The sequence below is a fragment of the Anolis sagrei genome, chromosome 5 (assembly GCF_037176765.1).
Source record: "Anolis sagrei isolate rAnoSag1 chromosome 5, rAnoSag1.mat, whole genome shotgun sequence".
Taxonomy (NCBI): Eukaryota; Metazoa; Chordata; class Lepidosauria; order Squamata; family Dactyloidae; genus Anolis; species Anolis sagrei.
This window is the reverse complement of record NC_090025.1, coordinates 198,417,430-198,560,825: the sequence shown is the minus strand read 5'-3', so window position 1 is coordinate 198,560,825 and position 143,396 is coordinate 198,417,430. Positions and strand designations below refer to the sequence as shown.

Here is a 143,396-nt window from a genome sequence, read left to right as displayed (position 1 = left end):
TATTCCGACATCCTTTCAGACCTGAAAGAATAAACCTCTGTTCTTTTGCCTTCAACCTGGTTCATGTCCTGATTGGATTGTTTGAGGAGTCTAGCATGCTGGGCTCCAAACTTGTAATCTTAGTGGATACTGAAATCACACAACACAATGATCAAGCTATCCTTCTCACTAGTGCAGTGGAAAGCCCTGAAATGCAAGCTTTGACTGCCTTTTTGGGGACTGGCCTTTGCCCTTTCATCCGATCCTGCAAAGCAAAAGGAGAGAGAAGAACAGGTCGATGCGTGCAATGATGTCACACAAGCCACGTGTGGATTGGCTGGCGACTGGAACGACACTTTGTGATGTCACGAGGAGCTCACAGACCGGGAGATGGAACTCGGCTCGGGAGGCCATCCATGGGATGAAGGTGCTCTTCCTCTCCATTGTGGCTGCGTCTGCATTTTGGCCGGCAAGGGCAAGTGAGAAAACTGACCCCTGTTTGTAAGTACCTCCCTTCTGTCTGGAAAAATAATGGGGGAAGGATTTGAATCATAGACTTATAGAGTTGGAAGAGCCCTCAAAGGTCAACCAGTCCAACCTCATTCAGAAAGACACAATCCAGGCCCTCCCGACAGGTGACCATCTTGAGAAGGGGATCCCAAGTAGGGGAAAAGAAAGACATTCTACACCCATAGTACCGGGATTGTTGCGCAGCTGGCTGAGTGTGAGCTGCATTAAAGATCACTCTGACCAAAAGGTCATGAGTTCGAAGCCAGCCCGGGTTGGAGTGAGTTTCCAACCAATTGTGTGTAGCCTGTTGTCGACCTTTGCATCTGTCAAGTAGGAAAATTAGGTACCACCTTAAAGTGTGGGGAGGCTAAATTAAGTGATTTATGAGGCCATAAAGAAGACTCCAGCAAAGCATTCCTGCGGGGAAGCATGCGGGGAGGGATAGCCAATAGTCCAGAGGACAGGAGCAGGATTCAAAACGATCTTGACAGATTAGAGAGATGGGCCAAAACTAACAAAATGAAGTTCAACAGGGACAAATGCAAGATACTCCACTTTGGCAGAAAAAATGAAATGCAAAGATACAGAATGGGGGACGCCTGGCTCGAGAGCAGTACGTGTGAAAAAGATCTTGGAGTCCTCGTGGACAACAAGTTAAACATGAGCCAGGAATGTGATGTGGCGGCAAAAAAAGCCAATGGGATTTTGGCCTGCATCAAGAGGAGCCTAGTGTCTAGATCTAAGGAAGTCATGCTACCCCTCTATTCTGCTTTGGTTAGACCACATCTGGAATATTGTGTCCAATTCTGGGCACCACAATTCAAGAGAGATATTGACAAGCTGGAATGTGTCCAGAGGAGGGCGACTAAAATGATCAAGGGTCTGGAGAACAAGCCCTATGAGGAGCGGCTTGGGGAGCTGGGCATGTTTAGCCTGAAGAAGAGAAGGCTGAGAGGAGACATGATAGCCATGTATAAATATGTGAGAGGAAGCCACAGGGAGGAGGAGGGAGCAAGCTTGTTTTCTGCTTCCTTGGAGACTAGGACGCGGAAGAATGGCTTCAAACTACAAGAGAGGAGATTCCATCTGAACATGAGGAAGAACTTCCTGACTGTGAGAGCCATTCAGCAGTGGAACTCTCTGCCCCGGAGTGTGGTGGAGGCTCCTTCTTTGGAAGTTTTTAAGCAGAGGCTGGATGGCCATCTGTCAGGGGTGATTTGAATGCAATATTCCTGCTTCTTGGCAGAATGGGGTTGGACTGGATGGCCCATGAGGTCTCTTCCAACTCTTTGATTCTATGATTCTATGAGGCCATAAAGAAGACTCCAGCAAAGCATTCCTGCGGGGAAGCATGCGGGGAATGCGGAAGTGCTTCATCAGCGTTGCAGACGGACGATGAAAGCGACAGCTTCCCTGGCGGCCAGAAAAAGTTAAATAGCCTCTGTGTATGTCTGTCTATGTTTGTATGTCCAAAATTGGCATTGAATGTTTGCCATATATGTGTACACTGTAATCCGCCCTGAGTCCCCTGCGGGGTGAGAAGGGCGGAATATAAAAAATATATTATATAATAATAAATAATAGCATTCCCTTCATTTACCAAACTTGCAAAAGTAACAAAATGAATTTCAACAAGGACAAAAAATATAAGATACTACACTTGCAAAGATACAGGATTTATTTATTTATTTATTTATTTATTTATTTATTTAGTACACTTGTATACCGCTAATATCTTAGCCTAAAACGGCGACTCATTGCGGTTTACAACATTTAAAAACAACAATATTCCAATTAAAAATATAAAACACATACATGTACAATACACAGTATTGGGCCACCAATACAGACCAATGCATCTCTTAATTAAAATCATAATCCAATTTCGTTGTCTGTGATTGCCAGTCCTTGATCAGAGATTTCATCGCATCGGATTAGCCGAATGCTTGCTCAAACATCCATGTCTTGAGTTTTTTCCGAAATACTATCAGCGAGGAGGCTGATCTTATCTCTATAGGGAGGGCATTCCAAAGCCGCGGGGCCGCCACAGAAAAGGCCCTGTCTCTCGTCCCCGCCAGCCGCACCTGTGAAGCAGGCGGGAAGGAGAGAAGGGCCTCTCCCGAAGATCTTAGGGTCCTGGTGGGCTGATAGGCCGAGATACGTTCGGATAGATATGTTGGGCCAGAACTGTTTAGGGCTTTAAAGGCCAATGCCAGCACTTTGAATTGGGCCCGGTAGCTAATCGGCAGCCAGTGGAGCTGGTACAGCAGAGGAGTTGTATGCTCCCTGCGCCCTGCTCCTGTTAAAATCATGGCTGCCGCCCGTTGGAATAGTTGGAGCTTCCGGGCCGTCTTCAAAGGCAACCCCACGTAGAGAGCGTTGCAGTAATCAAGGCGGGATGTAACCAGAGCGTGGACTACCGTGGCCAAGTCAGACTTCCCAAGGTACAGTCGCAGGATGGGTAATGCTTGGCTCTACAACAGTCCATGTGAAAAAGATCTTGGAGTCTTTGTGGACAACAAGTTGAACATGAGCCAAGAGTGGGATGCAGCAGCTCAAAAAGCCAATGGGATTTTGGGCTGGATTGGACAGAGTATAATGGTTCAGTGGTTCTGAACCTATGGGTCCCCAGATGTTTTGGCCTTCAACACCCAGAAATCCCAACAGCTGGTAAACTGGCTGGGATTTCTGGGAGTTGTAGGCCAAAACACCTGGGGATCTGCAGACCCACAGGTTGAGAACCACTGGTCTATATCAAGGAAAGTCATGGTGCCTCCCTAATTCTGCTTTGATTAGATGTGGAATAACGCTGTGTCCAATTCTAGGCAAAGCAATTTAAGCAGGATATTGAGAAGGCTGAGAGGAGACATAATAGCCATGCATCAATATGTGAGAGGAAGCCACAGGGAGGAGGAGGGAGCAAGCTTGTTTTCTGCTTCCCTGGAGACTAGGAAGCAAGGGAACAATGGCTTCAAACTACAAGAGAGGAGATTCCACCTGAACATGAGGAAGAACTTCCTGACTGTGAGAGCCGTTCAGCAGTGGAACTCTCTGCCCTGGAGTGTGGTGGAGGCTCCTTCTTTGGAAGCTTTTAAACAGGGGCTGGATGGCCATCTGTCAGGGGTGATTTGAATGCAATATTCCTGCTTCTTGGCAGAATGGGGTTGGACTGGATGATGGCCCAGGAGGTCTCTTCCAACTCTAGGATTCTATGAGGTGAGTCCTGTTTGACTTCTATCTGTCTTCTTTAGCCATTCCTCCTGATGCGTCTTTGCCTTCTCTCCCTTTCAGCCGGGTGTGCGGACGGCGCCCGGTGGCCATCAGCCATGGCAATCTGCTGTACCGCCTGAAGGGAACCGATGCGCTGCCGGGGACGTGGCCCTGGGCGGTCAGCTTCCAGTTCCTGACACGGAAAGGCTACCGGCACTTTTGCACCGGAGCGCTCATCAGCTCCCAATGGGTCATCTCCGCCGCTCACTGCTTCCAGATCAAAAAGTGAGCCAGAGCAGGTCGCGCGTCTCTCCGTCCTTCCATGGAAAGCGAAGCTAAAGATGTTGTGATACTACAAGGTCTAACTGCATCCATTCTACAGAGTAGATCAGGCACTTGCAAAAGCAATGCATTTTGAAAATAATAAGTCCTGAATTCGGCATCTACACCAGGCATGGGCAAACTTTGGCCCTTCAGGTCACACAATACCTAACATCCAGTAGACCAGTGTTTCTCAACCTGGGGATCGGGACCCCTGAGGGGGTCATTAGGGGGTATCAAAGGGGTCGCCAAAGACCACCAGAAAACATAGTATTTTCTGTTGGTCATTGGGATTCTGTGTGAGAAGTTTGGCCCAATTCTATCGTTGATGGGGTTCGGAATGCTCTTTGATTGAGCCGTTCAGCAGTGGAACTCTCTGCCCCGGAGGGAGTGTGGTGGAGACTCCTTCTTTGGAAGCTTTTAAACAGAGGCTGGGTGGCTATCTGTCAGGGGTGATTTGAATGCAATATTCCTGCTTCTTGGCAGAATGGGGTTGGACTGGATGGCCCAGGAGGTCTCTTCCAACTCTTTGATTCTATGATTCCTGACTGAGAGAGCTGTTCAGCAGTGGAACTCTCTGCCCCAGAGTGTGGTGGAGGCTCCTTCTTTGGAAGCTTTTAAACAGAGGCTGGATGGCCATCTGTCAGGGGTGATTTGAATGCAATATTCCTGCTTCTTGGCAGAATGGGGTTGGACTGGATGGCCCATGAGGTCTCTTCCAACTCTTTGATTCTATGATTCCTGGCTGTGAGAGCCGTTCAGCAGTGGAACTCTCTGCCCCGGAGTGTGGTGGAGGCTCCTTCTTTGGAAGCTTTTAAGCAGAGGCTGGGTGGCCATCTGTCAGGGGTGATTTGAATGCAATATTCCTGCTTCTTGGCAGAATGGGGTTGGACTGGATGGCCCATGAGGTCTCTTCCAACTCTTTGATTCTATGATTCTATGTAGGTGAACTATGAATCCCAACAACTACAACTCGCAAATGTCAAGGTCTACTTTCCCTAGCCTCCACCAGTGTTCACATTTGGGCATGCTGACTATTCGTGCCAAGTTTGGTCCAGATCCATCATTGCATGAATCCACAGCGCTCCTCTGGATATAGGTGAACTACAACTCCCGAACTCAAGGTCAATGCCCACCAAACCCTTCCAGTATTTTCTGTTGGTCGTGGGAGTTCTGTTTGCCAAGTTTGTTTCAATTCCATCATTGATGGAGTTCAGAATGCTCTTTGATTGTAGGTGAACTATAAATCCCAACAACTACAACTCCCAAATGTCAAGGGCTGTTTTCCCCAGACTCTACCAGTGTTCACATTTGGGCATGCTGAGTATTCATGCCAAGTTTGGTCCAGATCCATCATTGCATGAATCCACAGCACTCCTCTGGATGTAGGTGAACTACAACTCCCAAACTCAAGGTCAATGCCCACCAAACCCTTCCAGTATTTTCTGTTGGTCAGGGGAGTTCTGTTTGCCAAGTTTGTTTCAATTCCATCGCTGGTGGAGTTCAGAATGCTCTTTGATTGTAGGTGAACTATAAATCCCAACAACTACAACTCCCAAATGTCAAGGGCTATTTTCCCCAGACTCCACCAGTGTTCACATTTGGGCACGCTGAGTATTCGTGCCGAGTTTGGTCCAGATCCATCATTGCATGAATCCACAGCACTCCTCTCGATATAGGTGAACTACAACTCCCAAACTCAAGGTCAATGCCCACCAAACCTTTCCAGTATTTTCTGTTGGACATGGGAGTTCTGTTTGCCAAGTTTGTTTCAATTCCATCATTGATGGAGTTCAGAACGCTCTTTGATTGTAGGTGAACTATCAATCCCAACAACTACAACTCCCAAATTACAAAATCAATCCTCCCCCCAACCCCACTAGCATTCACATTTGGGCATATTGGGTATTTGTGCTCAATTTAGTCCAGTGAATGAAAATACATCCTGCATATCGGATATTTACATTACGAAATAGCAACGAAAACAATAATATGGTTGGGGGTCACCACAACATATGGAACTGCATTAAGGGGTCACAGCATTAGCAAGGTTGAGACTGTCGAAGGCTTTCATGGCTGGAATCACTAGGTTCTTGTGGGTTTTTTCGGGCTATAGAGCCATGTTCTAGAGGCATTTTCTCCTGACGTTTCGCCTGCATCTATGGCAAGCATCCTCAGAGGTAGTGAGGTCTGTTGGAAGTAGGAAAAATGGGTTTATATATCTGTGGAATGGCTGGGGTGGGGCAAGGAGCTCTTCCCTGCTGCAGTTAACACCTCCCAGCAACAGATTTTCCCAGGCTCAGGCAGGCCTTCAAATGCTAATGAAGGTGATCAGCTAAACATTCACACCTAACTGCAGCAGGGAAGAGCTCCTTGCCCCACCCCAGCCATTCCACAGATATATAAACCCATTTTTCCTACTTCCAACATACCTCACAACCTCTGAGGATGCTTGCCATAGATGCAGGCGAAACGTCAGGAGAGAATGCCTCTAGAACATGGCTCTATAGCCCGAAAAAACCCACAAGAACCTAAGGTTGAGACTGTTAGGAATTGTGGGAGTTGGAGTCCAAAACACCGGGAGGGTTGAAGTTTGCCCATGCCTGGTGTAGACTCACAGTTCAGGACTTGTTATGATCAAAATTCATTGCTTCTGCATGTTTGGTAAAAGGAAATAGCATTTAATCTGCTCAAAATGTCATTTTTGTGCAGAAAATGCTATTATGTGCAAAATTTGCACAGAATGACACCTAAACTGCAAAAATATCCCCAAAACACAGGATTAGCTGGTTATAATTAAATCCTTGAATAATCACAAATGTCACATATACAAATATGGAGGGAGAGTTGTAGTTTCTAGAGCGTAGGCCCCATCTACACCACGATAAAATGCAGTTTAACTGTCTTGAATCATATTGGATGTATAACCTCATGTATTGTTGAAGGCTTTCATGGCCGGAATCACTGGGTTGTTGTAGGGTTTTTTTCGGACTATATGGCCATGGTCTAGAAGCATTTTCTCCTGACGTTTCGCCTGCATCTATGGCAAGCATCCTCAGAGGTTTTGAGGTCTGTTGGAACTAGGAAAAAGGATGTATATATCTGTGGAATGACCAGGGTGGGACAAGGACCTCTTGTCTGTTGGAGCTAGGTGTGAATGTTTCAACTGACCACCTTAATTAGCATTTGATGGCCTGGCAGTGCCTGGGGCAATCTTTTGTTAAGAGGTGATTAGTAGGCCTGGGTAACAACGGAAACATTTGTTTCTAAAATCGATTCGTTTTTTGGGGTTTTTTGCGTTTCGATATTTAAAAGAATTCCGAAATTTTTCTTTTAAAAAGTTCGATATTTACGAAATTTCGTAAATGTTAAAAAAAATTACGAAACATTAACGAAACAAATACGAAACAATAACGAATCGATTCGTTAATGGCGGACGCGACCGCGCAATACGCTAGAAAACCCTCCAAATGGGACAGGGGGAACTTCTGAAGCTTCCCTCTCCCTCTGTTGTTGACTGTTGGTGTGATATTTATAATTTTTTTTCACTAATTAAACAAAAAACAACTCTAAAACTTGCCCCAGACATGCGGAAATAATAACGAAACGACTTCAAACCGATAACGAAACGAATACATAACAAATCCGAAGCATTTACGAAACGAATTTAAAAATTCGTTTCGTTTTTAAGTTGCTCCAGAATGGTTCGTTATCGCTTCGTAATATTTATTTATTTATTTTATTTTATTTGATACACTTGTATACCGCTAATATCTCAGCCTGTGCGGCGACTCATTGCGGTTTACAACTTGTTAAAATACAATAGTCACTTAAAAATATAAAATAAGATATCAAAATACAAGACATAAAACATACATAGTATGAACATACTTAGTATCGGGCCACCAATACAAGTCGAAAACATCTCATAGTTAAAATCGTTAACCATAGTTAAAATCGTTAACATAGTTAATAAAAAAATAACGAATTTTTAACGAATTACGAATTAACGAAACGAAACCGCCCAGCCCTAGTTTATATATCTGTGGAATGACCAGGGTGGGACAAAGGACCTCTTGTCTATTGGAGCTAGGGGTGAATGTTTCAACTGACCACCTTGATTAGCATTTGATGGCCTGGCAGTGACTGGGGCAATCTTTTGTTGAGAGGTGATTATTATTATTATTATTATTATTATTATTATTATTATTATAAGGTTGGGAACCGCCATTCTAGAGGGATCAAAGGCTGGGAATCTGTGACCTACGGAGGTCAGCGATGGAGGTCAATGGGTTCCATGAATTCTCCTGACGTTTCGCCTGCATCTATGGCAAGCATCCTCAGAGGTTATGAGGTCTGTTGGAACTAGGAAAAAGGGTTTATATATCTGTGGAATGACCAGAGTGGGACAAAGGACCTCTTGTCTATTGGAGCTAGGGGTGAATGTTTCAACTGACCACCTTGATTAGCATTTGATGGCCTGGCAGTGACTGGGGCAATCTTTTGTTGAGAGGTGATTATTATTATTATTATTATTATTATTATTATTATTATAAGGTCGGGAACCGCCATTCTAGAGGGATCAAAGGCTGGGAATCTGTGACTTACATGTTTCAACTGACCACCTTGATTAGCATTTGATGGCCTGGCAGTGACTGGGGCAATCTTTTGTTGAGAGGTGATTATTATTATTATTATTATTATTATTATAAGGTTGGGAACCGCCATTCTAGAGGGATCAAAGGCTGGGAATCTGTGACTTATGGAGGTCAATGGGTTCCATGAATTCGTGAAAGCACCAATCTTCCCTTTTCTCCCACAGGTACATCCAGACCGAGTACTGGAGGGTCCTCATCGGGGCCACCATCCAGTCCAAACCTGGCGTTGATGCTCAAGCCCGCTCTATCAAGAGGCTGGTGCAACACCAGAACTATAAGCACTCGGGACACAACGACATTGCCTTGGTCGAGTTGGACCAGCCTGTGATTTGCAACGACTTCATCCAACCCGCCTGTTTGCCCGACGAACACATTAACATCCAGGCGCTCACCCATTGCTACGTCGGCGGATGGGGAGTGCTGGACAGATCAAGTGAGAGACCAGGCGGGGACCTCCAGGGAATTGTGGGGACCAGGATTATTTATTTATTTATTTATTTGCTGCATTTGTTGACCGCCGTTCTCAGCCCTAGGGCGACTCACGGCAGTGTACAACATATAAAAAGACAATTTACAATAAAGCAATAACGAAATCAACATATCAATAATACAACAATAATATAATTACAGGTAATACAACAATAATATAATTATCACAGGTGCGGCTGGCGGGAACGAGAGACAGGGCCTCTTCTGTGGTGGCCCCGCGGCTTTGGAACGCCCTCCCTATAGAGATAAGATCAGCCTCCTCGCTGATAGTATTTCGGAAAAAACTCAAGACATGGATGTTTGAGCAAGCATTCGGCTAATCCGATGCGATGAAATCTCTGATCAAGGACTGGCAATCACAGACAACGAAATTGGATTATGATTTTAATTTAAGAGATGCATTGGTCTGTATTGGTGGCCCAATACTGTGTATTGTACATGTATGTGTTTTATATTTTTAATTGGAATATTGTTGTTTTTAAATGTTGTAAACCGCAATGAGTCGCCGTTTTAGGCTGAGATATTAGCGGTATACAAGTGTACTAAATAAGTAAATAAATTACACTAAATAATCCGCTCCGTCTCATCTTAGAATCATAACCAGTCTCGTAACCCATATTCCGCTCCAGTCGTCATTACCAAATTATTGTAGCACTTAGTTAAATGCCTTCTCAAATAGCCATGTCTTCAGGCTCTTACGGAAAGACATAAGGGAGGGCGCCTGTCTGATGTCAGCAGGGAGAGTGTTCCACAGCCGGGGGGCCACCACCGAGAAGGCCCTCTCTCTCGTCCCCGCCAGACGTGCCTGTGAGGCAGGCGGGATCGAGAGAAGGGCCTCCCCAGACGATCTCAAGGCCCTCGTGGGCTCATAGACCGAGATGCGGTCCGAAAGGTATTTTGGGCCGGAACCGTTTAGGGCTTTGTAGGCCAACACCAGCACCTTGAATTGGGCCCGGTAGCAGATCGGCAGCCAGTGGAGCTGGAACAACAAGGGCGTTGTGTGCTCCCTGCGTCCCGCTCCTGTTAGTAACATGGCTGCCGCGCGCTGGACTAGCTGAAGCTTCCGGGCCGTCTTCAAGGGCAGCCCCACGTAGAGAGCGTTGCAGTAGTCAAGGCGGGATGCCTTCCTATGGGCAAGGAGGGGGACTTGGGGAGGAGAATGTCATAAGTTCTTTAGAAGGTTGTTTAGTTTTGTGTACAGTGAGACAAGTAAGTTAATAGTTAATGCCTCCTTACAGGAGGGTAGGTTTCCAGCGAGCTTAAAACAAGCTATCACAAAACCGCTGTTGAAGAAACCATCACTGGACCCCACTCGATTAGACAACGATCGGCCAGTTTCCAATCTCCCCTACTTGCGCAAAGTCATGGAATGTGTGGTGGCAACACCACTCCAGGGATTTCTGGTAGACACGGATTATCTAGACCTTGCACAGTCTGGCTTTAGGCCGGGACATGGAACTGAGACAGCCTTGGTCGCCTTAGAATCATAGAATCAAAGAGTTGGAAGAGACCTCCTGAGCCATCATCCAGTCCAACCCCATTCTGCCAAGAAGGAGGAATATTGCATTCAAATCACCCCTGACAGATGGCCAGCCAGCCTCTGCTTAAAGGCTTCCAAAGAAGGAGCCTCCACCACACTCCAGGGCAGAGAGTTCCACTGCTGAATGGCTCTCACAGTCAGGAAGTTCATAGAATCATAGAATCAAAGAGCTGGAAGAGACCTCCTGGGCCATCATCCAGTCCAACCCCATTCTTCCAAGAAGCAGGAATACTGTATTCAAATCACCCCTGACAGATGGCCATCCAGCCTCTGTTTAAAAGCTTCCAAAGAAGGAGCCTCCACCACACTCCCTCTGGGGCAGAGAGTTCCACTGCTGAACGGCTCTCACAGTCAGGAAGTTCTTCCTCATGTTCAGATGGAATCTCCTCTCTTGTAGTTTGAAGCCATTGTTCCATTGCGTCCTCGTCTCCAGGGAAGCAGAAAACAAGCTTGCTCCCTCCTCCTCCCTGTGACTTCCTCTCACATATTTATACATGGCTATCATATCTCCTCTCAGCCTTCTCTTCTTCAGGCTAAACATGGCCAGCTTCTTAAGCTGCTCCTCATAGGGCTTGTTCTCCAGACCCTTGATCATTTTAGTTGCCCTCTTCCTCTGGACACATTCCAGCTTGTCAATATCTCTCTTGAATTGTGGTGCCCAGAATTGGACACATCCTTCTCTTCTGAAAGCTAAACATGCCCAGCTCCTTAAGCCGCTCCTCATAGGGCTTGTTCTCCAGACCCTTGATCATTTTAGTCGCCCTCTTCCTCTGGACACATTCCAGCTTGTCAATGTCTCTCTTGAATTGTGGTGCCCAGAATTGGACACAATATTCCAGGTGTGGTCTAACCAAAGCAGAATAGAGGGGTAGCATTACTTCCTTAGATCTAGACACTATGCTCCTATTGATGCAGGCCAACATCCCATTGGCATTAGTTCTTCCTAATGTTCAGATGGAATCTCCTCTCTTGTAGTTTGAAGCCATTGTTCCATTACGTCCTAGTCTCCAAGTTCGCTCCCTCCTCCCTGTGGCTTCCTCTCACATATTTGTACATGGCTATAATATCTCCTCTCAGCCTTCTCTTCTTCAGGCTAAACATGCCCAGTTCCCTAAGCCGCTCCTCATAGGGCTTATTCTCCAGACCCTTGATCATTTTAGTCGCCCTCCTCTGGATGATCCTCTTGGTGGATGATCTTCACAGGGAACTGGACAGGGGGAGTGTGTCCCTGTTAGTTCTGCTGGACCTCTCAACGGCCTTCGATACTGTTGACCACAGTATCCTTCTGGAATGCCTCATAGACATGGGACTTGGGGGTACTGCTCTGCAGTGGCTCCAGTCCTTAGTTGAGGGACGGTCCCAGAAGGTGTTACTGGGTGACACCTGTTCGGCCCCACAACCGTTGTTGTGTGGAGTCCCACAGGGTTCGATTCTGTCCCCGATGTTGTTTAACATCTACATGAAGCCGCTGGGGGAGATCATTCGGAGTTTCGGATTGAGATGTTATCTCTACGCAGATGATGTCCAAATCTGTCACTCCTTCTCACCTGTCACCAAGGAGGCTGTCCAGACCTTGAATCGGTGCTTGGTGGTTGTGTCGGACTGGATGAGAGCAAACAAATTGAAACTGAATCCAGACAAGACAGAGGTCCTACTGGTCAGTCGTAAGGCCGAATAGGGTATAGGGTTACAACCTGTGTTAGATGGGGTTCTACTCCCCCTGAAGGTGCAGGTTCGCAGCTTGGGAGTGATCCTGGACTCATCGCTGAGCCTGGAACTCCAGGTCTCAGCGGTGGCCAGGAGAGCTTTTGCACAACTAAAACTTGTGCACCAGTTGCGCCCGTACCTTGGGAAGTCAGATCTGGCCACAGTGGTCCACGCTCTCGTTACATCCCGAATAGACTACTGCAACACACTCTACGTGGGGTTGCCTTTGAAGACTGTTTGGAAACTTCAATTAGTCCAGCAGGCGGTGGCTAGATTAGTCACTGGAGCATCACACAGGGAATATACCACCCTCTGTTATGTCATCTCCACTGGCTGCCGATCCAGTTCCGAGCACAATTCAAAGTGCTGTTTTTGACCTACAAAACCCTATACGGTTCTGGCTCAGCGTATCTGTCCGAACGGATCTCCTTCTACGTCCCACCTCGGAGTTTAAGATCTTCTGGGAAAGCCCTGCTCTCGACCCCACTTCTATCACAAGTGAGATTGGTGGGGATGAGGAGCAGGGCCTTCTCAGTGGTGGCCCCTCACCTGTGGAATTCACTCCCCGGGGAAATTAGGTCATCGACATCCCTCCTCTCTTTCAGAAGGAACTTAAAAACATGGTTGTGGGACCAGGCTTTCAGGCAATCTGGCGGTTAGATAAGGACAATGATGACCAGAATCGATAGTACTTAGAATCATAGAATCATAGAATCAAAGAGTTGGAAGAGACCTCATGGGCCATCCAGTCCAACCCCCTGCCAAGACGCAGGAATATTGCATTCAAATCACCCCTGACAGATGGCCATCCAGCCTCTGTTTAAAAGCTTCCAAAGAAGGAGCCTCCACCACACTCCGGGGCAGAGAGTTCCACTGCTGAACGGCTCTCACAGTCAGGAAGTTCTTCCTCATGTTCAGATGGAATCTCCTCTCTTGTAGTTTGAAGCCATTGTTCCATTGCGTCCTCGTCTCCAGGGAAGCAGAAAACAAGCTTGCTCCCTCCTCCTCCCTGTGACTTCCTCTCACATATTTATACATGGCTATCATATCTCCTCTCAGCCTTCTCTTCTTCAGGCTAAACATGGCCAGCTTCTTAAGCTGCTCCTCATAGGGCTTGTTCTCCAGACCCTTGATCATTTTAGTTGCCCTCTTCCTCTGGACACATTCCAGCTTGTCAATATCTCTCTTGAATTGTGGTGCCCAGAATTGGACACATCCTTCTCTTCTGAAAGCTAAACATGCCCAGCTCCTTAAGCCGCTCCTCATAGGGCTTGTTCTCCAGACCCTTGATCATTTTAGTCGCCCTCTTCCTCTGGACACATTCCAGCTTGTCAATGTCTCTCTTGAATTGTGGTGCCCAGAATTGGACACAATATTCCAGGTGTGGTCTAACCAAAGCAGAATAGAGGGGTAGCATTACTTCCTTAGATCTAGACACTATGCTCCTATTGATGCAGGCCAACATCCCATTGGCATTAGTTCTTCCTAATGTTCAGATGGAATCTCCTCTCTTGTAGTTTGAAGCCATTGTTCCATTACGTCCTAGTCTCCAAGTTCGCTCCCTCCTCCCTGTGGCTTCCTCTCACATATTTGTACATGGCTATAATATCTCCTCTCAGCCTTCTCTTCTTCAGGCTAAACATGCCCAGTTCCCTAAGCCGCTCCTCATAGGGCTTATTCTCCAGACCCTTGATCATTTTAGTCGCCCTCCTCTGGATGATCCTCTTGGTGGATGATCTTCACAGGGAACTGGACAGGGGGAGTGTGTCCCTGTTAGTTCTGCTGGACCTCTCAACGGCCTTCGATACTGTTGACCACAGTATCCTTCTGGAATGCCTCATAGACATGGGACTTGGGGGTACTGCTCTGCAGTGGCTCCAGTCCTTAGTTGAGGGACGGTCCCAGAAGGTGTTACTGGGTGACACCTGTTCGGCCCCACAACCGTTGTTGTGTGGAGTCCCACAGGGTTCGATTCTGTCCCCGATGTTGTTTAACATCTACATGAAGCCGCTGGGGGAGATCATTCGGAGTTTCGGATTGAGATGTTATCTCTACGCAGATGATGTCCAAATCTGTCACTCCTTCTCACCTGTCACCAAGGAGGCTGTCCAGACCTTGAATCGGTGCTTGGTGGTTGTGTCGGACTGGATGAGAGCAAACAAATTGAAACTGAATCCAGACAAGACAGAGGTCCTACTGGTCAGTCGTAAGGCCGAATAGGGTATAGGGTTACAACCTGTGTTAGATGGGGTTCTACTCCCCCTGAAGGTGCAGGTTCGCAGCTTGGGAGTGATCCTGGACTCATCGCTGAGCCTGGAACTCCAGGTCTCAGCGGTGGCCAGGAGAGCTTTTGCACAACTAAAACTTGTGCACCAGTTGCGCCCGTACCTTGGGAAGTCAGATCTGGCCACAGTGGTCCACGCTCTCGTTACATCCCGAATAGACTACTGCAACACACTCTACGTGGGGTTGCCTTTGAAGACTGTTTGGAAACTTCAATTAGTCCAGCAGGCGGTGGCTAGATTAGTCACTGGAGCATCACACAGGGAATATACCACCCTCTGTTATGTCATCTCCACTGGCTGCCGATCCAGTTCCGAGCACAATTCAAAGTGCTGTTTTTGACCTACAAAACCCTATACGGTTCTGGCTCAGCGTATCTGTCCGAACGGATCTCCTTCTACGTCCCACCTCGGAGTTTAAGATCTTCTGGGAAAGCCCTGCTCTCGACCCCACTTCTATCACAAGTGAGATTGGTGGGGATGAGGAGCAGGGCCTTCTCAGTGGTGGCCCCTCACCTGTGGAATTCACTCCCCGGGGAAATTAGGTCATCGACATCCCTCCTCTCTTTCAGAAGGAACTTAAAAACATGGTTGTGGGACCAGGCTTTCAGGCAATCTGGCGGTTAGATAAGGACAATGATGACCAGAATCGATAGTACTTAGAATCATAGAATCATAGAATCAAAGAGTTGGAAGAGACCTCATGGGCCATCCAGTCCAACCCCCTGCCAAGACGCAGGAATATTGCATTCAAATCACCCCTGACAGATGGCCATCCAGCCTCTGTTTAAAAGCTTCCAAAGAAGGAGCCTCCACCACACTCCGGGGCAGAGAGTTCCACTGCTGAACGGCTCTCACAGTCAGGAAGTTCTTCCTAATGTTCAGATGGAATCTCCTCTCACCTACTTGACAATGTGGAATGAATTACGGACTCTGAGATGGCAAACGCTGAGTATTAGGTTGTTTTATTGATGGATGGTGACTAAAATGATCAAGGGTCTGGAGAACAAGCCCTATGAGGAGTGGCTTAGGGAACTGGGCATTGATGGATGGTGACTACTGTCTTTGTTGTGAGTCAGCATTCTGACACCATACCTACTACTAGTAGTACTACTACTAGTAGTAGGAGAAGAAGAAGGAGTTGTTATAATTGCTGTTTACATGTTTTATCCATTATTATGTTTATGCTGGCATCGAATTGTGCCTTGTGTAAGCCGCCCTGAGTCCCCCCTTGGGGTTGAGAAGGGCGGGGTAGAAATACGCGAAATAAATAAATAAATAAATACATCACAGTCACTTTACAGAGAAAGAAAGTAGACACACAGACTATAGCTACTAGGGCTGTGCAAAACTATTATTAGTCATCCTAAGTTAGTAGTTCTCAACCTTCCTAATGCCGCGACCCCTTAATACAGTTCTTCATGTTGTGGTGACCCCCAACCATAAAATTATTTTCGTTGCTACTTCATAACTGGCATTTTGCTACTGTTATCACAGAATCATAGAATCAAAGAGTTGGAAGAGACCTCATGGGCCATCCAGTCCAACCCCATTCTGCCAAGAAGCAGGAATACTGCATTCAAATCACCCCTGACAGATGGCCATCCAACCTCTGCTTAAAAGCCTCCAAAGAAGGAGCCTCCACCACACTCCGGGGCAGAGAGTTCCACTGCTGAACGGCTCTCACAGTCAGGAAGTTCTTCCTAATGTTCAGATGGAATCTCCTCTCTTGTAGTTTGAAGCCATTGTTCCATTGCGTCCTAGTCTCCAAGGAAGCAGAAACGAAGATTGCTCCCTCCTCCTCCCTGTGGCTTCCTCTCACATATTTATACATGGCTATCCTATCTCCTCTCAGCCTTCTCTTCCTTAGGCTAAACATGCCCAGTTCCCTAAGCCACTCCTCATAGGGCTTGTTCTCCAGACCCTTGATCATTTTAGTCACCATCCTCTGGACACATTCTCTTCTTCAGGCTAAACATGCCCAGTTCCCTAAGCCGCTCCTCATAGGGCTTGTTCTCCAGACCCTTGATCATTTTAGTCACCCTCCTCTGGACACATTCTCTTCTTCAGGCTAAACATGCCCAGTTCCCTAAGCCGTTCCTCATAGGGCTTGTTCTCCTGACCCTTGATCATTTTAGTCACCCTCCTCTGGACACATTCTCTTCTTCAGGCTAAACATGCCCAGTTCCCTAAGCCGCTCCTCATAGGGCTTGTTCTCCAGACCCTTGATCATTTTAGTCACCCTCCTCTGGACACATTCTCTTCTTCAGGCTAAACATGCCCAGTTCCCTAAGCCGCTCCTCATAGGGCTTGTTCTCCAGACCCTTGATCATTTTAGTCGCCCTCCTCTGGACACATTATGAATCATAATATCTGATGATCAGGATGCATTTTCATTCAGTGGACCAAATTTGACACAAATACCCGATATGCCCAAATTTGAATACTGGTGGGGTGGGAGGGGGTTGGTTTTGACATTTGGGAGTTGCAGTTGCTGGGATTTATAGTCAACCTACAATAAAAGAGCATTCTGAACTCCACCAATGATGGAATTGAACCAAACTTGGCACACAGAACTCCCACGACCAACAGAAAATACTGGAAGGGCCTCATGGGCATTGTGTTTTGAACTTCAACTCCCACAACTCCCTTCAACTCCCAGGAATTGTGGGAGTTGGTGCCCAAAACACCTGGAGGGAAGGCCAAAGCTTGCCCATTCTTGTTGTTGATCTTGGATTTCCCTCTCTTCACAGAGACCATCAAGTACACGGATATCCTCCAAGAGTCCAAGGTGAGCCTGATCTCTAATGACAACTGCAATAGCTACGGGTGGAACAAAACGAAGATCAAGGACGACAACATCTGCGCCGTCGGGGAATCACAATCAGTTGACCGCTGCCAGGTAAGTGGGACTGAGATCCACAAGGTTGGGAGGGACCCCAGGGGCCACCCAGCCCAACCCCTCCATGGTGTGGCCAAGGTATCTCTCCTGGAGGTGGCCACCCAACCTCAGTCTAAACCTCCAAAGAAAGAGAGCCTGCCAATCTGTGAGGGAACCCATTCCACAGTCAAAGACCCAAAGGTCAAGAAGCTCTTCTAAATGTTGAAGCGGAATCTCTTTTCTTGTCATTTGTGCATAATTAGTTGTGCATAAGGCAAGAGTGTGATGAAGCAGCTTAAAAAGCCAAATTTGATTCTTGACTGTATCCTTAGGAGGATAGTGTCCAGATGGAGGATAGTCCTACTCTCTTCCTAGTCCTACTCTCTTCTGGTTTGGTCAGTAGACCTACTCTCTTCTGATCCTAGTCCTAGTCCTACTCTCTTCTGGTTTGGTCAGAAGACCTACTCTCTTCTGGTCCTAGTCCTAGTACTACTCTCTTCTGATTTGGTCAGAAGGCCTACTCTCTTCTGGTCCTAGTCCTAATCCTACTCCCTTCTGGTTTGGTGAGAAGACCTACACTCTTCTGGTCTTAGTCCTAGTCCTAGTCCTGCTTACTTCTGGTTTGGTCAGAAGACCTACTCTCTTCTGGTCCTAGTCCCAGTCCTAGTCCTACTTCAGGTTTGGTCAGAAGGCCTACTCTCTTCTGGTCCTAGTCCTATTCTCTTCTGGTTTGGTCAAATCTCAGCTGAAATAATAACCCAGTGTCCAGTTCAGGGAAAAGCAACTCAAGAAGGGCCACCAAAAATGGTTTGGTAACCAAGTCCTATGATGAGTAGCTGAATTATCTGAGTATATTTAATTTGGAGAAGATAAGGCTAAGATAAGGGAACAGGAGAGCCATGTTTCAATGTCTGAAAGATTGTCCCATTGAGGACGGAGCAAGCTTATTTTCCACTGCTCTGGAGACTGGGACACAATGGAGCCATGGTTTCAAATATCAGGAAAAGGGATTCCACTTAAACATTAGGAAGAACCTCCTCCTGATGGTCAGAGCTGTTCAGCAGTGGAATATGCTGTTGCCTTTAAGTCTGGTGGAGTCTCTTCCTTCTCTGAAGGTATTTTAGCAGAGGCTGAGTGCCCATCTGTTGGGGGTGCTTTGATTCTATGATCCTGATACATGTTCTACATGAAACCTCTTCAAGATAGCAATCATATCAACACGTCACCAACTTGAACCCACCCAGCTCCTTAAGCTGTTCCTCAGATGGATTCGAATCATAGTTATAGAGTCAGACGAGACCTCCAAGGTCCATCTAAGTCCAACCTCCTTCTACAGGAACACACAATCAAAGCACTCCTGAGAAATGAACATCCAGCCTCTGCTTAAAATCTTCCAGTGAAGGAGGACTCAATTATGGCTTCTAGACCTTGGAGCATTTTGATGGCCCTTTTCAAGACACCTTCCATTGTATTCATCTCTTACTTGGATTGTGTTGCCCAGAACTGGACACTGGGTTATTGTTCCAGGCAAGAAGTCTGACCAAAGAAGAAGAGAGGTGAACTATGTCTTCCCTCCACCTGGACATTATACTCCTATTGATGATGCCTAGAATCACTTTGGCCTGTTGACTCCTGTTGAGTTTGTGGTCTCCTAAGACTCCCAGATCCCTTTCACATTGACGATTTTCAAGCCAGGAGCCTGTCATCCTGTGACTATAAATTTCATTTTGATTGACAAAGTGTCGTACCATACATGTTATCCTGTTAATTTTGGGAGTTTTGCCCAATCATCTCTGTAATCTGTTAATGGCTATTAATCCAGGTGAGGTCTGACCAAAGCAGGAGATAGTGGGACAATGATTTCCCTCGATCTAGACACGACTCCACCTTCTCTTCTTCAAGCTAAACATGCCAAGTTCCTTAAGAAGGATTCACAATTTCCAGACATTTAATTGTTTAGATCGTAGAGAAGAGACAGGGTAGAAATACCAGAAATAAATAATAATAAATAAATGTTCAGCAGTGGAACTCTCTGCCTTGGAGTCTGGTGGAAGTTCCTTCCTTCAAAGCTTTTAAAGCAGTGCTTCTCAACCTTGCTAATGCCGTGACCCCTTAATGCAGGAAGGCCGAAACTAAGACAAGTCAAACCCGCATTTTGGACTTTAGGAGAGCTGATTTCCAAAAAATGAAGGAAACGCTGAGCAGCATTCCGTGGACACAGATACTAAAAGACAAGGGAGCTACGGATGGATGGGAATTTCTCAAGAGTGAAATACTCAAGGCGCAATTGCAAACCGTGCCAACAAAGAGAAAAAATAGGACAAGTGCAAAGAAGCCAGAATGGATGTCCAAAGAACTTCTAACTGTGCTGAGACACAAAAGAGACATGCACAAGAAGTGGAAAAAGGGAGAAATCACCAAAGAAGAATTCAAACAAATAGCCAACACCTGTAGGGAAAAGGTCCGCAAGGCTAAAGCAAAAAACGAGCTCAGACTTGCCAGGGACATTAAAAACAATAAAAAGGGCTTCTATTCTTATGTCAGTAGAAAAAGGAAAAACAAGGAGGCGATAGGACCTCTTCGAGGAGAAGATGGGGCAATGCTGACAGGGGATAGGGAAAAGGCAGAACTACTTAATGCCTTCTTTGCCTCGGTCTTCTCACAAAAAGAGAGTCTTCAACCTCAGCAAGATGGAGTGGATGAGGGATTGGAGGACATCCAACCCCAAATTGGGAAAGAAGTCGTCCAGGAATACCTGGCCGCTCTTAATGAGTTCCAGTCCCCTTTCAGGGCCAGATCAACTACACCCCAGAGTATTGAAGGAACTAGCGGAAGTCATTTCGGAACCATTGGCAACCATCTTTGAGAGTTCTTGGAGAACGGGAGAAGTTCCAGCAGATTGGAGGAGGGCCAATGTGGTCCCAATCTTCAAGAAGGGAAAAAAGGACGACCCAAACAACTACCGTCCGGTCAGCCTCACGTCGATACCGGGCAAGATTCTGGAAAAGATTGTTAAGGAAGTGGTCTGCAAACACTTAGAAACAAATGCAGTCATCGCTAATAGTCAACATGGATTTATCAAAAACAAGTCATGCCAGACTAATCTGATCTCTTTCTTCGATAGAGTTACAAGCTGGGTAGATGCGGGGAATGCCGTGGATGTAGCGTACCTGGATTTCAGTAAGGCCTTCGACAAGGTCCCCCATGACCTTCTGGCAAGGAAACTAGTCCAATGTGGGCTAGGCAAAACTACGGTGAGGTGGATCTGTAATTGGTTAAGTGGACGAACACAGAGAGTGCTCACTAATGCTTCCTCTTCATCTTGGAAAGAAGTGACAAGTGGAGTGCCGCAGGGTTCCGTCCTGGGCCCGGTCCTGTTCAACATCTTTATTAATGACTTAGATGAAGGGCTAGAAGGCAGGATCATCAAGTTTGCAGACGACACCAAATTGGGAGGGATAGCCAATAGTCCAGAGGACAGGAGCAGAATTCAAAACGATCTTGACAGATTAGAGAGATGGGCCAAAACTAACAAAATGAAGTTCAACAGTGACAAATGCAAGATACTCCACTTTGGCAGAAAAAATGAAATGCAAAGATACAGAATGGGGGACGCCTGGCTCGAGAGCAGTACGTGTGAAAAAGATCTTGGAGTCCTCGTGGACAACAAGTTAAACATGAGCCAACAATGTGATGTGGCGGCAAAAAAAGCCAATGGGATTTTGGCCTGCATCATTAGGAGCCTAGTGTCTAGATCTAAGGAAGTAATGCTACCCCTCTATTCTGCTTTGGTTAGACCACATCTGGAATATTGTGTCCAATTCTGGGCACCACAATTCAAGAGAGATGTTGACAAGCTGGAAAGTGTCCAGAGGAGGGCGACTAAAATGATCAAGGGTCTGGAGAACAAGCCCTATGAGGAGCGGCTTAGGGAACTGGGCATGTTTAGCCTGAAGAAGAGAAGGCTGAGAGGAGATACGATAGCCATGTATAAATATGTGAGAGGAAGCCACAGGGAGGAGGGAGCAAGCTTGTTTTCTGCTTCCTTGGAGACTAGGACGCGGAACAATGGCTTCAAACTACAAGAGAGGAGATTCCATCTGAACATTAGGAAGAACTTCCTGACTGTGAGAGCCGTTCAGCAGTGGAACTCTCTGCCCCGGAGTGTGGTGGAGGCTCCTTCTTTGGAAGCTTTTAAGCAGAGGCTGGATGGCCATTTGTCAGGGGTGATTTGAATGCAATATTCCTGCTTCTTGGCAGGGGGTTGGACTGGATGGCCCATGAGGTCTCTTCCAACTCTATGATTCTATGATTCTATGATTCTATGACCCCCAACCATAATATTGTTCTCGTTGCTACTTGATACTTGTCATTTTACTACTATCCTAAATCATAAATATCCGCTATGCAGGATGGATTTTCATTCACTGGACTTAAATTGAGCACAAATACCCAATATGCCCAAATGTGAATGCTAGTGGGGTTGGGGGGAGGATTGATTTTGTCATCTGGGAGTTGTAGTTGCTGGGATTTATAGTTCACCTATAATCAAAGAACTTTCTGAACTCCACCAATGATGGAATTGAATCAGACGTGGCCACACAGAAATCCCATGACCAACAGAAAATGCTAGAACGGCTTGGTGTGCATTGACCTTGAGTTTGGGAGTTGTGGTTCACCTATATCCAGAGAACACTGTGGACTCAAGCAATGATGGATCTGGATCAAACTTGGCACAAATACTCAATATGCCCAAATATGAACACTGGCAGAGTTTGGAGAAAATATACCTTGCCATTTGGGAGTTCTGGTTCTTGGGATTTATAGTTCACCCACAATGAAACAGCATTCTGAACCCCACCAACGATAGAATTGGACCAAACTTTCGACACAGAACCCCCATGACCAACAGAAAATACTATGTATTCTGATGGTCTTTGGTGAACCCTCCGATACCCCCTCGCGACCCCCACATGGGTCCCCACCCCAGGTTGAGAAACACTGTTTGAAAGAGAGGTTGGATGGCCATCTTTCAGGGATACTTTGATGGTGCTTTTCCTGCATGGCAGGGGGTTGGACTACATGGTCCATGTGGTCTCTTCCAATTCTATGATTCAATGACACTATCCTCCTGTGGAGGCCGCCCAATATCGCATTGACCTTTTTAGGGTCTGCATCACACAGTGGGCCTGATGCCTCTTTCTCCTGTCAGAGTATTGAAGCTTTGCCAGCGGAAGGATTGCTAGATCAGCTGGCACTGTGTTCAAAAAAGACTCTGCAGACTTTCAGTTACAACAGAAAACTACGTTTTACTAAGTACATCTATACACGTCTATTCACAGCAAGCTACAGACAGGAACGGCTTATTTGTTTATTTATTTCTCGTGTCAGGGCAGCCAGTCCATTATATTACATTTCTAACAGAACAAAGCAAACAAACAGAGAAAATACAAAATTTGTGAGTTTGGTAGTTGATTCAATGTCCTTTGACCAGTATCTGGCCCCTTGGAGTGCCTCTGGTGTTGCCGCAAGAAGGTCCTCCCTTGTGCATGTGGTGGGGCTCAGGTTGCATTGCAGCAGGTGGTCAGTGGTTTGCTCTTCTCCCCACTCGCATGTCGTGGACTCCACTTTGTAGCCCCATTTCTTAAGGTGGGCTCTGCATCTCGTGGGGCCAGAGCGCAGTCTGTTCAGCGCCTTCCAAGTCGCCCAGTTTTCTGTGTGCCCAGGGGGGAGTCTCTCATTTGGTATCAGCCACTGATTGAGGTTCTGGGTTTGAGCCTGCCACTTTTGGACTCTCGCTTGCTGAGTCTCTGTAGATCTTAGAAAACTATGTCTGGATTTAAGTCGTTGAAGTGCTGGCTGATACCCAAACAGGGGATGAGCTGGAGATGTCTCTGCCTTGGTCCTTTCACTATTGGTTGCTACTCCCCAGCGGATGTCAGGTGGTGCAATACCGGCTAAACAGTATAGTTTCTCCAGTGGTGTAGGGCGCAGACACCCCGTGATAATGCAGCATGTCTCATTAAGAGCCACATCCACTGTTTGAGCGTGGTGAGATGTGTTCCACTCTGGGCATGCATACTCAGCAGCGGAGTAACACAGCGCAAGGGCAGATGTCTTCACTGTATCTGGTTGTGAACCCCAGGTTGTGCCAGTCAGCTTTCGTATGATATTGTTTCTAGCACCCACTTTTTGTTTGATGTTCAGGCAGTGCTTCTTGTAGGTAAGAGAACGGTCCAGAGTGACTCCCAGGGATTTGGGTGCGCTGCAATGCTCCAGTGGGATTCCTTCCTTCCCAGGTGATCCTCAGAGCTCGGGATGCTTGTCTGTTCTTGAGATGAAAGGCACATGTCTGTGTTTTAGATGGTTTGGGGATCAGCTGGTTTTCCCTGTAATAGGCAGTAAGAGCACCTAGAGTTTCGGAAAGCTTCTGTTCTACCATCGCAAAGCTCCCTGCTTGAGCAGTGATGGCACGATCATCAGCATAGATGAAACTCTCTGTCCCTTCTGGCAGTGGCTGGTCATTTGTGTAGATGTTGAACATGGATGGAGCAAGCACGCTCCACTGAGGTAGGAACTACTAGGCACAAACAACAGTCTCTGAACATGTGCTTATCTGACTTCTGGCTGAGACCAGATCCTCCCTCTTCTTCCCAGTCAGAGAACACGTTGTCTCATTTCTGTCTAGGTTACATCTTGACTGCCTCAGCACTGTGTTTTCTTATACACAATATAGCAGAATAGAATCCATCTTGAATTACATAGAAACACATTGAAAAACACACATACATATCTAAATAATCCTGACATCTCCTTCCTTTTCCAGGGCGATGGGGGCAGCCCCCTCATGTGCCGCCCACCACGGTCGGAGCGCTTCTGGGTCATCGGCATCAACAGCTGGGGCACCAACTGCCTTTACAAACACCGCCCGGGTGTCTTCAGTTCCACCAAGTTTTTCTCTCTCTGGATCAACCGTGTTGTGCGGCAGCCGCCCAAAGTGGCCCTGGTCCCACCGTTCAAGACGACCACCCGCTCCCAAAAAAAGTCGCCCTGGGAAAGCAAGCCGTACTTGGTGTACTACCAGGATGAACTGGGGAATGGCTTCACCTTCTACTTCCTGGGGCCCACCCCTCCACACGCCACGGTGCTCTACCTGACCAAAACGCCGCCATCTTGGTCGGAACTGGACCTGACGATACCCAGAACTACCTCAGCCTCACCTTTCCTGTCCCGGTCGCGGTCTCGGCCGACTTTGGCCTGGGCGTCGGCGGTGACCTATCCTCCATACATCAACACGGCCGGGCAGAAAGAATGGCGGCCCACCAAAAGCCTTGTCTGGAGAAGACACCATGGCCATGACCATGGACACCGCTGGAGGAGGACACAGGCCACCACCACCACCACTACCAAAGAGAAACGGCGGCGCTTAGTCAAATACTGGACCAGCAAGTGGTCTGGGACTGACTGACCACTGCTACGGGAGCAGCGTTCTCTTGTTATCACCCAGATCTAGTTCCTCCTTATAACCTTTGCGCTATTTGTTGTCCTTTTGTCAGGCTTCTTCTCCAAAATGCCCAAAAGAAGAAAAGGTCAGGAGAAGTTCATCCCCAGTCTCTGGTTAGGACAACATCATCCTTTCAACACGTCTTTCAGTAATTTGGAAAGAGGCCCACAAATCCAAATCCTGACCATTGCAAATGGAGACCGGAATCCAGTGCAGATCCATCCTAAGGAAACCCAGTTGGCGTCCATTTCTCCAGTTTCCAAGGACAAGTGATAGAAGAGAGTATTGGTTGTGTGTTGATTCTGTCTGAGCTCCCCAGAACCCTATTTTTGAGCCAAATTGCACCAAGTTAGACTCAAATCAGAAATATTTTGGAGCACCGGGAGTCTTCATTGGTCACCAGTGGGAAGACTCCTCTTTCCCCTGCAAGGGGGAAATCTCCTGCAAAAGAGTAATCACAATAAAAATCTACTTTCTGCAAAACTTGCAAGTTTAATTGATTTGCTTTAACCACCCTCTACTTTTCCATCCTCTTCTCTTATACCTCCACCTCCACCACTCTATCTCTCTCTTCTTCTCCCCTTCCAATATCCATCTTCCTCTCTCTCTTCCATCCTCTTCTCTTTCCTCTTCCAATACTTTCCCTTTCACCTCTTCTCTTGGACATCCACCACCTTCTCACTCTTGCTTTCCTCTTTCATTTATCTTCCTCTCTTCCACCTTCTTCTTTCTTTTATCTTCCAACACCTTTTATCTCTTTTTCTCTTCTTCCTCACTCTTCTCTCTTTCTACTTCCATACATCGTCTTCTCTCTCTTCTACGTCCTTTTCTTCCATTCTCTTCGCTTATTCCTCTACATCCTTTTATCTCCTTCCATTCACCCTCTTCAGTCTTCCATAATCTTCCAGCACACCTCTTTCTCTTTCATCTTGTCTTATTCCTCCCTCATTTCCTCTCACTTTCTTTTCCATTCTTGCTTTTGTCTCTTCCATAACATCTCTTTTTTTTTCTCCCTCCCACCCCATTTTTTTCTTCTTTTCACTCTTAAAAATCCAGGTATGATTTTTTTTTTTCCAGAAAGAGTTAGCTCATATAGGATCCTGGGAGTTAGAAGACTTCTGTTATTCCTGGCTTTCTCCTATTCCATGGATGGATGGATAGACAAATAGATTGATGGATGGATGGATGGATAGACAAATAGATTGATTGATTGATGGAAGGACGCATGGATGGATGCATAGAGGTAGGGAGGGATGGATAGATGACTGCATGGATAGATGGATAGATGAACAGATGGATAGATGAATAGAAGAAGAGATGGATGGATAGGTGAGTAGGTGGGTAGATAAATGGATGGATGGATAGATGGATGGATGGATAGATAGATAGATAGATAGATAGATAGATAGACAGACAGACAAATAGAATGAGGGATGGATGCATGGATGGACGCATAGAGGAAGGGAGGGAGGGATAGACAGATGGCTGCATGGATGGATGGATGGATGGATGGATGGATGGATGGATGGATCGGTAGATAGATAGATAGATAGATAGATAGATAGATAGATAGATAGAAGCAGAGATTGATGGATAGGTGAGTAGGTGGGTGGATGGATGGATGGATGGATGGATGGATGAATAGATAGACAGATGGGTGGATAGATAGACGAATGGATGGATGGATAGGTAGATAGTAGATAGATGACTAGATGGATAGATGAATAGAAGCAGAGATGGATGGATAGATGGAGGGAGGGAGGGAGGGGTGGATATTGAGATTAATTTCACAATTCAGCAGCAGATCAGTTGCACACCTTCAGCGCTTTCCAGTAGTTTTTTCCTGCACAGTATTTTCAGCCAACTGCTCCCACAAACTGCAGTCACTCTGGAACTCTTTTACAGACACTTGAGCACATGCCTGGCCATTGTCAGTTTTACCATTGTCTTTCCCCTCCAATCTAGATGACATTACAAACTTACCACAGCACACAGTTATATCTTGTCTTAGCAGACAGGTTTTTTTAATCAATTACATAGAGCCTTTGACGAAGAGCATCACAGCACAAGAAGAGGAGTATACACTCTACATGACTTCCTTATATACAATTCTATGCAATTCTATACAATTACACATAGCAATCTCTGATTGGTTCCCAACTCATTAATTTAACTCAGACCCAGGATTACATCATTCACAATCACCTGGACCAGGCCAGAACACATTCCCCAAATGATGTCCTATATACAGTTAATGCATGACTCAGCATTTCCAATAGAAGCCTATTAGCAGTGCATGACTCAGCTATATTACATTACAATACATTGTAAAACCTGACAGACAGAAAGAAAGAAAGAAAGAAAGAAAGAAAGAAAGAGACGGATGGGTGGATGGATGGACAGACAGACAGATGGAAAGACAGATGGATAGATAGATAGATAGATAGATAGATAGATAGATAGATAGATAGTAGGCCTGGGTAACAACGGAAAAATTTGTTTCTAAAATCGATTTGTATTTGGGGTTTTTTTTTGTTTCGATATTTAAAATAATTACAAAATTTTCCTTTTAAAAAGTTCAATATTTACGAAATTTCGTAAATGGTAAAAAATTAACGAATCGATTTCCGAAACAATAACGAATCAATTCGTTAATGGCGGACGCGACCGCGAAATACGCTAAAAAACCTCGAAAACCTTCTGAAGCTTCCCTCTCCCTCTGTTCTTGACTGTTGGTGTGATATTATAATTTTTTTTCACTAATTAAACCATAAAACTGGGCCAGACATGCGGAAATAATAACGAAATGACCTCAGAACAATAACGAAACGAATACAATAATGAAATACGAAGCATTTACAAAACGTGTTTAAAAATTCGTTTTTTTAAATAATTGCTCCAGAATGGTTCGTTATCGTTTTGTAATTGGAAAAATTAACGAATTATTAACGAATTACGAATTAACGAAACGAAACCGCCCAGGCCTAATAGATAGATAGATAGATAGATAGATAGACAAATAGACTGAGGGATGGATGCATGGATGGATGCATAGAGGAAGGGAGGGCTGGATAGACAGGTGACTGGATGGATGGATGGATAGATAGATAGATAGATAGATAGATAGATAGATAGATAGATGAATAGGAGCAGAGATTGGTGGATAGGTGAGTGGGTGGGCGGATAGATGAATGGATGGATGGGTGGGTGGGTGGGTGGATGGATAGATAGATGAATAGATAGATGAACAGGAGCAGAGATTGGTGGATAGGTGAGTGGGTGGGTGGGTAGATGGATGGATGGATGGATGGATGGATGGATGGATGGATGGGTGGGTGGATGGATGAATAGATAGATAGATAGATAGATAGATAGATAGATAGATAGACAGACAAATGGATGGGCAGATTGATTGATTGATTGATTGATAGATGAATGGATGGATAGATGGTTGGATGGATAGATGAATGGATGGATAGATAGACAGATGAATAGATGGACAGATAGATAGATGGGTAGATGGATGGATAGACAGACAGAAAGACAGATGAATAGATAGATAGATAGATAGATAGATAGATAGATAGTTGAATAGATAGATAGATAGATAGATAGATAGATAGATAGATAGATAGACCCATCATTAACGGTTCCTCTTCCTGGAGATATACATATACTCTCTCGACAAAGAAATGCCTTTGGTCAAAGGTGGGCAACTGTGGAAGACTGGGGGCAACATTATTCCTGTAACAGGCCCGGGAGGGCAATACTATTTTTAAAAATTAAGAACTTTGCTCCCAAATGGCTGCTAGAGAGCAGAGGGAGCATTGTCACCAGGTATTTGGGTTCTGGTTAAGGCAGTTCAGGCCAAGGAGATGTCTTCTTTTGAACAACAGAGAGCAAGTAAAGGTAAAGGTAGTCCCCTGACATTAAGTCCAGTCATGTCTGACTCTGGGGTGTGGTGCTCATCTCCATTTCTAAGCCGAAGAGCCAGCGTTGTCCGTAGACACCTCCAAGGTCATGTGGCTGGCATGACTGCATGGAGCACCGTTACCTTCCCGCTGGTGCGGTACCTATTGATCTACTCATATTTGCATGTTTTCGAACTGCTAGGTTGGCAGAAGCTAGGGCTGACAGCGGAAGCTCACGCCGCTCCCCGGAATCGAACCTGCGACCTTTCGATCAACAAGCTCAGCAGCTCAGTGCTTTAACCCACTGCGCCACCGGGTAGAACTGTTTTAAAAGATGAGCCGGGGAGGTCTCCAAGACAGGGTGGAAATGCCTTCCATACCTGCAGAGTCTGTTTGATGACCAAAAAATGAGACCATTGGGGGGGGGGCACTTAAAATGTAGAACCAGTGGAAGTATTTTGGAGCAAAATACATTCTCTTTGTCCAAGGTTTCACCCCTTAAGACAGCTTCTGAGGGTCACAAAGTGGAGACTCCAAGCACACTCCGTGTTGTCCGTTTTGGATGCATCCTGTTTGGACTACAATTGCATCTTTCTTCGTGGCAGAAGGGTCGGGGCTGGATCACCCTTGAGGTTTCTGCTATGAAGAGTAGAGTTTGCAAGCAAACTAGTCAAATGTGGGCTTGGCAATGCTACTGTGAGGTGGATCTGTCATTGCTTAAGCGACTGAACCCAAAGGGTGCTTCTCCCCAATGGTTCCTCTTCTTCATCCTGGAAAGAAGGGACTGGTGGAATGCTATAAAGAAGGTTTGGTCCTGGTCCCACGTCTGTTTAACATCTTTATTATTGACTTGGATGAAGATGTGTGCTGATCACGTTTGCAGATGGGACCAAATTGGGAGGGAGAACGCATACTCCAGAGGACAGAATCAGAATTCAAAATCACATCAACAGATGAGAGAGCTGATTGGCCAAAACTAACATGAATTTCAGAAAAAAATGAAATGCAAAGATACAGAATGGGGGACGATGATGCCTGGCTCGAGAGCAGGACATGTGGGAAAGATCTTAGAGTCCTTGTGGACAACAAGTTAAACATGAGCCAGGAATGTGATGTGGCGGCAAAAAGGGCCAATGGGATGTTGGTCTACATCAAGAGGAGCATAGTTTCTAGATCTAGGGAAGTCCTGCTCCCCATGCTCTATTCTGCTTTGGTTAGACCACTTTACCTGGAATATTGTGTCCAATTCTGGGCAGCGCAATTCAAGAGAGAGATTGACAAGCTGGAATGTGTCCAGAGGAGGGATCAAGGGTCTGGAGAACAAGCCCCATGAGGAGCGGCTCAAAGAGCTGGGCATGTTTCGCCTGAAGAAGAGAAGGCTGAGAGGAGATATGATAGCCATGTATAAATATGTGAGAGGAAGCCACAGGGAGGAGGAGGGAGCAAGCTTCCTTTCTGCTTCCCTGGAGACTAGGACGCAATGGAACAATGGCTTCAAACTACAAGAGAGGAGATTCCATCTGAACATGAGGAAGAACTTCCTGACTGTGAGAGCTGTTCAGCAGTGGAACTCTCTGTCCCGGAGTGTGGTGGAGGCCCCTTCTTTGGAAGCTTTTAAACAGAGGCTGGATGGCCATCTGTCAGGGGTGATTTGAATGCAATATTCTTGCTTCTTGGCAGAATGGGGTTGGACTGGATGATGGCCCAGGAGGTCTCTTCCAACTCTTTGATTCTAGGATTCTAGGATTCTATGATCAAAGGTCTGGAGACCATGAATCCCTCTGAGGAGCATCTGAAAGAACTGGGTCTGTTTAACCTGCAGAAGTGAAGGTTGAGAAGAGATATGAGAGGAGCCATGTTTACATATGTGGAAGGATACCATAAGGAAGAGGGAGCAGGCTTCCTTTCTGCTGCCCTGGAGACTAGAACTCAATGGAGCCATTGGTTCAAATGACAAGAAAGGAGATTCCATTGAACATTAGGAAGAACTTTCTGGTTGGAAGAATAGTTGGAACTCTCTGCCTCTGAGTGTAGTGGAAGCTCCTTCCTTGGAGGCAAGGGATGGCCATCTGTCAGGGGTGCTTTGATTGTGCTTTTCCTTCATGGGGTTGGACTAGATGGCCCATATGGTCTCTTCCAACTCTATTATTCTATGGTTCTATGGAACAGAGATCAGGCACCCAAAGACTGCCAATAGAACTGTTCTGAGACTCTCAGTGCTTGGATGGTTTTGGACCGCATTCAGGCCAAGCCAACAGTGCGATGCAGAAGCTCTGAAAACAATCAGCAGGTGGATTTTTGCATGGTTGAACTGGGTTGGACTGGATGACCCTTTAGGGACCCCTTCCGGCTCCAGGGTTCTAGGGTTCTCTCCTTGCTGCCAAGGCATTCCAGGGAAGGAGAGAGCACCAGGTGCGGGTTCCGTGTGACATCATGTGACTCCGCCACTTGTGATGTCAAGAACTCCAGGAGAATGTGGCGATGGGAGATGCATCCGGAGCCACGAGGACAACGATGAGATGGCTGCTCCTTGCGCTCCAGATCTTAGTCGCGGCCCGGTCCAGCCATGCCATAGTTGATACCTGCGAGTGAGTCTTGGAGGAGAAGGCCTGGAATAGTGGGACGAGGGGAAGGGTCCAGCCTCAAATGATGGGGTCCCCATTCTCTTCGCCAAGAGGGCAACAGCATTCACAACAGGATAGACAAGTTTAGAAAAAAGGGGAGAATCCTTGACATGAGTACTAACATTGGGGGAAGAGTAAGAATGGTCTCTAAAAGGACCACAAAAGGTGGAGCCCATGTCAGTGGGGTGTGAGTCCATTCCGGGTTTTCTTCTAAAAGAGACTCTTCATTGGGTGCATCTACACCAGGCATGGGCAAACTTGGGCCCACTAGTGTTTTGGACTTCAACTCCCACAATTATTTACTTATTTATTTGGGTTGTTGTAGGTTTTTTCGGGCTATATGGCCATGGTCTAGAGCAGGGGTCAGGAACCTTCAGCCCTCCAGGTGTGGTGGACTTCAACTCCCACAATTCCTTGAGGCTCGGCATTCGCCCCAAAGGCTTACCTTGGCCTCAAGGAATTGTGGGAGTTGAAGTCCACCACACCTGGAGGGCCGAAGGTTCCCCATGCCTGGTCTAGAGGCATTCTCTCCTGACGTTTCGCCTGCATCTATGGCAAGCATCCTCAGAGGTAGTGAGGTCTGTTCGAACTAGGAAAAAGGGTTGATATATCTGTGGAATGATGTCCAGGGTGGGACAAAGGGCTCTTGTTTTCTGGAGCTAGGTGTGAATGTTTCAACTGACCACCTTGATTAGCATTTGATGGCCTGGCAGTGCCTGGAGCAAACTTTAGTTGAGAGGTGATTAGATGTCCTTGTTTGTTTCCTCTCTGTTGTTGTGCTGTTGTAATTTTTGAGTTTTGTAATAGTGGTAGCCAGATTTTGTTCATTTTCATGGTTTCCTCCTTTCTGGTGAAATTGTCTACTTGCTTCTTGTGGATTTCAATGGCTTCTCTGTGTCATCTGACATGGTGGCTGTTCGAGTGGTCCAGCATTTCTGTGTTCTCAGGTTGGTTCATCAGGTGCTCTGCTGTGGCTGAAGTAGTCTGCCGTGCCTTTCAGTGTCTGGGCAATGCTGCGGTGTTTGGTGGTCCCTCTGTAGACTTGTCCACAGCTGCATGGTACACGGGAGACTCCTGCAGAAGTGAGAGGATCCCTCTTGTCTTTTGCTGAATGGAGAATTGGTTGGATTTCCTTGGTGGGTCTGTAGATTATTTGTATGTTGTGTTTCCTCATCAGCTTCCCTCTGCGGTCAGTGGTCCCCTTGATGTCTGGCAAGAACCCTTTTCCTCTGGGTGGGTCTTGGTCTTGACTCTCGTGGCTTCTTCTTGGTTGTCTTGCAGTTCTTCTGATGTCTGAGGTGGAGTCTCCATTGGCCTGGAGAGCCCAGTGGAGGGGGTTCCATTCATCTTGGAGGAGGTGGGCTTCGCAGATTCTTTTTGCACGGTCTGCCAAGGCTTTAATGGGGCTTCTTTTTTGACTTGGGTGATGGTTGGAGTTTTGATGTCGATATCTATCTGTGTGTGTGGGTTTTCTGTAGACGGTGTGACCCAATTGTTGATCTGGTTTGAGGATGACTAGGACATCTAGAAAAGGCAGTCTTCCTTCCTTTTCTTTTTCCATGGTGAACTGGATGTTTGGGTGGATGCTGTTGAGATGGTCCAGGAACCTGTTGAGTTCTTCTTCTCCATGGCTCCAAATAGTGAAGGTGTCATCCACAGATCTGAACCCTTTGTCTCACCCTGGTCATTCCACAGATATATAAACCCTTTCCCCTAAAAACAAGCAACAGCATTGTCTGTAGCTTCCAACAATTCTTCCTCTGTATATGAGGCAGGGCATAGTGGACAAGCATACAGATGCAGAGTTGTCTGTTCTGCTCCACAGTCACACAAGGAGGGGGATTCTTTTAGGTCATGCCATTTCGTCAGGGTGTCTTTGGATCTGCCCACTCCGCTTCTGAGTCTATTCAGGGACTTCCAAGTTGCCCATTCTTGCTTTGCCCTTGGAGGAAGAGCCTCTCTCGTGGGGGGCATCCAGTTGGGATTTCCTGGTAGAGTTGCCCAGAGGGATACCCTTGATGTTGCTGGAGGGACGCCAAGAGGAGTGGTGGCTCTCATAAAGCTTTCCCTTGATTTGAGTCTACTGGGAGGAGGCTGGTAGCCATGCAGTGGGTGGCTTTCACAGGGTTCAACCTTATTTCTCTCACACTTAGCAGCAAATTCCCATTGCACATCTGGGGGGGGGGGGGGAATGCCATCTAGCTTGTAGAGCTTATCAACAGGTGTAGGTTTAAGACATCCTGAAACCATTATTCTGCATGTTTCGTTCAATGCTATGTTCACCTGCTTCACCCAAAAGCATTGCTTTTAAACAATTACTACTACTACTACTACTAATAATAATAATAATCTTTATTTATACCTCGCCACCATCTCCCCAAAGGGGACTCGTAGCGGCTTACATGAGGCCAAGCCCAGCAATACATTACAGCAACATAAAATATAAACAACAAAATAACATCACAATAAAATAAATAAACCAACCAAGTAAAATAAACAGTACAAAAGATGCAGGCGAAATGTCAGGAGAAAATGCCTTTAAATCTACAACAACCCAGTGATTCTGGCCATGAAAGCCGACAATACACAGTACAAAATAACATAATGAAAAATAAAACACAGTGGACAGGCCAAATGCACGACATAAAATGATAATAGCCTACTACTGGCTATTAGGAATTGTGGGAGTTGTAGTCCAAAACACCTGGAGGGTCCAAGTTTGCCCATGCCTGATCTACACCGAAGAGTGAATATGGATTGACACCACTTCAACTGCCCTGGCTGAAGGCCATGGAATCCTGGGAGGTGTAGTTTGACGAGGTCTTGGGCCATCTCTGCTTCACGAAACTACAGATCCCACAATTCAATCATATCGAGCCATGACAGTAAATAAACTTGGTGTAATTCTGCCATGCAAGTGCAGCTATAGTCTGAAAAAGGAACTTTCTCAAACTCTGTTCCAGGGAAGGGTAAATGTCAAACTATAAATCCCAAAATTTCATCTCATTGAGCTACAGCAGTTAATGTGGTGACAAACCACTCTAATTCTGCAGCGTGGGTACAGTTACCCTGGCAGTCATTGTTGCTGGACTGGGGATTCTGGGAGTTGCAGTCCCCCTACAAACACAACGATCCTTTAGACCCTGTGATCCTGGGAGGTGTAGTTTGACGAGGTCTTGGGCCATCTCTGCTTCACGAAACTACAGAACCCACAATTCAATCATATCAAGCCATGGCAATAAATAAATGTGGTGCCAAACTGCTGTAATTCTGTAGTGAAAGTGCAGCTATAGTCTGAAAAAGGAACTTTCCCAAACTCTGTTCCAGGGAAGGGTAAATGTCAAACTATAAATCCCAAAATTCCATCTCATAGAGCTACAGAAGTTAATGTGGTTAATGTGGTGACAAACCACTCTTATTCTGTGGGTGTAGTTATCCTGGCGCAAAAGCCGGGTTGCAGCTAAACGTCAAGAAAACCAAGATTATGGCAACAAGAATGATTGACAACTGGAAAATAGAGGGAGAAACCGTGGAGGCCGTGACAGGGTTTGTATTTCTAGGTGCAAAGATGACTGCAGATGTAGACTGTGGCCAGGAAATCAGGAGACGCTTACTTCTTGGGAGGAGAGCAATGTCCAGTCTCGATAAAATAGTCAAGAGTAGAGACATCAGACTGGCAACAAAGATCCATTGCCTAGTCCAAGCCATGGTCTTCCCTGTAGTCACCTACGGATGTGAGAGCTGGACCTTAGGGAAGGCTGAGCGAAGGAAGATCGATGCTTTTGAGCTGTGGTGTTGGAGGAAAGTTCTGAGAGTGCCTTGGACTGCGAGAAGATCCAACCAGTCCATCCTCCAGGAAAGAAAGCCCGGCTGCTCACTGGAGGGAAGGAGACTAGAGACAAAGTTGAAGTACTTTGGTCACATCATGAGGAGACAGCAAAGCCTAGAGAAGACAATTATGCTGGGGAAGGTGGAAGGCAAAAGGAAGAGGGGCCGACCAAGGGCAAGGTGGATGGATGGCATCCTTGAAGTGACTGGACTGACCTTGAGGGAGCTGGGGGTGGTGACGGCCGACAGGGAGCTCTGGCGTGGGCTGGTCCATGAGGTCACGAAGAGTCGGAGACGACTGAACGAATGTACAACAAGTTATCCTGGCAGTCATTGCTGCCCATTCCGGTCTCCTTGCTGGACTGGGGATTCTGGGAGTTTCAGTCCATGGCTTCAAGTTTCCCTACAAGCCTAATGATCCTTTAGACTTGTGATATCCGTCTTTCTTCTTTGTGGCATTGTGACATCTTCTTTGTGACATTGACCATGCTGGGGTGGATTTTGGGAGTTGTGTTCCATGCTGGCAAGGCCTGCCATCTGCAGAGAGTCAATGGTGTCTTCTGCCTGCAGCTTTGGTCGGTTGGTCTCCCTGACCCTGCCTTTGCCTCCCTTCCAGGATTTGTGGGAGGCGCCCGCTGGCTCCGCACCATGTCAGCAGTCCGCCTCGCAGGGGCGGTTTCGACATCATGCCTGGGGCCTGGCCCTGGATCGTCAGCCTGCAGCTGCCCACCATCACGGGGCACAAGCACTCCTGCGGGGGGTCCCTCATCTCCGCCCGATGGGTCCTCACCGCTGCCCACTGCTTCTCCAACAAAAGGTATTTATTTATCGTGTCAGAAGCAAATTTGAGAATACAGTTAATTTGCTCATTGATTTCTGCAGCTGGGCCAGGTGCCGAGCTGTTCTCAAGCTCCAAATCATGGGAATTCTCTGGTAGCAACTCAGGGAGCACACCATCACCCCCACACCCTTCAGGGACATGTGTGGCGGCAAAAAAAGGCCAATGGGATTTTGGCCTGCATCAATAGGAGCCTAGTGTCTAGATCTAAGGAAGTAATGCTACCCCTCTATTCTGCTTTGGTTAGACCACACCTGGAATATTGTGTCCAATTCTGGGCACCACAATTCAAGAGAGATATTGACACTAAGCTGGAATGTGTCCAGAGGAGGGCGACTCAAATGATCAAGGGTCTGGAGAACAAGCCCTATGAGGAGCGGCTTAGGGAACTGGGCATGTTTAGCTTGAAGAAGAGAAGGCTGAGAGGAGATATGATGATAGCCATGTATAAATATGTGAGAGGAAGCCACAGGGAGGAGGGAGCAAGCTTGTTTTCTGCTTCCTTGGAGACTAGGACGCAATGGAACAATGGCTTCAAACTACAAGAGAGGAGATTCCATCTGAACATGAGGAAGAACTTCCTGACTGTGAGAGCCGTTCAGCAGTGGAACTCTCTGCCCCAGAGGGAGTGTGGTGGAGGCTCCTTCTTTGGAAGCTTTTAAGCAGAGGCTGGATGGCCATCTCTCAGGGGTGATTTGAATGCAATATTCCTGCTTCTTGGCAGAATGGGGTTGGACTGGATGATGGCCCAGGAGGTCTCTTCCAACTCTTTGATTCTATGATTCTATGATTCTTATGAGAAAATACACTTTGAACATGGATCTCCTGGTCATTCTCTGCATCAATATCATTGGATACACCATTTCCTTCATTAACCTCATTGTCATCACTCCCCACATCCAAAGCACCCCGATCTTTACACACTTTTGTTGTTGAGCAATTTAGAATGGCTGTGGATTAGGCTCAAGAATGCTCTTTGATTGTAGGTGAACTAGAAATCCCATCAACTACAACTCCCAAATGACAAAATCAATTATTTTGAGCGAAGGACATACATTGGGTTGTTAGGTGTCTTGTGTCCAAATTTGGTGTCAATTCGTCTAGTGGTTTTTGAGTTCTGTTAATCCCACAAACAAACATTACATTGTATTGTCGAAGGTTTTCATGGCTGGAATCAATAGGTTCTTGTGGGTTTTTTCGGGCTATAGGGCCATGTGGACAATTTCAACAGAAAGGAAGAGACCATGAAAATGAACAAACTCTGGCTACCAGTATTAAAAAAATTAAAATTACAACAGCAAAACAGCAGAGAGGAAACAACCAGGCACATCTCAACACCTCTCAACAAAAGGATTTTCCCAGGCTCAGGCAGGCCTTCAAATGCTAATGAAGGTTGTCAGTTGAAACATTCACACCTAGGTCCAGCAGAGAAGAGCTCTTTGCCCCACCCCAGCCATTCCACAGATATATAAACCCATTGTCCTATTTCCAACAGACCTCACTACCTCTGAGGATGCTTGCCATAGATGCAGGCGAAACGTCAGGAAAAAATGCCTCTAAAACATGGCCCTAGAGCCCGAAAAAACCCACAAGAAACATTACATTCTTATTTATATAGATTATTATTATCTGATGGAAAAACCTCTTTTGTTAGATAAATAATGCATTGTTAGTCAAGAATGCATTGGATGTTGTATAAAACTGGTGGAAAATACAGTTCTAATGGACATGTGGTCTGACACCTATTGAAGGGTTCAGTAGGTGGTGATGTGGAATTTGAGGGACATGCAAATAATCGGAGTCATAAGTGCATGACAGTCACAGAATCATAGAATCAAAGAGTTGGAAGGGACCTCATGGGCCATCCAGTCCAACCCCATTCTGCCAAGAAGCAGGAATATTGCAGTCATGACGAGGATTACATCATTCACTTTTGTGCCTGGCTGATTGTGAGAAGCAATGGGTGTAAAAGAGGGTAGCAAGCATGTGTTCTTTCTCTTGCTATTATTGACTTGTTTCTCACTGTACATCTCTTGCTGATATCTGTTACCTATGCCATGAGTATATCTCTGTATATGCCATTGACTGATAGGAGATCAGGGGACCCTGATGTGTGTGTATATAGCTGTATACAGACCAATGAGTCAAGATTAAAAGACTTCACTGTGAGTTTGGATGAAAATGGAGTCAAAGAGTTTTCTGAAACAGTGAGCAGGCTGTGTAGTAAAACTCTGCTGACAACTGATAAGGACTCTGCTATGTATGGGTTGATTTTTTTTTTTTTTGGCTTGCCTCTGAGACAATCAGTCTGGTGTGCAGTGTATTTAGGGAGAGCATGAGGGAAAAATTACAAATCATGCACCTACCCTGCCTTTGACATTAAAAAATATTTTTATTGAATATTTCATATTTTTCCCCATAAAAAGGGAAAACAGAACAGTCAGGTAAAATGGGGCAGGGGGAGGAAGAGTAGAATCATAGAATCATAGAATCCTAGAGTTGGAAGAGACCTCCTGGGCCATCCAGTCCAACCCCTTTCTGCCAAGAAGCAGGAATATTGCATTCAAATCACCCCTGACAGATGGCCATCCAGCCCCTGTTTAAAAGCTTCCAAACAAGGAGCCTCCACCACACTCCCTCCGGGGCAGAGAGTTCCACTGCTGAACGGCTCTCACAGTCAGGAAGTTCTTCCTCATGTTCAGATGGAATCTCCTCTCTTGTAGTTTGAAGCCATTCTTCCATTGTGTCCTAGTCTCCAAGGAAGCAGAAAACAAGCTTGCTCCCTCCTCCTCCCTGTGGCTTCCTCTCACATATTGATCCCTGGCCCTCATCATATCTCCTCTCAGCCTTCTCTTCTTCAGGCTAAACATGCCCAGCTCCTTAAGCCGCTCCTCATAGGGCTTGTTCTCCAGACCCTTGATCATTTTAGTCGCCCTCCTCTGGACACATTCCAGCTTAGAGTCAATATCTCTCTTGAATTGTGGTGCCCAGAATTGGACACAATATTCCAGATGTGGTCTAACCAAAGCAGAATAGAGCATGGGGAGCATGACTTCCCTAGATCTAGACACTATGCTCCTATTGATGCAGGCCAAAATCCCATTGGCTTTTTTTGCCGCCACATCACATTGTTGGCTCATGTTTAACTTGTTGTCCATGAGGACTCCAAGATCTTTTTCACACGTACTGCAGGGATAATGGTATTGTAATTCAGCCAATGATTGTGTCTGATGTCACTGGGGGTGATCGTTTTACTGGGCCTGTGGATGATGGCCTTGCTGGGCCTGAGATTTTAAGTCCTGTTGTGTTTCTCCTGTATTTTCTGAAGGCCACATTCCTGAAAGGGGCCCAGGGCAGCCTTTCTCTGGGGAAGCGAGTTCTGAAGATGAATTATCAGGTACAAAGGTTAATGAGACGGGAGGTAGAACTTTCATAAACTTCGGGCGAGTTCTCAAGCACACAAAGAGACCCTTATCTAGTTGTAGAGGTAAACAAAATGATTTCCTGACTGTGAGAGCCGTTCAGCAGTGGAACTCTCTGCCCCGGAGTGTGGTGGAGGCTCCTTCTTTGGAAGCTTTTAAGCAGAGGCTGGATGGCCATTTGTCAGGGGTGATTTGAATGCAATATTCCTGCTTCTTGGCAGAATGGGGTTGGACTGGATGGCTCACGAGGTCTCTTCCAACTCTTTGATTCTATGATTCTATGATTTCTTGATGGTCTATGAGACAGGAAACGCTTTATATGAGATGGGGAAAAGATTTTAGATCAGTCTAGGCAATCCTGGAGTTTGAAAAACATCTTGCATCGAGCCTTTGCCAAGGGAATTTCTAGTTTCATGTTTCAAGTTAAGCAAGTTCTTGTTTTCCAAGTTTAAAGGAGTTCTGTGTACTGGATTTCATGCTGCCTTGTTTATTTGGATATTTTGCATCCTTGGATTTTGTTTTCTACCATTGTACCTTGGAGTTAATTGACTATTTCACATCTTTGGACTAAACTGAACGGTTCTGGCCCAGATTACCTGTCCGAACGTATCTCCTGCTATGAACCATCACGAAGCTTTAGATGTCAGGAGAGGCCCTGCTCTCAATCCCACTACTCTCGCAAACACAGTTGGTGGGGACGAGAGACAGGGCCTTTTTGGCAGTGGCCCCCTCCCTAAGGACATCAGGTTGGCCACCTCCCTCCTGTCCTTTAGAAGACAACTGAAGACTTGGCTTTAGGACCAGGCATTTGAGTAGAGGTTAGCAGCAACTTGGATAGGACATTTTTGAACATTGTGACATTGGATTTACCTGGCTGGGTCTTGGTTTTAGCGGCACGCTATTTGATTGTTAATGAGTTTGTTAATGCATTGTATAATGTTTTTAACTGAGTTTTACGGTTTTAATTGAAATTTTATTGTATATGTTGATAGCATCATTGATGCTTATGTGAGGCTGCCCTGAGTCCCCTTTGTGGGGAGAAGGGCGGGGTAGAAATGAAATGAATAAATAAATAAACAAACAAACAGTTTTTTAGTGCTTTGCATTTATATATTCTTCCATAAACTGCTTGCTGAATTATTGGACTGGTGTGGTGGTTGAGTAGAGAGGTGTTCCTGCTCTGGGATACAACAAATGGAGTAACTATGTATTGTCGAAGGCTTTCATGGCTGGAATCACTAGGTTCTTGTGGGTTTTTTCGGGCTATAGAGCCATGTTCTAGAGGCATTTCTCCTGACGTTTCGCCTGCATCTATGGCAAGCATCCTCAGAGGTTGAGAAGGACCTTCTCAACCTCTGAGGATGCTTGCCATAGATGCAGGCGAAACGTCAGGAGAAATGCCTCTAGAACATGGCTCTATAGCCCGAAAAAACCCACAAGAACCTAATGGAGTAACTGTTTGTAGGTTAACTCTTTACGAATATCTAGTGTGTCACCAGGGAAATGATGGAACGGAGGGTAAGACATTGTACAATATGATAGTTGTTACTTCTAATTTTTCATCTCTATTATGCACATCGTGTACAGTATTTAGAGTGTTAAAAATTCCATATATATAACAAAAAGAGGAATAGCATTGTCATCTCATTTAAAAACCTAATAGTCATATCCTTATATTTTCTTTATTATTTCATGTTCTTCTTGTTGACTTCTCCAGTTCTTCTTCATGAACCATTTTTCTTCAATGGGAGTTGATCTTAATTTTTCAAAGATTGTTTCACATAGAATCTTGTCTTAAATTATGTCTCTTTTGCTTCCTTCCAGGAGCCTGCCCCACTGGCGCGCGGTCATCGGGGCGTCCAAGCTCTCCTCGCTGGGTCCCGAGGTCCACGTCCGCTTCATCAAGCAGGTGGTGATCCATGAGGACTACAAGCCACCCCAGGAGGCCAACGACATCGCCCTCATGGAGCTGGACCAGCCCGTCAAGTGCAGCGACTACATCCAGCCAGCCTGCATACCCAACGCCAACATCACGATCGCCAAGTTCAACGACTGCTTCATCAGCGGGTGGGGGGTCCTCAGAGACGTCGGTAAGGATGAGAATGAAGGAATCCGAGAGCGGGAGGAGACCCCTCCCTAATGGTCATCCAGTCTGCCTGTCAGGACACACCATCTAATCCCTCCCGACGTCCAGGCTCTGCTTCTGACCTCCCAGAGAAGGAGACTCCATTGCACTCCCATAAGGTTTATTTACATCCAGCAGGTGCTCATGTTACATCCTCAGAGACTGCTGTTAACATGGTGTCCAGGTCAGAATGGATCAAAGCAACTTTGTCCGCAAAGAACCGAGCAAATGCTTCATAGCATGCTGCCACATTGTCAGGAATCCCATCCGAAGTGGAGGGATTTAATAGTCCTCTAACAACTTGAAACAGCTCTGCCGGACGGTTCTTTGCAGACACAATATTGGCCGCAAAGAAAGATTTCTTCGCGGCCTTTATTGCCGCGGCTTATGCCCATTAACTACAACTAAGAAATGTCAAGGTCTATTTTCCCCAACTCCACCTGTGTTCATATTTGGGCATATGGAATATTCGTGCCAAGTTTGGTTCAGATCCATAATTGCTTGAGTCCACAGTGCACTCTGGATGTAGGTAAACTACAACTCCCAAACTCATGGTCAATGCCCACCAAACCCTTCTAGTGTTTTCTGTTGGTTGTGGAAGTCCTATGTGCCACATTTGATACAATTCCATCATTGGTGGAGTTCAGAATGCTCTTTGATTATAAATCCCAGCAACTACAACTCCCAAATGGTAATATCAAAAAATGTTTGAGTGATGGTCACTCCTTGGGTTAGTAGGTGTCTTGTGGCCAAATTTGGCAGTAATTCGTCCACTGGTTTTTGAATTATGTTAATCCCACAAACGAACATTACATTTTTATTTATATAGATCAGTGGTTCCCAACCTTCCTAATGCTGCGACCCCTTAGTACAGATCCTCACATTGTGACGACCCCCAACCATAACGTTATTTTCATTGCTACTTCTTTAATTCTGCTCCTGTTATGAATCGTAATATAAATATCTGATATGCAGGATGTATTTTCATTAACTGGACCAAATTTGGCACAAATACCCAATATGCCCAAATTTGAATACTGGTGGGGTTGGAGGGGGTTGATTTTGTCATTTGGGAATGTTGGAGTTGCTGGGATTTATAGTTTACCTAAAATCAAAGATCCTTTTGAACTCCACCAATGATGGAATTGAATCAAACTTGGCACACAGAATTCCCATGACCAAGAGAAATACTGTGAGAGTCTGGTGGACACTGACCTTGAGTTTTTGGAGTTGTAGTTCACCTACATCCAGGGAATACTGTGGACTCAAATAGTGATGGATCTGGATCAGACTTGGCACAGATAATCAATATGCCCAAATGTGAACACTGGTAGAGTTTGAAGAAAATAGACCTTACCATTTGGGAGTTGTAGTTGTTGGGATTCATAGTTCACCCACAATGAAATAGCATTCTGAACCCCACCAAACTTCCCATACAGAACACCCATGACAAACAGAAAATACTATGTTTTCTGATGGTCTTTGGTGCCCCTCTGACACCCCCTCGTGACCCCCACAGGGGTCCCGACCCCCAGGTTGAGAAACACTGATATAGATAATTAGCTGTACCCGCCACATGTTGCTGTGGCCAACCTTCCCTCCCTCTTTCTTTCTCTTCTGCCTTCCCTCCCTCCTTCTTTCCTTTCCTTTTTTCCTTCTCTCCTTCCTTCCTTCTCTTCCTCTTCCCTTCCTCCCCCCCCTTTTCTTTCCCTTCCTCTTTCTTCCATTTTTTCCTTCTCTACCTATTCTCGGACTGCAACTCCCAGTTGATCTATCTATCTATCTATCTTTCTATCTATCTATCTATCTATCTATCTGGAGGATTGCTGGGAGTTGCAGTCCAGAAATAGGAAATTGGAAAAATGCAGAGATTGGGATGCTCTCAAGGAGATCTAAGGAGATCCAAGGAGAAGAAAGCTTGCATCTTGGAAGCAGTGTATTTGGAGCATCCTCCTCTCCTAAAGGGCCTGGCCTAGGGGACGCTGGGAGCTGTAGTCCGGAAGAAAGTGTGGATATGTTGTTGTGTGTTTTGTTTGCTAGGGGGAGTCATTTTGCACATGCGCTGTAGCGTCGTTTTGCTTTTTTGGCTTTTTATGTCCCTTCTGTTGTGTTTTTCAGTGTTTTTATGAGTGATGGTCACTCCTTGGGGTAGTAGGTGTCTTGTGTCCAAATTTGGTGTCAATTCCCCCAGTGGTTTTTGAATTATGTTAATCCCACAAATGAACATCACATTTTTATTTATATATTTTAAGTCTACTGATAAGAATAAAGGTTTTCTGTTCTTTTTCCTCTTTCCTGGGTGCAATGTTATTGTGTCTTCTGCACTGGACCTGACTGAAACACTCAATGTGCAACACTACGGTCCAACCACCTTTTTGCATCCCAATCAGTCGTAGAAAAAAGGTGGTTGGACCGTATTGTTGCAAATTGAGTGTTTCAGTCAGGTCCAATGCAGAAGACACAATAACATTGCACCCAGGAAAGAGGAAAAAGAAGAGAAAAACTTTATTCTTACCAGTAGAGTTAAAATATAAACTTGCAATGTTGTAAACAAAAACAGTGCAACAAACTTATATTGTCCTTGTAAGCAATACAGAATAAGGCTTCTTCATCTTCATCCAAATGGTTGAGCAAAATGCCTGAGCAAAAGCTCAACTGTATTCTCAAACCCATACAGTTATACACTGGGTTTGGTCCAAACTTACTAGTTGACCTACATAAGCAGCTGCACATAATAATCTACAGTATAAGGTTTTCTTTAAGACACACACACACATACTTGATTCTGTTACAACTTACTGTAACACATATGGCCTTTGGAGACCCTTCCAATGCTAGGATTCTATCAATTGGTCTCCACCTTTTGGGGGTGCTTTTTCCATCTCCAAACTTACTAGCTGACCTACATTAGCAGCTGCACATAATAATCTACAGTTTAAGGTTTTCTTTAACACACACACACACACACACACACATACTTGATCCTGTTACAACTTACTGTAACACGTATAGCCTTTAGAGGCCCTTCCAACGCTAGGATTCTATGAATTGGTCTCCACCTTTTGGGGGTGCTTTTTCCATCTCCAAACATACTAGTTGACCTACATTAGCAGCTGCACATAATAATCTACAGTATAAGGTTTTCTTTAACACACACACACATACTTGATCCTGTTATAACTTACCATAACACGTATAGCCTTTAGAGGCCCTTCCAACGCTAGGATTCTATGAATTGGTCTCCACCTTTTGGGGGTGCTTTTTCCGTCTCCAAACGTACTAGTTGACCTACATTAGCAGCTGCACATAATAATCAACAGTATAACGTTTTCTTTAACACACACACACATACTTGATCCTGTTACAACTTACTGTAACACGTATGGCCTTTAGAGGCCCTTCCAACGCTAGGATTCTATGAATTGGTCTCCACCTTTTGGGGGTGCTTTTTCCGTCTCCAAACTTACTAGTTGACCTACATTAGCAGCTGCACATAATAATCTACAGTATAAGGTTTTCTTTAACACACACACACATACTTGATCCTGTTATAACTTACCATAACACGTATAGCCTTTAGAGGCCCTTCCAACGCTAGGATTCTATGAATTGGTCTCCACCTTTTGGGGGTGCTTTTTCCGTCTCCAAACGTACTAGTTGACCTACATTAGCAGCTGCACATAATAATCAACAGTATAACGTTTTCTTTAACACACACACACATACTTGATCCTGTTACAACTTACTGTAACACGTATGGCCTTTAGAGGCCCTTCCAACGCTAGGATTCTATGAATTGGTCTCCACCTTTTGGGGGTGCTTTTTCCGTCTCCAAACTTACTAGTTGACCTACATTAGCAGCTGCACATAATAATCTACAGTATAAGGTTTTCTTTAACACACACACAAACATACTTGATCCTGTTACAACTTACTGTAACACGTATGGCCATTGGAGGCCCTTCCAACGCTAGGTTTCTATCAATTGGTCTCCACCTTTTGGGGGTGCTTTTTCCATCTCCAAACTTACTAGCTGACCTACATTAGCAGCTGCACATAATAATCTACAGTATAAGGTTTTCTTTAACACACAAACACATACTTGATCCTGTTATAACTTACCGTAACACGTATGGCCTTTAGAGGCCCTTCTAATGCTAGGATTCTATGAATTGGTCTCCACCTTTTGGGGGTGCTTTTTCCGTCTCCAAACTTACTTGTTGCCCTACATTAGCAGCTGCACATAATAATCTACAGTATAAGGTTTTCTTTAACACACACACACACACACACACTTGATCCTGTTATAACTTACCGTAACACGTATGGCCTTTGGAGGCCCTTCCAACGCTAGGATTCTATCGTCTCCACTTTTTGGGGGTGCTTTTTCCATCTAGGGCTGGTGTCCAGGAGGGACACGAGGTTTGTTAGACATTCCCACCTAATTATCAACCAAGCCTCTGTTTTCCCTCCCCAGAAGTAAACGTGGCCTCAGACGTCATGAAAGAGGCAAAGGTCAACCGCTTCACGCCGGAGCTCTGCAACAGCAGCAACTGGTACAACGGGGCCGTCCAGCCACACACCATTTGCGCCGGTTACGCCGAAGGAGGAGTTGACAGTTGCCAGGTAGGACAGTACCAGGAATAAAAATTACATAGTGTTATGGGTATTGCAAAATTAGATTGATATCCATGTCTGAAATGTGAAAATGCCAAATTGTCCATATGGGTTTCAAATACCCAGAAGTTAGGAACCAAAAATGTATCAGCATTCCATCAGTGATAGTAGCTTGATCCAACTGTAACTGTTGTGTTGTATAGAATTGCAGGATTTGTGGTGCGAGGAGGGACTTAGTGCACTGATTCTTCAAACTAGTTCCCAAATTTTAGTCCTGCTGTCCACTACCGGATGCTCTGGCGCCAGGATGGACAATGGCCAGTGACTCTGGGAATCGGGACTCAAATCATCTGGGAGATCAAGTTTGAGAATCGTTGGGACTGCTTTCTCCATTTAATTACCGTATTTTCCGGCATATAAAACAACTTTTTAACCCTGGAAATTCTAATGGAAAGTTGGGGGTGGTCTTATACGCCAGGTGTAAAAATGGACGTATTAAAAAATGCCTCAGCAGGCATGTCCAAGGCACGCTGCCGCCCGGAGCTGCTGGGAGTTGTAGTTTGGAGGTGCTTCCTTGGGCCTAGGTGAGCCCGGTGGCCTTCGGAGGCTTTGGTCAGCTGATCGGATGGCATTGCTTCCTTCCTCTCTCCCAGTTGCCTGGAAATAGCAACACTGGAGGATTTGGAGGAGGACCTTGGAAGTAGAGTGGAGAAAGTGGCAGTGGGGACAGCACAGCGGGCATGTCAAAGGCCACCAGGCTCGCCAAGGGCCAAGGAAGCGCCTCCAGACTACGCCGCCGCCTCCTCCCCGCACCCTCCCTCTGGGCTGTCCCCGTCACCCCTGCAGCTTGTTGCAACTCAGAGTAGGCTTCACCTTGCTTCCAAACACCACCACACAAGAGCTGTAGTTTTACAGTTTATTGAGGGAAAAACCCGTCAAAATAAAGAATAAGTATTGCAACGTTCCAAAGATTAAGGTTAAATTCAGGATACAGTTCCAAAGATCTTCAGGTAAAAGCAGGAGACACAATCCTATTGGCAAACTTCAAACCAGAGTCCCAGGTACAAGCAAGGAAACATTTGCCCGAAGAACCACAATGCAAGAAATCCCAAGCGTACTGCTTTCCAGGCTAAGGTTATTCCATGAAGCTTTCAGGCTAATAAGCTACGTTGAACTGACGGTTTCACAGAGTTTCCAGGAGGCCTAAATACCTTTCTAACATCAAAACATTAGGTTCTCAGCATCATAAAAGCATTGCGACTACCTTGCAGTGAGGTAGTCAGACGTGAACTGCGCCTGACCCGGAGATCAAGGCGAGCTTCTCGGGTCAAATCCTTATCTATACTTTCTGTATCATCATGGGAAGGCACCTGGCCGCTATTCCTTGCTTCCTTCCTCTCTTCCTTTGTTAAAATTCCTTTCTGGTGAAAACAGCTATGTTGACGTCTGTGAGAGCCTCGGAAGCAGGCTCCGAGATTTGAGGCACAGACAAAGAGCCAGGAAGCTGAAACTCATCCTCATTGTCAGAAGCTAGCTCAGCCACAACACCGCTCTACATTCAAGGTCCTTCACCAACTCCTTTAACGTCACCATTTCCAGGCAGTTAGGAGAGAGGAAGGAAGCAAGGTCACCCGATCGGCCAGCAGAAGCCTCCAAAGGCCACCGGGATCACCTAGGCCCAAGGAAGCCAATCGAGTGGCCTTGCTTCCTCCCTACTCCTCCTCAGGTCATGAAACTAAGGGACTTGTCCCCACTGCTGTAGCTGCTTTCCCCACTCTACTTTCAAGGTCCTCCACCAACTCCTCCAACGTTGCCATTTCGAGGCAGCCAGGAAAGAGAGGAAGGAAGCAAGGCCACCCGATTGGCCAACAGAAGCCTCCGAAGGCCACCGGGATCGCCTAGGAAGCCGATTGGGTGGCCTTGCTTCCTCCCTACTTCCCCTTCCCTCCTCCTCAGGCCGTGCAAATAAGGGATGGTGATACTATGATAGCTGGGTCCGGAAGCTCCAAGAGTTACACACATTCCGCAATGGCGGTTGTGAATAAGGGGAAAGCGGCACACGGAGGGTGGGAATATACTTCGTAGTTGCATTTGGTCGAAGGATAGAAAGGAGGGGTGGGTTGGGATAAGGTTTAGGGTTTGGGGTAGGGTAAGGGTTAGGATTAGGGGTTAGGGGTTAGGGTAAGGTTTTGGGTATGGGTTAAGATTATGGTTTGGGTTAGGGTTAGAATTAAGGTTAAGGGTAAGGTTTAGGGTAAGGGTTAGGGTTCAGGTTCGAGTAAGGGTTAGGGCTTTACCAATAAAGAACTCTTACATTCATTCTCTAATATTTGTGTTCTGTTTTGCGCTGTGCAGAAAGCGCTCCCGAAGGAGCAAAAGAGAAACAGTGTAATGCTCAGAACTTGCACACCCAGCTTTCATACATTACCTAAGGGACTCGTCCCCACCGATGTTGTCGCTCTTCCCGCTCTACTTTCAAGACCAACTCCTCCAATGTCACCATTTCCAGGCAGCTGGGAAAGAGAGGAAGGAAGCAGGGCCACCTGATCGGCCATCAGGAGCCTCCGAAAGCCACCGGGTTCACCTAGTCCTTGCTTCCTCCCTCCTTCCTCCTCCTCAGGCTGTGCAAATAAAGGATGGTGATAGTATGATAGCTGGGTCCGGAAGCTTTAAGCATTACACACATTCCGCAATGGCAGTTGTGAATAAGGGAAGGGGAGAGCGGCACACTGAGGGCAGGAATATACTTCGTAGTTACATTTGGTCGAAAGATAGAAAGGAGGGGAGGGTTAGGATAAGATTTTGGGTTTGGAGTAGGGTAAGGGTTAGGATTAGGGTTAGGGTAAGGTTAAGGGTTTGGGTTAGGATCAGAGGCGGCCCTAGGTAATTTTCAACCATAAGCATACAGTATTTTGGCGCTCCCCCCCCCCCAACCAATCACTGATATATATTTTCTGTTCGTCGTGGGAGTTCTGTGTGCCAAATTTGGTTCAATTCCATCATTGGTGGAGTTCAGAACACTCTTTGATTGTAGGTGAACTATACATCCCAGTAACTACAACTCGCATATGTCAAGGTCTGTTTTCCCCCAAGAGCGCATCAAGAGCGCCCCTGGGCAAAATCAACTATACTGCAAATGCTTACTTTGCGTAATGGGTTGAGCCGCCCCTGGTTAGGATTATGGTTTGGGTTAGGATTAGGGTTAAGGGTAAGGTTTAGGGTAAGACTTAGGGTTCGGATAAGGGTTAGGGATTTACCATTAAAGAACTCTTACATTCCTTCTGTAATATCTGTGTTCCGTTCTACGCTGCGCAAAAAGAGCTCCCAAAGGAGCGAAGTGGAAACAGCATAATGCTTAGAGTTTCCAAACCCAGCTTTCATACTATTACCTACAGGACTTGTCTCCACCGCTGTTGCCGCTCTCCCCGCTCTACTTTCAAGACCCTTCTCCAATGTTACCATTTCCAGGGAGAGAGAGGAAGGAAGCTAGGCCACCTGATCAGCTAGTACTAGCCTCCGAAGGCTACCGGGCTCGCCTATGCCCAAGGAAGCCGATCGGGTGGACTTTCTTCCACCTTACTCCTTCCCAAATCCTTCTCCTCATGCGTTGCAACTAAGCCTCCTCCAACTCCTTCCACGTCGCTATTTCCAGGCAGCCGGGAGAGAGAGGAAGGAAGCTAGGCCACCTGATCAGCTGGTACTAGCCTCCGAAGGCTACCGGGCTCGCCTATGCCCAAGAAAGCCGATCGGGTGGACTTGCTTCCACCTTCCTCCTTCCCAAATCCTTCTCCTCATGCGTTGCAACTAAGCCTCCTCCAACTCCTCCAACGTCGCTATTTCCAGGCAGCTGGGAGAGAAAGGAAGGAAGCTAGGCCACCTGATCAGCCGGTACTAGCCTCCGAAGGCTACCGGGCTCGCCTAGGCCCAAGAAAGCCGATCAGGTGGACTTTCTTCCACCTTCCTCCTTCCCAAATCCTTCTCCTCATGCGTTGCAACTAAGCCTCCTCCAACTCCTCCAACGTCGCTATTTCCAGGCAGCTGGGAGAGAAAGGAAGGAAGCTAGGCCACCTGATCAGCCGGTACTAGCCTCCGAAGGCTACCGGGCTCGCCTATGCCCAAGAAAGCCGATCAGGTGGACTTTCTTCCACCTTCCTCCTTCCCAAATCCTTCTCCTCATGCGTTGCAACTAAGCCTCCTCCAACTCCTCCCACGTCGCTATTTCCAGGCAGCCGGGAGAGAGAGGAAGGAAGCTAGGCCACCTGATCAGCCGGTACTAGCCTCCGAAGGCTACCGCACTCGCCTATGCCCAAGAAAACCGATCGGGTGGACTTTCTTCCACCTTCCTCCTTCCCAAATCCTTCTCCTCATGCGTTGCAACTAAGCTTCCTCCAACTCCTCCCACGTCGCTATTTCCAGGCAGCCAGGAGAGGAAGGAAGCTAGGCCACCTGATCAGCCGGTACTAGCCTCCGAAGGCTACCGGGCTCGCCTATGCCCAAGAAAGCCGATCGGGTGGACTTTCTTCCACCTTCCTCCTTCCCAAATCCTTCTCCTCATGCGTTGCAACTAAGCCTCCTCCAACTCCTCCCACGTCGCTATTTCCAGGTAGCCGGGAGAGAGAGGAAGGAAGCTAGGCCACCTGATCAGCCGGTAGTAGCCTCCGAAGGCTACCGGGCTCGTCTATGCCCAAGAAAGCCGATCGGGTGGACTTTCTTCCACCTTCCTCCTTCCCAAATCCTTCTCCTCATGCGTTGCAACTAAGCCTCCTCCAACTCCTCCCACGTCGCTATTTCCAGGCAGCCGGGAGAGAGAGGAAGGAAGCTAGGCCACCTGATCAGCCGGTAGTAGCCTCCGAAGGCTACCGGGCTCGTCTATGCCCAAGAAAGCCGATCGGGTGGACTTTCTTCCACCTTCCTCCTTCCCAAATCCTTCTCCTCATGCGTTGCAACTAAGCCTCCTCCAACTCCTCCCACGTCGCTATTTCCAGGCAGCCGGGAGAGAGAGGAAGGAAGCTAGGCCACCTGATCAGCCGGTAGTAGCCTCCGAAGGCTACCAGGCTCGTCTATGCCCAAGAAAGCCGATCGGGTGGACTTTCTTCCACCTTCCTCCTTCCCAAATCCTTCTCCTCATGCGTTGCAACTAAGCTTCCTCCAACTCCTCCCACGTCGCTATTTCCAGGCAGCCAGGAGAGGAAGGAAGCTAGGCCACCTGATCAGCCGGTACTAGCCTCCGAAGGCTACCGGGCTCGCCTATGCCCAAGAAAGCCGATCGGGTGGACTTTCTTCCACCTTCCTCCTTCCCAAATCCTTCTCCTCATGCGTTGCAACTAAGCCTCCTCCAACTCCTCCCACGTCGCTATTTCCAGGCAGCCGGGAGAGAGAGGAAGGAAGCTAGGCCACCTGATCAGCCGGTAGTAGCCTCCGAAGGCTACCGGGCTCGTCTATGCCCAAGAAAGCCGATCGGGTGGACTTTCTTCCACCTTCCTCCTTCCCAAATCCTTCTCCTCATGCGTTGCAACTAAGCCTCCTCCAACTCCTCCCACGTCGCTATTTCCAGGCAGCCGGGAGAGAGAGGAAGGAAGCTAGGCCACCTGATCAGCCGGTAGTAGCCTCCGAAGGCTACCGGGCTCGTCTATGCCCAAGAAAGCCGATCGGGTGGACTTTCTTCCACCTTCCTCCTTCCCAAATCCTTCTCCTCATGCGTTGCAACTAAGCCTCCTCCAACTCCTCCCACGTCGCTATTTCCAGGCAGCCGGGAGAGAGAGGAAGGAAGCTAGGCCACCTGATCAGCCGGTAGTAGCCTCCGAAGGCTACCAGGCTCGTCTATGCCCAAGAAAGCCGATCGGGTGGACTTTCTTCCACCTTCCTCCTTCCCAAATCCTTCTCCTCATGCGTTGCAACTAAGCCTCCTCCAACTCCTCCCACGTCGCTATTTCCAGGCAGCCGGGAGAGAGAGGAAGGAAGCTAGGCCACCTGATCAGCTGGTACTAGCCTCCGAAGGCTACCGGGCTCGCCTAGGCCCAAGAAAGCCGATCGGGTGGACTTGCTTCCACCTTCCTCCTTCCCAAATCCTTCTCCTCATGCGTTGCAACTAAGCCTCCTCCAACTCCTCCAACGTCGCTATTTCCAGGCAGCTGGGAGAGAAAGGAAGGAAGCTAGGCCACCTGATCAGCCGGTACTAGCCTCCGAAGGCTACCGGGCTCGCCTAGGCCCAAGAAAGCCGATCAGGTGGACTTTCTTCCACCTTCCTCCTTCCCAAATCCTTCTCCTCATGCGTTGCAACTAAGCCTCCTCCAACTCCTCCAACGTCGCTATTTCCAGGCAGCTGGGAGAGAAAGGAAGGAAGCTAGGCCACCTGATCAGCCGGTACTAGCCTCCGAAGGCTACCGGGCTCGCCTATGCCCAAGAAAGCCGATCAGGTGGACTTTCTTCCACCTTCCTCCTTCCCAAATCCTTCTCCTCATGCGTTGCAACTAAGCCTCCTCCAACTCCTCCCACGTCGCTATTTCCAGGCAGCCGGGAGAGAGAGGAAGGAAGCTAGGCCACCTGATCAGCCGGTACTAGCCTCCGAAGGCTACCGGACTCGCCTATGCCCAAGAAAACCGATCGGGTGGACTTTCTTCCACCTTCCTCCTTCCCAAATCCTTCTCCTCATGCGTTGCAACTAAGCTTCCTCCAACTCCTCCCACGTCGCTATTTCCAGGCAGCCAGGAGAGGAAGGAAGCTAGGCCACCTGATCAGCCGGTACTAGCCTCCGAAGGCTACCGGGCTCGCCTATGCCCAAGAAAGCCGATCGGGTGGACTTTCTTCCACCTTCCTCCTTCCCAAATCCTTCTCCTCATGCGTTGCAACTAAGCCTCCTCCAACTCCTCCCACGTCGCTATTTCCAGGCAGCCGGGAGAGAGAGGAAGGAAGCTAGGCCACCTGATCAGCCGGTAGTAGCCTCCGAAGGCTACCAGGCTCGCCTATGCCCAAGAAAGCCGATCGGGTGGACTTTCTTCCACCTTCCTCCTTCCCAAATCCTTCTCCTCATGCGTTGCAACTAAGCTTCCTCCAACTCCTCCCACGTCGCTATTTCCAGGCAGCCGGGAGAGAGAGGAAGGAAGCTAGGCCACCTGATCAGCCGGTACTAGCCTCCAAAGGCTACCGGACTCGCCTATGCCCAAGAAAACCGATCGGGTGGACTTTCTTCCACCTTCCTCCTTCCCAAATCCTTCTCCTCATGCGTTGCAACTAAGCCTCCTCCAACTCCTCCCACGTCGCTATTTCCAGGCAGCCAGGAGAGGAAGGAAGCTAGGCCACCTGATCAGCCGGTACTAGCCTCCGAAGGCTACCGGGCTCGTCTATGCCCAAGAAAACCGATCGGGTGGACTTGCTTCCACCTTCCTCCTTCCCAAATCCTTCTCCTCATGCGTTGCAACTAAGCCTCCTCCAACTCCTCCCACGTCGCTATTTCCAGGCAGCCAGGAGAGGAAGGAAGCTAGGCCACCTGATCAGCTGGTACTAGCCTCCGAAGGCTACCGGACTCGCCTATGCCCAAGAAAACCGATCGGGTGGACTTTCTTCCACCTTCCTCCTTCCCAAATCCTTCTCCTCATGCGTTGCAACTAAGCCTCCTCCAACTCCTCCCATGTCGCTATTTCCAGGCAGCCGGGAGAGAGAGGAAGGAAGCTAGGCCACCTGATCAGCCGGTAGTAGCCTCCGAAGGCTACCAGGCTCGCCTATGCCCAAGAAAGCCGATCGGGTGGACTTTCTTCCACCTTCCTCCTTCCCAAATCCTTCTCCTCATGCGTTGCAACTAAGCCTCCTCCAACTCCTCCAACGTCGCTATTTCCAGGCAGCTGGGAGAGAAAGGAAGGAAGCTAGGCCACCTGATCAGCCGGTACTAGCCTCCGAAGGCTACCGGGCTCGCCTATGCCCAAGAAAGCCGATCAGGTGGACTTTCTTCCACCTTCCTCCTTCCCAAATCCTTCTCCTCATGCGTTGCAACTAAGCCTCCTCCAACTCCTCCCACGTCGCTATTTCCAGGCAGCCGGGAGAGAGAGGAAGGAAGCTAGGCCACCTGATCAGCCGGTACTAGCCTCCGAAGGCTACCGCACTCGCCTATGCCCAAGAAAACCGATCGGGTGGACTTTCTTCCACCTTCCTCCTTCCCAAATCCTTCTCCTCATGCGTTGCAACTAAGCTTCCTCCAACTCCTCCCACGTCGCTATTTCCAGGCAGCCAGGAGAGGAAGGAAGCTAGGCCACCTGATCAGCCGGTACTAGCCTCCGAAGGCTACCGGGCTCGCCTATGCCCAAGAAAGCCGATCGGGTGGACTTTCTTCCACCTTCCTCCTTCCCAAATCCTTCTCCTCATGCGTTGCAACTAAGCCTCCTCCAACTCCTCCCACGTCGCTATTTCCAGGTAGCCGGGAGAGAGAGGAAGGAAGCTAGGCCACCTGATCAGCCGGTAGTAGCCTCCGAAGGCTACCGGGCTCGTCTATGCCCAAGAAAGCCGATCGGGTGGACTTTCTTCCACCTTCCTCCTTCCCAAATCCTTCTCCTCATGCGTTGCAACTAAGCCTCCTCCAACTCCTCCCACGTCGCTATTTCCAGGCAGCCGGGAGAGAGAGGAAGGAAGCTAGGCCACCTGATCAGCCGGTAGTAGCCTCCGAAGGCTACCGGGCTCGTCTATGCCCAAGAAAGCCGATCGGGTGGACTTTCTTCCACCTTCCTCCTTCCCAAATCCTTCTCCTCATGCGTTGCAACTAAGCCTCCTCCAACTCCTCCCACGTCGCTATTTCCAGGCAGCCGGGAGAGAGAGGAAGGAAGCTAGGCCACCTGATCAGCCGGTAGTAGCCTCCGAAGGCTACCAGGCTCGTCTATGCCCAAGAAAGCCGATCGGGTGGACTTTCTTCCACCTTCCTCCTTCCCAAATCCTTCTCCTCATGCGTTGCAACTAAGCTTCCTCCAACTCCTCCCACGTCGCTATTTCCAGGCAGCCAGGAGAGGAAGGAAGCTAGGCCACCTGATCAGCCGGTACTAGCCTCCGAAGGCTACCGGGCTCGCCTATGCCCAAGAAAGCCGATCGGGTGGACTTTCTTCCACCTTCCTCCTTCCCAAATCCTTCTCCTCATGCGTTGCAACTAAGCCTCCTCCAACTCCTCCCACGTCGCTATTTCCAGGCAGCCGGGAGAGAGAGGAAGGAAGCTAGGCCACCTGATCAGCCGGTAGTAGCCTCCGAAGGCTACCGGGCTCGTCTATGCCCAAGAAAGCCGATCGGGTGGACTTTCTTCCACCTTCCTCCTTCCCAAATCCTTCTCCTCATGCGTTGCAACTAAGCCTCCTCCAACTCCTCCCACGTCGCTATTTCCAGGCAGCCGGGAGAGAGAGGAAGGAAGCTAGGCCACCTGATCAGCCGGTAGTAGCCTCCGAAGGCTACCGGGCTCGTCTATGCCCAAGAAAGCCGATCGGGTGGACTTTCTTCCACCTTCCTCCTTCCCAAATCCTTCTCCTCATGCGTTGCAACTAAGCCTCCTCCAACTCCTCCCACGTCGCTATTTCCAGGCAGCCGGGAGAGAGAGGAAGGAAGCTAGGCCACCTGATCAGCCGGTAGTAGCCTCCGAAGGCTACCAGGCTCGTCTATGCCCAAGAAAGCCGATCGGGTGGACTTTCTTCCACCTTCCTCCTTCCCAAATCCTTCTCCTCATGCGTTGCAACTAAGCCTCCTCCAACTCCTCCCACGTCGCTATTTCCAGGCAGCCGGGAGAGAGAGGAAGGAAGCTAGGCCACCTGATCAGCTGGTACTAGCCTCCGAAGGCTACCGGGCTCGCCTAGGCCCAAGAAAGCCGATCGGGTGGACTTGCTTCCACCTTCCTCCTTCCCAAATCCTTCTCCTCATGCGTTGCAACTAAGCCTCCTCCAACTCCTCCAACGTCGCTATTTCCAGGCAGCTGGGAGAGAAAGGAAGGAAGCTAGGCCACCTGATCAGCCGGTACTAGCCTCCGAAGGCTACCGGGCTCGCCTAGGCCCAAGAAAGCCGATCAGGTGGACTTTCTTCCACCTTCCTCCTTCCCAAATCCTTCTCCTCATGCGTTGCAACTAAGCCTCCTCCAACTCCTCCAACGTCGCTATTTCCAGGCAGCTGGGAGAGAAAGGAAGGAAGCTAGGCCACCTGATCAGCCGGTACTAGCCTCCGAAGGCTACCGGGCTCGCCTATGCCCAAGAAAGCCGATCAGGTGGACTTTCTTCCACCTTCCTCCTTCCCAAATCCTTCTCCTCATGCGTTGCAACTAAGCCTCCTCCAACTCCTCCCACGTCGCTATTTCCAGGCAGCCGGGAGAGAGAGGAAGGAAGCTAGGCCACCTGATCAGCCGGTACTAGCCTCCGAAGGCTACCGGACTCGCCTATGCCCAAGAAAACCGATCGGGTGGACTTTCTTCCACCTTCCTCCTTCCCAAATCCTTCTCCTCATGCGTTGCAACTAAGCTTCCTCCAACTCCTCCCACGTCGCTATTTCCAGGCAGCCAGGAGAGGAAGGAAGCTAGGCCACCTGATCAGCCGGTACTAGCCTCCGAAGGCTACCGGGCTCGCCTATGCCCAAGAAAGCCGATCGGGTGGACTTTCTTCCACCTTCCTCCTTCCCAAATCCTTCTCCTCATGCGTTGCAACTAAGCCTCCTCCAACTCCTCCCACGTCGCTATTTCCAGGCAGCCGGGAGAGAGAGGAAGGAAGCTAGGCCACCTGATCAGCCGGTAGTAGCCTCCGAAGGCTACCAGGCTCGCCTATGCCCAAGAAAGCCGATCGGGTGGACTTTCTTCCACCTTCCTCCTTCCCAAATCCTTCTCCTCATGCGTTGCAACTAAGCTTCCTCCAACTCCTCCCACGTCGCTATTTCCAGGCAGCCGGGAGAGAGAGGAAGGAAGCTAGGCCACCTGATCAGCCGGTACTAGCCTCCAAAGGCTACCGGACTCGCCTATGCCCAAGAAAACGGATCGGGTGGACTTTCTTCCACCTTCCTCCTTCCCAAATCCTTCTCCTCATGCGTTGCAACTAAGCCTCCTCCAACTCCTCCCACGTCGCTATTTCCAGGCAGCCAGGAGAGGAAGGAAGCTAGGCCACCTGATCAGCCGGTACTAGCCTCCGAAGGCTACCGGGCTCGTCTATGCCCAAGAAAACCGATCGGGTGGACTTGCTTCCACCTTCCTCCTTCCCAAATCCTTCTCCTCATGCGTTGCAACTAAGCCTCCTCCAACTCCTCCCACGTCGCTATTTCCAGGCAGCCAGGAGAGGAAGGAAGCTAGGCCACCTGATCAGCTGGTACTAGCCTCCGAAGGCTACCGGACTCGCCTATGCCCAAGAAAACCGATCGGGTGGACTTTCTTCCACCTTCCTCCTTCCCAAATCCTTCTCCTCATGCGTTGCAACTAAGCCTCCTCCAACTCCTCCCATGTCGCTATTTCCAGGCAGCCGGGAGAGAGAGGAAGGAAGCTAGGCCACCTGATCAGCCGGTACTAGCCTCCGAAGGCTACCGGGCTCGCCTAGGCCCAAGAAAGCCGATCGGGTGGACTTTCTTCCACCTTCCTCCTTCCCAAATCCTTCTCCTCATGCGTTGCAACTAAGCCTCCTCCAACTCCTCCAACGTCGCTATTTCCAGGCAGCCAGGAGAGAAAGGAAGGAAGCTAGGCCACCTGATCAGCCGGTACTAGCCTCCGAAGGCTACCGGGCTCGCCTATGCCCAAGAAAGCCGATCGGGTGGACTTTCTTCCACCTTCCTCCTTCCCAAATCCTTCTCCTCATGCGTTGCAACTAAGCCTCCTCCAACTCCTCCCACGTCGCTATTTCCAGGCAGCCGGGAGAGAGAGGAAGGAAGCTAGGCCACCTGATCAGCCGGTAGTAGCCTCCGAAGGCTACCAGGCTCGCCTATGCCCAAGAAAGCCGATCGGGTGGACTTTCTTCCACCTTCCTCCTTCCCAAATCCTTCTCCTCATGCGTTGCAACTAAGCTTCCTCCAACTCCTCCCACGTCGCTATTTCCAGGCAGCCGGGAGAGAGAGGAAGGAAGCTAGGCCACCTGATCAGCCGGTACTAGCCTCCAAAGGCTACCGGACTCGCCTATGCCCAAGAAAACCGATCGGGTGGACTTTCTTCCACCTTCCTCCTTCCCAAATCCTTCTCCTCATGCGTTGCAACTAAGCCTCCTCCAACTCCTCCCACGTCGCTATTTCCAGGCAGCCAGGAGAGGAAGGAAGCTAGGCCACCTGATCAGCCGGTACTAGCCTCCGAAGGCTACCGGGCTCGTCTATGCCCAAGAAAACCGATCGGGTGGACTTGCTTCCACCTTCCTCCTTCCCAAATCCTTCTCCTCATGCGTTGCAACTAAGCCTCCTCCAACTCCTCCCACGTCGCTATTTCCAGGCAGCCAGGAGAGGAAGGAAGCTAGGCCACCTGATCAGCTGGTACTAGCCTCCGAAGGCTACCGGACTCGCCTATGCCCAAGAAAACCGATCGGGTGGACTTTCTTCCACCTTCCTCCTTCCCAAATCCTTCTCCTCATGCGTTGCAACTAAGCCTCCTCCAACTCCTCCAACGTCGCTATTTCCAGGCAGCTGGGAGAGAAAGGAAGGAAGCTAGGCCACCTGATCAGCCGGTACTAGCCTCCGAAGGCTACCGGGCTCGCCTATGCCCAAGAAAGCCGATCAGGTGGACTTTCTTCCACCTTCCTCCTTCCCAAATCCTTCTCCTCATGCGTTGCAACTAAGCCTCCTCCAACTCCTCCCACGTCGCTATTTCCAGGCAGCCGGGAGAGAGAGGAAGGAAGCTAGGCCACCTGATCAGCCGGTACTAGCCTCCGAAGGCTACCGGACTCGCCTATGCCCAAGAAAACCGATCGGGTGGACTTTCTTCCACCTTCCTCCTTCCCAAATCCTTCTCCTCATGCGTTGCAACTAAGCTTCCTCCAACTCCTCCCACGTCGCTATTTCCAGGCAGCCAGGAGAGGAAGGAAGCTAGGCCACCTGATCAGCCGGTACTAGCCTCCGAAGGCTACCGGGCTCGCCTATGCCCAAGAAAGCCGATCGGGTGGACTTTCTTCCACCTTCCTCCTTCCCAAATCCTTCTCCTCATGCGTTGCAACTAAGCCTCCTCCAACTCCTCCCACGTCGCTATTTCCAGGCAGCCGGGAGAGAGAGGAAGGAAGCTAGGCCACCTGATCAGCCGGTAGTAGCCTCCGAAGGCTACCAGGCTCGCCTATGCCCAAGAAAGCCGATCGGGTGGACTTTCTTCCACCTTCCTCCTTCCCAAATCCTTCTCCTCATGCGTTGCAACTAAGCTTCCTCCAACTCCTCCCACGTCGCTATTTCCAGGCAGCCGGGAGAGAGAGGAAGGAAGCTAGGCCACCTGATCAGCCGGTACTAGCCTCCAAAGGCTACCGGACTCGCCTATGCCCAAGAAAACCGATCGGGTGGACTTTCTTCCACCTTCCTCCTTCCCAAATCCTTCTCCTCATGCGTTGCAACTAAGCCTCCTCCAACTCCTCCCACGTCGCTATTTCCAGGCAGCCAGGAGAGGAAGGAAGCTAGGCCACCTGATCAGCCGGTACTAGCCTCCGAAGGCTACCGGGCTCGTCTATGCCCAAGAAAACCGATCGGGTGGACTTGCTTCCACCTTCCTCCTTCCCAAATCCTTCTCCTCATGCGTTGCAACTAAGCCTCCTCCAACTCCTCCCACGTCGCTATTTCCAGGCAGCCAGGAGAGGAAGGAAGCTAGGCCACCTGATCAGCTGGTACTAGCCTCCGAAGGCTACCGGACTCGCCTATGCCCAAGAAAACCGATCGGGTGGACTTTCTTCCACCTTCCTCCTTCCCAAATCCTTCTCCTCATGCGTTGCAACTAAGCCTCCTCCAACTCCTCCCATGTCGCTATTTCCAGGCAGCCGGGAGAGAGAGGAAGGAAGCTAGGCCACCTGATCAGCCGGTACTAGCCTCCGAAGGCTACCGGGCTCGCCTAGGCCCAAGAAAGCCGATCGGGTGGACTTTCTTCCACCTTCCTCCTTCCCAAATCCTTCTCCTCATGCGTTGCAACTAAGCCTCCTCCAACTCCTCCAACGTCGCTATTTCCAGGCAGCCAGGAGAGAAAGGAAGGAAGCTAGGCCACCTGATCAGCCGGTACTAGCCTCCGAAGGCTACCGGGCTCACCTAGGCCCAAGGAAACACCTCCGGACTAAGACTCCCAGTAGCCCCAGGTGGCGGCGTGCCTTGGACGTGTCCGCTGAGACATTCTGGGAGTCGTAGTTACTGAATCAATAGATTTGTGTTGGAAGAGGGGTAGTCTTATATGGCGAGTATATTCCTAACTCTGTATTTCAACTTGAAAAGTTGTGGGTCGTCTTACATGCCCTGTTGTCTTGTACGCCGGGGAAAAATGGTATTCTAAGGAGCCCAAAAGCTACAACTCACATAGTTCCATGGGACAGGGGTAAGAACATTTGGTGCTGATAGCAGAGTATAGAGTAGACACTGCTAGGGATGAGCTTATTGTTAGAAACAGGAGAGTAAACACACAAGGTGTTCCAGTAAGGTTTAAAAAGAGGTGAAACCTTACAAGCAATATATGTCACATAAGAGTAAATAAGAAAGTTGCCTAACTTTGGTAGAAGAGACCCTGATGTGAATTCCAATACACCTTGAGTAACCTACCGTAAGTCTAGGAAACAGGGGAAAAGAAGGCAGCAGTCATGCCCCATGGGGTTCCCTCTGCCGTGTAACTTCTTAAGTTGGATGCAACCACATGTTTACCTTCTTTTTTCCGTCTGTAGGGAGACAGCGGCGGACCCCTCATGTGTAAAGAAAACGAGTCTCAGCCCTTCTGGGTGGTTGGGACCACCAGCTGGGGCAAGGGCTGCGGGGAGGCACACCACCCAGGCGTCTACACCTCCACACGGTTCTTCTCCGGCTGGATAGAGAAGCACGTTGGGCCAATGCCGGAGCCTCTCCCAGAACGGAGGCCCACGAGACCACGCCGCCCCACGGAGACTACCACCACTCCAACCACTACCACAACCACCACAACTCCAACCACTACGACCACTACTCCAACTACCACCACCACTACCACTACTACAACCACCACTACCACTACTACAACTACCACGACTACAACTACCACCACCACTACAACTACAACTCCAACTACAACCACTACTACTCCAACTACAACCACCCATCGTACAACCACAACCACCCACCGCCCAACTACAACCACCCACCGTACAACCACAACCACCCATCGTACAACTACCACCACCCACCGTACAACTACAACCACCCACCGTCCAACAACAACCACCCATCGCACAACCACAACCCACCGCCCAACTACAACCACCCACCGTACAACCACAACCACCCATCGTACAACTACTACCCCCAAAACAACTACTCCACATACAACCACCACTCCCAAAGCCACCTCTACTTTACCTCCAAATACAACTCAAGAGTCTCCTCCATCCAACACAACTTTGCATCCACACAAGACCATCAAAATCATCCTTCAACCTTCCACACCGACATCCACAATCACTTCTCATTCCACCAGTAAGTCCATACCGCTGCTCAAGCCCCGGACCACGCGCCCACCCAAAACTATAGCCCAGCGTCCAACTACAAATGCAACACAACCCCACACCACAACCGCAACTCAGGTCCACACAACCACAACCCTGCGCCAAACTACACCCTCAACCCACCCCCCCACAAGTCAGACGACACATGAACCCACAACTATTCATATCAAGCTGGAGGTTCCATCTGAACCCCTGCTTACAACCAGCCCCGAAACCACAGCTACAACCCAGCCCCCCACAACAACTCAGACGACACATAAACACACAATTAAGATCGAGCTGGGGGTTCCATCTTCACCGGAGCCCCAAACCACTGAACCCCTGCTTACAACCAGCCCCGAAACCACAGCTACAACCCAGCCCCCCACAACAACTCAGACGACACATAAACACACAATTAAGATTGAGCTGGGGGTTCCATCTTCACCGGAGCCCCAAACTACTGAACCCCTGCTTACAACCAGCCCCGAAACCACTGTTGAAATCCTGGTCCTTCCCATATCCACATTCACGCCTGAAACCACATCAGAAGCGTCCCTTCCGTCCCGTCCAGGAATTCCCGAGACCATGTGGGAGCCTGAGACCGCTACCCCTACCCCTACCGTCACCGTCACCGCTACCGTCACCCCTGCTGCCACTTCTCCAACAACCCCACAAGGAGCCCAGGTCCTCAAAGGAGCCAAGGACACTGTGGCAACCTTCTTCAAGCTGCTCCAAAAGCTCTTGCAGCACACCAAGAAGGGGAAGAACGGGGCCTGGCCCAAACTGACAGAGGTGCAAATCATAGAGCAAGTCAATAGGGCGGACGCCGAGGAGGAGGTGCAGACGGTGCCCCCCACCACAACGCCCCCCACGACTCCCCCCGAGGAGGAAAAGAGCCCTTGCAAACTGGTGGAGGAAACCCGCGTCTTTCTCAAACGCAAGTGTACCATCAAGTCTTAGTGGAGCGAGGTGTCCGCAGCAGAGCTCCACGGCATCACACCGGGAGAGAAGGAAACGGGAGTGTGGACCTCCTCACTTGCCGCCAGTTGTGGTTGGCCTATTGCCGTCGGGCTACTCCTGGCTTTTACTCGCCCCATACTCCGGTGTCGTCGCCTGCTTTATGGAGGGACTCAAAAGTCTGTTTTGGACTCGACTGTATCCGATCTTCACTTCCCGCAACCGAGCACAGATGCAAGTTGCAATCGGATTGAACTGGCAATTTGATTTGCGTACCCCGGCCCCCCAAAATGTGTTAGATAAATGTTATTCTTTTGGAAAATGTGTATGGAAAATGTGTAGGATACGTTCAATAAAGACATTGTACAACAGTATTTCTCAACCTTCCTAACGCTGCGGCCCCTTAATGCCGTTCCTCATGTTGTGGTGACCCCCAACCACAACATTATTTTATAACTGTCATTTTGCTAATGTTATGAATCATAATGTAAATATCTGATATGCAGGATGCATTTTCATTCATTTGGCACAAATGCCCAATACACCCAAATTAGAATACTGGTGGGGTTCCAGGGGGTTGGTTTTGTTATTTGGGAGCTGTAGTTGCTGGGATTTATAGTTCACCTACAATCAAAGAGCATTCTCAACTCCACCAACGATGCAAGTGAACCAGACTTGGCACACAGGCCTCCCATGACCAACAGAAAATACTGGAAGGGTTTGGTGAGCATTGTTGCAATCCAGAACAGAGAACGAGGCCTAAGATAACTCTCCACCACACTTGGCTGTGAAAAACAATCCTTTTTTATTGAAGAAAAATGGTTACAAAATAAAGGAAAAATGCAAGTCAAAAGCCACAGCAAAATCAGCAAACATGAATTTAAATGGACAAAGCAAAACCAAAAGCCTCACTGGGAAATACTGGAACCTGTTACCAATCCACTAACCGTACTTGATATCCTAGAAATCTTCCCAAACTATGGCCAGGGAATCGGGAGAACTGCCAAGGTCTTCATCAATTCTGAAACGATGCCTGAACTGAGGCAATCAGCCTGGCGTATTGCAATTAAAACTCAAGAATCGGTTCTGTGAACCGCCCTTCTGTTTTGAAGCCAATGTTTTTAATTCTTGAATTCGGGAGGATCGACGCAAACTGAGTGTTTTACTTCTGTCTTCCCAAATTTGGCCCCTTCTGTTGTCATTACAGTGCAGAAAGGAGGGAAAGTTCAAGGTCTCCCTCTGAAACATTCTCAGGAACACTGGTACTTTCATTTTCCAAATCTACAAAAGTTCCTTCCTCACTAATTTCAGGAACATTGGCATTTTCCAAACCTACAGCAGTTTCTTCCTCACTAATTTCAGGAGCATTGGCATCAAAAGGTACATTTCCATTAGCATCAGTAAATATACTTTCATTAGCATCAGGAGGAACAAACAGAGAATCAGGTTCAAGTTCAAACTCAGGCTGAACCCCAACAAGCATTGACCTTGAGTTTGGGAGTTGTAGTTCACCTACATCCAGAGAACACTGTGAACAATGATGTATCTGGACCAAACTTGGCACAAATACTCAATATGCCCAAATGTGAACACTGGTGGAGTTTGGGGAAAATAGACCTTAACATTTGGGAGTTGTGGTTGCTGGAATTTATAGTTCACATACAATCAAAGAGCATTCTGAAGCTCATCAATAATACAATTCAGCCAAACTTCCCACACAGAACCCCCATAACCAACAGAATATACTGTGTTTTCTGATGGTCTTTGGCGACCCCTCTGACACCCCTTCGCGACCCCCCCCCCCAGGGGTCCCGACCCCCAGGTTGAGAAACACTGTTGTACAAACATACAGACAACTGGGTAAAAAATATGTAACTCAGAAAAATAGTGCAGAACTTCATGCACGTTAGGAAAAATGCACCACAGGATTATGGATGGGAAAACACACAAAATAATTTATGGTGTGCCATGAGTCAGAAAAGACTTCAGTATGGAAGTCCAAAACATAACAACTCAAGACTTCTCTTCGTTCACATATACAGCTGTTGTTTATTCGTTCAGTCGCTTCTGATTCTTTATGACCTCCTAGACCAGCCCAGGCTAGAGCTCCCTGTTGGCCGTGGCCACCCCCAGCTCCTTCAAGGTCAAGCCAGTCCCTTCAAGGATAACATCCATCCATCTTGCCCTTAGTCCAGTGGTTCTCAACCTGGGGTCCCCTGATGTTTTGGGGCTTCAATGTGATGTGGCAGCAAAAAAAAGCCAATGGGATTTTGGCCTGCATCTAGGCGCATAGTGTCTAGATCTAGGGAAGTCATGCTCCCCATGCTCTATTCCACTTTGGTTAGGGCACACCTGGAATATTGTGTCCAATTGAGCACCGGGATTGTGGCATAGCTGGCTGAGTGTCAGCTGAATTAAGATCACTCTGACCAAAAGGTCATGAATAAATATGTGAGAGGAAGCCACAGGGAGGAGGAGGGAGCAAGCTTGTTTTCTGCTGCCCTGGAGACTAGGACGCAATGGAGCCATGGCTTCAAACTACAAGAGAGGAGATTCCATCTGAACATGAGGAAGAGTTGGAAGAGACCTCCTTGGTTCTTCCTCGTGTTCAGATGGAATCTCCTTTCTTGTAGTTTGAAGCCATTGTTCTGCATCCTAGTCTCCAAGGAAGCAGAAAACAAGCTTGCTCCCTCCTCCTCCCTGTGGCTTCCTCTCACATATTTATACATGGCTATCATCATGTCTCCTCTCAGCCTTCTCTTCTTCAGGCTAAACATGCCCAGCTCCTTAAGCCGCTCCTCATAGGGCTTGTTCTCCAGACCCTTGATCATTTGAGTCTCCCTCCTCTGGACACATTCCAGCTTGTCAATATCTCTCTTGAATTGTGGTGCCCAGAATTGGACACCATATTCCAGGTGTGGTCTAACCAAAGCAGAATAGAGCATGGGGAGCATGACTTCCCTAGATCTAGATACTAGGCTCCTATTGATGCAGGTCAAAATCCCATTGGCTTTTTTTGCCGCCTCATCACATTGTTGGCTCATGTTTAACTTCTTGTCCCCGAGGACTCCCAAGTTCTTTTTCACACGTCCTGCTCTCAAGCCAGGCGTCCCCCATTCTGTATCTTTGCATTTCGTTTTTCCTGCCAAAGTGGAGTATCTTGCATTTGTCACTGTTGAACTTCATTGTGTGAGTTTTGGCCCATCTCTCTCATCTGTCATTGTTTTGAATCCTGCTCCTGTCCTCTGGAGTCTTGGCTCTCCCTCCCAATTTGGTGTTGTCTGCAAACTTGATGACCCTGCCTTCTAGCCCTTCATCTAAGTCATGAATAAAGATGTTGAATAGGACCGGAACGGAACCCTGCGGCACTCCACTTGTCACTTCTTTCCAGGATGAAGAGTTTTTGTAAGCCGCCCTGAGTCCCCCCTAGGGGGTTGAGAAGGGCGGGGTAGAAGCACTCCAAATAAATAAATAAATAAATAAATAAAATAAGAGGAAGCCTTGGGGAGAATCACCCTCTGGGTTCGTCCATTTAACCAATTACAGATCCACCTCACCGTAGTTTTGCCTCGCCCACATTGGACCAGTTTCCTTGCCAGAAGGTCATGGGGGACCTTAGAATCATAGAATCCTAGAATCAAAGAGTTGGAAGAGACCTCATGGGCCATCCAGTCCAACCCCATTCTGCCAAGAAGCAGGAATATTGCATTCAAATCACCCCTGACAGATGGCCATCCAGCCTCTGCTTAAAAGCTTCCAAAGAAGGAGCCTCCACCACACTCCGGGGCAGAGAGTTCCACTGCTGAACGGCTCTCACAGTCAGGAAGTTCTTCCTCCTGTTCAGATGGAATCTCCTCTCTTGTAGTTTGAAGCCATTGTTCCAATGCGTCCTAGTCTCCAGGGAAGCAGAAAGGAAGCTTGCTCCCTCCTCCTCCCTGTGGCTTCCTCTCACATATTTATACATGGCTCTCATCATATCTCCTCTCAGCCTTCTCTTCTTCAGGCTAAACATGCCCAGTTCCCTAAGCCGCTCCTCATAGGGCTTGTTCTCCAGACCCTTGATCATTTGAGTCGCCCTCCTCTGGACCCATTCCAGCTTGTCAATATCTCTCTTGAATTGTGGTGCCCAGAATTGGACACAATATTCCAGGTAAAGTGGTCTAACCAAAGCAGAAGAGAGGGGTAGCATTACTTCCTTAGATCTAGACACTATGCTCCTATTGATGCAGGCCAAAATCCCTTTGACCTTGTCAAAGAAGGCCTTCCTGAAATCCAGGTACGCTCCATCCACCGCATTCCCCACATCTACTTATGATCAACTTACAGCAGGAACCTGACCCAAGACTGGAGATAGTGCTTCTCATTCATATTTATTAAAACCTCAGAAAATACTTTTTTTAGAGCTTTCAAGATCCTCTTGCATGACCCAATGGTTGACTTCTGGCAGAAGGTGACCACAAGAGTCACGGTGGAGCAGCTAGAGATGCCTACAAAGAACCTTTTAGCCAGATCCATGAATAATCGAATCTGCAAAAGTCAAACCTGCATATGTGGAGGGCTGGCTGATTGATTTTTGAAAATTCAAGTGGCCCACGAAGAGTGTCCACGGGCTGAAACCTGGTCCACGGATCCATCACTTGGTACATCTGTATTGTAGAATTAGTGCAGTTTGACCCCACCTTAATTTCCATGGCTCAAGGCTATGGTACAATGGGAGTTGTAGTTTGGGGAGACACCAGCTCTCTTTGGCAGTAAGATCTTGCAAACTACAAATCCCAAGGTTCCATAGCCTCAAAGTAGGACAGTTAAAATGTTGCCCAAAGTGCATTCATGGTTGTCCACTCATACAAAAGGGGTTCCACCTCTGGTGATGGGACGGGCATGGGCCAACTTTGGCCCTCCCTCCAGGTGTTTTGGACTCCAACTCCCACAATTCCTAACAGCCTACCGGCTGTTAGGAATTGTGGGAGTTGGAGTCCAAAACACCTGGAGGGAGGGCCAAAGTTGGCACAGCCTGCAATAGGAGAAAGGAGCAGCACACCTGGTGGGACTACATACATTTTGGGGGTTTCAAAAGTCCTTTATTTCTCAAGACGGAGACCGGCAACAGCCGTGCCCTGGTGGGGGCCTCCCTCTTCCCCCATCCATCCTTCCATCCCACCAAAGTCCATCTCCTCCCCCCTTCCTCCTCTTCTCTGGGGCCTCTCCTTTCCCACCAATGCATGGAGACAAACATGGAGGAGAAGGCCAAGCTTACTCTCGATCACCTCTGAGCCGCAGGCCTCTTTTGCTCTCCCAGGTCTCGGCAGAAACGGGGAATTCTAGCTACTCAAAGGAGCAAGATCCAAGCAGGTTAGGTAGGGCTCAAGGGGAAGCCTGGATTCCTTCCGGGTCGTTCTCCTCTTTGTCCGACAATTCGCCTTCCTTCTTTTCCAGTTCAAAGTTCTACAACGGGAAAACGGAAAGGAGAAAGCCTGAATACAGAAATCGCAATTCTTTTTTATTTAAGATTTATTTATTATTTATTTATTATTTATTTACTGCACTTGTAGACCACTGTTCTCAGCCCTAGGGCAACTCACGGCGGTGTACAACATATAAAACCAGGTACAATTTACAACATAAGCAATATCACATCAACAGTAAATGCGACACTATCAATAATACAGTTACACTAAATCATTCGCAACGTCTCATCATTGAATCACAATCCAAGTCTCGTTATCCATGTTCCATTCCAATCGTCATTGCCAATTGTTGCAGCACTTACTCAAACGCCTTCTCAAACAACCACGTCTTTAGTCTCTTGAGGAATGTCATGAGGGAGGGCGCCAGTCTGATGTCCACAGGGAGGGTGTTCCACAGCCGGGGGGCCACCACCGAGAAGGCCCTATCCCTCGTCCCCGCCAGGCGTGCCTGTGAGGCAGGCGGAATCGAGAGAAGGGCCTCCCCGGACGATCTCAAAGTCCTCGTGGGCTCATAGGCCGAGATGCGGTCAGACAGGTATTTTGGGCCGGAACCGTTTAGGGCTTTGTAGGCCAACACCAGCACCTTGAATTGGGCCCGGTAGCAAATCGGCAGCCAGTGGAGCTGGTACAGCAAGGGCGTTGTATGCTCCCTGCGTCCTGCCCCTGTTAGTAACATGGCTGCCGCACGCTGGACTAGCTGAAGCTAGTCGTCTTCAAGGGCAGCCCCACGTAGAGAGCGTTGCAGTATTTATTTATTTATCGTGTCATCAGCAACCATTGTATTACAATTCTAACAGAGCAAAACAAACACAGAGATTAAAAAGAAAAAGAAAGAAAAAAGAAAAAAAAAGAAAAAAAACCACACAGATTTTGTAAATTTGGTATTTGGTTAAATGTCCTTTGACCAGTATCTGGCCACTTGGAGTGCCTCTGGGGTTGCCGCAAGAAGGTCCTCCATCGTGCATGTGGCAGGGCTCAGGGTGCATTGCAGCAGGTGGTCAGTGGTTTGTTCTTCTCCGCACTCGCATGCCGAGGATTCCACCCTGTAGCCCCATTTCTTAAGATTGGCTCTGCATCTCGTGGTGCCAGAGCGCAATCTGTTCAGCGCCTTCCAAGTCGCCCAGTCTTCTGAGTGCCCAGGGGGGAGTCTCTCATCTGGTATCACCCATGAATTGAGGTGCTGGGTTTGGGCCTGCCGCTTTTGGACTCTCGCTTGCTGGGGTGTTCCAGTGAGTGTCTCTGTAGATCTAAGAAAACTATGTCTTGATTTAAGTCGTTGACGTGCTGGCTGATACCCAAACAAGGGATGAGCTGGAGGTGTCTCTGCCTTGGTCCTTTCACTATTGGCTGCTACTTCCCGGCGGATGTCAGGTGGTGCAATACCAGCTAAGCAGTGTAATTCCTCCAGTGGTGTAGGGCGCAGGCACCCCGTGATAATGCGGCATGTCTCATTAAGAGCCACATCCACTGTTTTAGTGTGATGAGATGTGTTCCACACTGGGCATGCATACTCAGCAGCAGAGTAGCATAGCGCAAGGGCAGATGTCTTTACTGTGTCTGGTTGTGATCCCCAGGTTGTGCTAGTCAGCTTTCGTATGATGTTGTTTCTAGCGCCCACTTTTTGTTTGATGTTCAGGCAGTGCTTCTTGTAGGTCAGAGCACGGTCCAAAGTGACTCCCAGGTATTTGGGTGCGCTGCAATGCTCCAGTGGGATTCCTTCCCAGATAATCCTCAGAGCTCGGGAAGCTTGTCTGTTCTTAAGGTGAAAGGCGCATGTCTGTGTTTTAGATGGATTAGGGATCAGCTGGTTTTCCTTGTAATAGGCAGTAAGAGCACCTAGAGCTTCGGAGAGCTTCTGTTCTACCATCTCAAAGCTCCCTGCTTGAGCAGTAATGGCACGATCATCAGCATAGATGAAACTCTCTGTCCCTTCTGGCAGTGGCTGGTCATTTGTGTAGATGTTGAGCATGGATGGAGCAAGCACGCTCCCCTGAGGCAGGCCGTTCTTCTGTTTCCGCCATCTGCTTCTCTGGCCCTGGAACTCCACAAAAAGGCTCCTGTTTTGTAGCAGGTTTCCTATGAGGCGGGTGAGGTGGTCGTCCTTTGTGATACTGCGTTGCAGTAGTCAAGGCGGTAAAGGTAAAGGTTTTCCTTGACATAAACAAGAGTTTATTATTTATTATTATTTCGGTTGCTTCTACCCCGCCCTTCTCACCCCGGGGGGACACACAGGGCGGCTTACAAAAGAGAGGCACAATTCGATGCCCGCATCACATAACAGCAAAAGACAATAACATCAGTTAACAGAAACAGCAATTCTATCAATAACAACAATTACCATAAAAACAATAATTATTATAGGCAAAAACAACCATAAAACCAATAAAAGCAATAAAAACCCATACAAACCTCCTTGACGGTCAGCGTTTCACAATCTCATAGTTTAAATTCCAATTCCACAATTGTCAGTCCTTTCAGTCCTATCCATCTGGTTTCCATATCTAATTGTCAGGTTGCCCAAAGGCCTGGTCCCACAACCACGTCTTTACCGTTCTCCTGAAGGTGAGGAGGGATGTTGATGCCCTGATTTCCCCCGGGAGTGAGTTCCACAAGTGAGGGGCCACCACCGAGAAGGCCCTGCTCCTCGTCCCCACCAGCCTCACTTGTGATAGAGGTGGGGTCGAGAGCAGGGCCTCCCCGGATGATCTCAAACTTCGGGGTGGGACGTAGAGGGAGATACATTCGGACTGATACACTGGACTGGAACCGTAAAGGGTTTTGTAGGTCAAGACCAGCACCTTGAATTGTGCTCGGAATTGAACCAGCAGCCAGTGGAGCTGACACATCAGGGGGGTGGTGTGTTCCCTGTATGTCGCCCCGGTAAGCAATCTGGCTGCCGCTCGCTGGACAGTCAGAAGCTTCCAAACAGTCTTCAAGGGCAACCCCACGTAGAGTGCGTTGCAGTAGTCTATATGGGATGTAACCAGGGGTCCCCAAACTACGGCCCGCGGGCCACTTCTGGCCCACCAAGGGTACTTATCTGGCCCGCGGAGGAGGAGCGCCCCCCCCCCCCCACACACAGTGCCCCTCCCTTGGCTGGTTCACGCTATCCGTCAGGCCCGATGGGCAGCGTGTGCCAGCCAAGGGCAGCTGCTCCGCGCGGCCTACTCCTCCCTTGGCAGGCTCACACTGCCCATCGGGGAGGCTGCCCCGGCGCTCCATGCAGTCATGCCGGCCACATGACCTTGGAGGTGTCTACGGATCGAAAGGTCGCAGGTTCGATTTCGGGTAGCGGCGTGAGCTTCCGCTGTCAGCCCTAGCTTCTGCCAACCTAGCAGTTCGAAAACATGCAAATGTGAGTAGATCAATAGGTACCGCTCTGGCGGGAAGGTAACGGCGCTCCATGCAGTCATGCCGCCCACATGACCTTTGAGGTGTCTACGGACAACGCTGCTTCTTCGGCTTAGAAATGGAGATGAGCACCACACCCCAGAGTCAGACATGACTGGACTTAATGTCAGGGGACTACCTTTACCTACCTTTACCCGCCAACCTTCCCTCCCTCTTTCTCTCCTTCCTTCCCTCCCTCTTTTTCTTTCCTTTCTTCCTTCTCTAGCTGTTTCTTTCCTCGCTTCCTTTGTCTCTTTCCTTCCTTCCTTCCCTCTTTTTATTCCTTCTCTCCTTCCTTCCCTCTCTCTTTCCTTCCTTCTTTCACTTTTTATTTCCTTCTCTCCTTCCTTCCTTCTCTACCATTCTTTCTTTCCTTCTTTCTCTCCTACTTTCCCTCTTTCTCTCCCTCCTTCTCTTCTCTCCTTCCTTCCTTCCCCCTTTCTGTGTATATGTTTTGTGTGTGTATATATGCATATATCTGTGTATATATGTATGTTTGTGCATATATGTGATTTTGCGCATGCGTTGCAATGTATTTTTTGTTGTTGGTGTTGTTTTTTTGCTTTTTAAGTCTCTTCTGCTGTGTTTTTCAGTGTTTTTAGGAGTGATGGTCACTTGTTGGCCTGAGAGGTGTCTTGTGTCCAAATTTGGTGTCAATTCATCCAGTGGTTTTTGAGTTATGTTAATCCCACAAACGAACATGACATTTATATTTATATTTATATAGATTTACTTACAGTATTTCTATTCCGCCCTTCTCACCCCGAAGGGGATTCAGAGCCGATTACAATGTACACATATATGGCAAACATTCAATGCCAAAGACACACAACAGATATAGACAGACAGAGGCTATTTAACTTTTTCTGGCCGCCGTGGGAGCTTTCATCTGATGAAGTACTTCTGCATTCCCCGCATGCTTTTGCTGGAGTGCTTTGCTGGAGTCTTTTTTATGGCGGCGTAAATTAGTTAAATTAGCCTCCCCACTCATAGGTGGTACCTAATTTTTCCTACTTGACAGATGCAACTGTCTTTCGGGTTGCAAAGGTCAACAACAAACTACTCAATTGGAAGCTCATTCCAACCCGGGCTGGCTTCGAACTCATGACCTTTTGCTTGCCATACATGCAGGCAAAACGTCAGGAGAGAATGCCTCTAGAACATGACCATATAGCCCAAAAAAACCTACAGCAACCCAAGAATAACTTAATTTTTTTAAACTGGAAAGCAGTCTGAATGCTCATATATTCTGAAACAAAGCAGAATTCAGAATTCTAATGGTGTTTTCAACATCAGACGTTTGCTTTTAGAAAGAGATGGGCCATGCTGGGGTTTATCTCCTTTTAAAATAGACATTACCTGTGCTATAACACACATACCATAATACTAGCACAACAGTTACACCACAGTGCAAGACATACACATTAAATCATAGAATCATAGAATCAAAGAGTTGGAAGAGACCTCATGGGCCATCCAGTCCAACCCCATTCTGCCAAGAAGCAGGAATATTGCATTCAAATCACCCCTGACAGATGGCCATCCAGCCTCTGCTTAAAAGCTTCCAAAGAAGGAGCCTCCACCACACTCCGGGGCAGAGAGTTCCACTGCTGAACGGCTCTCACAGTCAGGAAGTTCTTCCTCATGTTCAGATGGAATCTCCTCTCTTGTACTTTGAAGCCATTGTTCCATTGCGTCCTAGTCTCCAAGGAAGCAGAAAACAAGCTTGCTCCCTCCTCCCTGTGGCTTCCTCTCACATATTTATACATGGCTATCATATCTCCTCTCAGCCTTCTCTTCTTCAGGCTAAACATGCCCAGTTCCCTAAACCGCTCCTCATAGGGCTTGTTCTCCAGACCCTTGATCATTTTAGTCGCCCTCCTCTGGACACATATTCCTGTTCCTCCATAAAATACAAATTAACATATGACTTCCTGTTTAGGTTGAAAGCAGAAATGCAAAGAGCATTCTCTTCCTTACTTCAGGTAACAGATATTGGCCTTCGAGCTGCCTGTCCTTTACAGAAGATTTAGGACTCAAAGCACTAAACCATCTACAGATGTATCAGAGCTTGAAATTTTCCAAAATTATAAATCCTCACTTTCTGGCAAAAGACTGGCTGCTGCTCATAAGGAGAGAGTATGGAAGTTCCTATGTTTACACGTGATGAAGGTTTTCTTACCTCCAGCTCCTTCAAGACTTCGTCCATAAAGTCCTCCGAATTCTGTTTGTACGCGATGGCCAGTTTGATGGCATCATTGAAAATCTGCAGAGGAGGTAATGGAGCAGATGTCAGGAATACTTCTGAAACATTAAGAAGGTCATAGAATCCTAGAGTTGGAGGAGACCTCCTGGGCCATCCTCCAGTCCAACCACATTCGGCCAAGAAGCAGGAATATTGCATTCAAATCACCCCCGACAGATGGCCATCCAGCCTCTGTTTAAAAGCTTCCAAAGAAGGAGCCTCCACCACACTCTGGGGCAGAGAGTTCCACTGCTGAACGGCTCTCATTTTATTCTGTTATCAGCAAGACAGGATATAACAGGCACTTTGCAGAGAAAGAAGTAGACACACAGACTAGACTAGCTGTCCCCTGCCACGCGTTGCTGTGGCCTAGTACGTTGATCTGGAAAATAATGAGAAAGTGTTGGTTTCTAATATATGTAATTTCTTTCTGCTTGTGGGTAAACAGCATTTCTTGCTGTTTCTTTGTCAGTGTTGATGTGGAGAGTGTCTGGTTTGCCTACTCTGGAACATGCAAGATATCATTGTCCTTCTTTAAGGATCCCTTTCAAATCTATGATACTATTTCTCTCTGTGTGTGAATCATATCTATCTATCTATCTATCTATCTATCTATCTCACTATCTCTATGGCTGGATGGCTCTTTGTCAGGAGGACTTTGATTATGTTTTCTTGCCCTGATGAAGGGAGTTGGATCGGATGGCCTTAAGTATTTTCTCTTGGTCATGGGGGTTCTGGGTGGGAAGTTTGCCCCGATTCTGTCATTCGTGGGCTTCAGAATGCTCTTTGATTGTAGGTGAACTGTGAATCCCAGCGACTACAACTCCCAAATGTCAAGGTCTATTTCCCCCAAACTCCATCTGTGTTCATATTTGGGCATATGGAATATTCGTGCCAAGTTTGGTCCAGATCCATCCTTGTTTGAGTCCACAGTGCTCTCTGGATGTAGGTGAACTACAACTCCCAAACTCAAGGCCAATGCCCACCAAACCATTCCAGTGTGTTCTGTTGGTCATGGGAGTGTGCCAAGTTTGGTTCAATTCCATCTTTGATAGAGTTCAGAATGCTCTTTGATTGTAGGTGAACTATAAATCCCAGTAACTACAACTCCCAAATGACAAAATCATAATTTTTGAGTGATGGTCACTCCTTGTGTTGTGAGACATTTTGTTGCCAAATTTGGTGTGATTTTGTTCATTGGTTCTTTTGTTTTTAAGGTACTCATTATGCACAGAGCATTTTTATATAGATAGATAGATAGATATGATTTGGCCACGGTGGTCTGGTTAGATCCCGAATAGATTACTGCAATGCACTCTATGTGGGGTTGCCTCTGAAGACTGCTCAGAAGCTTCAGCTAGTCCAACGCTCGGCGGCCAGGTTGCTCATGGGAGCGGGGTACAGGGAGAGTATAACTCCCTGTTATGCCAGCTCTTCTGGCTGCCTATTAGTTTCCATGCATAATTCAAACTGCTGGTGTTAACCTATAAAGCCCTAATCGGTTCCGGCCCAGTTTACCTATCTGAACGTATCTCCCTCTATGAACCACCAAGGACCTTAAGATCATCCAGCGAGGCCCTGCTCTCGGTCCCACTGTCATCGCAGTCGTGTTTGGTGGGGACGAGAGACAGGGCCTTCTCCATAGTGGCCCCTCAACTGTGGAAATCCCTTCCTAATGAGATTAGATCTGCCCCACCCTCCGGATCTTATGGAAGGAACTCAAATCTTGGCTGTGGGATCCAATGTTTGCAGAATAGACTGATTTACTGGTGAGGATAACGTTTTATTGGACCACAATGGACTGGTTTGGATGACGATTTGAACCGGCAAACTGTTTCAATGTATATTTATAACTGTTTTTAATGTATGCTAATTGTATTTTATGTTATGTTATTATATTGTGTCAGCATCAAATAGTTGCCTGTTGGAAGCCGTCCTAAGTCCCTCTTTGGAGGATGAGAAGGATGGGGTATAAGTGTCCTATCTATCTATCTATCTATCTATCTAAAGGTAATGTTCGTTTGTGGGATTAACTTTACTCAAAAACCACTGGATGAATTGCCGCCAAATATGGCCACAAGACACCTACTAACCCAAGGAGTGACCATCACTCAAAAAATTGATTTTGTCATTGCTGGGATTTATAGTTCACCTACAAACAAAGAGCATTCTGAACTCCACCAAGGATGGAATTGAACCAAACTTGGCACACAGAACTCCCATGATCAATAAAAAATACTAGAAGGGTTTGGTGGGCATTGACCTTGAGGCTGGATGACCATCTGTCGGGGGTGCTTTGAATGCAATTTTCCTGCTTCTTGGCAGAATGGGGTTGGTCTGGATGGCCCATAAGGTCTCTTCCAACTCTAGGATTCTATGATTTCTTTCTTAATATAAGTACCGTGTTGACTTCCTTAACTTAAAGAATCATTGTCTCTGGTCATGTCAACAGTTCAGTACTTTTTCCATCATCAGCCTTTCACAGTTTTCCATTCCTCAATATTCTTAGGATGGTGTCTTCAGTCTTGGCCAGACCCCAATCATGCACCTTTCGTACAATTTCATTCAATGCACACATCATATTTATCACGCAGAGATGGGGAAAGCAAAAGGCTGGGAGGGCAAGGCAGGTCTTTCCACACCATCGCTGGTCCCACCGAGCTCTCCTGCCCAGGAAACGCCACCCTCCGCAAACGAGCCTGGCCACCCTCTCCCCTCACCTTCACCACGTTGGTGCCGTCGGCAGCAGACACGAAATAGAAGGGCAGGTTCAACTTCCGAGGAAAGTTGAAGCTTTTCTGGGTCACCTTCATGTCAGCTGAGAAAACCAGAGGGAAAATCAGAGGCCGGGTCAGATAGAGAATGTCAGAGTGAGACCCTTGGGGTCTATGCACAGTGGAATTGATGTTACCAGATCACACAGACGCAAAACAGCACACACTGCAGTTTTCAGTTCCAAAAATAATAAAGTTTACTTAGCACATCTTAAGACAGGTCTACTTCCAAGCGGGCTACATCGTGACCACTACAAAGCACAGCACACAACAGTTTCCAGAACATCTGCTTATCTCATTTCTCTCTGGCTGGATCCTCCCTTTTTCTTCCCAGGCAGGAAAATGTGTTATCTAACTTCTGTCAAGGTCTTTACTCTCTCTGCCTCTAGCAACAACAATTCCAGCATACAATTGAACATAACTGAATCCATTTTGAATACATATGAACACTATTGTTAAACATATTGAAGTACATTGAAAAACATACATGCATACTTTCAATAATCCTTACAGAGAAGACATAAATAATAGGCAAGAGAAAGAAATTGGTAGCATACACTTTTGTACTACTGATGCCCAGTGCCCCCTTATTTCTGCTGGAAATCAACCTCACACTCCTCAAGCCCGTAGTCCTTAATAAGGAACAATTAGTTAGCATTAGGCTAGGCTGAGGGAATCCCCTCCCCAGGCTGTTAGGAATTGTGGGAATTGAAGTCCAAAACACCTGGAGGGCCCAAGTTTGCCCATGCCTGCCTTAAAGGATTTATTCTTAGTGGAAGGCTGAATAGTCATCCCTCAGGAGGGCTTTGATTGCCTTTAATAAGACCACACCTGGTCTTATTGTGTCCCATTCTGGGCACCACAATTCAAGAGAGATATTGACTCTAAGCTGGAATATGTCCAGAGGAGGGCGACTAAAATGATCAAGAGTCTGGAGAACAAGCCCTATGAGGAGCGGCTTAAAGAGGTGGGCATGTTTTGCCTGAAGAAGAGAAGGCTGAGATGAGATATGATAGCCATGTATAAATATGTGAAAAGAAGCCACAGGGAGGAGGGAGCAAGCTTGTTTTCTGCTTCCCTGGAGACTAGGACGCAATGGAACAATGGCTTAAAACTACAAGAAAGGAGATTCCACCTGAACACGAGGTAGAACTTCCTGACTGTGAGAGCCGTTCAACAGTGGAACTCTCTCCCCAAGAGTGTGGTGAAGGCTCCCTCTTTGGGAGCTTTTAAACAGAGGCTGGATGGCCATCTGTCAGGGGTGATTTGAATGCAATATTCCTGGTTCTTGGCAGAATGGAGTTGGACTGGATGGCCCATGAGGTCTCTTCCAACCCTTTGATTCTATGATTCTAATAGCATAATGGGATTGGACTGGATGGCCTTTGGGGATCCCTTCCAAATCTGTGCTTTTGTGTTTCTATGCAGCTTCTTTGCCCCAAAAATGTTACACGATCTCTCGGCACATTGATATTCCAGACGAACACAGCTACCCCTTTGAAAATGGCATTTTCTAGCAGGGTGTTTTGGTAGATATCTTTGAAAACAAAGCACAATGAAAGACCCTCTCCCCACTTTTCACTCCTGCTCCAGGTGCCTTGTAAAAGAAATAGTATAAAACACGATCTCCCACTAAGACAAGAGGAGGCCCACCGTCAATTTTGTTGGCCACCACGATGCAGGGGATCTCGGGCCGGTATTCCCGCAGCTCTTTGTACCAATTGGCCAGGTTCTTGTAGGTGACTTTCCTCTGGATGTCAAAGACCTGGTACAAAAGAGAGGGGGGGGGAGGGAAAGGGGGGGACCTGATTCAGAGCGGTCATCTGGAAGGTCTGGTGGTTTCAAGTGACCACAGGAGATTTCCAGGGACAGGGTGGCCACAAAGTCAAAGATTCTTGGGGAAAATTGGGTGTGTTGGTTTGTTTCCATCTACGTCAAGAGCAAAAAGTGGGATACAAGAGAGTTACGTTCCAGGACCACCCACGATAACACTGTTCAACGGAGAAAAAGTTGCGGGCCTGAAAATAGTTGTTCTTTTATGACTTTGGGGTGCTGAAAACGAAAATGACATTTAAAAATGTATATTGGCTCTAGTTTTTATGATATAAGCAATCACGTGATCACGTATGGTTGAAAAAAATGCATGTTGCGACTTACACTATGGAAGATTCTAGAATACTCGAGAAAGTTTGATGACGCAGTATTAGTGCCGTGTGCAAAAGCCAGAAAGCCATATATAAGGCCAGACTTTTGAACGGTGAGGGTCAGTCAGTTGAAGACTGAGACAGTCTCGTTAAACATCGTTTTATATTGTTCTTTTGACTGTAGTTCTGCCTTGCACGTGTGTAAATAAAGCACGATGGAAAAAAGAGATCAAGGCAAATGGACTCCGTCAATGCTGTCAGACTCCTGCTGGAGCATTGCAAGAGGGAATCCTTTCCTTGAATACAAAAGGAAAGTCAAGAGATGCAAACAGGATAGAAACTCAAGTCATGATTAAAGCGACATTTACACTTTCAGACTTTTCATCTGCATTAGGCCTACTAATATAGTTTCTTGCTGCACAAACATAAACAATAGACGAATTAAATAAATATTTATTTGCTTTATTTATTTGCTTTATTTCTATACCGCATATTTCAGCCCAGACAGGCGAAATATATTTCTCATGTATAAACTATTGGCAATATAATTTGACTAAAATTTAGTAAACATTCACGGTTTATATACATGCAGTAAGGTTAGGCGCATTATCATAATATTAACGAATTACCTATTGTGGAGAAAACTGAAATAGCTGTTGCATAAAAACCAGAGCCAATTAACACATTTAATTATTATATTTGAATTCAGCATGTTAAATTTATTAAGAAACGGCACATTTCGTTTCCGCAACTGAGAAAAACTGAAAATTTGTAGAACAGTGTAAGTGAAAATCCGCAAAGTAGGGGGGACACCACATACAGCAGAGCTGCTTCCACCTTTGCCCTCCCTCCTTGCTCACTCACCCACATGTCCTCCCTCGCTCACTACTCACTAGGTCGGGTCCTGGTGGAAGAACCCGGACCCGGCCGGGTGAGTAGTGAGCAAGGGAGGGAGGGGGGCTGCAAAGGCGGAAGAGGCAGCCTGCTTCTGCATTGCTTTTGCCTTTGCAACTCTCCCTTGCTCGCTAACCCGCCCTAACCCCACTCACTATTCACCAGGCAGAACCAGGACTCAGCCCAGTGAGTATCAAGCAAGCAAGAGAGGACAGCTGGGTGAGTGAGTGGGAAAGGGAGGAAGGGTTGCAAAGGTGGAAGCAGCGGCAGGAGCAGGAGCCTGGAATAGGTGGTTCTGCCGTGGCTGTTGCTTTTGCCGCCCTTGCTCGCTCACTCAACTGTCCTCCCTCGCTTGCTCACTCACTGTGCCAGGTCCCAGAAAACTGCGAAACAGCAAGTCCGCAAAAAGCGAACAGCAAAGTAGCGAGGAACAACTCGCACATTGTTGTTGTTGTTGGAGAATTAATAATCTTGCATGCTTGTCACTGTCTTGCTTTTATGACCCCCAATCCCATCTGCATGCCCCCTTTCTCCATGGGGCACGTGACTAAAGCCCATGCTCCATCTCCTTTGAAGTAGGGAATTTAAAAGTTGTCGAAGGCTTTCATGGCTGAAATCAATAGGTTCTTGTGGGTTTTTTCAGGCTATATGACCATGTTCTAGAGGCATTTTCTCCTGACGTTTCGCCTGCATCTACGACAAGCATCCTCAGTACCTCACTACCTCTGAGGATGCTTGCCATAGATGCAGGCGAAACGTCAGGAGAGAATGCCTCTAGAACATGGCCATATAGCCTGAAAAAACCCACAAGAACCAATTTAAAAGTCGTTGATTTCTTTGTTCTCTGTTCTTTGTTCTTTGTGCTAGTATCTTTCATGTTCATTTGCATAATGCTCCAGCTAACTGTGTGGGATTCCTCGAGAGAGGAAAATGCTATTATACTCATTTTATTGGATGTATATCTTCTACTTGGACTTTGATCTACCTACCTACCTAAGTTTTGAGCCTGTGTGATGACTTACACAAGTTTTTCTAAGTAAAGCTCTTTAAATCTCACAAGCTTGATTGGTGTTGTTTTTTATTTTGGACCCTGGTATATTTTACTAGTGCATGTTATTTGCTGTTGTTTTATCAATGGGAGGAAATGGAAGTCCTGGAAATTTTTTAAAGCTGACTCTATACAAAGACTACCATATGAACTTTGTGGCTCTCCACTTACTCTGCTAATTTCACTGTTCAACGGAGAAAAAGTTGCGGGCCTGAAAATAGTTGTTCTTTTATGATTTTGGGGTGTTGAAAACGAAAATGACATTTAAAAATGTATATTGGCTCTAGTTTTTATGATATAAGCAATCACGTGATCACGTATGGTTGAAAAAATGCACGTTGTGACTTACACTATGGAAGATTCTAGAATATTCTAGAAAGTTTGATGACGCAGTATTAGTGCCGTGTGCAAAAGCCAGAAAGCCCTATATAAAGCCAGATTTTTGAACGGTGAGGGTCAGTCAGTTGAAGACTGAGACAGGGTCGTTAAACATTGTTTTACATTGTTCTTTTTATTGTAGTTCTGCCTCCTCGCATGTGTGTAAATAAAGCACTATGGAAAAAAAGATATCAAGACCAATGGACTCCGTCAATGCTGTCAGACTCCTGCTGGAGCATTGGAAGAGGGAATCCTTTCCTTGAATACAAAAGAAAAGTCAAGAGAAGCAAACAGGATATAAACTAAAGTCACGATTAAAGCGACATTTACACTTTCAGACTTTTCAACTGCCTTAGGCCTACTAATAGAGTTTCTTGCTGCACAAACATAAACAATAGACTAATTAAATAAATATTTCTCATGTATAAACTATTGGCAATATAATTTGACTAAAATTTAGTAAATATTCACGGTTTATATACATGCAGTAAGGTTAGGCGCATTATCATAATATTAACGAATTACCTATTGTGGAGGAAATTGAAATCGCTGTTGCATAAAAACCAGAGCCAATTCACACATTTAATTATTATATTTGAATTCAGCATGTTAAATTTATTAAGAAACGGCACATTTCGTTTCCACAACTGAGAAAAACTGAAAATTTGTAGAACAGTGTTATGCCAATATAAGAGGGTTTTTTAAAAAATTCAAATGGATTAAAGGCAATTTTGGTCAAATAACCAGATACTTTTGCCATAAGAATAAATTAACCCCATTAACCCAAAATAGTTACTGGTAATCATTCTAGCCTCGGCGAATCCTCATAATCCTTAAAGGGATGGCCAGCCTCAGAAGAGGGAAAAAACTAAAAATCAGCCTTGGCACCACTGGGACTGATCTATGCCAAAAACCAAAACCACCACCACCAACAACAACAACCCACATTAGGGTCCGTTTCCTCACCATGATGCACGCATGGGCTTTATAGTAGTAGGAGGCATGAAGACTCTGGAAACGTTCCTGCCCGGCTGTGTCCCAGAAATCTGAAAGATAGCAAGTGAGGCCTCATGGAGGAAGAAGTCCAGGTTTAGTTGTTGATGCACAAAGCCCCAATAGCTCCAGTTTTGGTTTTTTTTACTTCCCAATCAAGGACTAGAAATGAGAAGATTAAAAATATAGTAGTTTAATTTTGTAGGACTAAGGCAGTGTTTCTCAACTTGGGGGCCGGGACCCCTGAGGGGGTCGCGAGGGGGTGTCAGAGGGGTCGCCAAAGACCATAAGAAAACACAGTATTTTCTGATGGTCATGGGGATTCCATGCGGGAAGTTTGAGCCAATTCTATCATTGGTAAAGTTTAGAATGTTCTTTGATTGTAATGAACTATAAATCCCAGCAACTACAACTCCCAAATGTCAAGACCTAATTTCCCCAGACTCCATGAGTGTTCACATTTGGGCATATTGAGTATTCATGCCAAGTTTGGTCCAGATCCACCATTGCATGAGTCCACAGTGCTCTCTGGATATAGGTGAACTACAACTCCCAAACTCAAGGTCAATGCCCATCAAACACTTCCAGTGTTTTCCATTGGTCATGGGAGCCAAGTTTGGTTCAAATCCATCGCTGGTGGAGTTCAGAATGCTCTTTGATTATAAGTGAACTATAAATCCCAGCAACTACAACTCCCAAATTACAAAATCAGTCCTCCCCTAACCCCACTAGCATTCACATTTGGGTGTATTGGGTATTTGTGCCCAGTGAATGAAAATGCATCGTGCACATCAGATATTTACATTATGATTTATAACAGTAGTAAAATGACTGTTATTAAATAGCAATGGAAACAATATTCTGGTTGGGGGTCACCACAACATGAGGGACTGTATTAAGGGGTCACGGCATTAGGAAGGTTGAGAACCACTGGACTAAGGGGTTATTTACGATAAGTCAAGCCAAGAAAGCGTCAAGAAAGTCCCACGTTTGAGTGTTTCTGCATCATGGGTTTTATAGTCTCAGATTAATGCAAACACGTAACCAGGAAATCTCCTAATTTCTGTCTATAATCTTGCCCTCTCAGCTTTTTCTCTCTCAATTCTATCCTTCAGAGTCTCTCTGCAAACAATTTGTGTGTTCTGTAAACAGTTCTTGTATTCTGAAAACAATCTTGTTTTGGAAACCAGATAATAATAATAATAATAATAATAATAATAATAATAATAATAATCTTTATTTATATCCCGCCACCATCTCCCCAGTGGGGACTCGGAGCGGCTTACATGAGGCCAAGCCCGAACAACAAATTACAATAAAAATAAAACCAAAACACAACCGAAAACGCAAACAGTAAACAGCAACATCAAAACAAAACAAAACATGTAAATACAAAACAATATAAAATTACAATAGGCTCAATCACAATAACAGTGGGCGGGCTACATGTAATGATTAAAAGAGAGACTAATTAAAACTAATTAAAAACTCGGGCAAGATAAAAAGAGACAGATTATTTGCGGAGGAGGGCTCATTATAGCGGGGGTTGTGGAATCAAGCTTTCCCACAGAAGGAGGGGATGACAGATACTCCAATGACAGAACGTTGAGGATAAACAGTAGTGTGGGATTGTATACCTACTCTCCAAAGGCGCAACGGAAGAGCCAGGTTTTAAGGTCCTTTTTAAAGGTTTCTAGGGTAGGAGCTTTCCTAATTTCTCCAGGTAGTGAGTTCCAAAGTCCACAGAGGAGAAGGTTCTCTCCCTTGTGAAGATTGTTCCTCCCTCCTCCTATATTTACCAGATAAATCCAATCTACTTCGACTTCTCTCTCACTCAGATCTCTGATCCTGGCAATGCTTAGCAACACTACCTATCCAAAATTACTTTACTCTTTCTCCTTCTCGCTCCCTTTTAACTCCCTTTAACCCATTCTTAAACCCTTCTTCTTTGTGAAACTCACTTTACATTTCCTGGTCCCAACAAGGTGCAGGGGAGAAGGCCTTACCCACAAGGATTGTCTTCCCATCCACTTCAGTGGTGTATTTGTAGAGTGTCAGGGCATAGGTGGACAGCTGCTGGGGTTTGCTGAAGGTGAGCGTCAAGGATGGGTCACACAAATGAAAACAGCAAGTCGGAGTAAGGGGAGGGGGGCTTGTGCGGGACACTTATGGTACCCAGTTGTGTTTAAGGAGTCTTCCTGGGATGACATTAGCTCAAAAACCCTCACAAATGAGCAAACATCTCAGGGGAACAACATCCTCTCAAATGTCCCTCTGTGTTTTAAAAAAATTATCCACAATGGAGATGTGTGTGTGAGCCTGCAAAGCAGAAAAGGATACAAGCCATCCATAAGAAATCGTTCCATTAACCTGAAAAAGAAAGTGGGGAAAAGTTGTACAATGAATACAAATCCTGCTGAGCAAGGAGAGAGGTATCATAGAATCAAATCATAGAATCCTAGAGTTGGAAGAGACCTCCTGGGCCATCCAGTCCAACCCCATTCTGCCAAAAAGCAGGAATATTGCATTCAAAGCACCCCTGACAGATGGCCATCCAGCCTCTGTTTAAAAGCTTCCAAAGAAGGAGCCTCCACCACACTCCGGGGCAGAGAGTTCCACTGCTGAACGGCTCTCATAGTCAGGAAGTTCTTCCTCATGTTCAGATGGAATCTCCTCTCTTGTAGTTTGAAGCCATTGTTCCCTTGCGTCCTAGTCTCCATGGAAGCAGAAAACAAGCTTGCTCCCTCCTCCTCCCTGTGGCTTCCTCTCACATATTTATACATGGCTCTCATCATATCTCCGCTCAGCCTTCTCTTCTTCAGGCTAAACATGCCCAGCTCTTTAAGCCGCTCCTCATAGGGCTTGTTCTCCAGACCCTTGATCATTTTAGTCGCCCTCCTGGTGGGCAAGGGGGCTCGCCTTTTAGCCACAGACAAGCCATTATATCAATCTGGACTGCCATCCAGAAGACAAAAGACTACAGCCCTAGGCTACGGTGGACTATGCTTCCTACTCTATTTTTCCAATGTGTATAGTGTTCCCTCAGTTATCGCGCGTGTTACGTTCCAGGACCACCCGCGAAAGGTGAACATCTGTGAAGTATGTATATGTATATCAAGTTCCGAGGGTGAGGCAGAAACAAGGAGATATTTGAAGACACTGTGCACCTTTTTTTTTTTTGCTAGGTATCTCTGCTTTGCTTTGCAATCTCTCTTGATTGGATGTGTCATGACTTTTCAATGACTTTGAAGCATAGGTTCTTTTTATATTTTTTATTCACACACATGTACACACATTCATCCACATGCATCCAAGGTATTACCATACCGAGAGCAGTACGTGTGAAAAAGATCTTGGGAGTCCTCGTGGACAACAAGTTAAACATGAGCCAGGAATGTGATGTGGCGGCAAAAAAAGCCAATGGGATTTTGGCATGCATCAAGAGGAGCAGAGTGTCTAGATCTAAGGAAGTAATGCTACCCCTCTATTCTGCTTTGGTTAGACCACACCTGGAATATTGTGTCCAATTCTGGGCACCACAATTCAAGAGAGATATTGACTCTAAGCTGGAATGTGTCCAGAGGAGGGCGACTAAAATGATCAAGGGTCTGGAGAACAAGCCCTATGAGGAGCGGCTTAGGGAACTGGGCATGTTTAGCCTGAAGAAGAGAAGGCTGAGAGGAGATATGATAGCCATGTATAAATATGTGAGAGGAAGCCACAGGGAGGAGGGAGCAAGCTTGTTTTCTGCTTCCTTGGAGACTAGGACGCGGAACAATGGCTTCAAACTACAAGAGAGGAGATTCCATCTGAACATTAGGAAGAACTTCCTGACTGTGAGAGCCGTTCAGCAGTGGAACTCTCTGCCCCGGAGTGTGGTGGAGGCTCCTTCTTTGGAAGCTTTTAAGCAGAGGCTGGATGGCCATCTGTCAGGGGTGATTTGAATGCAATTGTCCTGCTTCTTGGCAGGGGGTTGGACTGGATGGCCCATGAGGTCTCTTCCAACTCTTTGATTCTATGATTCTATATCCTTTTCTCCCTCCTTGGAGAAGCACCTGTTAGGCCAGACCCTGCTGCCCTGTAGCCTTCCATAACTTCCATAATGCCAAAACAAAATGCTGAAATGCCAAAACTTCTTTCCCTAAGCACAATGCCAAGACCTTTGTTTCCATACAGCAGAACCTGACTCCCTGCACAAAATCTAAGACTCCAAAAGCACACTTCTTCCTCTTCCCTTGAGAAAGAAGCCCCAAAGTGACCAGACTGCTCCCGTCCAAATCTGCCACTCTCCATAGGGACACTATCTCTCTCCTTCCCATGGAGTAGAGCATGGCGGGTGAACCAGACTCCTCACGTTGGTCACACTATGAGCATTATCAGACTGAGACTTTTATAGGAATCTTCTGCTGATGTCATCCCAAAGTTGTAAATTAATGATAGACGTCTTCCATCCTGGATCAATCCCAGTTTCCTGGCCAGATGTTGATCTTCTTGATTGGTGTTGACTTGTGTTGGCTTCCTTCTTAACATAAAGAATGTTGCAAACATTTCCTTAACTTGAAAGAACCATTGTCACAGTTCTTATCAATTCTCATTAGCAGGTTTTGATCACAGTTTCAGCAAGCAAGTAGTTAGGTCATTGCAGACCTTAATACTATACTGGTGTTTCCAAAATTATTCCATCCATCCTTCCATTCATTCCCACACATCATATTAAATTCCTATTTGTCAAATCTGCACACTTGTGCAGATTCTCTTGTGACATTTGCATTTCTTGTGACATTTGCTTCTCTCTGGAGGGGGAGGGTGAAACCCCCTTCCACACTCCATCGTTGCCAGGAGGCGGGATTAAAACTCCGTTCTGGGCAATTCTGGGCACCACAATTGAAGGGAGATGTTGACCATAAGTTGGAATGTGTCCAGACGAAGAGGGTGACTCAAAGGATCAAGGGTCTGGAGAACAAGCCCTAGGAGGAGCGGCTTCAAGAGCTGGGCATGTTCAGCCTGCAGAAGAGAAGGCTGAGAAGGACACATGGAGAGGGCCAGGGATCAAGATGGGAAGGGAAGTCCTAGGGAGGAGGAAGCAGGCTTGTTTTTTGCTGCCCTGGAGACTAGGACACAATATAATAATAATAATAATAATAATAATAATAATGGAACTCTGAAAAAGGAGACAAAGGAGGGCCTGATTCTGGCAGCCCAAGAACAAGCCATTCAAACCAAGGCCATCAAAGCCAGAATTGAAAAGTTGACAACTGATCCCAAGTGTAGACTCTGCAAGGAAGCAGATGAAACAATAGATCCCATCCTTAGCTGCTGCAAGAAGATTGCGCAGACAGACTACAAGCAGAGGCACAACACCCTTGCTCAGATGATGCATTGGAACCTGTGCCACAAACACAACGACAAAAATAACATCACAATAAAATAAGTAAAAACATAAAATTACAATAAAACAGTGCAACATAACAAAATGAAAAATCAAATGCAATGGGTGAGCCAAATGTATGACATAAAATGATAAAAATAAAAAATAAAAAAGGTATCTTTGTAAGGGAGGAGCTCGTAGGGGATGGAATAGTAGAGACAGGAGCCATGGCTTCAAACTACAGGAAAGGGAGATTCCACCTGAACATGAGGAAGAGCTTCCTGACTGTAAGAGAGATCTCTTCAGCCCCGGAGTGTGGTGGAGACTCCGTCTTTGGAGGTTTTAAGCAGAGGCTGGGTGGTTATCTGTTAGGAGTGCTTTATATGTGATTTTCCTGCTTCTTGGCAGAATGGGGTTGGACTGGATGGCCCACAAGGTCTCTTTCAACTCTATGATTCCTAAAAGCTGCCCAAGTTGGCCCATGCCTGGCCTAGGCCACTTACTTGGACTTGCCCACGGCGCTGTCCCCAAGGCAGATGATCTTCACATTCTCGTCGGCGTCATATTTCTTCTGGTCCAGCTCTATGTTGCCCTCTCCGCCGGCCGTCGGATCAGCCATGGCGTATTGGGAGGGCCGGGATCAAGGCCACTCCTGCAAGCCAAAAGGAGATAATGACGATGATGGCGGTATTATTATTATTATTATATACGGAGATACAGCTTAATGGTGTAACATTAGAAAATGTGGACCATTTCCGCTCCCTTGGCAGCCACCTCTCCACCAAAGTCAACATTGACACCGAAATACAACACCGCCTGAGCTCTGCGAGTGCAGCATTTTCCCAAATGAAGCAGAGTGTTTGAGGACCGGGACATCCGTAGGGATACCAAGGTGCTTGTCTATAAAGCTATTGTCCTCCCAACCCTGCTCTACGCCTGCGAGATGTAGACTGTCTACAGACGTCAACATTGAGACAAACACAACACTGCCTGAGCTCTGCGAGTGCAGCATTTTCCCGAATGAAGCAGAGTGTTTGAGGACCGGGACATCCTAAGGAAACCAAGGGGCTTGTTTATAAAGCTATTGTCCTCCCAACCCTGCTATACGCCTGCAAGGCGTGGACTGCCTAAAGACGTCAACATTGAGACAAACAAACACCGCCTGTGAGTGCAGCATTTTCCCGAATGAAGCAGAGAGTGTTTGAGGACATCCGTAGGGATACCAAGGTGCTTGTCTATAAAGCTATTGTCCTCCTAACACTGCTCTACGCCTGTGAGACATGGACTGTCTACAGACGTCAACATTGAGACAAACAAACACCGCCTGAGCTCTGTGAGTGCAGCATTTTCCCGAATGAAGCAGAGAGTGTTTGAGGACATCCGTAGGGATACCAAGGTGCTTGTCTATAAAGCTATTGTCCTCCTAACACTGCTCTACGCCTGTGAGACGTGGACTGTCTACAGACGTCAACATTGAGACAAACAAACATTTTCCCGAATGAAGCAGAGAGTGTTTGAGGACATCCGTAAGGATACCAAGGTGCTTGTCTATAAAGCTATTGTCCTCCTAACACTGCTCTACGCCTGTGAGACGTGGACTGTCTACAGACGTCAACATTGAGACAAACAAACATTTTCCCGAATGAAGCAGAGAGTGTTTGAGGACATCCGTAAGGATACCAAGGTGCTTGTCTATAAAGCTATTGTCCTCCTAACACTGCTCTACGCCTGTGAGACGTGGACTGTCTACAGACATCACATGCAACTCCTGGAACTATTCCATCAGCGTTGCCTCCAAAAATCCTGCAAATCTCTTGGGAAGACAAGCGGGGAAACATCAGCGTGCTGGAAGAAGCAAAGACCACCAGCATTGAAACGATGGTCCTCCGCCATCAACTCCTCTGGACCAGTCACGTTGTCCGGATGCTCTACTCCAAACTCAAGAACGGAAAATGGAATGTTGGTGGACAGGAAAAGAGATTGAAAGATGGGCTCAAAGCCAACCTTCAAAACTCTGGCATAGACACTGAGAACTGGGAAGCCCTGGCTCTTGAGCGTTCCAGCTGGAGGTCAGCTGTGACCAGCAGTGCTGCAGAATTTGAAGAGGCACGAATGGAGGGCGAAAGAGAGAAACGTGCCAAGACAAAGGTGCGTCAAGCCAACCCTGACTGGGACCACCTTCCACCTGGAAACTGATGCCCTCGCTGCGGGAGAAGATGCAGGTCAAGAAGAGGGTTCCACAGCCACCTATGGACCCACCGCCAGGATACTACACGTGGAGGACCATCATCCTTGGACTGATCCTGGAAGACTATACTACTCGGCCAACGAGGGATCGCCTAAGGATTGTACTATAGAATCATAGAATCAAAGAGTTGGAAGAGACCTCATGGGCCATCCAGTCCAACCCCCTGCCATGAAGCAGGAATATTGCATTCAAATCACCCCTGACAGATGGCCATGCAGCCTCTGTTTCAAAGCTTCCAAAGAAGGAGCCTCCACCACACTCCCTCCGGGGCAGAGAGTTCCACTGCTGAACGGCTCTCACAGTCAGGAAGTTCTTCCTCATGTTCAGGTGGAATCTCCTCTCTTGGAGTTTGAAGCCATTGTCCCATTGCGTCCTAGTCTCCAAGGAAGCAGAAAGGAAGCTTGCTCCCTCCTCCTCCCTGTGGCTTCCTCTCACATACTTATACATGGCTATCATGTCTCCTCTCAGCCTTCTCTTCTTCAGGCTAAATATGCCCAGCTCCTTAAGCCGCTCCTCATAGGGCTTGTTCTCCAGACCCTTGATCATTTTAGTCGCCCTCCTCTGGACACATTCCAGCTTGTCAATATCTCTCTTGAATTCTCTAATATTATTAGTAATATTGCATGCAATATAAAATATAGAAATATCAAGTCGTATTATTATTAGTATTATATTGTATTACATTATAATACCAATTATAATGTATTTAATTACATTTAAACATCATCACTACCTGTGTTGGGAAACCAAAGCACTTTAGCTGAAACTATATTTCCATTATTATTATTGTTGTTTATTATCATGTTTATTTAGATCAGGCCTGGGCCAACTTGGGCCTTCCCTCCCTCCCTCGAGGAGTTTTGGACTCCAACTCCCACAATTCCTAACAGCCTACCGGCTGTTAGGAATTGTGGGAGTTGTAGTCCAAAACGCCTAGAGGGAGGGAGGGAAGGCCCAAGTTGGCCGGGGCCTGCCTGGTGCAAGGAAACCCCGGCCTCGCGCCGCTTTCGGCATCCACTCACATCTGCCTGCCTTCTCCTCCTGCTCGGCCCTTCCGGCCTGCCTTCCCCGCCCAGAGACGCCGCCTCGGCTGCCACGCGACCGGGAAGCGGTTCCGGCGCAAAGAGCTTCCCCTCCGCCGCTACCGCCAAAGCCGACTAGGCCCCACTAGGCCGCGTTGCCTAGCAACAGACGACATCCACCCACCCACCCACAGCCAGGCTTCGTTTGGGCAAAAGTAGGAGTAGGCCGCAACTAGGCCGCGTTGCCTAGCAACCGACAGCACCTACTCACCGCCAGGCTTCGTTTGGGCAAAAGTTAAGAGTAGGCCCCGACTAGGCCGCAGCCTCCCCATTGGTGAGAAACCCGCCTTCGATCCGCTTCCAACTCGAATTAGGGTCCTGGGGAGAGGGGGTGTGTTGGTGGTTGGGAATAGCAACTCCCAGAATCCCCTTTCATGCTGGTTGAGGGGGGTTCTGGGAGTTGTAGTCTCCCAACTAATGGGAACTGCAAGACCAGCAAGCTCTGGAAGCCCATGGTAGAGATAATAATAATAATAATAATAATAATAATAATAATAATAATAATAATGGGTTGTTGTGAGTTTTTCATCCTGTCTGGCCATGTTCCAGAAGCATTCTCTCCTGACGTTTCCCCAACATCTATGGCAGGCATCCTCAGAGGTGAGGTCTATTGGAACTAGGAAAATGAGGTTGATATACCTGTGGAATGGAAGCCTGTGGTAGAAATAATTGTAATAATAATAATAATAATAATAATGGGTTGTTGTGAGTTTTTCGGCCTGTATGGTCAGGTTCCAGAAGCATTCTCTCCTGACGTTTCTCCCACATCTATGGCAGGCATCCTCAGAGGTTGTGAGGTCTATTGGAAACTAGGATAATGGGGTTGATATACCTGTGGGATGTCCAGGGTGGGAAAAAGAACTCTTGTCACCTAGAGGTAAGTGTGACTGTTGCAACAAAGGATTCCCCCAGGCAGGGAGCAGCCAGACTTTGAAGCTGCAAGGCCATTCAGTGTCAACCAAGGTGGCCAGTTGGTTAGGTGGATCTATAATTGGTTAAGTGGACGAACCCTAAAGGTAATTCTCCCCAATTCTTCCTCTTCATCCTGGAAAGAAGTTTTTTGTTTGTTTTTTTGTCGTGTCAGGGCAACCAGTCAATTATATGACATTTCTAACAGAACAAAGCAAACAAACAGACAGAATACAAAATTTGTGAGTTTGGTAGCTGATTAAATGTCCTTTGACCAGTCTCTGGCCACTTGGAGTGCCTCTGGTGTTGCCGTAAGAAGGTCCTCCATGGTGCATGATGTGGCGGGGCTCAGGGTGCATGGCAGCAGGTGGTCAGTGGTTTGCTCTTCTCCACACTCGCATGTCGAGGATTCCTCTTTGTGGTCCCATTTCTTGAGGTTGGCTCTGCATCTCGTGGTGCCAGAGCGCAGTCTGTTCAGCGCCTTCCAAGTCGCCCAGTCCTCTGTGTTCCCAGGGGGGAGTCTCTCATTTATTATCAAGTTCTTGGTTTGAGCCTGCCACTTTTGGACTCTCGCTTGCTTATGTCTAGATTTAAGTCGTTGGCGTGCTGGCTGATATCCAGACAGGGGATGAGCTGGAGATGTTATTGCCTTGGCCCTTTCACTATTGGCTGCTACTTCCCGGTGGATGTCAGGTGGTGCAATACCGGCTAGACAGTGTAATTTCTCCAGTGGTGTAGGGCGCAGACACCCCGTGATATTGTGGCATGTCTCATTCAGAGCCACATCCACTGTTTTAGCGTAGTGAGATGTGTTCCACACTGGGCATGCGTACTCAGCAGCAGAGTAGCACAGCGCAAGGGCAGATGTCTTCACTGTATCTGGTTGTGATCCCCAGGTTGTGCCAGTCAGCTTTCGTATGATATTGTTTCTAGCACCCACTTTTTGTTTGATGTTCAGGCAATGCTTCTTGTAGGTCAGAGCATGGTCCAGAGTGACTCCCAAGTATTTGGGTGCGCTGCAATGCTCCAGGTAATAATCCCCAGAGCTCGGGATGCTTGTCTGTTCTTGAGATGAAAGGCACATGTCTGTGTTTTAGATGGGTTGGGGATCAGCTGGTTTTCCCTGTAATAGGCAGTTAGAGCACCTAGAGCTTTGGAAAGCTTCTGTTCTACCATCGCAAAGCTCCCTGCTTGAGCGGTGATGGCACGATCATCAGCGTAGATGAAGCTCTCTGTCCCTTCTGGCAGTGGCTGGTCATTTGTGTAGATGTTGAACATGGATGGAGCAAGCAATAATAATAATAATAATAATGGGTTGTTGTGAGTTTTTCGGCCTGTATGGTCAGGTTCCAGAAGCATTCTCTCCTGACATTTCTCCCACATCTATGGCAGGCATGCTCAGAGGTTGTGAGGTCTATTGGGCTGGTGTGAGTTTTCCAGGCTGCCTGGCCATGTTCCAGAAGCATTCTCTCCTGACGTTTCTCCCACATCTAATGGCAGGCATCCTCAGAGGTTGTGAGTCTGTTGGAAACTAGGTAAGTGGGGTTGACATATCTGTGGAGCTTCCAGGGTGGGAGAAAGAAGTCTTGTCTGCTTGAAGCAAGTGTGAATGTTGCAACAAAGGATTTACCCCAGGCAGGGAGCAGCCGGGCTTTGAAGCTGCAAGGCCATTCAATGCTCACCAAGGCGGCCAATTGGTTGGCCATCTGTCGGAGGTGCTTTGAATGTGATTTTCCAGCTTCTTGGCCGAAACTCTACCTGTGTAAATATTTGGGCATATGGAATATTCGTGCCAAGTTTGGTCCAGATCCGTCATTGTTTGAATCCACAGCGCTCTCTGGATGTAGGTGAACTACAACTCCCAAATTCAAGGTTAATGTCCACCAAACCCTTCTAGTGTTGTCTGTTGGTCATGGGAGTTCTGTGTGCCAAGTTTGGTTCAATTCCATCATTAATGGAATCCAGAATGCTCTTTGATTGTAGGTGAACTATAAATCGCAGTAACTACAACACCCAAATGACAAAATCAAAATTTTTGAGTGAAGAACATACATTGGGTTGTTAGATGTATGCTGTCCAAATTTGGTGTCCATTGCCCCACTGGTTTTTGAGTTCTGTTAATCCCACAAACATTACATTTTTATTTATATAGACTAGCCATCCCCTGCCACGCGTTGCTGTGGCCCACATGGGGGTTCTGTGTGGGAAGTTTGGCCCAATTCTAAAAAAATTACACTCCTAGTCTGTGACCATAATATAAAATCCATTTATCCATTACTTGGGATCCAGTGGAGTCTCCTTCCTTTTCTGGAGAATTTCAAGCAGAGGCTGGATGGCCATCTGTTGTTGTTGTTGTTGTTAATTTATTTATTTATTTATTTATTTATTTATTTATACCCAGCTTTCTCTCTCGTGCAGGAGGTTTTGATTGAGTCTTCCTGCCTTTCAGAAAGGGGTTAGTCCAGATGACCTTTAGGGTCCCTTCTGACTCTGGGATTGTATGATTCCTGACCATTTATGTCATGATTATTTGACTTGTCTGCCTCCCTCTTGGCTCTTCCTCAGGTCGATGCTTCCCGGGCAGAATCCCCTTGGACGCCAAACCTCATGTGCAGACAGATTCCTGCAGAGGGGCTCCTAAAAGGATGATGACCGCTTTGGCCGCCCCTCGGCGCATGCTGCAGCTGACCCTTGCTGTGGTCAAGCCTGATGCTGTGGCTCACCCACTCATCCTCCAGGTAAGGACGTTAAAGCCCTCCCTTCCAGGAGTTTTGGACTTCAACTCTCACAATTCCCCTCATAGGGAAGGAGAGAAGGAAGGATGTACAAAGAGCAAAGAAAGAGGGGAAAGAAACAGGTAGAGGTGGAAGAAAGAAGAGAAATAGGGAAAGAAAAAGAGGAAAGGAAGGAAAGAGGGAAGGAAGGAGGGAAAGAGGGAGTCCATATAAATAAAAATGTAATGTTCATTTGTGGGATTAACAGAATTCAAAAACCACTGGACGAATTGACACCAAATTTGGACACAAGACACCTAACAACCCAATGCATGTCCCTCACTCAAAAAAATTGATTTTGTCACTTGGGAGTTGCAGTTGCTGGGATTTATAGTTCAGCTACAATCAAAGAGCATTCTGAACCCCACCAACGATGGAATTGAACCAAACTCCCATGACCAAAAGAAAATACTGGAAGGTTTGGTGGGCAGTGTCCTTTGGTTTTGGAGTTGTAGTTCCTGGTTGGGTTGAGGGAAAGTTGATTTTGTCATTTGGGAGTAGTAGTTGCTGGGATTTATACTTCACTTACAATCAAAGAGCATTCTGAACTTCACCAATGATGGAATGGAATAATCATTGGTGGAGAACTCCCATGACCGACAGAAAATACTGGAAGGGTTTGGTGGGCAGTGTCCTTTGGTTTTCGAGTTGTAGTTCACCCTCATCCAGAGATCACTGTGGACTCGAACAATGATGGATCTGGACCAAACTACACGAACACTCAATATATCCAAATGTGAACACTGGTAGAGTTTGGGGAAAATAGAATATTGACATTTAGGAGTTGTATTTGCTGGGATTTATAGTTCGCCTACAATCACAGAGCATTCTGAATCCCAGCAATGATATGGTAAGTCAGCCTGGAAAACTCACAGCAACCCAGTCAGCAGGCTGTTAGGAATTGTGGGAGTTGAAGTCCAAAACACCTGGAGGGGCAGGCCAAAGTTGGCCCATGGCTAACTTAAAGGCCACTCTGCACCGGGTCAATGTTGCAATCTATATAAATAAAAATGTATTGTTCGTTTGTGGGATTAACAGAACTCAAAAACCGCTGGACAAATTGACACCAAATTTGGTCACACGACACCTACTAACCCAAGGAATGACCATCACTCAAAAAATGGGTGTAATTACACATGGATTCATCTCCTTTTCTACCCAGGCGGTGCATCAAATTATCATGGAGAACAGATTCTTGATTGTCAGGAGCAAGGACCTGCTGTGGAGCCGGCAGGAGAGCCAGCGCTTCTACCAGGAGCATTCAGGTGGGATCAAACGGGGCCCCAAACATCCCACACACAGATCTAAAGCAAACCCACTCTCCCACAACATACACCAGGCATGGCAAGCTTATGACAGAAACAATTAGGAACTGCCATTTATAACAAAATTTTGAAAGTTTTGTTAAGAGTTCTGAAATTTTCACCACCAGAATTTTAGCAACACTGTAGAAGCAAAGCACCAGCGCCCCCTAGTTTTCACCACCAGAACTTAAATTTTGTAAGTACTTTAGAAACATTTAGAACAATGGATTGCCCATGCCCAATATGTATGTATGTATGTATGTATGTATGTATGTATGTATGTATGTATTTATTTATTAGGTTGGAGTTACACTTTTAAAAAATGTACCTGTTCTGACTTACATACAAATTCAACTCAAGAACAAACCTATAGAACTTATCTTCTCAGTCATTTTCAGACTGAAAACACACAACACTACAGAAACTATTCTATAAACCTCACACTCCCTGTTTGTTGATTTTATTTTATTATCCTATTCCCGTTAGAAATAATGCTGTATAACCATGCTTTTTATGGGGCCACGGTGGTGCAGTGGTTTAAACCACTGAGCTGCTGAACTTGCTGACCGGAAGGTTGGCAGTTTGAATCCGTGGGACGGGGTGAGCTCCCGCTGTTAGCCCAGCTTCTGCCAACCTAGCATTTCGAAAACATGCATGTGTGAGTAGATCAATAGGTACTGCCTCAACAGGAAAGTAACAGTGTTGCATGCAGTCATGCCATCCATATGACCTTGGAGGCTTCTATGGACTACGCCGGCTCTTTGGCTTGGAAATGGAGATAAGCACCAAACTCCAGAGTCGGATATTGCACCGCTGTAGCACCAATTATAAGGAACCTGGGGAAACTATACCAGCCAATTGCCGTTAATTATAAGGAAGTTAGCAGGGAAAGGGACAGGGAATTTTAAAATAGTGAATCCCACTTTCTGCCAACCAAATCATATATAGGTGCAGGGGGATTTTTAAAACAGGGAAGAGGCAACTGGGAGATCTTGAAACTGTTTCTTCAATTGTTTTTGCTGCCACCTTTTTGTTTGATATTCAGGCTGAGTTGTATGTGAAGCGTATACTTAGTAACATCCTTTTGTGTTACAGTGCTCTCTGGATGTAGGTGAACTACAACTCCCAAACTCAAGGTCAATGCCCACCAAACCCTTCCAGTGTGTTCTATTGGTCATGGAAGTCCTGTATGCCATGTTTGGTTGAATTCCATCATTGGTGGAGTTCAGAATGCTCTTTGATTGTAGGTGAACTATAAATCCCAGCAACTACAACTCCCAAATGTCAAGGTCTATTTCCCTTAAACTCCATCTGTGTTCATATTTGGGCATATGGAATATTCATGCCAGGTTTGGTCCAGATCCATCATTGTTTGAGTCCACAGTGCTCTCTGTGTAGGAAACCAGTAGAAAACCAGTTATGCCACTGGGAAGCATCGGCAGGCCGTACTCCCCAGATACATACACTGTTCCTACCCCACTGACCATGTATGGACAATACCCTTGAAGACAGGAAGGATGACATCACCTATAGCTGACCTCACCTGTAGATTACCTCACCCTTGAGAGTCCCACCAATCACTTGACAATTATGTAATCCCCCACTGTTACTATGCAAGCTTTGCAAAGAGCACAAGAAGGTTATATAAACAGCTTGGCTAGTCAATAAATTTTGAGATCACCCTCACCCTCCTGGACTGCCTGTCTTCTTCATTCGTCGCCACATCTCTGGATGTAGGTGAACTATAATTCCTAAACTCAAGGACAATGTCCACCAAACCCTTCCAGTATTTTCTGTTGGTCATGGGAGAACTATGTGCAATGTTTGGTCCAATTCCATCGTTGGTGGAGTTCTGAATGCTCTTTGATTATAGGTGAACTATAAATCCCAGCAACTACAACTCCCAGATGACAAAATCATGATTTTTTGAGTGATGGTCACTCCTTGTATTGTGAGATGTTTTGTTGCCAAATTTGGTGTGATTTCGTTCATTGGTTCTTTAGTTTTTAAGGTACTCATTATGCACAGAGCATATATATATACACACACACACTATGTAATTTTGATGATGTTGTTTATTGTTTATGTTTTGGTGTTATTTTGCTGTAACGTGTTGTCCGGGCTTGGCCCCATGTAAGCTGCTCCGAGTCCCCATTGGGGAGATGGTGGCAGGGTATAAATAAAGTTTTATTATTATTAATTAATTAATTAATTAATTAATTTGCTTTTGTACTTCATCAGGCAGCTGACATTTAAGATAGAAACAACATGGAAAAGTAAATGACTGTTTTAGAGAAGGGTTGAAATCTCTCTCTCTCAGAAATTTCCTTTTATTTTTATTTTTCAGGTCGGTTTTTCTATCAGAGGCTGGTGGAGTTCATGGCCAGGTAGGCCCTTGCTGTCTTCTTTTCTTCCTAAGCATCGCAGGGCACCTTCTTGCTTTCCCAGTGCTGTGTTTACCCTCACTGCATCCCACATCCAAGTTCCCAAAGGCCATTCCGGTTTACCTTTTGCACTAAAACCACGTGTCACTCACCTGTCTGGTGCAAGAGGACCACCTCAGTGTCACTTGACAGCATATGAGCATTACCACCAATCAGCCAAGGAGGTGCAACCAGCTCTTCAAGCCAAAAAAGAACAGCAACTGGGATCAAGCAGTCTGAGGGCAGAAATAATATTTTTATTATTATTTTCCCTGGCTCCGTGCTATGGATTTCTTGGAGTTATGGTTTAGTGAAGCACCAGCATTCTTTGGCAGAGGAGAGTACTTACTTACTTACTTACTTACTTACTTAGGCGATCCCTCGTTGGCCGAGTAAAATAGTCTTCCAGGATCAGTATTCTGGTGGGTCCATAGGTGACTGTGGAGCCCTCTTCTTGACCTGCATCTTCTCCCACAGTGAGGGCATCAGTTTCCAGGTGGAAGGCGGTCCCGGTCAGGGTTGGCTTGACACGCCTTCATCTTGGCACGTTTCTCTCTTTCTCCCTCCACTCATGCCTCTTCAAATTCTGCAGCACTGCTGGTCACAGCTGACCTCCAGCTGGAGCGCTCAAGGGCCAGGGCTTCCCAGTTCTCAGTGTCTATGCCAGAGGTTTTGAGGTTGGCTTTGAGCCCATCTTTAAACCTCTTTTCCTGTCCACCAACATTCCGTTTTCCATTTTTGAGTTCGGAGTAGAGCAACCGCTTTGAGAGACGGTGGTCGGGCATCCTGACAACGTGGCCAGTCCAGCGGAGTTGATGGCAGAGGACCATCACTTCAATGCTGGTGGTCTTTGCTTCTTCCAGCATGCTGACGTTTCCCTGCCTGTCTTCCCAAGAGATTTGCAGGATTTTTGGAGGCAATGCTGATGGAATTGTTCCAGGAGTTGCATGTGACATCTGTAGACAGTCCACGTTTCGCAGGGTTGGGAGGGTAATAGTTTTATAGACAAGCACCTTGGTCTCCCTACGGATGTCCCGGTCCTCTAAACACTCTCTGCTTCATTCGGAAAAATGCTGCATTCGCAGAGCTTAGGCGGTGTTGTATTTCAGTGTCAATGTTGATGTCTGTAGACAGTCCACGTCTCGCAGGCATATAGCAGGGTTGGGACGACAGTGACATTATCAACAAGCCCCTTGGCATCCCTACGGATGTCCCGGTCCTCAAACACTCTCTGCTTCATTCGGAAAAATGCTGCACTTGCAGAGCTCAGGCGGTGTTGTATTTCGGTGTCAATGTTGACTTTGGTGGAGAGGTGGCTGCCAAGGGAGCGGAAATAGTCAACATTTCTAACGTTACACCGTTAAGCTGTATCTGGCATTGGAGAGGGATTGGCCAGTGACTGCTGGAAGAGCACTTTAGTTTTCTCGATGTTCAATGACAGGCCGAGCTTCTCGTATGCTTCTGCAAAGGTAGCTTGTGGATCTTCTTCTGAATGTGCATAGATGACATTGTCATCAGCATACTGGAGTTCTATAACAGATGTTGTAACCTTGGTTTTGGTCATTTCTTCTACAGCATGTTGGAATTACTTCTTTTTCAGTGTAGGAACCTCTCCCTATACTCTGCATATTATTTCTGCTGGTAGTGCTACCTTTGCTGTTGAAGAAGTAATGTTCAGGGATATATTATTTATTTACTACACTTGTATACCACCCCTCTCAGCCCGAAGGCGACTCAGGGCGGTTCACAATTGGCAACCATTTGATGCCTTCGCGAGTTAAAAACAGATTATAAATGCAATTAAAACATTAACATATAGTATAAAAAACAGACAAAGCCATAAAAACATAATCTTAAGTGTCTCCTTACTAAAACCATGATCCAAGTGCATCGTCAATCATTCCGAATTCATTCCAATTTCAAATATTGATCCTTTTGTATCTATCTCTGCACCCCTGTGTCTCCAGCGGTCCAATGCGGGCCTACATCCTGGCCCACCAGGAAGCCATTTCCCTCTGGAGGTCCCTGATGGGCCCCACCAAGGTATTCCGCGCCCAACACACCCACCCAGAGTCCATCCGCGGAGCATTCGGCCTCACCGACACCAGGAACACGGTGCACGGCTCAGGTGAGTTCAGAAGCAATGGGATACGGGATGTGGGGGAACGAACACCTTAGGCTCCTCCTTCGTACTAAAAGGGCCAGAATGGTGTCCTGCAGGCATGGGCCAATTTTGGCCCTCCCTCCAGGTGTTTTGGACTTTAACTCCCACAATTCTTAGCAGTCGTCCTAACAATTAAAATCCAAAACACCTGGAAGGAGAGCCAAAGTTGGTCCATGCCTGCCTTAAAGAATCCATTCATAGAATGTAGACTGCCTAAAAGTCCAGTGGAATCTCCTCCTCTGGAGGTCTTTAAGCAGAGGGTGGATGGCCATCTGTCAGGAGGGTTTCGATTGTGTCTTCCTGCATGGTAGAACTAGGTTGGGCTGGATGCATCTGGTTGCATCTGCATTGGAGGATAAATGCAGTCAGGACGCATTCAAATGCCATTATTATTATTATTATTATTATTATTATTATTATTATTATTATGCCATATCTCCATGCTGTGCAGTCCTGGGAGTCATAGTTTCCCAAGGCCCATACCCTTCTCTGGATGCATCGCACTGGAGAATAAATGCAGTCAGGCCCATTTTAAATGCCGCCATTATTATTATTATTATTATTATTATTATTATTATTATTATTATTATGCCATATCTCCATGCTGTGCAGTCCTGGGAGTCATAGTTTTCCAAGGCCCGTACCCTTCTCTGGATGCATTGCGCTGGAGAATAAATGCAGTCAGGACGCATTCAAATGCCATTATTATTATTATTATTATTATTATTATTATTATTATTTTATGCCATATCTCCATGCTGTGCAGTCCTGGGAGTCATAGTTTTCCAAGGCCCATACCCTTCTCTGGATGCATTGCGCTGGAGAATAAATGCAGTCAGGCCCATTTTAAATGCCACCATTATAATTATAATTATAATTATAATTATTATGCCATATCTCCATGCTGTGCAGTCCTGGGAGTCATAGTTTTCCAAAGTCCATACCCTTCTCTTGGTGCATTTACAGTATGGAATGAATGCCCTTGCACCCCACTTTAAACGCCATGGCTCCATGCAATTGAGTCCTCCTGGGAGTTATAGTTTCCCAAGATCCATACCCTTCTCTGGATGCATTTACACTATGGAATTTATGCTCTTGGACCCCACTTTAAAACCATACCTCCATACTAAGTGGTCCTGGGAGTTATAGTTTTCAAAGGGCCATACCCTTCTCTGGATGCATCACACTGGAGAATAAATGCAGTCAGGCCCATTTTAAATGCCGCCATTATTATTATTATTATTATTATTATTATTATTATTATTATTATTATTATGCCATATCTCCATGCTGTGCAGTCCTGGGAGTCATAGTTTCCCAAGGCCCATACCCTTCTCTGGATGCATCACACTGGAGAATAAATGCAGTCAGGCCCATTTTAAATGTCGCCATTATTATTATTATTATTATTATTATTATTATTATTATGCCATATCTCCATGCTGTGCAGTCCTGGGAGTCATAGTTTCCCAAGGCCCATACCCTTCTCTGGATGCATCGCGCTGGAGAATAAATGCAGTCAGGCCCATTTTAAATGCCGCCATTATTATTATTATTATTATTATTATTATTATGCCATATCTCCATGCTGTGCAGTCCTGGAAGTCATAGTTTCCCAAGGCCCATACCCTTCTCTGGATGCATCACACTGGAGAATAAATGCAGTCAGGCCCATTTTAAATGCCTCCATTATTATTATTATTATTATTATTATTATTATTATGCCATATCTCCATGCTGTGCAGTCCTGGGAGTCATCGTTTTCCAAAGTCCATACCCTTCTCTTGGTGCATTTACAGTATGGAATGAATGCCCTTGCACCCCACTTTAAACGCCATGGCTCCATGCAATTGAGTCCTCCTGGGAGTTATAGTTTCCCAAGATCCATACCCTTCTCTGGATGCATTTACACTATGGAATTTATGCTCTTGGACCCCACTTTAAAACCATACCTCCATACTAAGTGGTCCTGGGAGTTATAGTTTTCAAAGGGCCATACCCTTCTCTGGATGCATCACACTGGAGAATAAATGCAGTCAGGCCCATTTTAAATGCCGCCATTATTATTATTATTATTATTATTATTATGCCATATCTCCATGCTGTGCAGTCCTGGGAGTCATAGTTTCCCAAGGCCCATACCCTTCTCTGGATGCATCGCGCTGGAGAATAAATGCAGTCAGGCCCATTTTAAATGCCGCCATTATTATTATTATTATTATTATTATTATTATTATTATTATTATGCCATATCTCCATGCTGTGCAGTCCTGGAAGTCATAGTTTCCCAAGGCCCATACCCTTCTCTGAATGCATCGCGCTGGAGAATAAATGCAGTCAGGCCCATTTTAAATGCCTCCATTATTATTATTATTATTATTATTATTATTATTATTATTATTATGCCATATCTCCATGCTGTGCAGTCCTGGGAGTCATCGTTTTCCAAAGTCCATACCCTTCTCTTGGTGCATTTACAGTATGGAATGAATGCCCTTGCACCCCACTTTAAACGCCATGGCTCCATGCAATTGAGTCCTCCTGGGAGTTATAGTTTCCCAAGATCCATACCCTTCTCTGGATGCATTTACACTATGGAATTTATGCTCTTGGACCCCACTTTAAAACCATACCTCCATACTAAGTGGTCCTGGGAGTTATAGTTTTCAAAGGGCCATACCCTTCTCTGGATGCATCACACTGGAGAATAAATGCAGTCAGGCCCATTTTAAATGCCGCCATTATTATTATTATTATTATTATTATTATTATGCCATATCTCCATGCTGTGCAGTCCTGGGAGTCATAGTTTCCCAAGGCCCATACCCTTCTCTGGATGCATCGCGCTGGAGAATAAATGCAGTCAGGCCCATTTTAAATGCCGCCATTATTATTATTATTATTATTATTATTATGCCATATCTCCATGCTGTGCAGTCCTGGGAGTCATAGTTTCCCAAGGCCCATACCCTTCTCTGGATGCATCGCGCTGGAGAATAAATGCAGTCAGGCCCATTTTAAATGTCGCCATTATTATTATTATTATTATTATTATTATTATTATGCCATATCTCCATGCTGTGCAGTCCTGGGAGTCATAGTTTCCCAAGGCCCATACCCTTCTCTGGATGCATCGCGCTGGAGAATAAATGCAGTCAGGCCCATTTTAAATGCCTCCATTATTATTATTATTATTATTATTATTATTATTATTATGCCATATCTCCATGCTGTGCAGTCCTGGAAGTCATAGTTTCCCAAGGCCCATACCCTTCTCTGGATGCATCGCGCTGGAGAATAAATGCAGTCAGGCCCATTTTAAATGCCGCCATTATTATTATTATTATTATTATTATTATGCCATATCTCCATGCTGTGCAGTCCTGGAAGTCATAGTTTCCCAAGGCCCATACCCTTCTCTGGATGCATCACACTGGAGAATAAATGCAGTCAGGCCCATTTTAAATGCCACCATTATTATTATTATTATTATTATTATTATTATTATTATTATGCCATATCTCCATGCTGTGCAGTCCTGGGAGTCATCGTTTTCCAAAGTCCATACCCTTCTCTTGGTGCATTTACAGTATGGAATGAATGCCCTTGCACCCCACTTTAAACGCCATGGCTCCATGCAATTGAGTCCTCCTGGGAGTTATAGTTTCCCAAGATCCATACCCTTCTCTGGATGCATTTACACTATGGAATTTATGCTCTTGGACCTCACTTTAAAACCATACCTCCATACTAAGTGGTCCTGGGAGTTATAGTTTTCAAAGGGCCATACCCTTCTCTGGATGCATCACACTGGAGAATAAATGCAGTCAGGCCCATTTTAAATGCCGCCATTATTATTATTATTATTATTATTATTATTATGCCATATCTCCATGCTGTGCAGTCCTGGGAGTCATAGTTTCCCAAGGCCCATACCCTTCTCTGGATGCATCGCGCTGGAGAATAAATGCAGTCAGGCCCATTTTAAATGCCTCCATTATTATTATTATTATTATTATTATTATTATTATTATTATGCCATATCTCCATGCTGTGCAGTCCTGGAAGTCATAGTTTCCCAAGGCCCATACCCTTCTCTGGATGCATCGCGCTGGAGAATAAATGCAGTCAGGCCCATTTTAAATGCCGCCATTATTATTATTATTATTATTATTATTATTATTATGCCATATCTCCATGCTGTGCAGTCCTGGAAGTCATAGTTTTCAAAGGGCCATACCCTTCTCTGGATGCATCACACTGGAGAATAAATGCAGTCAGGCCCATTTTAAATGCCTCCATTATTATTATTATTATTATTATTATTATTATTATTATGCCATATCTCCATGCTGTGCAGTCCTGGGAGTCATCGTTTTCCAAAGTCCATACCCTTCTCTTGGTGCATTTACAGTATGGAATGAATGCCCTTGCACCGCACTTTAAACGCCATGGCTCCATGCAATTGAGTCCTCCTGGGAGTTATAGTTTCCCAAGATCCATACCCTTCTCTGGATGCATTTACACTATGGAATTTATGCTCTTGGACCCCACTTTAAAACCATACCTCCATACTAAGTGGTCCTGGGAGTTATAGTTTTCAAAGGCCCATACCCTTCTCTGGATGCATCGCACTGGAGAATAAATGCAGTCAGGCCCATTTTAAATGCCGCCATTATTATTATTATTATTATTATTATGCCATATCTCCATGCTGTGCAGTCCTGGGAGTCATAGTTTTCCAAGGCCCGTACCCTTCTCTGGATGCATCACACTGGAGAATAAATGCAGTCAGGCCCATTTTAAATGCCGCCATTATTATTATTATTATTATTATTATTATTATTATTATTATTATTATTATGCCATATCTCCATGCTGTGCAGTCCTGGGAGTCATAGTTTCCCAAGGCCCATACCCTTCTCTGGATGCATCACACTGGAGAATAAATGCAGTCAGGCCCATTTTAAATGTCGCCATTATTATTATTATTATTATTATTATTATTATTATTATTATGCCATATCTCCATGCTGTGCAGTCCTGGGAGTCATAGTTTCCCAAGGCCCATACCCTTCTCTGGATGCATCGCGCTGGAGAATAAATGCAGTCAGGCCCATTTTAAATGCCTCCATTATTATTATTATTATTATTATTATTATGCCATATCTCCATGCTGTGCAGTCCTGGAAGTCATAGTTTCCCAAGGCCCATACCCTTCTCTGGATGCATCGCGCTGGAGAATAAATGCAGTCAGGCCCATTTTAAATGCCGCCATTATTATTATTATTATTATTATTATTATTATTATTATTATGCCATATCTCCATGCTGTGCAGTCCTGGAAGTCATAGTTTCCCAAGGCCCATACCCTTCTCTGGATGCATCACACTGGAGAATAAATGCAGTCAGGCCCATTTTAAATGCCTCCATTATTATTATTATTATTATTATTATTATTATTATTATTATGCCATATCTCCATGCTGTGCAGTCCTGGGAGTCATAGTTTTCCAAAGTCCATACCCTTCTCTTGGTGCATTTACACTATGGAATGAATGCCCTTGCACCCCACTTTAAACGCCATGGCTCCAGGCAATTGAGTCCTCCTGGGAGTTATAGTTTCCCAAGATCCATACCCTTCTCTGGATGCATTTACACTATGGAATCTATGCTCTTGGACCCCACTTTAAAATCATAGCTCCGTACTACGTGGTCCTGGGAATTATAGTTTCCCAAGGGCCATACCCTTCTCTGGATGCATCGCGCTGGAGAATAAATGCAGTCAGGCCCATTTTAAATGCCGCCATTATTATTATTATTATTATTATTATTATGCCATATCTCCATGCTGTGCAATCCTGAGAGTCATAGTTTTCCAAGGTCCATACCCTGTGTCGGCAAGACTGAAGACTGACAGGTTACAGGTTCGAATCCGGGGAGAGTGCGGATGAGTTCCCTCTGTCAGCTCCAGCTCCTCATGCGGGGACATGAAAGAAGCCTCCCATAAGGAGGATAAAAACATCAAAACATCCGGGCGTCCCCTGGGCAACGTCCTTGCAGACGGCCAATTCTCTCACACCAGAAGCGACTTGCAGTTTCTCAAGTCACTCCTGATATGACACAAAAAAAAAGCGAAGACTTAAAAGCTTCTCTAATAGAATCACCTCAGCCTAGAACTTTAAAATGGTGACATCAACCTGAAGATTAATTTGCTTTTAATAAGTTTGAGTTAAATGCTCTAAGCCTATCTGTTATACGTGGCTAATACATGTTGAAAGTGAGCCCAACCTGCTGGTAATGTCTGCACATGTCCTCTCCCTGAAATTGCCGGTTGTCCCTTTGTGTGTTGTCTATTTTACTCTGTATGACCTCTGCTGATAGCATCCATAGGGCTTGTTCTCAAGGGCCTGGAGAACAAGCCCTATGAGGAGCGGCTTAAGGAGTTGCGCATGTTTAGCCTGAAGAAGAGAAGGCAGAGAGGGGATATGATAGCCATGTATAAATATGTGACAGGAAGCCACAGGGAGGAGGAGGGAGCAAGCTTCCTTTCTGCTTCCTTGGAGACTAGGACGCAATGGAACAATGGCTTCAAACTACAAGAGAGGAGATTCCATCTGAACATGAGGAAGAACTTCCTGACTGTGAGAGCCGTTCAGCAGTGGAACTCTCTGCCCCGGAGTGTGGTGGAGGCTCCTTCTTTGGAAGCTTTGAAACAGAGGCTGGATGGCCATCTGTCAGGGGTGATTTGAATGCAATATTCCTGCTTCTTGGCAGAATGGGGTTGGACTGGATGATGGCCCAGGAGGTCTCTTCCAACTCTTTGATTCTAGGATTCTATGACTGTGAGAGCCGTTCAACAGTGGAACTCTCTGCCCCGGAGTGCAGTGGAGGTTCCTTCTTTGGAAGCTTTTAAACAGAGGCTGGATGGCCATCTGTCAGGGGTGGTTTGAATGCAATATTCCTGCTTCTTGGCAGAATGGGGTTGGACTGGATGATGGCCCAGGAGGTCTCTTCCAACTCTTTGATTCTAGGATTCTATGATCAAAGGTCTGGAGACCATGAATCCCTCTGAGGAGCATCTTAAAGAACTAGGTCTGTTTAACCTGCAGAAGTGAAGGTTGAGAGGAGATATGAGAGGAGCCATGTTTACATATGTGGAAGGATGCCATAAGGAAGAGGGAGCAGGCTTCCTTTCTGCTGCCCTGGAGACTAGAACTCAATGGAGCCGTTCAACAGTGGAACTCTCTGCCTCGGAGTGCAGTGGAGGCTCCTTCTTTGGAAGCTTTTAAACAGAGACTGGATGGCCATCTGTCAGGGGTGATTCGAATGCAATATTCCTGCTTCTTGGCAGAATGGGGTTGGACTGGATGGCCCAGGAGATCTCTTCCAACTCTTTGATTCTAGGATTCTATGACTGTGAGAGCCGTTCAACAGTGGAACTCTCTGCCCCGGAGTGCAGTGGAGGCTCCTTCTTTGGAAGCTTTGAAACAGAGGCTGGATGGCCATCTGTCAGGAGTGATTTGAATGCAATATTCCTGCTTCTTGGCAGAATGGGGTTGGACTGGATGATGGCCCAGGAGGTCTCTTCCAACTCTTTGATTCTATGATTCTATGACTGTGAGAGCTGTTCAACAGTGGAACTCTCCGCCCCGGAGTGCAGTGGAGGCTCCTTCTTTGGAAGCTTTGAAACAGAGGCTGGATGGCCATCTGTCAGGGGTGATTTGAATGCAATATCCCTGCTTCTTGGCAGAATGGGGTTGGACTGGATGATGGCCCAGGAGGTCTCTTCCAACTCTTTGATTCTGTGATTCTATGAATCCTGGAGTTAGAAGAGAGCACTAAAGGCCATCTAATCCATCCCCTTCTTTCTGCCATGCAGGAAAATCACAATGAAAGCACTCCTAACAGATGGCCATCCAGTTTCTGTCTAAAAGCTTCCAAAGAAGGAGCTTCCACCAAACTCCCGAAGCAGAAGGCTCCACTGTTGAACAGTTTGTCATGTGTGTTTCTCTCTCACCTCTTTTGGCAGATTCAGCCACGTCGGCCAGCAGGGAAATCGCCTTCTTCTTCCCAGAGTTCAGTGAAGAGGACTGGTTCCGGGATGAGGAGCCCCACCTGCGCAGGGAGCCGGACCCCAATGGACCCAAGGAAGTCATCCACCCCCGACCAGAATACAGCTGGACAGAGGCAGGGGGATGAAGGCGTCTAATGCCTTGCATTGCCGTGCCGAGGTCTCTTCTTTGAGGCAGACAGGACTCCATCAAGGCAAAACAGACGCAATGGTTACTCCTGGGACTGGGCTCCTGTTGTGACTATTTTGTGGCCCAAAGAAGAAGCCCAGTTCCCTATTGCTATCAGGAGAGTATTGTTGCTCTTCGCCAAACGCGGTGCCTGTGTCACAAATACTTTTTGAACCTCAAAAATGTTCAATGTATTGTCGAAGGCTTTCATTGCTGGAATCACTAGGTTCTTGTGGGTTTTTTCGGGCTATAGAGCCATGTTCTAGAGGCATTTCTCCTGACGTTTCGCCTGCATCTATGGCAAGTATCCTCAGAGGTAGACCCTCTACCTCTGAGGATGCTTGCCATAGATGCAGGCGAAACGTCAGGAGAAATGCCTCTAGAACATGGCTGTATAGCCCGAAAAAACCCACAAGAACCTACTCAAAAATGTTCTTTAATCCATTTTTGGTGGGACAGAGCGCATCAGGCACTTTCAGAAAAAGAAAAAGTAGACACACAAGACTCCAGGACTGGTTTTGTAATAGCTGTATGGGTTACACAGACAAAAAAAGGGGGTAACGCTCACTCAGCATTCACTCCACATACTTTCATTCAACATTCATGCTCACCATCCTTCTTCATTCAGTCCATCTTGGAAAGGGGGACAGGCTGCATTCCCCACACATCTGCCACACTTTTCTGAGAGAAAAGGGTCTCTTACATAGCAATTTTTTCTGTTCTTGTTTTGGATTGGGTTGTTGTAAGTTTTTTGGGCCATGTTCCAGAAGCATTCTCCCCTGACGTTTTGCCTGCATCTATGGCAGGCATCCTCAGAGGTTCTGAGGTCAGGAGAGAATGCTTCTGGAACATGGCCATACAGCCCAAAAAGACTTACAACAACCCAGTGTTTCCAGCCATGAAAGCCTTCGACAATACATTGTTTTGGATTGATTGACAACTTGCTGACGTTTCATCAATTTCGGACAGAGGTTGTTTTTCTTCCTTAACGTAAGGAACCATTGTTTTACATGTCTCTAATCATGTAAATGTGCATTGTCGAAGGCTTTCATGGCTGGAATCACTGGGTTGTTGTAGGTTTTTTCGGGCTATATGGCCATGGTCTAGAGGCATTCTCTCCTGACGTTTTGCCTGCATCTATGGCAAGCGTCCTCAGAGGTAGTGAGGTCTGTTGGAACTAGGAAAAGGGGTTTATATATCTGTGGAATTATGTCCAGGGTGGGACAAAGGACTCTTGTCTGTTGGAGCTAGGTGTGGATGTTTCAACTCACCCCCTTGATTAGCATACAATGGGCTGACTGTGCCTGGAGCAAACTTTTGTTGAGAGGTGATTAGATGTCCTTGTTTGTTTCCTCTCTGTTGTTGTGCTGTTGTAATTTTAGAGTTTTTTAAAATACTGGTAGCCAGATTTTGTTCATTTTCATGGTTTCTTCCTTTCTGTTGAAATTGTCCACATGCTTGTGGATTTCAGTGGTTTCTCTGTGTAGTCTGATACGGTGGTTGTGAGAGTGGTCCAGCATTTCTGTCTTCTCAAATAAAATGCTGTGTCCAGGTTGGTTCATCAGGCACTGCCAGGCCATCAAATGCTAATCAAGGGGGTCAGTTGAAACATTCACACCTAGCTCCAACAGACAAGAGTCCTTTGTCCCACCCTGGACATTATTCCACAGATATATAAACCCATTTTCCTCGTTCCAACAGACCTCACTACCTCTGAAGATGCTTGCCATAGATGCAGGCGAAACGTCAGGAGAGAATGCCTCTAGAACATGGCCATAGAGCCCGAAAAAACCTACAACAACCCATGTAAATGTGACTTGCTTTACATGTGATTTGCTTTACATGTCTCTAATCATATAAATATGAGGGTTGAATGAAAAGTAATGTCTCTACCTTCATAACTCCTCAATAGATGGCAGTACTGATATGCGGCAGGTACTGGCTTGTTCAGTAGATTCTCCTCTACAGTTCTATTTTGGTGGGAAGCCTTAGCATTGAACGGTTGCGTTGTTAAAGTGTGAAGTATGGAACCCTGCGCAGACGGTCGGTCAATGTGACTTAAGCAACGTGCAGTCATTGAATTCTTGACCGCAGAAGGTGTCACCCCAAAGGAGATTCATTAGCGAATGCAAGCTGTTTGCGGTGATTGTGTTAGTGTGAGTACTGTGCGTTGTTGGGCGAGTAAGATTAAAGATATTGAGGTGGGAACATCTGACTTGCGTGACAGACAAAGAGTTGGACGTCCTGTGACAGCAACCGCTGAGTTTCACAGGCAAAAAGTTGACAGATTGATTCAGGATGATCGTCATATCACTCAGAGAGAAATTTCAAGCATAATCGGCATTTCACAAGAACGTGTGGGTCACATTATTGCTTTGCTTGGCTATCGGAAGATCTGTGCACGATGGGTATCCAGAAGGAGAGAACTGTCAGACTCTGGTTGCGGAAACAGAGTGTCGACTTCTTCCGTGACGGCTTCAGAAAACTTGTTCATCGCTGGCAGAAATGTATCCAATTGTCTGATGGTTATGTGGGAAAGTGAGTAGTGGGAATTAAGGAACACGTGGTAGTTAAAGAGCACCTTCTAAGGATTATTTCTGCGTTTGATTTATTAAAATATTCCCACCCAAACTAAGTAACGAAGGTGGAGGCATTACTTTTCATTCAACCCTCGTGTCAATTACCCCCAAAAGTTTCCAGGCTAGTTATTGTCGGTTCAGCAGTTTTCGTGCCACAGTCAATCTTTACTTCCTCCTTCCTTCCTTTCACATCCTCCCGGAGCTGTGAGTGGGACTAAATGTCTCTCAAGGCCAGCCGTTAACATGAACCAAAACACTACAGAGTCCTTATCTGTAATTAGCAGAGATATATCGCATCTCACCTTGTTTGCCGCTCACCGCAATAAGGCACTTGAGCTCTGGTTTTCATCCAGATTCCTTGGGAGGCTTTTTATCTATATAAATCAAAATGTAATGTCAATTTGTGGGATTAATATAACTCACTGGGCGAATTGACACCAAATTTGGACACTATACCCCTAACAGACCAACGAGTATGTCAGGAGTCAATTTCTGACGGCATGAAGATATCACAAATTCCCTCCGTGACATCCTGACTGAACCATCCTGGCTGAATCAATTCTCTCTCTCTCTGACATTTTGAGGGCGCTGGAAACCTTGTATTGGAACTTGTGAAGCAACAAGTTCCAATAAGGAAACTGAGAAGAGGGGGAGATGGGCAGGAAAGGTGTCTAAAAGGAAGTGGTGGTGGGGAAAAGTCAGTAGTGTCTTTCTTTGTTGCAGAGATGCAAGCATTATATTCATTTCAAATCAAAACCGGCTTGTGAGTGGTTATTTAATATTGTTATATAGATCCTACAGTCTTATAGGGTGACCATCACTCATACCCTCCCCTCCCCCCCCAAAAAAAAACAGTGGAAAGGACTTAAAAATCCCCAAAAAGCTAAATGATGAAAAGCTAAATGACAATATAGAAAGAAAGGGAAGGAGGAGGAGAAAAAAAGGGAGATAGAAAGAAGGAAGCATGGAAGCAAGAAGGAAGGAAGGGGGTAGAGAAGGAAGGAGAAAGAAGAAGGAAAAGAAAAGGAAGGAAAAGATGTAGGGAAGGAAGGAGAGAAGGAAAGAAAATAAGGGAAGGAAGGAAAGACAGTGAAGGAAGGGGGGAAAGGAGAGAAGAAGGAAAGGAAAGGAAAGAGGAGGAAGGATGGAATCAAAAAGCAAAGGAAAGGTAGAGAAGGAAGAAATGAGAGAAAGGGAGGGAAGGAAAGAAAGAAGGATGGAAGCAAAAAAAGAAGGAAGGAAAGAGGTAGAGAAAGAAAAGAGAAAGGGAGGGAAGGAAAGAGAAGGGTGAAAGCAAAAAGGGAAGGGAAGAAAGAGGTAGAGAAGGAAGAAAGGAGAGAGAGGGAGGGAAGGAAAGAAAGGATGGAAGCAAAAAGGGAAGGAAGGAAAGGTAGAAGAAAGGAGAGAAAGGGAAAGAAGAAAAGAGAAAGAGGGAAGCAAAAAGGGAAGGAAGGAAAGAGGTAGAGAAGGAAGAAAGAAGGGGAAGGAAGGAAAGAAAGAAGAATGGAAGCAAAAAGAGAAGGAAAGAGGTAGAGAAAGAAAAAAGGAGAGAAAGGAAGAGAAGGAAAGAGAAAGAAGGGTGAAAGCAAAAAGGGAAGGAAGGAAAGAGGTAGAGAAGGAAGAGAGGGGAGGGAGGGAAGGAAAGAGAAGGATGGGAGCAAAAAGGGAAGGAAGGAAAGAGATAGGGAAAAAAGGAAAGGGGGAAAGAAGAAGGAAAAGAAGAAGGAAAAGATAAAGGGATGGAAGGAAATAAGAAAAGGAAGGAAAGGAAGAAGCGAAGGAAGGAGGGAAAGAAGGAGAGAAAGAGGGACGGGAAGGCTGGCCACAGCAACGTGTGGTGGGTACAGCTAGTTCTTCATAGAATCGTAGGATCATAAGAGTTGAAAGAGACCTGGTGGGCCATCCAGCCCATCCCCATTCTGCCAAGAAGCGGAAAAATCGTATTCAAAGCACCCCCGATATATTGTTGCTATATACAGCTATTTACACAGGTTCTGCTATCAGTATATATGGAGATATGCTCACACCAGCATAACACGAACCATGGCAAATATCCACACAGCAAGTGAGCATCATAGCAAGAGCACCGCATGGCAAGAATGTTGCATGGCATTGTGGCAAAGAGGATCTGCACATACCACTATACCCACATGGACCACAGGAAATGATGCCTTCTTGCCATGCCTGTCATATCCTACTGCAGTTTGGAGGAGGGCTGACCATGGATGATGGGACTTGAAGTACCTCCACTCACTTCCTGAGACTGCTGCAACCCTCATCCAATGACCAATCAAGACCAAACTTGGCACACATAACCCTCATGATCCTCTTTACATCCTGGTGAGGGTTGGGGGAGGACGGACAATGGATGATGGGATTTGTAGTACTTTCCCACCCTTTTTTCCCACAGACTACTGCAGCCCCCAGTGAAGACCGATAAAGACCAAACTTGGCACACAGAGCCCCCATGACCCACTCTACATCCTGCTGCAGTTTGGAGGAGGGTGGACCATGGATGATGAGACTTGCAGTACCTTCACTCACTTACTGAAACAACTGCAACTCTAATCCAATGACTGATCAAGACCAAACTTGGCACACAGAGCCCTTATGACCCACTCTACATCCTGGTGCGGTTTGGAGGAGGATAGACCACAGATGAGGGTCTTTTAGGTGGTGGCCCCTCGACTCTGGAACTCACTTCCTAAGGACATCAGGCATGCCCCAACCTTGGCAGTCTTTAAGAAGAGCTTGAAGACGTGGTTGTTCCAGTGTGCCTTCCCAGAATAATGATCTCATAGCACTTTGTCCTCCAAAGCACTTGATACTGTTTTAGGTCTGCTTGTGTGTTTCCACAAACCGCCCCATCACTTTTTTCGCCCATGTCCAGCATTATTTTTTAATTTTAATTACATTTGGCCTACCCATAGATTTTAAAGTGTGTTGTCTTATTTGATAATTCTTATGTTATTGTTTTATTGTTTTGTTGTTTTAAATTGCTTGTGTTGTTGTTGTTATTGCTTGTATTGTTGTATTTAGGGCTCGGCCTCATGTAAGCCGCACCGAGTCCCCTGGGGAGATGGTAGAGGGGTATAAATAAAGTGTTGTTGTTGTTGTTGTTGTTGTTGTTGTTATGGGACTTGAAGTACTTTCACTCATTTCCCGAGACCGCTGCGAACCTCATCCAATAACTGATCAAGACCAAACTTGGCACACAGAGCCCCCATGACCGACTCTACATCCTGGTGCTGTTTGGAGAACGATGGACCATGGACGATGGGAATCGCAGTACCTTCACTAACTTCCTGAGAGCACTGCGAACCACATAGATAACTGATAAAGACCAACCTTGGCGAACGAAGCCTTTCTCAAATTATTCGGGCAGCGCCAGGTCCCCAAGCTAGTCTAAGATAAAAGTTGATGAAACCCACAGCTTTTCTCATCCAAGAAGACAACACACTTTTTAACAATTCCCTTTGCTCTTCATTTGTTTCTTACAGGGAAAAATAGTGAATCCTCATTAACAAACCCTCTGGAGATGCCGAACTCGTCCCAAAAGGGCCCTTCGTCATACTATCATTGGCTTCACAAAGAGTGTCTGCAGCCGTGGGGCCAAAGCTCAAGAGGAGAATCGCTCGCCCAAACACTAACAAGGGTTATATAAAGTAATCTAATTAATGCAAGCTGTTAATGTCGTCCCCCTCCCCAGTGTACAATCAACTGTTGTTGATCAACTAGAAACAATCATTTTGTGATATGCAACACAATCATAGAGTTGGAAGAGAGCCCAAGGGCCATCCAGTCCAATCTTCTCAATGCAGGAAAAGCACCATCAAAGTACCCCTGAGAGATGGCCATCCAGCCTCTGTTTAAGTTTCCAAGGAAGGGGCTTCCTCCAGACTCCGAGGCAGAGAGTTCCGCTGCTGAACAGGTATTCTTAGTCAGGAAGTTCTTCCTAATGTTCAGGTGGAATCTCCTTTTCTGTCATTGGAACCCATGGCTTCGTTGAGTCTGCATCTCCAGGGCAGCAGAAAGGAAGCCCCTTCCCTCTTTCTTGTGACATTCTAAATACACCCAATTCTTTAAGGCAGTTCCTGGGGAAAATTGAGAGCCAAATTGACAAAGAAATAACATGGCTGTGGCTCACAAATGGAACTTTGGAGACCAAGGAGGGCCTGATTCTGGCAGCCCAAGAACAAGCCATTCGAACCAAGGCCATCCAAGCCAGAATGGAAAAGTCGACAACAGATCCTAAGTGTAGACACTGCTGGGAAGCAGGCAAAACAATAGATCACATCCTCAGCTGCTGCAAGAAGACCAAGCAGAATAAAGCAATAAAAAGGACAACCATTCTTGCCAAAGGCATGCAATCTAAAACCAAAAATGGTTGGAGGGAAGGAGTAATGCAGAAATACAAACTGCAGAGCCATAGACTCCTAGACTTGGAGGTGAACCCCAGACAAACCACTCCATCAGAAGATCATTAATTTCCTCAGACAATCCAATCCATTAGAAGACCATTACTTCCCTCAGAAGACAATCCAGTCAATCATTGGAAGACCATTACCTCCCTCAGAAAACAATTCAATCTATCAGAAGACCTTTACTTTCCTCATAAGTCAATCCACTCCATCAGAAGAGCATTACTTCCCTCAGAAGACAATCCACTGCATCAGAAGACCATTACTTCCCTCAGAAGGCAATCCACTCCATCAGAAGATCATTACTTCCCTCAGAAGGCAATCCACTCCATCAGAAGACCATTACTTCCCTCAGAAGATAATCCACTCCATCAGAAGACCATTACTTCCCTCAGAAAACAATTCAGTCCATCAGAAAACCTTTATCTCCCTCATAAAACACTTCACTTCATCAGAAGGCCTTTATTTTCCTCAAAAGTCAATCCACTACATCTGAAGAGCATTACTTCCCTCAGAAGGCAATCCATTCCATCAGAAGACTATTACTTCCCTCAGAAGGCAATCCATTCCATCAGACGACCATTACTTCCCTCAGAAGGCAATCCACTCCATCAGAAGACCATTACTTCCCTCAGAAGGCAATCCACTCCATCAGAAGATCATTACTTCCCTCAGAAGACAATCCACTCCATCAGAAGACCATTACTTCCCGCAGAAGAGAATCTGCTCCATCAGAAGACCATTACTTCCCTTAGAATACAATCCAGTCAATCTTTGGAAGACAATTACTTCCCTCAGAAAACAATTCAATCCATCAGAAGACCGTTACTTACCTCATAAAACACTTCACTTCATCAGATGGCCTTGATTTTCAGCATGTCAATCCACTACATCAGAAGAGCATTACTTCTCTCAGAAGACAATCTACTTCATCAGAAGACCATTACTTTCCTCATAAGACCCCTGGTTCCTTCAAAAGACCACCCACTCAATCTAGAAGATACTCAGTTCTTCAAGAGACCACTCCCTTCCTCAGAAGACCACTACTTCCAGACAAGATGGTCCACTCCTTCAGATGACTTTCACTCCGTGAGACCATTCACTCCATCACATGGACTCATTCTCTCAGAAGGCCACCAACACTTAAAGATCTGCATCTGTTTAGCCTCCAGAAGAGAAGGCTGGGAGAATGAGACCTAAGAGTTATGTATAAATATGTGAAAGGATGTCCTAAGGAAGAGAGCTTCCTTTCTGCTATGCATAAACTGGGCCCCAATAGAGCAATGGGTTCAAATTGACAGGGAAGGAGATTCCACTCAACATTAGGAAGAACTTCCTGACCATAGGAAAAGCTGTTCAAAAATGGAACTGTCTATCTGGGTATCTTGTGGGGGCTCCTCCTTTCTAGTGTTTTTAACAGAAGCTGGTTGGCCATCTGTCAGGGGTGTTTTGGCTGTACTTTTCTTGCATAATAGAATGGAGTTGGACTGGAAGGCCTTTGGGGTCTCCTCCAACTTGAGGATTATATGATTCTAAGACCACCCACCCCTTCAGAAGACTACTTATTCATTTATAAAATCATCTACGCCTTCAGAAGAACACCCTCTCTTTCAGAAATGACCCACTTCCAGAAGACAACCCGCTCCCTCCAAAGACAATAGCAAAAGACCACCTATTCCTTCATAGAATCAGAGTTGGAAGAGACCTCCTTCCTTCAGAAGACCACTCATTTAGGAGATCACCCACTTCCTCAGAAGACCACCCATTCCTTCAGAAGAAGACCACTCTCATTCAGGAATAGCCCACTCTCTCAGAAGACTACCCTTTCTTTAGACCATTGCTTACTTCCTTGGAAAAGCACTCACTCCTTAAGAAGACTATCCACTCCCTCCAAAGGCTAACTACTCACCCAGAAGACCACCCTCTCTTCCTGAAGACCACTAAAAAAGATCATCTATTTCATCAGGAATGACCCACTCTCTGAAAAGAACATCTATTCCTTCAGACTATCCACTCCCCCAAAGACCATCTTCTCTCTCAGAAGACCAGAAATGACCCACTCATAGTATCATAGAATCCTAGAATCCAAGAGTTGGAAGAGACCTCCTGGGCCATCCAGTCCAACCCCATTCTGCCAAGAAGCAGGAATATTGCATTCAAAGCACCCCTGACAGATGGCCATCCAGCCTCTGCTTAAAAGCTTCCAAAGAAGGAGCCTCCACCACACTCGGGGCAGAGAGTTCCACTGCTGAACGGCTCTCACAGTCAGGAAGTTCTTCCTCATGTTCAGGTGGAATCTCCTCTCTTGTAGCTTGAAGCCATTGTTCCCTTGCGTCCTAGTCTCCAGCGAAGCAGAAAACAAGCTTGCTCCCTCCTCCTCCCTGTGGCTTCCTCTCACATATTTATATGTGGCTATCATCATATCTCCTCTCAGCCTTCTCTTCTTCAGGCTAAACATGCTCAGCTCCTTAAGCTGCTCCTCATAGAGCTTGTTCTCCAGACCCTTGATCTGCTCCCTCCTCCCTGTGGCTTCCTCTCACATATTTATACATGGCTCTCATCATATCTCCTCTCAGCCTTCTCTTCTTCAGGCTAAACATGCCCAGCTCCTTAAGCTGCTCCTCATAGGGCTTGTTCTCCAGACCCTTGATCACTTTAGTCACCCTCTTTCTCTGGACACATTCCAGCTTGTCAATATCTCTCTTGAATTGTGATGCCCAGAGTTGGACACAATATTCCAGGTGTGGTCTAACCACTCTCTCAGAAGACCATCTATTCCTTCAGAAGACCACTGCTCCCTTCAACAACACTCTCTCAAATCAACAAAAGGGTGTCCCAGGAGTTCTGCCAGAGCAGGTGGGCTTCTTAGGCTAGGTGGCTTCCAAAACCATTAAAATGCACAATATATTGCCACCCAATTTTGCAAGGGGTCAACGAGGAAATTCAAGCTATTTTGCACTGAATGACAGTATAGACCAGTGGGTCTCAACCTGGGGTTCCCAGATGTTTTTGGCCTACAACTCCCAGAAGTCCCATCCAGTTTACCAGCTGTTAGGATTTCTGGGAGTTGAAGGCCAAAAACATCTGGGGATCCCGGGTTGAGAACCACCGTTATAGACAGTATAGATGAGACCTGAAAGAACAAGCACACCCCGAGGGCCCACCCTATGGCAAGCCAACTTTTAATGACTTCCCTTGCTTCTCATTTGATTGCTACAGAAAAACTTTTAATGACTCTCCAGGTGATGCCAGCTTTTTATCCTATAATTGCCATTTTTGCCTTCCACGAGTTTCTCCGCAGAGACAGCTTCCAGCTACTGAGAGCGTCTCCCAAATGAGCGAGGAAATTTGTCACCAAAATACTGCCTATTAAATATTATTTAAAGTAACCAATTAATTTGTGACACCTGCGTCCTGCAGCACACTTTCCCTACATGGTGCCCTCCAAGATGGCAGTGGACTGGAATGTGTCCAGAGGATAGAGCTACAAGCTGGGTAGATGCGGGGAATGCCGTGGATGTGGCGTACCTGGATTTCAGGAAGGCCTTCTTTGACAAGGTCCCCCATGACCTTCTGGCAAGGAAACTAGTCCAATGTGGGCGAGGCAAAACTACGGTGAGGTGGATCTGGAATTGGTTAAGTGGACGAACACAGAGAGTGCTCACTAATGCTTCCTCTTCATCTTGGAAAGAAGTGACAAGTGGAGTGCCAAAAGCAGGGTTCTGTCCTGGGCCCGGTCCTGTTCAACATCTTTATTAATGACTTAGATGAAGGGCTAGAAGGCATGATCATCAAGTTTGCAGACGACACCAAATTGGGAGGGAGAGCCAATAGTCCAGAGGACAGGAGCAGAATTCAAAACGATCTTGACAGATTAGAGAGATGGGCCAAAACTAACAAAATGAAGTTCAACAGTGACAAATGCAAGATACTCCACTTTGGCAGAAAAAATGAAATGCAAAGATACAGAATGGGGGACGATGAGGCCTGGCTCGAGAGCAGTACGTGTGAAAAAGATCTTGGAGTCCTCGTGGACAACAAGTTAAACATGAGCCAGGAATGTGATGTGGCGGCAAAAAAAGCCAATGGGATTTTGGCCTGCATCAATAGGAGCATAGTGTCTAGATCTAAGGAAGTCATGCTCCCCATGCTCTATTCTGCTTTGGTTAGACCACATCTGGAATATTGTGTCCAATTCTGGGCACCACAATTCAAGAGAGATATTGACAAGCTGGAATGTGTCCAGAGGAGGGCGACTAAAATGATCAAGGGTCTGGAGAACAAGCCCTATGAGGAGCGGCTTAAGGAGCTGGGCATGTTTAGCCTGAAGAAGAGAAGGCTGAGAGGGGATATGATAGCCATGTATAAATATGTGAGAGGAAGCCACAGGGAGGAGGAGGGAGGGAGCTTCCTTTCTGCTTCCTTGGAGACTAGGACGCAATGGAGCAATGGCTTCAAACTACAAGAGAGGAGATTCCACCTGAAGATGAGGAAGAACTTCCTGACTGTGAGAGCCGTTCAGCAGTGGAACTCTCTGCCCCGGAGTGTGGTGGAGGCTCCTTCTTTGGAAGCTTTTAAACAGAGGCTGGATGGCCATCTGTCAGGGGTGCTTTGAATGCAATATTCCTGCTTCTTGGCAGAATGGGGGTGGACTGGATGGCCCAGGAGGTCTCTTCCAACTCTAGGATTCTAGGATTCTATGATTCTATCTATACAGTAGAATTAATGCAGTTTTGCACTCCTTAAACTGCCATGGCTCCATGCTATGGAATCCTGGGATATGTAGTTTGGCAAGGCACTAGGACCCTTTGCAGAGAAAGCTAAAGACCTTCTGAAACTACAACTTCCCAGGATTCATTGAATCCTAGAATCCTAGAGTGGGAAGAGACCTCATGGGCCATCCAGTCCAACCCCATTCTGCCAAGAAGCAGGAATATTGCGTTCAAAGCACCCCCAACAGATGGTCATCCAGCCTCTGTTTAAAAGCCTCGAAAGAAGGAGCCTCCATCACACTCCGGGGCAGAGAGTTCCACTGCTGAACAGCTCTCACAGTCAGAAAGTTCTTCCTCATGTTCAGATGGAATTCCATAGCAATGAACCATGGCAGCTAAAGCAGTGTGGAATTGCATTAAATACACCCTCATCTTTGGAAGCAGAAAATCCACTGCAGGGTTTGGATAACTTTGGAGGAATCTCTCGAATCTCTTTTGCAGGGTGGGTTGTGTAATTTCTCCTCCACTCAGTCGTGGGTTCGGAAACCTGGCGTGCCTGGTTCCTCCCAGAAGGCCAAATCAAAACACAGATGGGTAGAAGGCAATGATCTTTAATTCTCAGTGGCCAAAGAGGATATATCAGCAGAGCTAGTGCTCAGTGTACTATAGATTACTGCAATGCGCTGTACATGGGGTTGCCTTTGAAGACTTTTGTGATCCCCAGCCATGTTTTTTCTTTGTCAATTTGGCTCTCAATGTTTCCCAGGAACTGTCCATGGAGAGAGAGCCTTCTTTGGCCAGTTTTCTCTTCTGCTCTGGATTGTGTTTTTACGGTATTCCCTCTTTGTCGTTTGCACTTTAAGCAGTTTCCTACTCTTGACTTCCCTCAATGTTGGTTCTTGACTGCCTTTCCCATCATCTGCTAGTGCTTGTTTCTCTTTTTCCCTTGAAGAAGGACTCTCTCTTCCTCCTGATTTTCTGGGCAGGTCAAGTCTGTCGACATCACTATGCTAGTGTAATGCGTAGTAGATTGTCATCAGTTTTCTTTTTTTCCAGTCCAGATCACCCAGCTCTGCTTGTGTCCAGTTCACAATCCCAGCAGCGTATCTAATGACAGGGATGGCCCAGGTGTTGCTGTTGTTGTTATCATCCACATCAAGGAAATACATGGTCCCACCTGAATCTTAGGAAATAGTAAGAGCTCTTCAACAGTGGGATGGGCTGCTTCCCTGGAGTCCAATGGAGTCTCCTTCTCTGGAGGTTTGGAAACAAAGGCTGGATGTCCCTCTGTTGGGAGGGCTTTGGTTGCGTCTTCCTGCATGACAGAAGGAGACTGGACTGGGTCTCTTCCAGTCATATTGGAATATGATGCCCTAGAGTGGTGGAGTCTCCTTCTTTGGAGATTTTTAACCAGAGACTGGATGGCGCTCTGCAGGGAGGGTTTTATAGAATCCTAGAATCAAAGAGTTGGAAGAGACCTCCTGGGCCATCATCCAGTCCAACCCCATTCTGCCAAGAAGCAGGAATATTGCATTCAAATCACCCCTTACAGATGGCCATCCAGCCTCTGCTTAAAAGCTTCCAAAGAAGGAGCCTCCACCACACTCCGGGGCAGAGAGTTCCACTGCTGAACGGCTCTCACAGTCAGGAAGTTCTTCCTCGTGTTCAGATGGAATCTCCTCTCTTGTAGTTTGAAGCCATGGCTCCATTGCGTCCTAGTCTCCAGGGAAGCAGAAAGGAAGCTTGCTCCCTCCTCCTCCCTGTGGCTTCCTCTCACATATTTATACATGGCTATCATCATGTCTCCTCTCAGCCTTCTCTTCTTCAGGCTAAACATGCCCAGCTCCTTAAGCCGCTCCTCATAGGTCTTGTTCTACAGACCCTTGATCATTTGAGTCACCCTCCTCTGGACACATTCCAGCTTGTCAATATCTCTCTTGAATTGTGGTGCCCAGAATTGGACACAATATTCCAAGTGTGGTCTAACCAAAGCGGAATAGAGCATGGGGAGCAGGACTTCCCTGGACCTAGATACTATGCTCCTATTAATGCAGGCCAAACTCCCATTGGCTTTTTTTGCCGCCACATCACATTCCTGGCTCATGTTTAACTTGTTGTCCACGAGGACTCCAAGATCTTTTTCACACGTCCTGCTCTCGAGCCAAGCCTCATCATCCCCCATTCTGTATCTTTGCATTTTGTTTTTTCTGCCAAAGTGGAGTATCTTGCATTCGTCACTGTTGAACTTCATTTTTGTTAGTCTTGGCCCATCATCTCTCTAATCTGTCATGATCATTTTGAATCCTGCTCCTGACCTCTGGAGTCTTGGCTATTCCTCCCAATTTGGTCCCATCTGCAAACTTGATGATCTTGCCTTCTAGCCCTTCATCCAAGTCATTGATAAAGATCCTGAACAGGACCAGGCCCAGGACAGAACCCTCCTGATGGCACTCCACTTGTCACTTCTTCCCAAGATGAAGAGGAAGCATTGGAGAGAAGCACCTTCTCGGTTCGTCCATTTAACCAATTACAGATCCACCTCACCGTAGTTTGGAAACAAAGCCTGGGTGGCCTTCTGTCAGGAGGGCTTTGGTTGTGTCTTCCTGCATGACAGAAGGAGACTGGACAGGGTCTCTTCCAATCATATTAGAATATGATGCCCTAGAGTGGTGGAGTCTCCTTCTTTGGAGATCCTTAAGCAGAGACTGGATGGTGCTCCCCTCCCTGCAGAGCACCATCCAGTCTCTGCTTAAGGATCTCCAAAGAAGGAGATTCCACCTGAACATGAGGAAGAACTTCCTGACTGTGAGAGCCGTTCAGCAGTGGAACTCTCTACCCCGGAGGGAGTGTGGTGGAGGCTCCTTCTTTGGAAGCTTTGAAACAGGGGCTGGATGGCCATCTGTCAGGGGTGATTTGAATGCAATATTCCTGCTTCTTGGCAGAATGGGGTTGGACTGGATGATGGCCCACGAGGTCTCTTCCAACTCTTTGATTCTATGATTGTATGAGGGATTTGACTGTGCCTTCCCACTTGACAGAAGGTTGAACTGGATGACCCTTGAGGTCCCTTCCAACCCTTGGAGCCTGTGATTTTATGAATCCAAAATCAGACCATTTGGAAGAGCGGGGCTCCCACAAGACTCTTCGCAGAAGCTCCCAAGGAACTTGGCCCTATTGTGATGCAACCGCAGAAAGAGCAGGGAGGAAAAATATAAGAAAGGAGACATCTAGGACCCATCATCCTCTCTCAATAACGATCCCAAGATCTCATTTTGGCATCAGCAAACAGACGGAGTCCCTTCAGACCAACCAGAGTGCTAAAGATACCCTCCCTTCTAGTCTTTGCCAGCTTCACGATGCAAGAAGAGCAGGAGCCGGTTCCTGAACAGGTAAGACGTGGGCACTCAAGGTGAGGGATATCTTTTGCTCCCAAAATTCTCACTTTTGCTAGACAGGGATGCACACACCTGCTCGTGGCTCTCATACCAGTCTGCCGTAGCTTTGCTTAGGAAGTTTGAAGGATCCATCCAAATACCTCACAAATTAGTAGGAGTATTTCAAATAGTTACTTCATAGTTCTGAGTAAATCCCAGAGCTGGATCACGACCCTATGGTGATGCTTGAGAGCAAGGTGTGAGGAACGGATCTAGGAATCTGAACTTAGGGTTATTATTCCAAGCGAAATCTGACCGAAGCAGAAGACGATGGGACTATTCTGTCTCTCCATCTTTGTCAAGAGGTCACCTACTACCACTGCAATTTTATGACTATAGTGTCTCGATTGAGGAAAGTAAATAATCCAGGGGATCTTTTGCAGCTCTAGGATTCGATGATTCTAGGAAAGTTACAATTCTTCTAGGTTCTTGTGGGGTTTTTTGGGCTATAGAGCCATGTTCACACCTAGCTCCAGCAGAGAAAAGCTCCTTGCCCCACCCCAGCCATTCCACAGATATATAAACCCATTTTTCCCATTTCCAACAGACAACCTCTGAGGATGCTTGCCATAGATGCAGGCGAAATGTCAGGAGAAATGCCTCTAGAACATGGCCCTATAGCCCGAAAAAACTCACAAGCCATGAAAGCCTTCGACAATACAATTATTCTGTTGCAGAGGACGGATAAATCAGGACAAGCAGGAGCCTAGGGAAGGAGGCTTGGGTTTCCAAAGATTTCTGGAATGTCTCCAAAAGAGTGGGGCATCTCTGCCCCTCATCCTGCCCTTCTCTCAGTGGGGAGAATATGTAAACCACATAAAAAACAAGTAATGAAGAACCAAGGAAAAGTAACACTATGTAACAAATTTGAAAGGTATTTTGTTCCTGATTTGGACATGTTATCAACTGTTTAATTGTGCTGGGCCATCCAGTCCAACTCCATTATGCCAAGAAGCAGTAAAATCGCGTTCAAAACACCCCCAACAGATGGCCATCTGTTTAAAAGCCTCCAAAGAAGGAGCCTCCGCCACACTCTGAGGCAGAGAGTTCCACTGCTTAACAGCTCTCACTGTTAGGAAGTTCTTCCTAATATTCAGATGGAATCTCCTTTCCTGTAGTTTGAAGCCATTGCTAAATTCGTCCTAGTCTCCCTGTGACTTCCTCTCACATATTTATACATAGCTATCATGTCTCCTTTCAGCCTTCTCTTCTGCAGGATAAACATTACCAGCTCTTTCAGCCGCTCCTCATAGGGCTTGTTCTCCAGACCCCTGATTGAGTCGCCCTCCTCTGGACACATTCCAGCTTGTCAACATCTCCCTTCAATTGTGCTGCCCAGAATTGGACACAATATTCCAGGTGTGGTCTAACCAAGGCAGAACAGAGCAATGGGAGCAAGACTTCCCTAGATCTAGACACTAGGCTCCTCTTGATGCAGGACAACATCCCATTGGCTTTTTAAGCTGTAGCATCACATTGTTGGCTCATGTTTAACTTGTTAGCCACAAGGACTCCAAGATCTTTTTCCCATGTACTGTTCTCAAGTTTAATAAACTTTTTCCATGTTTTATGACAGAGCCAACTAGAAAATGATATATATGTATAACCCAGGAACAAAAATTGTGTTACGTAGTGTAATCTAGCATCTCCCAGAGGGCACGATCAACCCGTGTTGATACTCTCAGCAGAAAATCAGCTTGTTAGGAAATCCTCTTGAATTATTGACAACATTTTTATTTTGCTGCAATGGAAGAAATTGTGTGCTGTTTTCCTGTGGGTTGAATTGAAAGGACAAGGAAAGTGCCCTGCTCTCAAAAAAGAAGTGTATTTCCCCCTAAAAAGATTCCAGGGAGGCTCTCTGGATGTGTTGGAGTAGAGCTTCTATTATTCCGGTGCTCTGGTTAGGAGTAATAGGGGTTGCCAGTTGGAGAAGACATCCCCAAGGACTCTTGCCATATTACCACAACAAATATGCCTTGTCTCTTAATACCCTTTTCATGTTTACTCATAACACCATACAACCAAGGTTAAAGATCAAGGAAGGTTCTGCCTAGTTCTTTCTTGACTGCTTCTGGCTGGAGTTGCAGTTTTCAAAGGGGATAGATAGTGACCAATTGCAGAAGGATTGTAAGGTAGGAAGTGGATCTAATGTTGTCTGCTCTCTCCCAAAACACCATGTAGTCCACAGATTCTATTTGGCCAGATGCAGAGGACAGTCCACCCAATTCCTGCTCAGAACAAAGGGACTTCCATCTGCTTGACCAACCCAACCCAACCCAATGCACTGCAACTCAACTAACCCAACAAAACTCAAATTAGTTCGATACAGCTTAGTGTAACACAAGTTGAAGTCATTTTAGTGACTTTAGTTGAAGTCATCCAAGGAAAGCCAATGTGCATTTTAGTGCATTTTAGTGCAACTCAACATAATGCAATCCTACTCAATCAGCATAAGCCAATTTAATTCAGTTCAATTCAACCAGGTCTACTGCAACTCAACCCAATCAACCCAACCCAATTCAACTTAATACAACCCAACTCACTGCAGTTCAGATCAATCTACTCAGCCCAGTTTAATTCAGCTCAATGCAACTCAACTACACCCAACCAACTGCATTTCAATCAACCCAATGCAAAGCAGTTCAACATAGCTCAGAGCAACCTAACCCAACTCAATGCAAATCAACTCAGTCAACCCAACAAAACTCAAAGGAGTTCGATACAGCTTAGTGTAACACAAGTTGAAGTCATTTTAGTGCAACTCAACCCAATACAACCCACTCAATCAGCATAAGCCAAGCCAATTCAGTTCAATTCAACCCAGTCTACTGCAACTCAACTCAATCAACCCAACCCAAACCACTGCTGTTCAGATCAATCTAATCAGCCCAGTTTAATTCAGCTCAATACAACTCAACCACACCCAACCTACTGCATCTCAATCAACCCAATCCAAAGCAGTTCAATATAGCTCAGAGCAACCTAACCCAACTCAATGCAACTCAACTCAGTCAACCCAATCAATCCAGTTCAGCTCAATACAACCCAACTCGCTGCAGCTCAGCTCAATCCACTCAACTCAGTTAAATTCAGCTCAATACAACCCAACCACACCCAACCTACTGAAACTCAACTCAATCAGCACAACCTGAAGCAGTTCAATATAGCTCAGAGCAACTTAACCCAACCCAAGGCAACTCAACTTAGTCAATCCAATCAAGCCAGTTCAACTCAATACAATTCAGTCCACTTTAACTCAGGTCAATCTACTCAACCCAGTTTAATTCAGCTCGTTACAACCCAACTCAATGCAATCCAATTCAACTCGATCAACCCAGTTCAAAACAAACCAACTCAAAGTTTTTCATGTTTCTGGTTTATTTGAGTTATTTGGCCTGTGGAGTAACAAAACAGGGGCCAAGCCAAATAACTCAAATAAACACGAAGGTTCACAAACACATTAAAATCCATCTCTACCAATATGGTGAACATATTTACAGTTGGCAGATAGCCTCAACTCATCCTTCCAAAATCCAAGGAAAGCCAATGTGCAATATTTTAGCTGAGCAGTTCTGTGTCTCTCCTTCCTCCTACCAGGCAGAATTCAGCTGCAGTTCTTCTGCTGGGAGACATACTGCTCCCGATCTTGGGGGGAAATACCTGCTCCCAGCTCCAGAACTGCTGGCGGTTACTTATGTGAGTGTCATGAATGACTTTTCAATGACTTTGAAGCATAGGTTCTTTTTATTGCAATTTCCAGTGTGAGAGGGTATATCGAATTACAGAAAAGCATTTAGACAAAGAATGACATTAGACATACAGATTCTATGCAACTACATTGGATTTACAATTACATTGGTTAACAAACAAACACACATACATGTACACACATTCATCCACATGCATCCAAAATATTACCATATCCTTTTCTCCCTCCTTGGAGAAGCACCTGTTAGGCCAGACCCTGATTTCCTTCAGCCTGCCAATGCATAGTTCCATAACTTCCATAATGCCAAAACTTCAAAATGCTGATACCAAAACTTCTTTCCCTAAGCACAATGCCAAGGACCAGATCTATATTTTCCATACAGCAGAACCTGACTCCCTGCACAAAATCTAAGACTCCAAACGCATACTTCTTCCTCTTCCCTTGAGAAAGAAGCCCCAAAGTGACCAAACTGCTCCCATGCAGATCTGCCACTCTCCGAATACACCATCTCTGTCCTTCCATGGAGCAGAGCATGGCGGGTGAACCAGACTCCTCGGGTCTGCCACACTTTGAGCATTATTAGACTGAGTCTTTTATAGCAATATTTTGCTGATGTTGTCCTAAAGTTGTAAATTAATGATAGACGTCTTCCATCCTGGATCCATCTCGGTGTTGATCTTCTTGATTGGTGTTGACAAACACAAGGCTTGTGTTGGCTTCCTTCTTAACATAAGGAAGGTTGCAAACATTTCCTTTATCACTATCCCGTTCTTATCAGGGTTTACTCTTCAGATCTCATTAACAGGTTTTAATCACAAAGCAGCAAGCAGGTAGTTTAGTCATTGCAGGCCTTACTGATGTCTCCAAAATTATTAACTCCATTCATACATCCAAAATTATTAACTCCATTCATACATCCTTCCATTCTTCCATTCATTCCCAGACGTAATTATATCAAATCCACATTTCTCAAATCCACAATAATATATTCGTGACATGAGTGCCTTCTGGCCTGAACCAAACCCCACTAAGCAAATGGCAGCCTAAAACTTATTTATTTATTTATTTATTATTATTTATTTCGCGCATTTCTACCCCGCCCTTCTCAACCCCCGAGGGGGGACTTAGGGCGGCTTACAAAAGGCACAATTTGATGCCAGCATAAACATAAACAATGGATAAAACATGTATACAGCAATTATAACAATTAAAACAGTCACTTTATACAACAAAATCAATAAAAATCAATAAAACCAATCAATACTCAGTGTTCACCACCTCAGAGTCCATAAATTCATTCCATATTGTCTAGTCATCATTGTCCTTGTCTAATTGCCAGATTGCCCGAAAGCCTGGTCCCACAATCATGTTTTTAATTTCCTTCTGAAGGAGAGGAGGGATGTCGATGACCTAATTTCCCCGGGGAGTGAATTCCACAGGTGGGGGGCCACTGCCAAGAAGGCCCTGCTTCTCGTCACCACCAACCTCACTTGTGATAGAGGTGGGGTCGAGAGCAGAGCCTCCCCAGAAGATCTCAGACTCCGGGGTGGGACGTAGAGGGAGATGCGTTCAGACAGATACGCTGGGCCGGAGCCGTATAGCTTCCTTCTACCAAACCTAGCAAAACAATGTACATATGTATGAACCCAGATTATATGCTCATAGATCATCAGCAGGACCCCAATCGTAATATACAAGGACTGCCTTTGAACCACCATTTAACATCACAAAGGAAAGAAAAGTAGAGATTAGATGGAGTTGTGTTGTAGTGTTTCTACACATTCTCTTTTCCCTTGTTTTCCCTTCCTCAGTCTTCCCTTGTGAGCTTCATGGATGCCAGGAACCAAACACCTGTGGAGGAGTTCATCTTCCTGGGCTTCTCAGCTGTCCCACATGGACAGATCTACCTCTCCTTCGTGTTCCTCATCATCTACTTGGTGACTCTCATTGGAAACACCACCATCATCAGCCTCATCCAGCTGGATTCCCACCTTCACAGCCCCATGTACTTCTTCCTCAGCCATCTCTCCTGCATGGATATTTGCTATTTATCCGTCACCATCCCCAAGATCCTGGTGAACTTCTTGCGCCAGAGAAGCACCATTTCCTACAACCAGTGCATGGCCCAGATGTTCTTCCTGATGACCTTCGCAGGCTCCGAATGTGCACTGCTGGCCATCATGGCCTACGACCGCTATGCTGCCATTTGCCAGCCATTAAGGTACAGCAACCTGATGTCCAACCAGGTGCGCTTCCCTCTCGCATTGGCCTCCTGGGTCTGGGGCCTCCTGGACTCGGCTGTCCACACTTCTCTGGCCACCAAACTGTCCTTCTGTGGGTCCAACCGCATCGACCACATCTTCTGCGATGTCCCTCCGCTCCTGAAAATCGCTTGCAGTGACACTTACATCAACGAGATGGCACTCCACTTGGCCAGCATCTTCATGGGTCTGAGCCCTTTCTTGTTCATTGTCTTGTCCTATGTCTTCATCCTGATCGCAATCTTGCGGATCCAGTCCAACACGGGCCGGAGCAAGGCCTTCTCCACCTGCACTGCCCACTTGATGGTGGTGGTCATCTACTTCGGGATGGCCAATGTCAACTACAATCGACCTAAGGCTGGCTACTCCTTGGAGATCGACACACTAATCTCCACATTGTATTGTGTTGTGACTCCCATGATGAACCCCATCATCTACAGCCTCCGCAACAAGGAGGTCAAGGAGGCTCTACAGAAATTACTGGAGAGACTCAAGAAGGGATGGACTTCCAACTTGTGGAGGACGCAATAGGTCTGCTTTAGCCTAACGCCTTCTTTTCTCCAACCCATCTGTCATCCTTTCTATTAGTTGACTATGGTAGGACTCCTGTATCTGCAACCAATGCCTTTCTTTAGCTGGGCCCTTGAATATGCAAATGCCATTAAATTACCTGATTTTTGGTTCCCGAATAATACAGGATTACATGGAAGACCTAGAGATCATTCTCCAAGACTCTGATAGATCAGTCTTGCCCAGACGTTGGTCCTCCCAGCTTGTCCAATAGTCAGAAATTCTGGAAAATGAAGTCCAAAATATCTGAAGGACCAAAGGTTGGATATCACTGTGATAGATCAATGCAAGTGGTATGATGATTTCCAAGGTAAGCACACCATAGAATTGCCTGGAGGACCTTAAAAATGCCTAAAGAGACTATGGATATGGGTAAGTGAATACAGGTTCTGCAGTTACAGCAGTTTTATCATACAACAATCACATATTTTCCATTTCTGATTTCTATGTATCATTGTGAAAGCTGGGCAAAAACACCTTTGAAATGTGGTGTTGGAAGAGTTCTGCAGATCATGTGAAGTGTTAAAAAGACCTATAAAGATAATGGATGGATCAGTAATAACCCCAATTATAATGGAAAAGAAATTTCCATTTTTTTTAAGTAATGGATAAAAAGTTAAGGGGAAAAAAATTAGACAAAATAGGGGATTGGATAAAGGTTGGAATGAAGAAGGAAACGATTATAGAAGAATTTAGAGAAATAAAATTGACATGGTTCCATTGTATACAATTAGAACAATGGTTTAAAAAATGGGGAAAAAATAATAAAAACGGAAGTAAGCTTAAGCAATTTGAACACATAATACAAAATGGAAGGGTTGTAGAGCAGCATGAAAATTTGAAAGGAATAACTAGTAAAATATATAAGATAATAATTGAAATAAAGGAAGGAAAAACAAAAAACAACACCAGAGGGGTTCAGCCTGATCCTGATCTATGTGAACAGGATTCTCTGATAGTTTTTCAAACTGAGCAAGCTCTCCCTGACTTTGACAGTGTGGAATCTGTTGTTGATGCAGAGGTCAGCGGGGATGAAAACGAAACCTAACAGTTAGAAGAGAATGTTTTGGAAGTTAGCCGTGATATCTCCCCACCTGGGCTTGATAATGAGGTCCGAAGAGAACAGATAGTGAGAGATAGATTTGTTTCCCAGTCTGTACGAAGGTCACAGCGCCTTCAGCAGAAAGAGGCCCAAACAGAAAAGTCAAGGGGCGTTTCTAAGAATAGCTTCTTTGGCTTAAGAGCATCCCTGCCGGGTGCTTCTTTAGGTCAAGCAACGTTCGGGACTGTGGCTGGTCTTGGCAGAATTCCTGTGTTCCATGGCCAGTAATCCCAGAGGCTTGTAGTTTCCAAGTTCATGGTTAGTAAAAGGCTAACAGACTCCTGGTTATTGTTTTGTGGCTTTTGAAGTTTTGCTCAAGTTCAGAGATCCTATTGACTACTGTGTTTTTCTGTGGCTTTTTGACTCTGCATTTACCTTTCTTTTGTAACCAATTTTTCATCAATAAACAAGGATTGCTTTTCCTACGGTCCAGAGTGGTGGATTTAATCTTAGGGTCTTGTTTCTTGAACTGGGATGCAACACACCCTTAAAGAGGTTTAGGAAGAAGATTTAGGGATAAAAATAAACGAAACAGAGTGGCAACAATTATGGAGACAAAGACATCTAAAAAAATCATCAATACGGATCAAAGAAAATTATTATAAGTTAATATGGAAATGGTATCTAACACCAGTAAGATTAGCATATATAAATAAAAAGTATTCAAAAAATTGTTGGAGAGGGTGTCAAGAACCAGGAACATACGTACATATGAGGTAGCAATGCAAATATGTAAATAATTTTTAGGGGAAAGTATTTAGAGAAATGGAAGATATAATGAATATTAAAAGTATAGCTTTATTATCATTATATAACAATAAACAATTGAAAAAAGAGGATAAGGAAGCGATAACAAATTTATTAACAACAGCAAGACTGCTTATAGCAGTGGTTCTCAACCTTCCTAATGCCGTGACCCCTTAGTACAGTTCTTCATGTTGTGGTGACCCCCACACATAACATTATTTTCATTACTACTTCAGAACAGTCATTTTGCTCCCATCATGAATTGTCATGTAAATACCTGATATGTAGGATGTATTTTCATTCACTGGACCAAATTTGACACCAAATTTGACACAAATACCCAATATGCCGAAATTTGAATACCGGTGGGATCGGGGAAGGGGGAGTCATTTTGTCATTTGGGAGTTGTAGTTCACCTACATCCAGAGAGTACTGTGGACTCTAACAATGATGGATCTGGACCAACTTGGCATGTATATTCAATATGCCCAAATGTGAATACTGCTTGGGAAAAACAGACCTTGACATTTTTGGTTACTGGAATTTATAGTTCACCTACAATCAAAGAGGAATCTGAACTCCACTAACAATGGAATTGATCCAAACTTGGCACACAGAACTCCCATGGCCAACAGAAAATACTGAAAGTGTGTGTGTGTGTGTGGGGGGGGGCATTGCCCTTGAGTTTGGGAGTCGTAGTTCACATACCTCCAGAGAGCACTGTGGACTCAAACAATGATGGATCTGGACCAAACTTGACATGAGTACTCAATATGCCCAAATGTGAACAGTGGTGGAGCTTGTGGAAAATATACCTTGACATTTGGGATTTGTAGTCACTGGGATTCACAGTTCACCTACAATCAAAGAGCCTTCTGAACCCCACCAACGATAGAATTATGCCAAACTTCCCACACAGAACTCCCATAACCAATGGAAATTACTGGAGGGATTTGGGATGAATTGACAGTGATTCAGGGATCACTGTCACAACCAGATACAGTGAAGACATCTGCCCTTGCGCTGTGCTACTCTGCTGCTGAGTATGCATGCCCAGTGTGGAACACATCTCACCACACTAAAGCAGTGGATGTGGCTCTTAATGAGACATGGCGCATTATCACGGGGTGCCTGCGCCCTACACCACTGGAAAAATTACATTGTCTAGCCGGTATTGCACCACCTGACATCCGCCGGGAAGGAGCAGCCAATAGCGAAAGGACCAATCAGAGACATCTCCAGCTCATCCCCTGTTTGGGTATCAGCCAGCACGCCAACAACTTAAATCTAGAAATAGTTTTCTTAGATCTACAGAGACACTCGCTGGAACACCTCAGCAAGCGAGAGTCCAAAAGTGGCAGGCTCAAACCCAGAACCTCAACCAATGGCTGATACCCAATGAGAGACTCCCCCCTGGGCACACAGAGGACTGGGCGACCTGGAAGGCACTGGACTGCGCTCTGGCACCACGAGATGCAGAGCCAACCTTCAGAAATGGGGCTACAAAGTGGAATCCTCGACATGCGAGTGTGGAGAGGAGCAAACCACTGACCACCTGCTGCAATGCACCCTGAGCCCTGCCACATGATGCACCATGGAGGACCTTCTTGCGGCAACACCAGAGGCACTCCAAGTGGCCAGATACTGGTCAAAGGACATTTAATCAACTCTCATACTCACAAATTCTGTAATCTGCTTGTTTGCTTTGTTTCTGTTAGAAATGTAATATAATTTGACTGGTTGTTCTGACACGACAAATATAGGGATCCGGAGGCACTGTGAACTCAAACAACTATGCCAAAGGGGTTCCGAAGACCATTAGAAATATGTGTTTTCTGATGGTCTTCAGTGACCCCTTTGAAACCCCCTCGCGACCCCCCCAGGGGTCCCGACCCCCAAGTTGAGAAACACTGGCTTATAGCAAGGAACTGGAAAAAAGAAATAAATATACAAATAGAGGAGTGATACAAGGAAGCATGGAAACTGGCAATAAATGATAAGCTGACATGTATATTAAAAGTTAAAAGAGGTATATGGAATCAAAGTGATTTGATGATGTTTGGAGAAAATTCATTGAAAAGGGATTAAAAAAAAAAGACGGAAAGTTACCTCCACAAGAAGAATTGAGATTTTGGACAGATGACATGTAAAAGCTGTGGCTTGGGGGGGGGGGGGGAGCACAGCGGTGAGAGATAGACGGTATGTACAAGCAGAAAAATAACACTAGATGCCAAAAGTATGTTAGGTTGTATTGAATAATATGTATCTGCTGTAAAACAAATGTATAACAAATATATTAAACCATGATAAAATAATAAAAATTATTTAAAAAAAAGACCTATAAAGGGTTCCAAAAGCAAATCCAGCCCGAACATTATCTGGAAGCAAAGACGGCCTAACTAGGGTGGTGATGCTTTGTCCATCTCTAGAGACAATATAATTCATGGAAAAAAACGGTAGTCTTTGCATCTCCCAGAAGAGAGATAAAGCCGGGTTGAAATCTGAGTCTGCAAGATGTGAACAAGGAGGTTGATGGACACGGCTCTTGCCAGTCTCTCGTTTACGGGGTTTTCTTAAGTTCAAGTCATCTTGAGGGTCCACAGCCAACAACAAAAGCTGTGACATCAACAGCAACAAGCGACTCCTCCAAGCCATAGAGAAAGTATGTTTCCTGTGAGTCTGTATCATGACCATTCATTCAGAAACCAGAGAACCATAGATAGTGGTTAAGTCAAGGAACACTACTCTAATAAAGCATTTGGACAGCAATTTACTTTGAATCACAGAATCCTAGATTTGGAAGACAACCAGTTTAATGAGGTTTCTGCACTCTTAGGCGGAGTGGTATTGCAGCACTGAGCTTCTTGACATGAGTCTACACTGACCATATAATGCAGACTTCACACCGAGCAACCCGTTTTCATTCCTCCCAGTGTGGGGTCATGGGGGCATCCAGAAACAAGTCATTAGTCACATTTCCCCAGTATTATTGCGGTGTGGTGTCAATGTTGCACCTCAGATTAAGCTTCACCTTGCTCTCAAACTGCACCAGACCATGGCTGTAAGAATTATAGTTTATTGTAAGGTTTCCAAAAGAAGGCAAAGGTTAAGTCAATACAAAGTTCCAAAGTTCAGGTAAAATGCACGGTACAGTTCCAGAAATCCTTAAGAGAAAATCAAGATAAACAAGAGTCATGAAGCAGGAAGCACAAACCCTGTGCCAAGCAACTTAGTCCAAAAGCAGCACGAAGAAACCCAGGCTCCAAGCCTCCTGTCTCCCAATGCAGGAGCATGAAACTGCTAGCAGAAAGCCACGTTGAAACTGACAGCTGTGAATCGCCAGTGAAAGCCCTAAATACTTTTACACATCAAAACAATCTACTTTCCCACTGCTCCCTTGACTCATCGCTGACCTAACTTGGCAGCGATCCGCGAGCTCCTTCTCACAGTTTTGTTATCCCTTTGAAGCAGCACCTGGGCCTCATCCTTATCAGCTGCATTCCTGTCCTGTGAGAACTGCTTCCCCAACACGACTGCAGGCTGAGAAAACTGTGGCTGAGAAAACTGAAACCCATCATGCTGCTCAGGAGACTGTTGAACCACATCAGTCAAACTGCATTAACTCTAAGGTTGATATGCATCCCAAAAGCCAAGGAGGATTGGTGAAGCTGTGCCCCCCATCTAACCAGCCATATACTCAGCCAGTGACTGCATTATGAGGTCAGGGTAGACTCCTATAGGGCACTTTAGCAGCATTGAGCTTCTTCACATGATCCTGGTGTGGTGTCGAACTGCATTAATTCAATAGTGCAGATGCACCCCTTGGATTACCCTACCTTTATAACAGGAAATGACAACTGGTATGTATGCTCTTCCCAGATTAGGGGGCATTATATGGTTATGTCACATTTCTTAAAGACATAACATGTCTACTAGCTATGGGAAATATTAGAATGGTCTCTTCCTTCCACTAAACCAGTTTCCAACTTATTTTTCTTCAAACTGTGTTTCTTTATTTAATAGATTACTTCAGTTACAATCTTCTTCTTTCTTTATGATGTTTCTGTTACAATAGAGACTCTCACTGGGTTTCTCTCGCCCTTTCTCTCAACACTAACTATTAATATAAATAAGCCAACTCAACTTATTTAAAAGCCCAAACCTCCCTGATCCTTACTACAGTAGAATCAGTCCTTTCCCTGTAGTTTTTAAACTACAGAACCCTTCTGGTTCTCCCTACTCAACAGAACCAGCCTCTCCTACAGTTCACAGACTGTAGACAATTTCCCTGCTTCTCCTCCTAGAGGATCAGTCTTCTCCTGTAGCTCTCCGACTACAGACTAACCATTTAAAATGGCTGCCCTGCCAAGTGGCAGTTGGCTCCGCCGCTGTTTCCATGGTAACCCAGCTCAACATAAGCTGAGCTGGCTGCCATCTCCCTTGGTTATGCAACTTTCAATACTCACCCTTTAAACATCCGTCTATAATTATACATAACATCTACAATTATACATAACTGCAAGTTAAAAATGTACACTTCACCACACCTGTGTCCTTAGATTCTGTAAACATGTGCCAGGAGATAGTGCTACCATCTGCTGGGTATTCCACTCCTATAAATAAAGGCATGGGTTAATTACCAGCTCTTTATGTTATCCATACCTACTGACATAACCTTAAGCGCAGCATTTCATTAGACAACTATGAGCTTAGTCTCAATTCTTTAGTGAAATACCCTTAGAGGAACTAAAAGGGGATTCAACTTACTTTCTTGTTCCGGTGACTGCTGGTATTGGTTTTGGGCCTCTGGTTCTCCCTCACCTTCAAGCTTCAGTTCTCGTGGGTGTCCCTTGAGGATATACCACAATCACAGGTGGAACATGGACACTAAGTGGTTCCAAAACCTCTCCTTTTGCTTCTTCTACAATTATAAGATTGGTTATGTCAGGACCCAGAAGCCTTAAACAACGCCAGACACAAAATAAGAATTCAAACACAGCTTTATTGCACAAAAACAGACCTACAAAGCACTTAACTTCAGTGCTAAGGGTCACAGGAGTGATTTGGCATCAAAATGAAGGTGTTACAAGAAACAATAATATAATCTGGATTATAGCGCTACCTTATAATCCGGGTTAAACAAAAGGATGAGCAAACTGCTTGAAAATAGATACAGCACAAAAACACAGTCTCAGAAGCTGGAAAAACGTGGTTTCAAAACTAAGAAATGTTTCGGTCACAAAGATATAAGAGTTCAAAGTCCAGAAAGCCAAAAATGTAGTCAAACCGGTCCGTGGTCTATCTGTTGAAGAACAAAGGCTGGAACGCTGAAATCACCGAGGAAGCAGAAGTTCAGGAACACACGAAGCTGTAGCCCAGGACCCAAAGTCACAAGTTGGCAGCACAAAGAGTTATGTCCTATAAAGACACTTTGCCTTCTGCAAAATACCATTCAAACAGACCCCACTTTTATCTCAAAGATCTTCCTCAGAGCTTGATGAGCTCCCCACCCTCTCGTCATCACTTTCAGCTGCCCCCAACCCTGCAGCTGAGTGCCCATCCCTCCAACTCTGCCAATGACTGTCAGGGTTCAGATCCTGCCAAGAGTCCCCTGGCTGCCAATCCTCCGTGAAACCCTCAAATTCCTCACTGGAGGTGGGTTGGTTACAGATGCCCCTTACTTGTTGCACACAGGCTGGAATGTGTCCAGAGGAGGGCGACTAAAATGATCAAGGGTCTGGAGAACAAGCCCTATGAGGAGCGGCTTAGGGAACTGGGCATGTTTAGCCTGAAGAAGAGAAGGCTGAGAAGAGATATGATAGCCATGTATAAATATGTGAGAGGAAGCCACAGGGAGGAGGAGGGAGCAAGCTTGTTTTCTGCTTCCTTGGAGACTAGGACAAGGAACAATGGCTTCAAACTACAAGAGAGGAGATTCCATCTGAACATGAGGAAGAACTTCCTGACTGTGAGAGCCATTCAGCAGTGGAACTCTCTGCCCCGGAGTGTGGTGGAGGCTCCTTCTTTGGAAGCTTTTAAGCAGAGGCTGGATGGCCATTTGTCAGGGGTGATTTGAATGCAATATTCCTGCTTCTTGGCAGAATGGGGTTGGACTAGATGGCCCATGAGGTCTCTTCCAACTCTTTGATTCTATGATTCTATGATTCTAGGTCCAATCCAATTCCTCCCCTTCCTCCATATCACTCCCAGACCCAGAACTCCTTTCAAATCCAAGGAAATCTTCATCCTCCGTTGGAGCACTAAGTATCTCCTGGATACGTTTCCTTTGTAATTTCCCCTCAGACTCTGGCTCACGAGCAGCCCTTTTTACACCTCTGCTTACTTAGAATCATAGAATCATAGAATCCAAGAGTTGGAAGAGACCTCCTGGGCCATCATCCAGTCCAACCCCATTCTGCCAAGAAGCAGGAATATTGCATTCAAATCACCCCTGACAAATGGCCATCCAGCCTCTGCTTAAAAGCTTCCAAAGAAGGAGCCTCCACCACACTCCGGGGCAGAGAGTTCCACTGCTGAACGGCTCTCACAGTCAGGAAGTTCTTCCTAATGTTCAGATGGATTAGGAAGAACTTCCCCATCCCCCATCTCACAATCAGAGAAGCCTGGAAACGTGTCAGTACCACTTGGAGCCATGATTTCCCTAATGCGCTGACGCTGCTGTTCTCCCTCCGACTCCTGAGTAGACCTGTTTTCCCTGCTACCAGGAGTAGCAACTTGACCAACACGCTGAACTACAACAGGTTATGTTGGTAAATAAAACGCTGCATCAGTTGGATAACAAACAAGTGTGGTTTTTTACTTACTGAAACGAAATAGCAGGGCAAAACAACCCAAAAGCAAACCAAGCCAGGCAAAACAAACAAACAATCTTCGGGCAGGTGAGAAGAACTCTTTGATTGTAGGTGAGCTAAAAATCCCAGCAACTACAACTCCCAAATGTCAAGGTCTATTTTCCCCAAACTCCGCCAGTGTTCACACTTGGGCATCTTGAGTAATCGTGCCAAATTTGGTCCAGATCCAATATTGTTTGAGTCCACAGTGCTCTCTGGATGTAGATGAACTACAACTCCAAAACTCACGGTCATTGCCCACCAAAGCATTCCAGTGCTTTCTGTTGATCTTGGGAGTTCCGTGTGCCAAGTTTGGTTCAATTCTATCTTGGGTGGAATCTAGAATGCTCTTTGATTGTAGGTGAACCATAAATTCCAGCAACTACAACTCCCAAATGACAAAATCAATCCCCCCCAACCCCGCCAGTATTCAAAATTGGGCGTACCTGGTATTTGTGCCAAAGTTCATCCACTGAATGAAAATACATCCTGCATATCAGATACTGACATTACAATTCATAGTATCTGCAAAGAGGACTAAAGTAAGTAATAGTACCTGCAAAGAGGACTAAAATAAGTAATAGTATCTGCAAAGAGGACTAAAGTAAGTAATAGCATCGCAAAGAGGACTAAAGTAAGTGTTTCTGCAAAGAGAACTAAAGTAATAGCATCGCAAAGAGGACTAAAGTAAGTAAGTGTCTCTGCAAAGAGAACTAAAGTAATAGTATCTGCAAAGTGGACTAAAGTAAGTAAGTAATAGTTTCCGCAAAAAGGACTAAAGGAAGTAATAGTATCTGCAAAGAGGACTTAAATAAGTAATAGTACCTGCAAAGAGGACTAAAGTAAGTAAGTAATAGTTTCCGCAAAGAGGACTAAAGGAAGTAATAGTATCTGCAAAGAGGACTAAAGGAAGTAATAGTTTATGCAAAGAGGACTAAAGGAAGTAATAGTTTCTGCAAAGAGGTCTAAAGGAAGTAAGTAACAGTATCTGCAAAGAGGACTAAAGGAAGTAATAGTATCTGCAAAGAGGACTAAAGGAAGTAATAGTTTATGCAAAGAGGACTAAAAGAAGTAATAGTATCTGCAAAGAGGACTAAAGGAAGTAATAGTATCTGCAAAGAGGCCTAAAGGAAGTAAGTAACAGTATCTGCAAAGAGGACTAAAGGAAGTAATAGTTTATGCAAAGAGGACTAAAGGAAGTAAGTAACAGTATCTGCAAAGAGGACTTAAATAAGTCATAGTATCTGCAAAGAGGACTTAAATAAGTAATAGTATCTGCAAAGAGGACTAAAGGAAGTAATAGTATCTGCAAAGTATGAAGTAGCAACGAAAATACTGTTATGGTTGGGGGTCACCACAACATGGGGGACTGAATTAAGGGGTCATGGCATTAGGAAGGTTGAGAAACACTGGTTTAAAATACTGGTTCTGTTGTAATATTTACCTTTTGTACATTTTTAATTGTGTTGCTTTTTACGTGTGAGCTGATTTGGGTCTCGGTTCCAAGAAAGGGAGTATAACAACAGTTCTTATTGACCTCCAGCTTTGAGTTCTCAGTTCCAAACTTTCTTGCTAGGAGCTCCTTTGGGAGAAAAGTGCAGTTTTCCTCCCTCCTTGGTACTTTTTTTTCTCCCCCACGTTTTGTGATGCCAAACTATCTCTGGAGACCCTTCATGCACCTAATTAATAAGTTGCATTTCTGGCATCCTGTCTGATCTAGACAGAAGAAGAAAGCCATGTTGCTTTGATGCCCAATTCGTGGGGGGCATCACAAAGAGACCCCTTTTGGGCCAGAAGCTGAGGACTTTACCTTTTCAAGGCTGGAGCCTGCCATTCTGCATTTCCATTTTAGTATCGTTCTGCTATGATAAACTTTTAGTTTCTTGCAGCTGAAACTACCAAGAGCACAAAAACGGAGTCTATTTGCACCTTTCCTACAACAGGTAAGAAGGATTTCCCTAGCTGGTAACTTAAGAGTGCATCCACACTGTTGAATGGATGCAGCCTGAGACTAATTGAACTGCCACGGCTCAATGCTACTGGGATCCTAGATGTTTTAGTTTGCAAGGTCTTGACCTTCCCTGAACAAGCGTGCTGTTGCTTCACGCAACTACACCTCTCAAGATTTATTCCGTGACAGTACAAGTGTTGTCTAACTGCGTTGACAGTGTAGGTGCATCTGGGGTCTCCTTGGAGGCTCGCAAGAGATTAGAATTGCAAGGAGCAAACCACGTTTTATTCCTTTTGATGTTTGATTTCTAACGATAAGCCTTGGGCTCTTTTCTCAGACCCTTCTCTCTCACCATCCTATCCTTCCTTCTCTCTCTCTCTCTTTCTTTCTTTCTTTGTTTCTTTCATCCTCCTCCCCCCCCTTCCATCCGTCACTTTCCTTCTTCCTTCCTTCCCTCATCTTTCCTTCGTTCTTTTTCTTCCCTCCCTTTTACCCTTTTGTCTTTCTTCTTTCTCATTCCTTCCTTCTCTATCCTTTATCTTCACTACCTTTCTTCCGTCCTTCCCCTTCCACCCTTCTTTTCCCCTTCCCTTCCTTTCTTCCATCCTTCCCTTCCTTTTCTTCCTTCGTTCTTTTTCCTTCCTCCTTCAATCTCTTGTTTTTCCTTCCTTCTCTTTCCTTTATCCTTCCCTTCCTTTCTTCCATCCTTCCCTTCCTTTTCTTCCTTCGTTCTTTTTTCCTTCCTGCTTCCATCCTTTTCTTGTTTTTCCTTCCTTCTCTTTCCTTTATCCTTCCCTTCCTTTCTTCCATCCTTCCCTTCCTTCGTTCTTTTTTCCTTCCTACTTCCATCCTTTTCTTGTTTTTCCTTCCTTCTCTTTCCTTTATCCTTTCCTGCCTTTCTTCCATCCTTCCACTCCACCCTTCCTTTTCTTTCTTCCATCCTTCTCTTCCTTTCTTCCTTCGTTCTTTTTCCTTCCATTCCATTCCTTCTATCCCTTTCTTCTGTCTTTCCTTCTCTTTCTTCCCCTCCCTTCTACCATTTTGTCCTTCCTTCTTTCTCGTTCCTTCCTTCCCTTTTCTTTCTTTCCTTCTCTTTCATTTATCTTCCCTTCCTTTCTTCCATCCTTCGTCCTTCCTTTCTTCCTACATTCTTTTCCCTTCCTGCTTCCATCCCTTTCTGTCTCTCCTTCCTTCTCTTTCCTTTATCCTTCCTTTCTTCCGTCCTTCACCTTCCACCCTTTCTTCCTTTGTTCTTTTCCCTTCCATTCCTTCCACTTCTCTTTTCTTCCTTCTCTTTATCCTTTCTTCCTTCCTTCCTTCTCCTTCCACTTTTCTTCCTTCATTCGTTTTCCTTCCATCCCTTTTCTTTCTTTCCTTCCCTTTCATTTATTTTCCCTTCCTTTCTTCCTTCATTCTTTTTCCTTATTTATTTATTTATTTATTTATTTATTTATTTGCTGCATTTATTGACCACCGTTCTCAGCCCTAGGGCGACTCACGGCGGTGTACAACATATAAAAACAATTTACAATAAGGCAATTACACAAACAACAACAACAACATCACTATTAATACTACTCCTTCCATTGCTTCCTTCCCTTTCTTGTCTTTCCTTCCTTCTCTTTGCTTTATATCTTTCCCTTCCTTCCTTCCATTCTTCTTCCTCCCATTCTTCCTTCCTTCTTTTTCATTCCTCCATTCCGTCCATCCTTCCCTTTTGCCTTTCCTTCCCTCTTCCCCCCATTCTTCCTTCCTTCCTTCCTTCCTTTTTCATTCCTCCTTCCCTTCCCTCCTTCCCTCTCTCCCTCTTTCTCCTTCCATCCTTCCCTTCCTTCCGTCACTGGGAAGCCAGTTCTCCTCGCTGGGAGTGCTAGCATGTTGCTCACAAGTTAGAAGGTTTGCCCAGGCCTACTCTAGACTATTGTTTTGGTTGTTGATGGTGCTGTTTAATTAGTTTTAATGTTATGGATTTTTTAATTGTGCTTGTTTCAATGTTTGTAAGCTTTGAGTCCCAAAAACAAGTTGCGGAGCCCCTCATCACACCTTTCAGAAGTTTGCAAGGAAAGGCAAAACAACAGGTCAGAAGTGAGGAGCAAGCATGAGACCTACAAGATTCCACTTTGCAAAAGGGTTTGAGAGGGGGAAATGACTCACCAGTAGACTCCAATTCATTCTAAAACGTGTGAAAAAGATCTTTGAGTCCTCGTGGACAACAAGTTAAAC

At 46.1% G+C, this 143,396-nt stretch overlaps 5 protein-coding genes and 1 long non-coding RNA gene across 6 annotated transcripts; 4 read left to right on the top strand and 2 right to left on the bottom strand.

Annotated features, from left to right (window-relative positions):
- Positions 1 to 2,946: 2,946 nt before the first annotated feature.
- On the top strand, positions 2,947 to 25,045 carry LOC137097150 (acrosin-like). The gene is made up of 5 exons (XM_067468536.1): positions 2,947 to 3,029; positions 3,781 to 3,984; positions 8,843 to 9,111; positions 17,450 to 17,598; positions 24,404 to 25,045. The coding sequence occupies exons 1-5, from the start codon at positions 2,947 to 2,949 to the stop codon at positions 25,043 to 25,045; spliced, it is 1,347 nt and encodes a 448-aa protein (XP_067324637.1).
- A 6,461-nt stretch (positions 25,046 to 31,506) lies between these two features.
- Positions 31,507 to 62,990, top strand: LOC132775566 (mucin-5AC-like). Its single transcript, XM_067468535.1, has 6 exons — positions 31,507 to 31,580; positions 36,061 to 36,261; positions 41,529 to 41,778; positions 43,269 to 43,289; positions 46,315 to 46,455; positions 61,239 to 62,990. The coding sequence occupies exons 1-6, from the start codon at positions 31,507 to 31,509 to the stop codon at positions 62,988 to 62,990; spliced, it is 2,439 nt and encodes an 812-aa protein (XP_067324636.1).
- A 3,416-nt stretch (positions 62,991 to 66,406) lies between these two features.
- LOC137097212 (uncharacterized) lies at positions 66,407 to 67,544 on the bottom strand. Its single transcript, XR_010910063.1, has 2 exons — positions 67,234 to 67,544; positions 66,407 to 66,601 (listed from the first exon to the last, which is right to left on the bottom strand). It is a non-coding gene; the product is annotated as an uncharacterized lncRNA (long non-coding RNA).
- A 502-nt stretch (positions 67,545 to 68,046) lies between these two features.
- On the bottom strand, positions 68,047 to 91,115 carry RABL2B (RAB, member of RAS oncogene family like 2B). The gene is made up of 9 exons (XM_067469404.1): positions 90,960 to 91,115; positions 88,193 to 88,341; positions 84,662 to 84,691; positions 84,328 to 84,407; positions 82,295 to 82,374; positions 78,518 to 78,629; positions 76,811 to 76,908; positions 74,028 to 74,111; positions 68,047 to 68,432 (listed from the first exon to the last, which is right to left on the bottom strand). The coding sequence occupies exons 2-9, from the start codon at positions 88,306 to 88,308 to the stop codon at positions 68,352 to 68,354; spliced, it is 681 nt and encodes a 226-aa protein (XP_067325505.1). The 5' UTR covers positions 88,309 to 88,341; positions 90,960 to 91,115; the 3' UTR covers positions 68,047 to 68,351.
- A 96-nt stretch (positions 91,116 to 91,211) lies between these two features.
- Positions 91,212 to 109,101, top strand: NME6 (NME/NM23 nucleoside diphosphate kinase 6). Its single transcript, XM_060776328.2, has 6 exons — positions 91,212 to 91,293; positions 94,494 to 94,666; positions 95,865 to 95,967; positions 98,354 to 98,393; positions 100,397 to 100,557; positions 108,626 to 109,101. The coding sequence occupies exons 2-6, from the start codon at positions 94,574 to 94,576 to the stop codon at positions 108,793 to 108,795; spliced, it is 567 nt and encodes a 188-aa protein (XP_060632311.2). The 5' UTR covers positions 91,212 to 91,293; positions 94,494 to 94,573; the 3' UTR covers positions 108,796 to 109,101.
- A 20,419-nt stretch (positions 109,102 to 129,520) lies between these two features.
- LOC132775568 (olfactory receptor 5V1-like) lies at positions 129,521 to 130,608 on the top strand. Its single transcript, XM_060776286.2, has one exon. The coding sequence runs from the start codon at positions 129,521 to 129,523 to the stop codon at positions 130,481 to 130,483; it is 963 nt and encodes a 320-aa protein (XP_060632269.2). The 3' UTR covers positions 130,484 to 130,608.
- The last annotated feature ends 12,788 nt before the right edge of the window (positions 130,609 to 143,396 follow it).

Excerpts from the sequence above, each read along its gene's own strand:
- LOC132775568 (XM_060776286.2), top strand. The coding sequence starts at position 129,521 with ATGGATGCCAGGAACCAAACACCTGTGGAGGAGTTCATCTTCCTGGGC.
- RABL2B (XM_067469404.1), bottom strand. The coding sequence starts at position 88,308 with ATGGCTGATCCGACGGCCGGCGGAGAGGGCAACATAGAGCTGGACCAG. Across the intron at positions 78,630-82,294 it reads AAGCCCATGCGTGCATCATG|GTCTTTGACATCCAGAGGAA; the intron begins GTGAGGAAACGG and ends CTTTTGTACCAG. Across the intron at positions 68,433-74,027 it reads AAGTCTTGAAGGAGCTGGAG|AACTTTGAACTGGAAAAGAA; the intron begins GTAAGAAAACCT and ends TTCCCGTTGTAG.
- LOC137097150 (XM_067468536.1), top strand. The coding sequence starts at position 2,947 with ATGGGTAATGCTTGGCTCTACAACAGTCCATGTGAAAAAGATCTTGGA. Across the intron at positions 3,030-3,780 it reads AAGTTGAACATGAGCCAAGA|CCGGGTGTGCGGACGGCGCC; the intron begins GTGGGATGCAGC and ends TCTCCCTTTCAG. Across the intron at positions 17,599-24,403 it reads AATCAGTTGACCGCTGCCAG|GGCGATGGGGGCAGCCCCCT; the intron begins GTAAGTGGGACT and ends TTCCTTTTCCAG.
- NME6 (XM_060776328.2), top strand. The coding sequence starts at position 94,574 with ATGATGACCGCTTTGGCCGCCCCTCGGCGCATGCTGCAGCTGACCCTT. Across the intron at positions 95,968-98,353 it reads CTTCTACCAGGAGCATTCAG|GTCGGTTTTTCTATCAGAGG; the intron begins GTGGGATCAAAC and ends TTTATTTTTCAG. Across the intron at positions 100,558-108,625 it reads GAACACGGTGCACGGCTCAG|ATTCAGCCACGTCGGCCAGC; the intron begins GTGAGTTCAGAA and ends CTCTTTTGGCAG.
- LOC132775566 (XM_067468535.1), top strand. The coding sequence starts at position 31,507 with ATGAGATGGCTGCTCCTTGCGCTCCAGATCTTAGTCGCGGCCCGGTCC. Across the intron at positions 36,262-41,528 it reads CACTGCTTCTCCAACAAAAG|GAGCCTGCCCCACTGGCGCG; the intron begins GTATTTATTTAT and ends GCTTCCTTCCAG. Across the intron at positions 43,290-46,314 it reads ACACCCATGACAAACAGAAA|GTGGCCTCAGACGTCATGAA; the intron begins ATACTATGTTTT and ends CCAGAAGTAAAC.